General features: G+C 40.0%; 1 protein-coding gene across 5 annotated transcripts; it reads left to right on the top strand.

The window, feature by feature from the left end:
- The first annotated feature begins 12,111 nt into the window (after nucleotides 1–12,111).
- On the top strand, nucleotides 12,112–92,722 carry LOC124142001 (prostaglandin E2 receptor EP3 subtype-like). Of its 5 annotated transcripts, none has more exons than XM_046510239.2 (3): nucleotides 12,112–12,239; nucleotides 89,513–90,416; nucleotides 91,363–92,722. In XM_046510239.2, the coding sequence occupies exons 2-3, from the start codon at nucleotides 89,559–89,561 to the stop codon at nucleotides 91,954–91,956; spliced, it is 1,452 nt and encodes a 483-aa protein (XP_046366195.2). In that variant the 5' UTR covers nucleotides 12,112–12,239; nucleotides 89,513–89,558; the 3' UTR covers nucleotides 91,957–92,722. The 5 variants fall into 5 exon arrangements, with proteins under 5 accessions (XP_046366195.2, XP_046366204.2, XP_046366188.2 ...); XM_046510248.2 differs by lacking the exon at nucleotides 12,112–12,239 and adding an exon at nucleotides 31,244–31,492; XM_046510232.2 differs by lacking the exon at nucleotides 12,112–12,239 and adding an exon at nucleotides 47,879–48,150.
- The last annotated feature ends 51,457 nt before the right edge of the window (nucleotides 92,723–144,179 follow it).

The raw sequence follows: 144,179 nt of genomic DNA on the forward strand, positions 1-144,179 counted from the left end.
AAGTTATAAAGGATTCATATCGGATTAAACGTCAAACTTGTTTGCCTTAAACATTTTGACAAGAAAAGTGCTTGTGATAACAATCTCGCCCATGGATGGCCAACGCATTGATGAATTAACTGTTATTTGGCTTAATAATTAATATATAAAAGTATATTACTATATAAACAGGCGTTTTGCTGTCGATTTAAATTGTTCAATGAAGCTAAGGGAAATTATTCTTCTATGTTCTATTAAGGACACTTAGTTTCTTCTCCTAAGGTGCAAATATATCCCTTCAGTTTTTGATGTTTTATTCGATTTTCTTTTTTGGCGCACTCAGCAATATTCCAGCTAGATGACGGCATATATCCATGTAAATACGGGGTAGATGGAGTACCCTTGGGGTTAGAGCGCTCTCCCTTCACTCTGAAGACCGGGGATCGATTCCCTACATGTACAATGTGTGAATCCCATTTCTGCTGCCACCCGCCTTGATATTGCTGGAATATGGCTTAAATCAGGGTAAATCCATACTCCGTCACGCACTGTAAATAATCCAGCCTGGCCCCGACAATCAAGTGATTGACATCATTAGCATCGATCTGAGCAAATGGGATACGATGACATGCATCAGCCAAGTCAACGAGACTCAATTCTAACCTCGATCTTCACGGGAGTGGTGGTGGTGGAGAAAGGGGGATTTGATTTGAATATAGTTCTTACAAAACACAGCTCCGGGCACACATGAGTCATTTCCACGACTAAACGAACGTCAAATGTAATGTCTCTGATCCAGCTCATGTCTCGACAACAGAGTTGTCTTGCAGTTTCATACCCGTGAGCACTAAAAACGCAAAATTTGATATCAAGTAGGAACATGAACTCAATGGTCTTTGACATGTGTATGCAATCAACATCGCTTCACTATTTTTCTCCATTACTCGTTCAGTTTTGTGTGATTTAAATTCGCCAGGACTTCCAGCATGAAATTTACCAGAGCCAAGGCGGCGCCTTAAATGACGTAAAGTGTTTAGAGGTAAACCATTTGTGTCCGGTAACGAGTGCAAAGTAAACTTGCGAGGAACACAATAATGGTGTGATCACATTTCAAATTGCATGCTTGTCCGATTTGGCCCTTTCAATCCCAAATGATTACGTATATATTCTTTTCGTTCTGCTAAAAACTGCTTTTTAAATAGTGTATTTATTGGGTTCTCAATCACATGATTAACTACTACATAATTAACTTTATGAGGGGCGTCCGAAGACCCGGGTTTGATTCCCGACATGGGTACAATGTGTGAAGCCCATTCCTGTCCCCCGCCGTGATATTGCCGGAATATTGCTAAACGTAGCGTAAAACGATACTCACTCACTCACTATTAACTTTATGTAATTAAAAAAACACAACTAACTGCACTGGTGCAACCACCTGTATGTCAAAGGAACAATATCATTTCGTATTGTCGGGGAATAGGGTGGCCCAGTCGTCTGAGGCGCTGTTATTCGTGTCCCTTATTAAGAAGCATCCGTTTGATTTCTATGGGGGTTGGGTGGGAAGATTTTTTAAAATGAAGAGTTTGTTCAGAAATATGTCCAAAATGAACTGTTACAGTTTTTTGGCAGTAGTGAAAAATCAATAGATCGGTTTGATAGTGAAAAATGAATTAATCGTTTGATGGTGAGCAGTAAATTTATAGTTTGTTGCATATAGGTGGGGAGATACATATTTAAAAAAAAAAAAAAAGCACGATCGATTGTTTGATTCCGACTATATTACGAGCATGTGTTAATGAATAAATTTCAAACACTGATGATACCAGGTGATCGCGAAAAGGTGAGCGTGTCCTGCCCCACCGGTAGCACACGTCACAAACACATGCATCGTCAAGTCAATTGTTAACCTGATAAAATTAGGTACATATGGTACAAGTCAAAATAGGGCTTTGCATCGGATATCATTTTGGTAAAAAATGCGTCAAGTTTGGAAATGTCCTCCTCAAGCTTTAGTGAGGACTTGAATGCTGTAATGCTGGGAAGGTCGGCTATAGGAAAGTTGAGATTATGCCTCTTGTCATACAGTCTTGTTGAGAAGTTTTGGTCACTCTGAATCGTTTTGAATGTATCTAAATATGAAACACCTAAGCCTGTTTTACAGGTTTTTATTCCTAGATTATGTGCGTAAATCAGAGGAAGGAAACTGGCTATTAGACCATTCTTGAACGATATCAGATCATCGTTTTACCTCGAACATAATTTCTTGGTCAAATTTCCTTGTTTTCATTTTGCCAATGCTTGCAGAAATTCCGAAACTTATGCATAAAAAACACATCAGCAGGGAGGGAGTAACATAGGGATGCCTAAATGTCCTATCCCCATGTTGTTATACACGTCCATAAGTCCATATATGTTATCTAATAGGAAGTTCAATAGTACACACGTTGTTTTCTCAGTTAACTTCAGATAGCATTTGCTTTTACTTTTGGGACAAATTGTCCTGAAACTACATAAATATATCTATGTTTACCACATTAAGTGACAAATGTCCCATGGATCTTTAAGATTGTCGTGTAGGATAGTAGAGTACATTTTTGAGACTATAAAAGGCAAATGAATCCATTCAGTCTTAGAGAATCGACGTGGTTTTACTTCAACAGAAACGTGGTTTAATGTAAATGCTCTGAAATGTTTTAAAGTAATAAAAGCCGTTGAACACACAACTAGATATTGGTCAGACATTAATACAAAGAAGACAATGGTTCAAATATACAATATGTTTACAGTAATGTGTTAACGCATACCCATCCATCGTCATCCCATACCAACCACCCCACGCCATCCAATACCGACACCTATATCCCGGAACAGCCTGCGCCCTCAACCAATCCCTAGTTATTATTGTTTTATTTTATTGTTTTTCCCTTTCGACCAGCCGTTACTGTAATGCTATAGCCCTAAGTAAAGCTAGTCTGGATGTTTCACTGGTTCTGAATTTATCATGTCGGTGGGGGCATTTTCAATTTATATGTAGTTGCTTGTTTCTGTCAAAATTGTATATATTCAGAGACTTCGTGTTGGACTACCCACGGTCCTACATCGGCCGCCAACGCTCCCTTTAACACCCTCCACCCCTAACCCCCGCATAAACGCCACCACCCACGCTTACGCCTTCATTCTTACACCAAAACCACAAAAGCCCTCATCAGCAAATCATCACGTCCCAAACGTAATCCTTGGGCGTAGGAGCAGGTTTAACAACTGCCTGAACCTTTACGATAACGAACTGTTATTTCATAGTCTATGATAATCATATAACTTCTTTGACTTGCTTGATAACGGTGTTAAAACCTTCACCGAAACGTCGCTCCTAATTGTAATAAAGAAGTTGTTCATCCATATACCTTATTCTTACTTATGATATCCGAAGATAACCTTACTGTTAATAATTCGAACAATTAGCACTTATGCATGACACCAGCGGGACAGATGCTACTTTCATTGTTGACATCCAAGTTCCATTAGGAAGCTGAAGGGCAAGTGAGGACAGGCATTAAATTGCCCGTGTGTCCAGAGTGTTTTCATGCCCGAATGATATACGAGTTTGCGGTAAATGGTCCACTTATTAAGTTGTCCAGAAAGTCACGCATGCGTTCAATCAATAACCATTCACTGGCACTGTTACACTGCTATGTTGTATCCCTGTCGAAAACAAACCTGGTCTCCTTTCATATTAGGGAGTGTCAATTGCACTGAAAACACTTCAATCTGTATCCCCTGCCCATGAAATTGAACTTTGCAACTATCTAATCAATTTCGAACAAAATGAACGGCTTTACAACGTTCAGAACATCGATAGATCGTGTTGATTACAACAGCAACATGTCAGCTGCATTCACTCAGTGAGATTTGTCGGTACCACGTCGTCGTGGTAAGAACGTGACAGGTTATCTAAACTTATCCAAGACTATTGAAAACATCATATTGTACATCAAACTTATATAATAATAAATTGCCAGGCAAAAGAAAGTAAAACTTGACAATTATATTTGACCAAAGCATTACAAAGGTTATCAAAACGTTACTAGGCTGAAAACAGTTACCGAAATTGTAAACTTGAGGTCCAAAATAGAAAAATATCGGTATTAATTGCACCACCATCCAATAACCATTTCTTGTTTGTTGAATTTTTAGCCATCATCAAACATGGGTAGATACTTTCCTTTGTCAGACAGTTCTTAAGTCATAAGAAGTGACATACACGTATCGCCTGAACAATAGTTTAGAAAACGAATTATTCCAGGAGTTATAAAAAAATCCCTATAGCTTGACAATGGCCATGATACACCCCTATTTGGACCTATAAAATATCTGCATTATAGTAGAAATGCGACATGCGACATACTTTACTATAAACTTATCTACTGCTTTGGTTTATAAGGTATACTTGATATTCCATGTTTCAGCTCACTCGACTGTCTTATATAAGAAATTCGCTGTGCATTAAAGTAAAACATTGATAATTGTTTTTGATATTAATTTATAATATTGTTATCTCAAAATATAATTATCGTTTCTCAACATCGTTGATTGACCACAATCTGCTTCCACAGTGGCATATGGATATATCAACACTTCCAGGTCGATTAATATATTTTCTAATCTGCGCGGTGAATCAAGCCCTCAAACAATCCAGTGTGGCATTATCAGTATTAACATCCGACGTTTTATATTTATATACCACTGACTACCGCAAACATGCATGACAAGTTCTCGATACTAGCCTATTCTACCATACTTTCCCTACATGAGCAATGATTTATTGACGTCGTTATCACAATAGGTAACAGCCAGTGTCCATTGTGCACATGCACATTAACACCCTGTTAACTGATACATTATATATATCACGACAACGTCAACACAGATGGAAGTGCTGGACATTTGTGGGTTTTTAAATGTAACAGTAAACACAGGCGAAGCATGCTTGGTAATGCCATATGACCATATTATTACAATGTGGTAGGAGTGTATCAGGAGAATTCAAACAAGCCATTACAATGTTATTCCACGACTAGTAGTTGTTTCGCGTTTTGTACATTATTTTATGTGAACATGTTTTATAAACGAATGCCCAGGTTTAATATGCATGGTTTAATAACAGTGTTGCTTTAGGGGCGTATTTGATGGTAGTTTATACTGGATTATTTCTATTAAGCATTTGATCTGATTCATCTCTGATTTTCAGTGATCCATTTATACAAATGTCACAACTAGTTTGCTTTTACCTTCCAGTGTTTCGGAAGATAATCGAGACTAATGATTCGTTGGCGTTGACGTTTTATATTTCCCATTCTAAGAACTGATAAATTCAGTTCATGATTTACGGTACTTTAGTTAATTGAATACTTGAAATGAAATAATAATATAATCTATGACACATATATGACTGACAGATCTGGCAGCTCAAAACTAGTTCTGGTCCATTGATGCGTCATGTCCGAGGCATCTAAGTAATCAGTACTGTCTCTGCTGATTTTGCAGATATTACTGGATAAAAACGATAGATAATTTAAAGAACACGATACTCAAAATGCACATAGTAGTCGATTGGATGAGGATGTGTTTGTCATATAGATCACGTAGACGTTTAATGTATTTCCCACCTACACAGAACACGTCTCGGACGTGTGTGGATCATTTCAAATCTTAGTGTCTTGCCCTTCTCTAGTTTCATCCTATGATAAAGTGACGTTGTTTGGAGCGTCACATAGGCAGGCGCAGAGCACGAAGAGGAATGATTAGAGAGATATGCAAATACACTCACGTGTTGCCTCGCGGTCTATAGGTGATGGAATATGGACCTAGACTGGGATATTTAACCAATTATTCGCCATTATCAGAGTGTGGATCATATGAATGTTTAACGAGACAGGAGTAGGGAGAGAGAGCAAATAGCAATCCGATGAAGATTTCTGTCAGGAAATTGATAGTTTGGCATTCGATCTCAATCGTACTTTTACTTGAATATGTCTTTTTATACAGGGTCGAACCTAGACTGTTGTTTCCTGGCGTAACAATATTTAAAGCACATGCTTGATGTGTGGAGCTTCAATTCGATATGGTTATTTTACAGAGATATTTTATCTAGAGCTTGTGTGCAGAACAGTCTGGCACCATCGCAGAATGGCTATCCTCTGCAGTACGATGCTGTTGCATTTGACAATGGTGAGTTCGTTTAAATCTACTGTCATATATTTCTGTACTTCATATTATTTAACGTTGACTTTTTAATTAATTATTGTAGTTTCATAAATTAAAGCATTGACTTTATGTTTGAATTCAACTGTAGCAATATTAACATGTGATATGAACATTTCAACATTACAGAGTTGTATTTGTAGTTCCATGCATGTATCCTATATGGTGCATAAAGCACTTGTAGTTCCATGCATGTATCCTATCCTATATGGTACATAACGCACTTGTAGTTCCATGCATGTATCCTATCCTATATGGTGCATAAAGCACTTGTAGTTCCATGCATGTATCCTATATGGCGCATAAAGCACATGTAGTTCCATGCATGTATCCTATTTGGTACATAACGCACTTGTGGTTCCATGCATGTATCCTATCCTGTATGGTACATAACGCACTTGTGGTTCCATGCATGTATCCTATCCTATATGGTACATAACGCACTTGTAGTTCCATCATGTATCCTATCCTATATGGTACATAACGCACTTGTAGTTCCATGCATGTATCCTATCCTATATGGTACATAACGCACTTGTGGTTCCATGCATGTATCCTATCCTATATGGTTTATAACGCACTTGTGGTTCCATGCATGTATCCTATCCTATATGGTACATAACGCACTTGTAGTTCCATGCATGTATCCTATCCTATTTGGTACATAACGCACTTGTTGTTCCATGCATGTATCCTATCCTATATGGTACAAAACGCACTTGTAGTTCCATGCATGTATCCTATATGGTACATTACGCACTTGTAGTTCCATGCATGTATCCTATATGGTACATAACGCACTTGTTGTTCCATGCATGTATCCTATATGGTACATAACGCACTTGTAGTTCCATGCATGTATCCTATATGGTACATAACGCACTTGTAGTTCCATGTATGTATCCTATCCTATATGGTACATAACGCACTTGTGGTTCCATGCATGTATCCTATCCTATATGGTTTATAACGCACTTGTGGTTCCATGCATGTATCCTATCCTATATGGTACATAACGCACTTGTAGTTCCATGCATGTATCCTATCCTATTTGGTACATAACGCACTTGTTGTTCCATGCATGTATCCTATCCTATATGGTACAAAACGCACTTGTAGTTCCATGCATGTATCCTATATGGTACATTACGCACTTGTAGTTCCATGCATGTATCCTATATGGTACATAACGCACTTGTTGTTCCATGCATGTATCCTATATGGTACATAACGCACTTGTAGTTCCATGCATGTATCCTATATGGTACATAACGCACTTGTAGTTCCATGTATGTATCCTATCCTATATGGTACATAACGCACTTGTGGTTCCATGCATGTATCCTATCCTATATGGTACATAACGCACTTGTAGTTCCATGCATGTATCCTATCCTATATGGTACATAACGCACTTGTAGTTCCATGCATGTATCCTATCCTATTTGGTACATAACGCACTTGTAGTTCCATGCATGTATCCTATATGGTACATAACGCACTTGTAGTTCCATGCATGTATCCTATATGGTACATAACGCACTTGTAGTTCCATGCATGTATCCTATATGGTACATAACGCACTTGTGGTTCCATACATGTATCCTATCCTATATGGTACATAACGCACTTGTAGTTCCATGCATGTATCCTATCCTATATGGTACATAACGCACTTGATCGAACGGGATGCTGGATACTGTACTTGTTTTATCTGTTTTTGGCAGAGTTTTCTTATGAATATGGAAAGGGTTTTGTGGCTTTCATTGTAGAATAGTTCATAGGGCAGTAGGTATGAATAAACTATTTCTACATATATGGACGATCGATAGCTGAACATCATAACTGAAATGGTTCTGGTTTTAAATTATAATAACAATGGTCCTTACCATCTATTTTGTGTGTTGTGTGCAAGGATCTAAAAGCATTTTGTTCGTCTTTCGTTTCCATTGTTCTTTAAACTTAGGCGGAATAGGCTTTTGTGAAACATTTTCTTTGTAAGTAATTGCTAGACGTTCTAATATTACTCCTTTAACACCATTGAAATGCGCGTTCATTGAGTTAATGTTTTATATTCCGGGGTCGAATCCAATATGTCGAGACAATACCTTTCACATGACTTCTTTGAACTCTCTCATTCACAATGAATTAAAATAGAATAAGAATTGGCCAAACATGTCAATGTACATGCAAGAGGGGACACAGTCGTCCAAGACGCCGCAATTAGCTGTGCAGAGTTGCGTCCCTTGGGTACGCCAGTATGATTGTTTGTTCGAATCCCGGTTCGCCGCGAATTTGTTTCTAGGTTTGTTAGCATCATACCCGTGCTCGTGGGTTTCACCGAAGTGGTAAACGTCTAAGACCAGCAATATTCCATCAATATCAGGACAGGGGACATCAGCAATGGGGATAGACCACACGGTGGACCTAATTAAACAAAATATGATATAGAGGCAATGCATATATCTCTGAAATTACCATGTTATTTACCGTTATACAATATTGAATATTGATTAAAAGTGAACGTGCAATTAATATTGTTGTTGCCATAACACTGAGTTGAATCTGGCTCATTTCAACGTACCGGGAATAATGTATATATACACATGCACAAAAGTTAAGCGCCACCCACCCTATTTGTGAGCTGTTACTTTTGGCACTTAATGATGACTATTATAACAAGATGTACGATTGTTATAAGCCGTATATGTAAACCTCATGTGATGGAAAAGTTGTCTCAACGCAAGTTTATCTTGTGTTCCAAAGAATATGAGCAGAAAGGAATTTTACCGAAGACCAGAAATTGAAGGATTAGAAAACATTGAAAAACTTTTTTTTGTCATGTAACTGTAATGATATCAGCAGACCATATCAGGTGTCACATAGACACCCTAGGGAGTGCAGAATCTATTGCAAGACAGAAACGTCAGTAACGTGTGTATGATCCACGGACATTGACCACAGCTTCAACCCTACGCCTCATACTCATTACAAGTCGTTGAATGCTTCTCTGAGGCAAACGGATCCATTCTCCATGAAGTGCGGCTTCAAGTCCAGCGAGATTTTGAACTGGGGGATCACGATGTCTGATTTTCCGGCCAAGAATGGCCCAGAGATGCTCAATCGGATTAAGATCCTGACTACAGGCCGGCCAAGGAAGAGTGGCAATAGCTTCTTGACGCAAATAAGCCAAAACTGCAAGAGATCTGTGTGGTTTAGCATTGTCGTCCATGTAAACAGGTCTTGTCTGAAGAGGATGGTTGTCAAAATGAGGGACTACCACTGGACGAAGAACGGCATCTTGGTATTGTTGGCCATTCAGGTTTCCACGAATTGTCACCAGCGGAAGTTTGCAGCCGAGGGAAACACAACCCCATATCATGACAGACTCCCCGCCACACGTTAAGGTCCTCTGGATGTTCCTTGGTGCAAAACGAGTGTTACGTTGCCTGCAAACACGTATTCGACCATCAACAGTTCGTAGCAGCATTCGACACTCGTCAGACCAATGGATCCTTCTCCGGTTGGCCAAGCTCCATCGACTACGGACACGACACCATATCAGACGATTCCGCATGTGCCTCTCAGTCAATTGAGGACGTTTTACTGGTCATCTTGCGTTATAACCAGCCGCTCTGAGGCGACGCCTTACGGTCATCGTCGAGAGTCTCTGATGGGTAATCCACTGCAGTCTTAAATCTGTTGAAGTCGCAAATGGATTTCTTCTGACTATCCTGAAAAGACGTCTATCCTCTCTGTTAGAGGTCTTTCTCGGCCTACCAGACCTATGCCTATCATTGACATCATTGGTTTGACCATGTTTGACAATCAAACGAGTGATAACACTGTGATGACGACCCATTTGTCTTGCAATGGCCTGCATGACATGCCAGCATTTTTCATGCCTATCACTTGCCATCTTTCAGCATTCGTTAACTTTCTCCTCACCATGGCTGATTTTCAACCTCTATTGGAAGGGGAATCTCACACAGGAGCAAAATGCAACCACGTGTCTGAAACTTAAATTTCACTATTAATAGGGTAGGGGAACTGCAGCAACACGTAAAGCACGCTTTCCTTGTGGTATCTGGACAAATTTGGGTTCGTGAACTATGGAAGCCTAATTCAGTCATACATCATCATATTTCGTATTTCTGATTCCCGCACGTGAAATCAAGAGACTATGAATATGGTGGCGCTTAACTTTTGTGCATGTGTATATTATATAGGAATGTGTAAATATATTGCAATAAATGTCACCACATCTCAGTGTTTCAACAGCTCCTATGTCCTAATACAGTAAACTACGGTTATAACGAACACGCTTATAACGAACTGACGGATATAACGAACTTACTTTTTGGTCCCGACTACTTGCTGTAATCATGCTGTATATATGCTTATAACGAACTACGGTTATAACGAACTAAAATTAGCAGTCCCTTTGAGTTCGTTATAACCGTAGTTTACTGTACTTATACACTAAATGCCTGATCTATACTAGTACTCAAAAGGAGTTACCCCGATTTCTTCACCTGACTATAGTTAATCTGTCATAGCGGGTGGGTATTGCAACACAAAGCAACGTGTATTCGTAGCTATTCAATTGTGGGTGTTCTTTAACTTGTTTTGTGTAATATATATTGGAGTATCTCGTCCCGATTGTGTGTCTATTTAACATCATTACTGTTACTATGGACAGAGCTCAAAGCAAACAACTCTACAGTTGAGTGCTAATATAATCCAATGCTATTACATTCGGATCATTGTCCCACAGGGGGACAGAAACAAAGCATGTAATCACGCAGCTCGTTGTCACGTGACAGGATGGTCCCAACAAGGTCATTTTGGGATCATCGGTCAATATACTTTGTGATATTTGAGACAGGTTTGCTCATTCATGCTTAGAGCTAGATGCATCAGAACAAGGACAGTGGTTATTAGATGGTCACGTATATTCTAAACTCGGATGTTATTGGACAAAAGTATCTTTTTTGGTGAGCAATAATTGGATGTAATGCTCTCTTCGTGATTATATTATTATAGGAAGTCATCGACATGGTGTTTGCACCGAAATAATGGGATGTATTTCTCGAAAAAACATGACACGGCGCTCTATATTTTGATATGATTCATTTGGTCATTACGTGTACTTTATAAACTATGATGTGAACAAATAATGTGCGATCGTGTGTAAATTAAAGAGCGTTTTATCTCGAAGTAGATAATTAACGTTTTTTCATAAACATTCATGTAAAGGAATACACACGTAGTTCTGAATATACACAGATGTCAAATGCGAACATAATTGCACGACATAGATGTGTAAAATATGAACATTCAACGTATATATTAATTTTATCACATGCCATTTCAACATGCAATATTGACAGTTCATCAGCCCCAAGGTGACACAGGTTGCCCCGTCGTCTACGGCGCCGAGATTTGTTGTGCAGACTTGCGTCCCTTGGGCGTGCCGGGATACTATGCTTGCGGGTTTAACTCATCATGTTTCAAGGGTTGTCAGCACCATACCATCTGTGCTAATTGTCTGAGGCCTGCCTCACTTCGGACTTCGTATCCTCAAGGTGATACCAGCACGCGGTTATATGAAAACTGAACTTATATATAAACTGAAACACTCCTCAAAGTGGCGTTAAACCCAAATCACTCACTCACCCCAGTCACATTATCCAGTCCAGTCATGACGCACTCATTCTGTAGATAAGGTGGCTTTAAAGACCGTATCTTTAACATATGTATAGGGTCACCTTACCCCCACTGCACATAACGGCAACACAATATGAACGGGATAACTTCTAGCTTGAGTGCAGACCTAATTACATCTATGACCTATATGCAGAAGAAAACATTATAGAACACATTCTTGACAAGGAGACGTTACCAACTGCACCTTGAGATAACCATACTGATATCTGATGAAGAAGGAACGCACCTTACCACTAACTGATGTCTAACTGATATAGCACTAACTTAAGGTAAGATCAACTAAAATGAAGCATGTATTTTGAGATATTGTGGTGAGGACGAAGTCAATTTGGTGAAGTAAAAATGTTTCGTGAATGAGTCAGTTCCTCCCATGATTGGACCTTTCTTAAAGAAAGTGAAATGACGTAATGCGTGCATACATGGGGAATTTCTGAGAAACAAGCCAACTGGTAGGTAAAATGCTAGGGCCATTTCAGAATAATATGTTCAGTGAGTTAGTGAAGGTTAATGTACATTCTAGCTAACATTACATCATTTATCATATAATCGAGTCTGGGTTCCATAGTACGAGAAATCACTGTTCCTTGTTGCATATAGGAGAACAATACCCCTATCACATGAAAACATGTCGGACTTAATGTATAATACTAGTACAGGTAATTGATACCGAAGTCAGCCATTAGCCTTCACAGACGGATTTGATTATCCAAGAGGGATCTGTATTGTCTTACATTTATTCGTAGGTAGGATTGATTTATGAGGAAGTGGATTAGATCCAGCCTAGGTACACATAGTGATATCAATGAAAGCCATCACACTATACATGTATGAAAGTTATAACATAGATGAAATGTATGAACAAATCAAATAAGCAAGATGTATGAGGCCCATCAGATAGATGCTAATTAATAAATAGGCACAAGCCAGAAGACCTGCTTATAGGTACAATATATTATATATATATATAGTGAATATATAGATATAGATATATAGTGAAAAATAAATACATATATATATATATATAGAGAGAGAGAGAGAGGCAGAGATAGAGAGAGTGTATGTATGTATGTATGTATGTATGTATGTATGTATGTATGTATGTATGTATGTATGTATGTATGTATGTATGTATGCATGCATGTATGTATATAAATTACTGTTAAGTGTATTTGTTTGCACTCCATTCTATTACGGTACAGAGGCAATGCTGTAGACATGCATACAATCAGTAAACACAAACATACATATGACACTTAGAGCATATATATAGAAGAAAACCCACTACATGAATGCAATGAAACCCGTAGGAAAAGAAAAACATGAAATAATCCATTAATGTTGCCAACTACCATGATATGGTTGCCTCTATCAGTTTCGTGAAAGAATGTCCATTCATGTAGGCTCACAGATGCTCGTACTTAACGTGTTGTCGGCAGAACAGTAAATCCTACACATCAAACAACATGTCACTACTCCCAAGCTAATTAGCACAACTGTCTACCACAGGAACATACTGGTAGAGATAAGCCTTTGAGCTTGATAAACCAGACCTTTGTAGGTCCCTCTGGTAGGGTTGATTGTTCACATGGGCCTGTTTATTTGCAACACACGAGCTTGTTAGCCCATAAAGTTAGATATTGTGTTAGGCATTGACGTAGGTTGTTGACGAATGTTGAGGGAAAACAGTCAAGTACTTTCAGAAAATGCTGGTTGCGTAAAAAACAACAACAAACAAACGTAGCTACATACCTATCTTGGAAGTTGTAATGAGATTTTTTTTAGTTTTTTGTCATAATTAAGTTGTGTTCCCGTTGGTTGTGTTCACAGTATGAGAAAGTTCATTACTACATGTGGTAGTTTATCTTTGATCTCGATGACGCGAAACGTGACAAGGGTAACTTTATTCCTAGTGCTTTTGAGTTAAGGGCATTCTTGTTTGTTTGTGAATATGAACAAGTTTAGTTTATATATAAATCCGACAATAACAATTTCAATATGCATAAAAATCGCCATTGAACGATTCCGACTATTTCTTAAGCACTGCCCCCCACTGTGAATATATTTCATCAACGTTTTTATTTACTTATAAGCAGCACAATCTCTGCACTTGTACCATTCAAAATTAACGTATCGTTTTTATTAGTTTCAACAATATCAGTAAATGCAGTATCGAGTCACTGAATTTTCGGGTTCATCGATCGCTTGATTGTCTGTTTTGTTGGTGTCATTAATATTTGAGGTGAAATTGGGTTTAACGTCGCGTCCAAGATTATTGCATTTATATAACGACGTGCATGCACGTGTGTGTGTGTGTGTGTGTGTGTGTGTGTGTGTGTGTGTGTGTGTGTGTGTGTGTGTGTGTGTGTGTGTGTGTGTGTGGCTGCTTGTACTAGTCCGGACTGATGCCGATTTATAGTGCTAGCACACTGAGATACCATACCGCAGTTTAACATGGATACCCCACTCAAACACAGTATACTGACTCCGAGCCGACCAGTCCTTGTTTTAGCCCCTTAATGCCGAGCGCTAGACAAGGTAACAACAAGTACCATGTTTTAACGTCTTTTGGGATCGAAACCCGGACCTTCCGCTCTACTACTAGACTACGGAGGCGGTCTCAATATCATTTGATAGTGATTCAAATAACACATGCTCATGACAAAGTCGGAATCGTACAATCGACTCTAATTTCGGCAGACATTTCTTATGAATTTGGAAAAGAGGTTTGTCGCTTTTATTTACAGGCCGCTGTCTCTTGGCGAGAGTATTGCAGTACGACGTCAGGCAATAAATACTCACATTATTAGTCAAATTGTGTGAATGGCGGGCTCTTCCTGTAGAGCAGGTCATGCTTACCCTTTTCGCGAACACCTGTTGTCATCACTGATTTGCAGTGGTCCATTCTTATATTTTTCACAGCTATTTTGCCTTCGCGCCAAATGGAATCTGTTTCGGCGGATAATATAGATTGGTAATTCTCTTGCATTGACAATATATATTTATGTTCGCGAAAAGGTATTCTGCCCCAACTGTGGCACCCGTCACAAGCACACGCAAAGGCGAGTCAAGCGTTCCCTTGAAACAAAACCCATATGGTACAAGTCAAAATAAGAATTTGCATCGGACGCTCCCATGTATTTTTCAATTCTCTTTGGACAATGATATTCTCCTGTTATCTGTATCTTATAACATGCATTTTACCGGAATAGTGTTATAGTGGTGCATGTGCTGATGCCCTTTGGCAGCAAGTTCTCCCCATCGATGCATTCCCCTGTGTAATAGTGGTGCATGTTGTGTTTCCACCTTTCAGCAAGTTCTCGCCATGGATGCATACCCCCTTTTTAATAGGAGTGCATATGGTGTTGCCACCTTTCAGCAAGCTCTCGCCATTGATGCATTCCCCCGTGTAATAATGGTGCATGTTGTGTTTCCACCTTTCAGTAAGTTCTCGCCATGGATGCATTCCCCCATGTAATAGTGGTTCATGTAGTGATTCCATCTTTCAACAAGTTCTCGCCATGGATGCATTCCCCAATGTAATAGTGGTGCATGAGATGTTGCCACCTTTCGGCAAGCTCTCGCCACTGATGCATTCCCCCGTGTGATGGTGGTGCATGTAGTGATTCTACCTTTCATCAGGTTCTCGCCATGGATGCATTCCCCCGTGTAATAGTGGTGCATATGGCGTTGCCACCTTCCAGCAAGTTCTCACCATGGATGCATTCCCCCGTGTAATAGTGGTGCATCCGGGGTTGCCGTCTTCCAGCATGCTCTCGCCATGGATGCATTCCCCTGTGTAAAAGTTGAAATAGTTTGCTGTTGAATGGACATGTCAAGGTTGATTCAGTGGTTAGATATATTTCTCAAAACATGTTTACATGTCCTGACGCCGGAGCAATTTGCTAAAATACAAGCAGTAAAACATATCGTTATCTGTTAATATGTCGTAAAGAGAGATTTACGTTTTCCGTTTGACTGATGGTGTGACAGGTGTTCTTTGAACATGCATGTAAGCATCAGTACACATGTCGCGTGGTAAATAAACGCCGCAGTGTTTTACTGGGTATACTGCATGCGAGTGTACAGAAGTGTGCCAACATTTGTGTGTGGCGTATTTAACAAACAGTCGTTAAACCTGAAAGGGGAAGTGTAAACAGCACACAGAGTGGTCATATAAAACAAGGCAATACATATAATGCTGAGTTGTGTGGTCAGTGACGAGATTAGACAGCATTTTGAATGATGGGTGTCAGCTCAATGTTGGATAAACGCCGAACGGGAAGATGGTTGTTGACATTAATATTTGATATGGTGCTGACATACCCCTGATCGTGGTTAATCGGGGATCCTGGCAGTTACGGGACACTTCTCTGCTCATTCTACTTGACCGCCGATCTTTATGCTTGTACGAATGGTACATCATATTCGTGACAGTACAAATTTTGTAGTTTATAACGAGTGAGTGAGTGAGTTGGGTTTAACGCCGCTTTTAACAGTATTCCAGTTATATCACGGCGTGTCAGCTTAATGTTGGAGGAAAGCCCGAAGTGATGCAGGTCTCAGACGTTTACAACTTCGGTGAAACCCGCGAGCACGGGTATGGTGCTGACAAACCTAGAAACATAATCGGGGCGAACCGGGATTCGAACCCACAATCATAGGTTTCTGGCGTGCCCAAGGGACGCAACTCTGCACAGCGAATCGCGGCGCCTTAGACGACTGGGCCACCCGTGCCCCCAGTTTATAACGATTGTGCAGACATTTGCTTATTGATTCATACAACATGTTAACTTCTCTGAAGATCTACAAAGATCACAATTAACATGTCAAACATTGAGGGTTTCAATATGATAATCCCCAAATCGCTTTAAGTCTAATGATGACACGTTCATAGAATATTGGTGTCAATTTTAGGAGGCATCTGATCTGAAGCTACGATATTGGGTATCCGATAATGACATTATTGGTTCATACATGTTCAAGAAGGATTGGAAAACTGTTCAAATTTCATATAATTTCATGGATATTTAAGCTTAGAATTGCAATCATACTATCAAGTATGAAGAATCCAATAACAATGTCACTTAATTGAGAATTCAGTTCATTATGAAACGAACGTCGTTCAAAATGGATTGTCCCATGCAGTTACGACTCCATCTTTTCAACCGTAGACTACTGGCAATGTATCTTCTCTAACGATGTCGTTTCTATTATAACGTCTTATCGGCAACAAGAATTTCCAGAAGGTATATTAAGCTTTATAACATCCAGATTGTCACAGAATGTGGTTGCCCGACTAATGAGTCAATCTTTGAAGATGCGTTTTCCCGTATAGAATATTAAATATGTCATAGGTCATGTTTTCTTCATTTATGCGTAGTAAACTTGAATTAATTTTAGTAACAATATCTTATCATTGTGTTAGGGCAATACATGGTAATATATGCTTCATTGTGTCACTAAACGTTGATTCGTGTATTTACATAATCAGACCAGACAAATCAATGATTAACATCATTAGTATCGATCTATGCCATGAAGATACGATGTGATTCATATGTGTAATGTTGATAAGGGGCGGTTGAGTTGCCTCGTGGTTATGACTTTGACACGTTACGACGAAGACCCGGATCGATCCCCCACTTTGGTTCATTACGTAAATCCCTTTTATTCTACCCCTATGCCGTGATATGATTGGAATATTGCAAATGGAAGAAATGGTGGTGGGTCGGGGTGGGGGGCATCCTGTATTGTTGATCATGTAACGAGAACATACATTCTGAGTCTAGTAATACTAACAATAACATATTAGTCTTTTCGAAGACTTGGTTCGATTCTCCATATGTGTAATATGTTTGAAGTCGATTTCATTCTTGGGGTCACTGTTGTGGCATTGCTAGAGCATTCCTAAATTCAGCGTGACTCCTTACGAATCAGTACAGGTAGAAGAAAACACCAAGCTTGTAGCCTTTATATCTTCCCTAAATCCGCACAAATCGCGGAAAATAACCTTTGGTGTATATTATGCTGTTTCTTCACCTTTGTGTAACATAGCAGAATACCACGTGTGTAACTCGTAGCAACGATTCAAGTAGTTCTTGTAGGGGGAATTTCCGGGAAAACTGCGAAACACTTAAACCATATGTTTAAATAGCTTTACTACCAACACAACATACTTCAGTCCAATGTGACAAGGAGTGAACACATCAGCTGTTTTCTTTTCCAAAATGTAACTGTAAAGAGAAACAAACTGCAAGAACGCACAGACACATCTTCCCTCGTCTTCCAGTTTCATAACACTGCTTTTACGAGAAACACCATCTTGTAAGTAAATGAAATATCTTTGAACCTATTTCGAGAGCACACTCCATTTGTGTTAACGCCAGTGTTGGTTCTAAGGCAAGCCCAAGACAATTGTACCAAGCCCCTTACCCATGATGTCACGTTGTGTGAGTGTCTGCACGTTAGTCCCAGACGTCTCTCGTCAGTCAACAGACTCACGTTGGTTTGTGTTGGTCAAATAACCGATATTATAGAAACGTTGTGTGACATCTCATCGTATAAAGATGCTAGAAGACCAATCGGATTATAAGACAAGGGAAGGAGTCCATATTCTGTGACATTGACATATACGTATTATGATGCTGCACATAGAAGTCTACTAAGGACATGGAAGAAGCAATTGTCAAGCGGCCCTATTAAGCCAGTGTGTTGCACTACAACAATATGTGGACTATTCATACTGGGAAAAACCTTTATACGTTTGGTGCAGAGTAAGTACTGTAAACATTATGTAATTATTAACATTCCAACGCTGTGCCACTCTCTAGAAAACGCTTAATGGAGCATGCATGTATTGAGCAATGCACGAATATCTTTTCAATGCACTTGGTGTATTGGTGTATGGATGTATCTACATGTGTACTTGGTACACTTCCTAGCTGGAAATAGATTGATGTAAGGCATACCCACATTCTCGTGTTGCGTTGCAATCTGCATGGAGCATGTCAACATGTGTACGTTTACACATAACTGAGGCAGTGATATATATGGGTCTTACTTTTTATATGGGTAATATTTTTTTTCATGCCCTTTAAGGAATGTATATACTAAATATAAAACGTCAACGCCAGAGAATACCCAGTCTCGATTATCCCTCGAAACAAGATTCCACTGGGCGTAAAAGGTAAACTAGTGGTGAAAAGTGTATCAATTGATCTCTGACAATCAGTGATGACACCAGGTGTAGCACACGCCATTCACACAGCTTGCATAAAAAGGTAAGTATTTGTTGCCTGACAGCGCTTAGCAGTATTCCTGTCGGGTGAGAATATTAACATCCTGTGGTGATTCCGGGTGAGAATAGAATAGAAATGTAAATATGATGATCGAATTAATGGGATCGTTGGACATACTCGGCGACTTGGATAATTGCTTGTCATCGTACACCGACGCCGTGGAAAATTTCCTGGTAATTTCAGTCATTGATTACTAGTATTTGCAGGTAGACGTCCGCCACGAACGTGGAAGCTCCGGGGTTCGATCCTCGGCCGCGTCATACCAAAAGACGTTAAAACATGATACTTATTACCCTGTCTGGCGCTCGACATTGAGGGGCTAAAACAAGGACTGGTCGGCTCGGAGTCAGTATACTGCGTCTGAGTGGGGTATTCATGTTATCTCAACCCACACACGCTAAATGAGTGCAATAATCTTGGCCGTGACGTTAAACCCCATTTCGCCTTACAGGGAGACGTGATATAGATCGAATATTGCTGACTACGTCGTCAAACAAACAAACATTAGAGTACATTTGAACGTACAAGATCGTGCTATGAGTGAATGAATCCACTTTGTTCTATACACTAATTATATTTCCCCTTACCTTGGTAGGTTACACTCGTCTCAGGTTCGAGTCCTCGAGTGGGTTTCACTTAAAGAGTAATCATTGATCGTCAAAGACCGGCTTCACATTGGCTGTCCTCCCACATGAAGTTGATATACTGTGATATAAGCGGATCCATTGTCCGGGAAAGTAATGTAGTGCTTTGAGGTGAGGTGAGGTGAGGTGAGGTGAAATTTGGTGTAACGTCGCGTTCAAGATTAGTGCATCCTTGTTTAAACCCCTGAATGCCGAGCGTCAGGCAGGGTAACAACAAATACCATCTTTTAACGTCTTTTGGCATGACGTGGCCGGGGCTCGAACCCACGACCTTCCGCTCTCCGAGCAGACGCTTTATCCACTAGACAACGGAGACGGTCTTAGCTTTAGGGTGTGCATGTGGCGCACTATATATGCACATTATTTTATTACTATTATTAGTCACTATGTAAAAATAATGCCTTATTTTCCACACTAAGGCTGATAAACATATTCCACTGTTGTGCCACTATTTAGTTTCGTACAGGCGTATTTCCACGTTCATGTACATACCGATGTGGTCAACAAGCAGGACCACATGATGGAAATAAATCCAGTATGAGTTCCAACCACGGCTGGAACCAATCCCGAAGTCGACATTTACTAAGACAAACAACGCTGACTTTGTAAATAGGGTTCAACAAATATGAGGAGAATTACTTCATTACTAAGTCAGAAACGATACGTATTGTTTCAACAAAGTCTGACAAACATTGACGCAAACTGTGATCCTGGACATTTTACGACATCCATATGGATCACTTTCCAGCATTATTACCAAAGGCTGCATAACGACAATGTAGGAAACGTGGCGGCTCTGTCGGAAACCGTTCTGTGATCTGGGGGTCAGAAGAGAGAAGCAACGGTTCCTGTATTCCGAAAATCACAATTCGAATTTATGCACTTGATACATGTGACAAATAGCAATGGCCTGAATACAACGTTGTTCTGTGGATGTTTGATTATTTCAATCGTTGGACATTTTGTACACACATATGCTGGTAATCTATGACCAAGGGGTGATGCATATCTTTGTGAAACATGTTCAACATCCTATTATGGAAAGTAATGGCTAGCCAGAGAAGCACCAATCAGCCATACTCCTGTTTATATTACCCTTAAGTCTCTGTATCTTTGGCACCAGTAATCCTCCTTGTGTCTCTGTCACGAATGATAACAGACCTGAATTATTTTATACCGCTGCGCAACAATGTGGAGGAAAAATGACCAACTTAACGTAACGTCACATGCAAGCATAACGTCCGACTACGCCAGGATCGCAGATTTTACTACCCTCAAGAACGTAAGCATTTATGGGACCACGGCCTGTTATTGTGAAGCCATATGTTTCTTGAGTAGATGGTTTTACCACCCCCTTGATGGACTCTGGATTTGATAAGTAATCTTAGGAGAGCCATGTTCATACATAAGGAACGGTGCTCCAGGGTTCAGACTACGTTTTGTGTGAACCGTTTGAGGTTATAGTTGTGCCCAGGAGGTCGTTGTATGTTCTGGATGTAAGAAACAACATTCTTCAAAGCCGAGATGTGATATTGGTGGTTACAGGAATGTTAAATACGTCAGGTAGGTCGTTGAAACGTTTTTTTTGTATATATTTCTGGTTGATTTGGTATGTTTTATTTGAATACAACATAAATATATCTTGCGTGGAATGTAACAGGGAAAATATGTTTTGAACACTCGCGTTATAGATAACACACCTCGAAACAAATCTACATTTAAGTATGGTTGTATAGCTCAGATTTAGCCCACAATCCCTCTTCCCTTTGTCGATCACTAAGTAACTTGAGTAACGTTGTTTCGTGTTTTGAGCACAAGGAATTGGCCAAATCACAATCAATTAACCAATGCACGTTTGAAAAAGAATGAAAATAAAATACACATTCCTGTGACCGTAATTATCTCATGTGTCAAATCCTTTGTCCATGTGTAGTTGGCGAAGAAATATATATCATTGGATGAATTTCCTTAAGTTGAGACGAGGTGCCACAAGTTACAACATGTAATTCTCCATTGAACTCGCGTCATCGATTGATGATTACACGTTTCAAATACCTACTCACACAAACACGTTAGTTAATTACAGGATTATACTTCAACACCCCTTTGAAGATTTTAAGAAGTACGAGGAGTAAAAGTCAATATAAAAGTGTCTTGAATTACAAAACAAAGAAGACTCAATTGAGCGGATGCAGGTTTTGCGTATAAATCGAGAAGCATGCGCAGTTACAGCACTCGTTTAAAGTTCCGTCTGGTTAGTTCGTTCAGTGTTACGTTTCACCTTGGTAGGAGGAACTGCATTGAGTCCTGCTGAACAGCAATGGTGTAGTCTTCCTGTGCCAGGTAAGAAATGAATGATAACGTTATTTTTGAATGACAGAGTCTTGGGATAAAATTTCAGTCCATGTGAAATGGTCCATCGTGTGCTCACTACGAACACCTGGTGTCAAGGACACGCACTGACTATGACGCAGGGTGTTCTTAGTGGGTAGTTATGTTTGAGCAACATCCGAAGATGAAGATGTGTCATCGCTTCAATATTCTGGGATATGTCAGAAACACGCTCACTTATCCACTGTTGAAATGTAATTTGTCTACAAGATGAATGTGTGTTATCCTTCTCTCTGTATTGTAGCTATGGCAGTTTGGGGTACTGTAGCATAGGTTCGCACCTGATGGCCCTGGTTAGGATCCTGGGTTTGTCAGCACCATGTGTGTCCGACGTGCTGGTATAGATCCTTATTCCGTTGTCTCTACTTTGTCACCCGTCAACTTGTAAGTAATGCCTATCAAACAATACAGGGTTAAATCACTTACTAACTCCAATACCTGTGCAGTACATAAGATAAGATTGGGACTTCCAGCAAAATTCTCTTAATGTTGATCCACAAAACGATGCCTTCGTACACTTGATACCTGGAAGTGATTGAAGGCTATATGCTGAACTAGTATACATGCACATACTATTTACATTGGCGTCTCAGAAAAGATTATGATGCTCCTGAGCGAATGCCCCGACTGAAACAACACTTACATTACTGTATGGGCAATACTTTAGAGTATAAGAAATAGCATAGAAAATGAATATGCTTACATTTCCCTTTCCCTCGGATAAACAAATACATGACAGTCTACATTGTATTTACACATGATAGCCTTGTATTTCACTCAATAGTCTTCTGTTGGTAACCTGGTAAAGGTTAGGCAATAAATGATGCCTTCTCCCCATTTGTGACACCCCCGTTTTAAGACGGTTAAGTATCATATACGTCATGGTTGAATTGGTAACTAATCCACTGTCAGGTACCCGTTGACTGGCACAAACTGGGAAGACTACTGTCTTCATCTTCTAAAAACCATCATCATCAAAGCAGTAAAACTTAATTGCTTCCTAATTGTATTTGATGCCCCGGCGAATGACTTATAAAATTTAAAACGTCAACTCTAGATAATAAATCAGTCTGGATTATTTTCAGAAAAGTATATCAACTAAACGTTAAAGGTAAACTAGAAAATGATATGAAGGACCCCAGGTGTTCGCGAAGAGGTTACGTTTGTCCTATACCGGTAACACCCGCCACACAATTTTCATATAGATGTAAGCGTTTGTTGTCTAGTGCCGCACCCACCAATACTCCTGCCATACGACGAAGGCATACGTGCAATCGAGTCTGGACCAGACAATTCAGTGATTAGCATCATGAACACTAATCCACGTCGTTTACCCACTTATACTAGAAATAAAAGGGAACAAGTAAACCACCCCATCTGTTTCATTTTTAGTTCAAAGCATAAAGATTCTATAAACCCTCTTCGTCATTCTATTTTCAATACTGTATGACAAGATTGATAATTTCAAATTCCCAGTGGTCAATTTCCCCATTATGACGATGAATATTCAAGCAGCTCCAGCCTTTGGTATCTAAATTTCACAAGGGGCGGTCCGGTAGCCTAGTGGTTAAAGCGTTCGCTCGTCACGCCGAAGACCCGGGTTCGATTCCCGACATGGGTACAATGTGTGAAGCCCATTTCTGGTGTCCCCCGCCGTGGTATTGCTGGAATATTGATAAAAGCGGCGTAAAACCATACTCACTCACTCACTAAATTTCACAACTTTAGAAGTACAATTGAGCATGCTCTTTCTACGAAGATTTCAAAGACTCTTGCTCAAAGGTTGTTTGATCAGGCTTACGACATTCTAGGCATCAGTAAAGCTTTGAAAATGTTTTATGATAGACATGTGGAGAACATTAAAAAATAATGTCCTATGAAATTCCATATTATTGACTTGTATGATATGTTCCCGAACTTTTCAAGGTGAACAATTGACTTGCCATTGCATGTGTTTGTGACGGTAGCCACTGGTGGGCAGGATACAACAACCTGGTATCATCACTATATGATAGTGATTTCTGAACACATGCTTATGATATAGTCGGAATCGTACAAAGGACTCTGCTTTCAGTAGATATTTCTTATGATTATGGAAATTGTATGTGTCGCTAATATTTATTGTGATACAAGGCCAAGCAGTCAACCAATTCATTGAAATAAATATTTGTGTGTAAGAATGTATGAAAGGTCATGGTATGGGATAACAGTGCGCATCATAAATCAATAACCGTGATCATTAATGAACCTTCTTCTCCATTACGCGGTAACTCAAATCGCATTGGGCTGTTCCAACTGTCGGTAAACCGAGCATGCAATCAAGCCCTACCTAGTCATTCGTGACCAACTCGTTTTATTCCGGGACATGCCGAATAGCGACTCGTGACCCTCTCGTGGCCATTTTTGCGACTGGGTTTCCGTCTTAGCGCAGACGTGCATGTTAAAAGAACTGTCAACTCGTTGCTTAATGATTCACGTATATTTCCCCACATATCGTATATAATTCAGATACTATTTAACGCATCGGAACTGACAGTATTATACAGTATGATTGAACACATATAACGGTATCTTGGGTATATTTTTAAAAGCAAGACATATGTAAAATCAAACACTATTCCATTCCACTGGGATTCTGTGACCGAAGTACTTGAAGTCATTCGCGCATTCTGATTGGTTTGTCGTATTTTTGCACATAACATTCATCGATAGGGGGACTTCATGCAGGTTACGGAAAGGGGCGAGTGGTGACGAATGCTACCCAGTGTATCCGTCTCACACACGGGTGTAAGACACATGTCGGGTATGTCTGATTGGGAAGAACGGAAGGAATGGCTACACGCATTCTCCGTATATGGATGTCACAGGTTTCTGATATTGTCAGCCATTGTTCTCGTTTGAGATTATTGTCAAAACAACACTTGTTTTGATTGGCTGTCTTTTAACAGTTTTTAATGTCGTTATTTTACTGCTATTGCTTAATACTTTCCTGGAAATGCCTAATGCGTTTTTATGATCCAATTGGAATAAGTATTCTCAGAACCGCGCGGCCCTACCTATTTCAGGAGGGGCTATGTATAACATGTGTTCAACTGCATCAGAATCACCAAACAGATGTATGTAAACAGTTCTTGCACCTCATCTATTATATTCGACTCGCAAAGTGTATTTTATGCTGACATAACGCCATCGCAGAAATTCGGTCTATTTACACTTCTATAAACCATCTTCGTCATGCTTGAGTAATGTGCTTGAAGATAGACCTGCCCGTAATAACAATTTACATCAACCAATGTTTTGGGGCCATGAACTTATTACACCAAAAACCTGTGATACGTGGATTAAGTTGCTAATTATACGTAATCCAAGTGTTATTTAGAGTTAATAAGTCATGATTAAATTACATAAAACGGATCAAACTGATTGAATAATGCGCACATGGTGTTTTTAATAACAACATAAAATTGAAACCATATTTACGGTGTTTGGTAGTATGGTGTTTCGCCACTCACTGGAACATTAACTGACGTCCCCAAAAAACTCTACCAACTGAAAATATATATTTCAGACAAAGTATAATTTTTTTTTCGATGAAGTCTATCTAAAACACATAACCTAAATACAACAATAGTGTAGGCAGAAAATGTTTATCGTCTGTTACATGTTTGCGAGATAACACGCGAAAAAATGAAAAACACGTGCACCACGGACAACTGCAAATACACGTGCGGGTAAGGGTATAAAACGATTGCGACGGCAAGTCAGACATCCACAGTGATAAAAAAACACAAAAGAAATGCCACGACTCACAGTCGAACAACGTGAACGAGCCTTGGGTATGGTACAGATGGGGGCCACCCACACCCATATTGCACGAACCTTCGGCTGCTCCCGTGTTGCCGTTACCAACTTGATGCAACGTTACAGACCGACAGGGCGGACCGCTCACAGGCCAAGAACAGGCAGACCCAGGGTGACCACGCCCCATGATGACCGGTACTTGCGTACCTTGCACCTCCGAAATCGTTTCCTGACAGTGACGTCATCGGCGACAAATGCCTTAGGTCAAAGGGTTAGTCGACAGACAGTGGCCAGGAGACTCAGGGCTCATGGAATCAGGGCTTTTAGACCAAACAGAGGACAGCTTTTGTCAGCGCAACATCGTCGTCTGCGATTGAGATGGGCCCGGACTGTACGACGTTGGCAACGACGTGACTTGCAGAGGGTTGTCTTCACTGACGATTCTGTCGATTCTGTATGTTTAGGGCTGATGGAAGACAACGTGTTTACCGCCGAAGGGGTGAACGAACGGCGGCGTGTTGCGTGCAGAAGGTCGTACCATATGGTGGAGGGAGTGTCATGGTGTGGGGAGGGATCTGTGGGCAGGAGAGGACACCGCTGGTCATCGTTGACGGAAAGTTGACAGCTCGGGTTACATCGATAACATTCTTCGTCCAGTTGTCCTACCATTTCTCCAACAGCAGCCACGTGGTGACATTTATCAGCATGACCATGCTAGAGCCAATACAGCCAGAATTGTTACTAACTTCCTCGCAGCCAACAACGTCAACGTCCTCCCGTGGCCTGCACGCTCACCCGACATGTCCCCAATAGAACACCTCTGGGACTTGATGGATCGTCGTGTTCGACAACGACCACACTCTCCAGCCAACCGGCAAGAACTGATCTTGGCCCTCCAAGAAGAATGGCGTCAAATCCCACGTGACCTCATCAGACGACTGACTTTTTCTGTGCGTCGAAGAGTTTTTGCGTGTAATGAGGCATTTGGTGGTCACACACGCTACCAATGACTTGTTATTGAACGTGAGCGATTGTTTATGTACTCTGCCTATTGTCCATGATTCTGAAAGCTCGAGTTTTGTACCACACCCAACTTTGGGGGGCTCTGGCGTCATTCTCGGTCGCGGTATGATTGTCATTTTCAGTGTTGATTATGTTGATATATTGATCTTCTCAATACACTTTACTTCATGCATGTATGTTTTGTTGTTTTTGAGCAAGAGTGAGTTCAAACTCTGGCAAAGTTTCTTTTGGACGTCAGTTTATATGCCTTTGTATACAAAACGTTAGGAGTCATGTACACTAGCATCATGAAGTCAAGAAATATTTAGATTGTAAAACTGTGACATTATATCAAATCTATCATGGTAGTAAATCGAACAAGTGCAATGAAATGTTCACTGAATGGCTGTATGGTGTGTGTCTTTAGACTGAACTGACTGGAGTATCGGGGGAGGGGGGGGGGGGGGGGGGGGGTCCTACATGTTTATATAATGATTCTGTTTGTGCTCTGTATTTTACCTCGCAAAGAATGTAAGACCTCCTTCCCCCCTCTCTCTCTCTCTCTCTCCGTCTCTCTCTGATCACCATTAATAATAATATATGTGGTATAACGTGATAATATCGGCATTTGACAATATTGCTTTAATCTACACTTTGAACATGTATAGAAACACTCTACCCTGTCAACACTTGATGCTGCTCAAAATAAATTTTGAGAAAAAACGCCAACATTCCACGTGTTGGAGGCAAACAAGTTTTGAAGTAGAAGTTTTGGTACAGTTGGACCTTCGCAGATCGGCTTATTATTGTATAGACCGGTGAGATGTTCCAGAAACAGTTCAACCGCTGTATGGCCCCGCTGTCTGGAAGTGTCTTTTACTCTCAGTGAAGGAATACGTTTCAAACGAACTCTAACTATTTTTTGTATTTTATGACTGCATGTCAGGAAGTACCGAATGGAAAGTATCTGTATACGCCAAAGTGGATCATCATTTTGAATGTATTTACCAGATGGGGCGTTCTGCCCCCATGGATAGAATTTGTAATCTATTAAAGAAAGTATTACCAAGCATGTAAACTTAATCGAATGCAGCAGCCAAAATAGCAAAGACGTATTCTCACATCAGGTCCATGACATCAATTCAGTATCAGTTTATTTTGTGTTTGTATATACTCCCTGGTGTAGTTTCTTAAGAGAGGATACATTCGATACTCAGTCGCAGAATCCGCTGGCAGTAGGGTCGAACGCAAGAATTTCAGCCTTTATTACCTTGGTTTGTCAGCACCATAATGTTTTCATGGGCTTCGCTAAACTGGCAAGCATATACAACATCTCCTACAGTAAGGTAACACGCCGGGATATAACATAAATACTGTTGAAATCGGTGTTAAATAGCTTAGCAGACATTGGCATCATATATTTATAACTTCCTACTAGGTGTAAAATGTGAATGAATGTGCAAAAACTTACACTGTTTGATTGACATTCGAGAAGTTGGTTGGCATTTAAGAAAACATACAACTTTATGGAAACAACTTCTGGTTTGTTGCAAACAGCAACTTTCCATGTACATTCTTACACCGCAGCTTTCAGAACTGCCGCTGCGTGGGGCTTTTTAGCCTGACTAAGAATTCAGATCCCAGCCACCCTTCCGTCTGCCGATTGTTTTCCACACTTTAAGACAAACACGGAAGTAAGCGATACATTTATCATTGTACGCCATAACATCCACCATACCATTGTCCCTGCCATACGTGATAACAAATACGTAGATTAAACAAATAAAACCCAGCAAAGAAAGAAGTGACAGGAAGACAGGAATAAAAAAGTCCATTGTCATACTGCGACGCGGGATAGCAATCGACAATTCCTCTCAAAACGCTCCTGTTTCCAAGAATCGAAACATTTAACAACATTGAGGTGTCGGGTTTCACCTAGCCAGTAAGTCTCCGTACACACACATTGTGTGATCAGGAAATACAGCCGTGATACTACATGTCGCTTTAACACGAACACTTCAGGCCATCGCCATAGCCATCAAACCGTACATTTTACAGACAAATCCCTTGGTTCAGGCTGTTTTTTAATAATGAATTTTGTTGGTATCAGATATCTGTTTGGATGACTTGCTGTTTGAAACCTTTTATTTGGAATCCCAAAAGGGATAGGTTGTCCCCCACCCAAGGAGAAATTTAATTATTGAGTACATATCGATCACGTATGACTTAATGCTTGTAGTCCACACGTCCTGTATCATATCTATCCGGGCCATTGTTAACCTGACCTATACTTTGACAATCCCCTTTGCACGTTACGAAATCACAATGAAATTGCATTTAAAATATTCGTTAGAAATCTGAAGTAGATACAGAAATTATATATATATTTTTAATTATATACAGGGATTATATAATGGTAGATAAAATAACTGTTAGCCCACTCAGACACAGTATACAGTCGACAAGTCTTTATTTCATCCCCTTAATGCCGAGCCAGGCAGGGTAACAACAAGTATAATATTTTAACGTCTTTTGGTATGACGCGTCGATTGAACCACCGACCTCCCGCTCTCTACGGAGGCGGTCTAGGGACACCAGGTGTTGGTTTACACATTGGACTTGTGAGGAGTCGACCACGGTGAACATGGAGACTCAACGCTTTATCCACAAGGCTTCCCAACTGCACCGACTTAAGTAAGGCGCATATTAAGGCTCCTATTTGGATGGAGTTTGTGAAGTGGAACTGCGCAGTGCACACTGACAATGGACAAAGAATACAATGTAGGTATCACACTGTTTATATGTATTGTGTTCTCAACCTACCGACACACTATTATCTGTGTCAGGGTATCCGAAAACCCCTCCTTAAAATACAGCTAACGTGTTACCTTATTATCTTATACACACAGCAGCGATTGGTACCCGGCAGGATGAGATGGTAGTAGGAACAGTCATCCTACTAGGGGTAATAAGGGTAGTATTCTCCCCAGGGAGCTCAGAATGCAGTTTGAATGCACACATATCCGTTGATTGGAGAACTAATGGCATGCATATGTCAATTTGTGGCATGGTGTCTTAATAAGGCGACTATGCTTGTCGTAAGAGGCGACTAACGGGATCGGGTAGTCAGGCTCGCTGACTTGGTTGATGCGTGTCATCGTATCCCATTTGAGTGGATCGATGCCCATGACGTCAATCATTGGATTGTCTGGTCCAGACTCGATTATTTACAGACCGCCGTCATATAGCTTGAACATTGCTGAGTGCGGCATTAAACAACAAACAAACAAACAAACAAACAAAGATAATGAGTTGAATCTTAATTCTGAAGGTTTTAGTAATATGGTTTGAAATGTCTTAAACAATGCATGGACTAATTAGTTATTCACAGGCAACATTAGCAAACGAATTAAACTTTTAAAATAGAAATCAAAATTTTATATTTTGTGTGACTTCGACCAGCTGTTGGTAACGAAGAACATGGGGGTTAGGAACTGACTGCTGTCATCTACCGACATCACTTTGCCAAACCGATAACGCATACATATCTCATGTCAATCACGGTCACCCAATATCAAAAATCAATTCCATGATCCGAAACATGATTTCATGTAAGCCTTCAATTAATATCAATACACCCGTGAAGATGCGGGTTAGAATTGATCTTCAGCAACATGTTGGTCGTGAGAGCTAGACAACACAATGGATCGGGTTGTCAGGCTCCATGACTTGGTTGATGCATGTCAATTGCGTAGATCGATGCTCATAATGTCAATCACTGGACAACCTTTGATTATCTTATGACCCCCGTCATAAAGCCGAGTGCGGCGTTAAACAACAAACTAACATTAATATCAATCACTATATAAGTTTGGCAAACATTTATTCCGTCTATCCTGCACGGTGAATTAGTAATGCCCGTATTAACGCTATGTTGCAGACAGAAATCTGACTTCTGTCTCTGACCGGGGTTCCTAAAGGTCACTGGGTCATGTTCTGAACACGCCTCTGTCGCTGAACGTTATCATCGCCTATTTGATACCAGTCTCGTGGCTATTAGAACAATTACACAACTATTGGAGAGAATAATCTTATAATAATTCACCACCGTTGAGTCAATATTTGACGTTTTCCGGCATCGAGGTGTATGGGCCGGAGTAATCACGGGGAACTCTCTTGGCTATTCTTTGACATGTCACGTGGTTGCTGGGTAATTCAATTTGCGGAATTGTCAGGAATGATATCATTATCGGTAAACGCAGAAGTTATAAGAGTGTGGTTTGGTGGGTGGTCAGTTTCATTCTTGACACCTTTGTGATATGAAGCACGACTGAGTCCCCGATCAACAGATGTGTCATTGCTGACAGAAGTCCTTATTGCACACAGGTATGTCTTTAATTCTATGTAAAGTGCCGACCATTTGTGTGTGTGTGTGTGTGTGTGTGTGTGTGTGTGTGTGTGCGTGCGTGCGTGTGTGTGCGTGCGTGTGCGTGTGTGTGGGATTTTGTATCGAGGATGTTGTTTTTGCAACACCTGCAGAACGAGATAAATGTTTTCAAGCATTATCTGGGACAATTTATTTTCTTCATAGAGCTAACCACCCCCAAGAATATCAAATGGTCGGTGTCTAACAACACGTTTCTCCTTTAACCGTTCCAGTATCATGTGTAGAACATATACATATCGAGTTTGGCGGGTGAGTTCTGACTGATACCAACATCCGCCATGACGGGTTAGTCTAGCGGACAAAGTGTTCGCTCGTCATACAGACGGTATGGGTTCGATTCCCCATATGGGTACTCATTCTGAAGTCCATTCTCTGTGTTCCCCGCTGCGTTTTGCTGAAATGTTGCTGAAAAGGACGTATCAAAGACAATAATCGTTTACCATTCAACAGCATTCAACATTATTAGCATCTGGAAAGTTTTCCCCTTGAAAGTTGAAAGTTATGTCTGAATTAAAGAGATTCAATAAACGGAATAAAGCAGATTTCTACGTACTATTAACGAATCTATTTGTTGTTTAAAAGCAACATAACGTCCGCTTTGGTAATTATATCTGTGTTCAATAGTGATTCAATAGGCGACGGTATAAAGCAGATTTCTATGTATTATATATAAACCAATGTATTTGTTGTTTACAAGCCACATTACCAAAGCGGATGTAATGTGGCATGTAAACAACAAATACATTCGCTTTGGTAATTACATCTGTACAACTACAAATGATTATTGCTAATCTGTTCCCATGAGACAGAGCTCCCCACTCTGACCTTACTCGCTATATCGCAAATGGCATAAAAACAGCGCTGTAGGCTATTATCTAAACGCTGACAGTGATATTTGAGTTTACACATATCCGCCAGTATAATGGATACATCACTATTAACTAGGTGGTAATAGAAATATATATAGGGTATTAGCTGCTAATGTCAATGGGGAGTTAATATCGAAACACAATACTCTTATTTTTTGGTAAACATGTTATGATCAGCCTAACGTACAAATGTAAGATGATACAAGTCAGTATGATACATTTACGATATGAGATATCTTTCAATACATCCTATATATCCGGGCCCTATTTCAGTAAATCCAATTGGATATGCTGCATAAAGTAAACGGAAGTTTTGAGTGGCATAATACAATATTTCAAAATACTTGCACATTGATATTGTGAGATGAAGAACAACTGAGTCCCTGATCAACAGATGTGTCATTGCTGACAGAAGTCCCGATAACACACATGTCTGTCGATTACCCTCTATGCATATACTTCTTTATTCAGTAGACAAGACAAGAAGATTATTGTATGAAAGGCCTCCGGCCTATATACAAATACACACAATGTACACATACTTTCAACATATATGTGCGTTCTAGGAGACATTTGTATTTACAAGTTCTTGCCGAATATTGAGTGCTTGATGGAGAAATTGAGCTAAACTGTAGATTACATCAGAAGATTGATTAGACATACGTGATATAAGGGATGTGGTACATTGCTGTTTAAGGTATTTAGCGGGTACAAAACGTTTTCGGATATCTTGGTAAAACTCACAGATAAAAAGTACATGAAATTCGTCCTCAACACCCATCACATAATGGACACAAACGCATAGATTTTAACGTATTTTGTCTTCTTCCGGTATTTACTCTAATATCACAGTATGTGTGTAGGTCTTCCGCCCATGGTACAATGGAAGGTCGACAGAAATCAGTATGGCAAAAGGGCGATTCATTGGTGATGTCCAAACATGGCTGTATATCCAGTTAACGATTTGTCTCGGTTTGACATTAGAATATTAAACTTAGATAATGTAGGATGGAAATGAAACTTGTCTCGAATACACTGCTGACGAGGGTTACCATTAGCGTTACAAATTAACAAGAAATGATGTTGGTCCTCCACATAGTCCATGCTACTTATCTTACACAATCATTGGTCTCTCGAAGAATTATTGTGTCTGCCAGTTTCCACATGTAAATAATATGAGTTACAGCAGAATCGAGCCATTGCCCATCTTAGGTTACAACTGATAATTAATATTCTACAGTGAAGGTTGATTTAAAAAGTGGATAAGGGTGCATCTGTGAGATCTTAACACTTGATGAATGCCAGTACTGTTCAAAAGCCGAGTTCAACCGTGTTACAAATTCAGAAATAAAAGGTTTAGGTAAATCAGTACCCTGAATTTCCCTAATCCAACTTATACCAAAGCAACTTTATTTTAGACGCCCCATTAGGTTTACCATTGGCAGCTTCAAGATACGGCATATAACTCTTTTTAGCCAAGGGTAACGAGATTCAGACATATTTACAATTGTGCACCGATATGAAATACATCGCTTATATACTGAGATATACAATGGATATCTTGCACATTCATCCCTGATACAGAGGTTTGATGTGGAAGAGTGAGTGAGTGAGTGTGGTTTTACGCCGCTTTTAGCAATATTCCAGCAATATCACGGCGGGGGACACCAGAAATGGGCTTCACACATTGTACCCATGTCGGGACTCGAACCCGGGTCTTCGGCGTGACGAGCGAACGCTTTAACCACTAGGCTACCCGACCGCCCCTTGATGTGGAAGACTTTACCCCAAATAACTCAATCTCTTTGTAAGGGAGCGACCGTTTGATTTTCGTGGTTAGCATTTTGCAATAATCTAATTTTTTTTGTGGTAGTCAATTTCTTGTTAAACCACCAGCCAGAAGCACCCCCACACCAACCCCCACCAAGAATATGATACACATCTAGTTTGACGGGTAAGCTCTGAATGACACCAACATCCACCATGACGTCGGGGTAGTCAAGTGGTTAAAGTGTTGGCTCATCACACAGATGGTTAGGGTTCCATTTCCCATATGGGTACAGATTCTGAGGCCCATTCTTCGTGTTCCCGCTGAGATATAAAGGCGAGTAATGCTACTCGCTCGTATCAAAGACAATTACCATTCGACAGCACGAAAGTTTATAAATTAGTTGAATCTGAAATGTTTTCCTCCTTAAAAGTTGAAAATAATGTTGTCTGAATGGAAGTGATTCAATAGGTGACGGTATAAAACAGATGTCTATGTAGTATATATAAACCAATGTATTTATTGTTTACAAGCAACATTACATCCGCTTAGGTAATTATATCTGTGTTAACTACAAATGATTATTGCTAATCTGTTCCCATGAGACAGAGCATCTCACTATGACCTTATCATGCTTCCTATTTTATTTGATCCACAAATGTCATAAAAACATCACCTTCCTCTATCATCGAAATGCTAAACCGTGATATTTGAGTTTGCACATATCCGCCTGTATGGTGGATACATAACCTATTAACTCGGTGGTAATAGAGATAAACATAGTGTATTTGATAATAATGGAGCGTTAGTATCGAAACACAATACTGTCATTTTTGTTGACCTCATATTTTCGTTATTTGATATCTTTCGAAACGGGCTTTTGATCTCTGAGCTATTACAGTGACTGCCGTTTGATATTCTGCATACAGTAATCGAAGTATCGAGTGGCACACTGTTTCATTTCACGTACTCAACGACTCACCAGCTCAACTCTAATCAAGTACTTAATAATATGTTAATGAAACCGCCGCAACATTCGGAAATCTTTAAGAGCAATCTTTTGAAATTGTTCCAAGATTTTGGGTTCAGTAGCATCATGTTGATTTCACTGATATTCTAACATTCTAGTTTGGACTTAACTTTCAAAGAGAAATTTAATATCATTGTCATTTCTATGTAGATATTGAAAGAATCAATGACGTAACACAATGATGACCCGCAATCAACCAAGGTACCGAACTTGACCATCCAATCTATTTGGCTGCCTCTTCTTTTAGCTCGGAATAACCACTGCAGGATAGGACGCACTTTTAAAGTTATTTTTTCCACCACATAGGATTATGATATCATACAAACCCATAATGCAAAACCATGCTCTCTTTTATTTATTAAACAGTTTGAAAGAAAGATACCCTATTATTTAGCTCAATGAAGGTATCAGATGTGTGATTTTGAGGATTAAGGCTATGAAAGCAAATAAGAAAACGTACAACTTGTGGTAAGAACGTCTGGTTTATCGCAGATAGCGACGTCCCGATTTAGTTTCTTACACCGTTATCAAGCCACGTGTAAGAATCTTCACCGAAACGTTGCTATATGCAAAAACCCAGAAGTTGTCATCCATAAAGTTGTACGATTTCTCACCAATTTATTTACTCACCAATTTATAGAATGCCACTCAGTTATTTAAGAAAAGGCTATGGAGTTATTTGTGCAACGTCCCAACGGTCTTAGGTCTCAACGTCCCAACGTCCCAACGTCCCAACGTCACCAAGGTCCCAACGTCCCAACGTCACCAAGGTCCCAACGTCCCAACGTCAACAAGGTCCCAACGTCCCAACGTCAACAAGGTCCCAACGTCCCAACGTCACCAAGGTCCCAACGTCCCAACGTCCCAACGTCACCAAGGTCCCAACGTCTCAACGTCACCAAGGTCCCAACGTCCCAACGTCACCAAGGTCCCAAAGTCCCAACGTCCCAACGTCACCAAGGTCCCAACGTCTCAACGTCCCAACGTCACCAAGGTCCCAACGTCAACAAGGTCCCAACGTCCTAACGTCACCAAGGTCCCAACGTTTCAACGTCCCAACGTCACCAAGGTCCCAACGTCTCAACAAGGTCCCAACGTCACCAAGGTCCCAACGTCCCAACGTCACCAAGGTCCCAACGTCTCAACGTCCCAACGTCACCAAGGTCCCAACGTCAACAAGGTCCCAACGTCCCAACGTCACCAAGGTCCCAACGTCTCAACGTCCCAACGTCACCAAGGTCACAACGTCTCAACGTCCCAACGTCAACAAGGTCCCTACGTCCCAAATGCAATCAACTAAGTTACCGACCCTGACCACCCAATCTGTTCAGTCGTCTATTTAGCACGTGTCACTGGTGACCCGTTCTACCTCCTTGCAATGTGTAATAATCACTTGCGTTTGTAACACATGCTGCAAATATGTACACACAGGTATTTTAAAACTCCACCGCCACCTTTTCTGAATCTGTAGCTCTCAGCATGTGTCCATATCACAGCACGCCACGCTTATCAGCGCAGTTTTCTGAAATAAACAACTCTTGTAATGTAACTTAATGAAATCCGTTGTCAAAGTCGTAACTAATCTTGTCAATTACATGTTGGTTACGTTAGGCTGTTTCCCAAAGGTAATAAAAAGTGATTTACTGTTAATGGCAATTGCAGATATTGCAACGCAATAGTGATATCACCGTCCAGGGTTTGGAGAATCAAGACCAACTCATACTGAGTAGATGCATAAAAACAAATTTATTAAAGGATATATTTTGTCACGTTTAACGACAATATGACTGAAAACCATGAAACCGCATGGTATTAATTTACAGAGCTACGAATGAAAGCTTTAAATTGGTTTTCCTCTTTATGGACCGCCTACGTTGTCTAGTGAGTAGATGTGAACGTTACCGTTCTTTGTGGTCGGCATTAAAGGCATACAACACGAACTGGTCGGCTCGGAGTGAGTATCGGTGTGGGACATCCATGCTAAACTGCGGCATGGTATCTCAGTGGGCTAGCACTACTAAACGTACAAACGTCCCCAGGGCGCTATGTTTGACTGAAATAGGGACAGATGGTCACATTATGTCACCGACTAACTGTTTGTCTTTGTTCCCCATCGACCCCGGTCGTTGCACATGCTATCAACCACTCGCTGTTCTGGTCGGGATACGATTATTGTGATTTAGATGGGATATTGCTGACTGTGGCGTCATCAGTCACTCAGTCATGTGAATCCAGTTCTCAAACATGCGATTCGGGTTATGGCGTCAGCCTACATTAGCCTCGAAAAGTCAACCTTAACACGTAGCAGTAGTGTACACTGTTTATGTGATCTATAGGTAACTCGCGGGCACGGGTGCCCTGTCTTCTAAGACGCCACAGTTCGCTGTTCAGAGTTAAGCTCCCAAGGCGTGCCAGAAACATATGGTGGAGGATTCGAATCCCAGTTCGCTCTGACTATATCTGTGGGGTCGTTAACACGATACTTGAGGGATTCACCATAGTGGTAAATGTCTCCGGCCTGCATCACATCGGGCATTCGTTCCGCGTCTTGTCTGAGATATTGTTCGAAGCGGCGTTAACCCCAACTCCCTCTCTCACTCACTCACTCACTCACTCATTCACTCTCTCATTCTTTCACTCACTCACTCTTTCACTCACTCACTTACTGTAAGTGACTGTGAATAGCTAATAATGAAAGGTCCTCAATTATCGTATTTAATATTACATTCAAATGTTAATATTACTACTGGCATCATGTACAAGCCAATTTCCTATGTTGGTTTGTGGGACAATTTTTGTTCTTGCTTGTTGCTTGAAAGGCCGTGCATACCATTATCACAACCCGTCTACCATCATTATCGCTCATGTCAAACAAAGTAGCACTATCGCTACCACAGCTATATGGGTTTTCAACTACGAGCTGTGAACTGCTGCAACACAGACATTGTTCCGTCCCTTCCTATATAATGCATGATCATAGAATCGCGTTTTACAACCTCATCGCGTTGATGAGTCGAAGGCCACATCATTCGGCGCCGGGGATTAATATTACATCACCTGTTGTACAAAGTCTACTGCAGCCCGATGTACATTTAGTCGTCGGTTACTCTCAGTTGGTAGAATGAGCGAAATATGGCTGCTGACTCCATTTGACGTGAGTATATATATGAATAGTGCCAACTAATTGGTTCAAACACGCGGCTGTATGAGTTTGAGACTGTTATCATTATTCGAAAGGATCTTTCTCATTTTAGATATGTGATTTTTGTTATGTTATGCAATGTCATACATAGTCATACAACGTGAAATGTCAATAGTCATACAGTGTCAAACACTGTGACCTTATGTCATACATTGACAAATACTGTCATAGAACGTCATACACCATCACCAGTGATACAACGCATAACCTCTATTTAGCATAAGAAACATCGTGTTGAATACTTATATACACCCACTGAACCACTCACATCGCCATACACCGTCATGAACTGTAGACCAGGTATACAATTCATAAACAGATGTTTTGATCGCTACTCCTTCCGCACTTGCTTATCGAACTAAATATAATGACAATTGACAAAAAATGTAAATATGAAGTATTGCTTGGAATATCGACCCTTACAGTTAATGAATTAAACAACTAAGTTTATCGATTTTGTTCGTTAATGATAATAACGACATGTTTTGTGTAGTCTTGTCGAGACCAGTGTGTTTTGTTTTGAAAACAAAATGTTTCGTGATTATTCGTACTTTGGGACCTGCTTTCGAGTGATTCCTATTAGAACAACGTCAAATTGAAATTGTTTCAAGCGGGGATTGGGGGTAACCAAAATAATAGTATATGTATCATACATGCAGTTTTTTAATATGAACGAATTGAAAACCACATCTACCTGGCGAGATTTATTTGGACACAAATCGATTTGAAAATGGTAATATCAAAATATATACAGAATATGCAATATACATATTCTAAGATCTTAAAGTTCGCCAACTTACCATGAAAGGGCTAAATTAAACCAGACAAGCCTCAAAACTACAGAATGCAGAATCAACCTTTATAAACGAATAATATTAAAGAGAACCCTGTCATTTCAGCTATAAGAATGAAATGACCATTTGTGTTGCTCCAGGCATTGTTATTGAACGCGGATAGCAAAGTCGCTCACACTTTGCACACTGAACATGTTTAGCATGCCGTCCACGATGACCTGTCCTGGACATGTGTCCTTTAACGTCACAACGTCATATGGTTCATTTCCACAAACAAGGAGAATGTCTCCAAAAGTGTACATGTCAGAAAATGAAAAATTGCGCACAATAGGCATGATCGAAGCTGGCTAATCACAGAATGCAGTTGCCAGACACTTTGGTAAATCTAAAAGAGTGATACCCCGACTGATGAGCGATATCGGCAAACGGGTGGGGTTAAGGTGAGGGTGGGTAGAAGAAGGCCTAGAAAGACGACTACTCCCAGGCAGGGTCATATGCACGCACCATTGCGCTGAAGAACAGATCCATTTCTGCACCAGAGCTGAGGGACAACTTCGATGTGAAGGATACGAAACAGGTTGAAAACTGCAGGTTTAAAGTCAAGCCGTCCTTCAAGAAGAATGCGTCTGACTATGGCACACATGCATCTCAGGCAACACTCGGAACAGCAGATTGGAGGTCGTCAACAGAGGCATTGGAGATACACCATGTTTTCTGATGAATCGAGGTTCTGTTTACGCTTTACAGACGGTACACAACGTGATTGGAGACGGCCTGGAGAGATGAACTATCAGGCAGCCATCCAAGGGCGCGATGGGTACGATGCTGACTTCATCATGGTCTCAGCTGGCATCACATCCGACAACATGGAAGATCTGATGATCGTGCAAGGGAACATGACCGGTCAACGATGTGTGGACCAAATATTACGTCAAGTGGTCATCCCATTTCGCCAGTGCCTAAGTCAGAACGTTTACTTCCAGGATGACAACGCACGTCATCATAGAGCTCGTGGTGCAGTCACAACAAGGTCATGCCCAGCCAAATCTCCAGACATGTCACCGATTGAACACCTTTGGGATGTTCTAAGTCGAAGCGTTCGCAACCTACCTCAGCGTCCCCAGCATTTGCAGCAGCTTGGGCAGACCGTACAAGAAGAATGGCGAAGGCTATCACGAGAGACATTCCGGCATTGCATATCAAATATGCCTGCATCGATGTCGAGCCTGATTCGATGTCGTGACTGATTCGATGTCGTGCCTGCATCGATGGTCACGGGGGATGGTCCAGAGTTTGACTTTACTGTGAAGAATGAATTCCACAACATCATTTCTTTACACATCATTTATGAATAAATTTGGGTGTTCCCTTAAATATTATTCCTAGTATGCATTGATATAAAAATAACGATATCACACCTGCAAGTGTCGTTTTGCATTTATCACATGTCTCTCCAACATATCACTTATGAAGTAATTATTTGAACAACCTACAACAAAAACCGTCTCCTGTTCAATATATAACAGCCAATGACCCATTCCACTACATGACATGTGTTCTACGAATGCTGCAAAATCGTTTGAAGCGTTGTGTGAATAATGACAGTTGACGACTGAGATTGTTTTGAGATCCAAACAAAGGGATCCGTCCCACAAAACGGTGCTAGATCTACAACTATAAAAATATATATGAAAGCATAGATAGTAGTCTACGATTATTGTTAATTATGAATCAAAACTCAGAACACTGTCCCGCAAAGCGATGTTAACGCTACGACTACCCTAAAGCATACAAAGAACAAAGGGATTGGTTCTCAGTTCTACTCTCGTACGATAACATTAACGTAAAAACATAAACACAACCTTAACAATAATAATAGTTGTGGAACGGCGCTAAAAGACCAGGGCCCACTTGCACAAAACGATCTTAGCGCTAAGACTATTGTAAGCCTATGTTAAAGTATGGGAGTTAAGATCATCTTAACGCTAAGATCGCTTTGTGCAAGTGGGCCCTGGAAGGAATACTTTTCAACTAAACTATCCAGAAAAGCGAATTCATTCAATTTATGTATATACAATATAATCAAAATATCCACTGTTGTGGATACTCTCTGTTCATACAGTTCTCCTCACATGCCCTGTGGTTACATACCCTACTGTTTATGGGAAAATAGAAATTACACGCTCCAGTAACCGAACATCTACACGCTCCAGTAACCGAACATCGTTATTGATTGACCCTGGTTATTCATTGGGTGCTACACGAATATAACATTAATAAAAGTGCTTCGCGTTAGTTATTGACAGTGTTGACATGGTAGCACGCTGTTGTGGCTTGAGCTTGTTATGGAACTATCAGCTTTGCTGAAGACGGTAAGTTAAAACTAGAAGTAGTAATCATGAATACTTTATCATAACCATGTACTTTTACTATCGGTGATGAGGAAGAGAATAGAGTTGAATATGTTTAATGTAATAAGATCAAGTGATCATAATAAAAAAGGATTCTGCAGACAGAAAAAGATGTATTTATAGTGTGTAGGTTCTCATGTTACACAATTGTCTATAGTCAGTTATACATCGTATGATTCCACCTGGTGGCGATTCCCAGAGTACAGTTGGTTCCATGTATCTTGTCGAAAGAGGTTACACTTGATCCGGTTGTAAGGCTCCGAGACATGATTAATGCGTGCAAATCATGTAAATTAGTTCATATCAAGCTGATAGTGACTTGAACCATATCATAACCAGTTTATGTTTTTGCGTGTGACAACGTGTCGGACGGACCAACCCCGGCGTTTCCTGATATTTTTAGGCAACTGTCCCCCAAATTCAGTACATATCATTCTCGGCTTCGACATATAAATAATAATAATAATAATGATAATAACAACAACAACAACAACAACAATAATAATAATAATAATAATAACGAGAGTGAAAAAGACATTTCACAAAAAAACGTGTAATTTAATTTCAAATTCACGATAACAATTCTGTTGAGAAATAACGTTTCACAGCTCATTCGTAACGTAAAACATCGACTCACGGCAGATTAGGAGAGCCAATAAACGTCGGTATTCCTACCCGCGATGACCCTTGTTCATGCTTTCAGTCACTAACGTATGAAAGCCAGGGCGCCGTGATATAGCTGATTGGCCTACCGGTAGCACCCGCGACACAAATCAACACGACAACATTTCTCAAACAGAATTATTTTTGCATTACCTTCGATTTCTCCTATGATGTTGTGATGCATATTTGCTGTGAGTACAATTGATTTAATAAATATTCATTATTCCGTTGCTGCACTAAAGAAACACTTTATATATTTGTATTTTGTCTCTCAAAGCCTGACTTCTATAAACATCTGCGTCCTATTCGAATCATCTGCCGCTATTGTTCATGGTGTTATATTTAATAAAATGTAATCCATCGCAACAGACGTAATTCTCTGTCATGCGTAAAAGTAGTATTTCAGGGCATTGAAAAGTATGTAAGCGTGATCCAACACTCTTTGCTAAACTGACAACGATGTTTCAAGCTCTTCGCAGGTAAGTACAACTCAATTATCAGAACCTGTTTCACACGACTGCCACAATCAGAACTGATCCCCTGCACTGCAAAGCATTTATTCTATCAATATACTTCTGTAGTGGAGCACCAGAACTTGGAATGCTAAGCTTCAAACCTCTTGATTGCCTTTACAGAAATAACTCGTTTCATGTAACAAGGGATTTATAGTCGCGGCCTCAGTACGTTTAATACGCTCTGGCACGCCGTGGTTTGAGTTCAAATCCACTTTTAATTACATACAACGTTCGGCTGGTAAAGAATGGAATATGTTCTACTTAGATAGTTCCCTACACGTTTGAGTTCAAGGTTTCATTTCATGTATGATTTGATGGCAATATTTTTATTCGACTTCAATAATCTGTGTTACTCATAAAACACCCTGGTGCGTCTTAATAATATCATTGTTTGTCCTTTTGTGGGGGTGCCGGGGCTCAGTGGCGATCTCCCGTTCGTCAAACAGGCAGTTGTCACCCAGCCAGTTGTTAGACAGTGGAGTAGAAAGTAATTAAGACAATACAATAGCTAGAATAGGAAAGATCTAATTAGCGGGCGCTACTCAGGAAGGAATACCTTGATTACATAGATAGATAGATTCTCCTTTTCCCTCCAATGTTGGAGATACTAATGTGATCTGTCAATCATCAATAATGCAAATCGTTATTTAAGTACACGTTCAACGTTGTTTTCGCTAAGCATGTAAATAACCTTATTAATGACTTAGTTAGTGGATGTACACACTGCACCTTAGTTTTACAGTCTTCCTATCTGACCAGAGAGTCTGGAATATCTTCAAAGGATAAGGCATATAAGTAGGATTTCCATAATAATATCGTCGTGAGTCCATGGTTAAAACCATTCACATCAAGTGTGTCACAGGTGGATTCAAACATGATTATATTTCTTACGTGAAGATTAGGTGAGGTGAGGTGAAATGGGGTTTAACGTCGCGTCCAAGATTATTGCACTTATATAGCGACGTGCATGCACGTGTGTGTGTGTGTGTGCGTGTGGCTGCTTGTACTAGTCCGGACTGATGCCGATTTATAGTGCTAGCACACTGAGATACCATGCCGCAGTTTAACATGAATACCCCACTCAGACACAGTATACTGACTCCGAGCCGACCAGTCCTTGTTTTAGCCCCTTATGCCGAGGCGTCAGGCAGGGTAACAACAAGTACCATCTGTTACCGTCTTTTGGTATGACGCGGCCGGGGATCGAGCTCCGGATCTTCCGCTCTCCGGGCGGACGCTCTACCATTAGACCACGGAGGGTGAGGGTATAAGGCAGGGGTTTTGCTGTGCACTTCACCAGATATGTTGCTGTTATAAGCTTTCTGACGTTTGGGAAGTTACCGGCCCAGTGGTCTAAGGGGCCGCAACTCGCTGTTCAGAGTTGCAAAGCATCTATGATCGTGATCGTGTGTTCGAATCCCGGTTCGCCGTGACGTGGTAGACGGCTGAGACCTACATCATTTCGGGCTTTAAGCTTACACTAAGCTGTCACGCCATGATCTATCTGAAAAACGACGTTGAACCCACCCCTCTTTTATTGTGGTGCCTTCTATAGGGTTTGGCTCGCAGTCAGTGTCTCTGTGCACCGGTTCAGTTTAACGCAATTGATGTTTCTGTTTGCGAAAACACCGATACTTCGATATCTCTTCCCAAAATAACACCATATGATCCCAACAGGATGTTCACCGGCACTAGAGTCTGATACTGGCACGTTAATTTGTTTGTCGCAAACTACTGGAAACTCGATACCTATAATTTTACTATCGATATCCCTGTACTTAAAGGCAATGGCGTTTTACTGCACTGTAAAAAACTATTAAGTTGGAAATCAATATTTTTGTAATTGAATTATCTAGGAACAAGTGGCAAGAATGCATTTTACCGAACGTTGAGATGCAAAATAACAAGGGGCTGTGGGTACGTGCCCGCCTCAAAACGGATCGGATTACATGTTTTCGTAAGTAAATGTCATTTTGAGTTTCCAAGTTAATAGAAAATACTACATGCTTGTTGTTATGTGGTCCCGATTCACTGATGAGTGAGTGAGTTCAAATTTAACGTCGTATCGGCAGTTTTTCAGCCATACAGCGACGAGGATTCACTGATGAAGTTGTCGCACGCCGTTATGAAACTTCTATTGTCGAGTACTTTTTAGATGTTGATGTCAGATTGGGTTCGATGTTGATGTCAGATTTTGATGTTTATCAATAGATTTGATATTAAATTTCGAGTCTTAGTCGCATTAAAACATACACTTGCAAGCATAGTCATTTTTGCTGCTTATTTGGAGCATTATCGCCCTATTTTAAATAGTAAGTCTCCGGCTTTGTAACGTGCAATCAAAAAGGGGAGGTGCGATGAGGTAAAATGGGGTTTAAGGACACGTTCAATCTTCTTACACTTCTATAGCGACGTGTACGCACGTGTGTTTGTGGCTTCTTATACCAGTCCGAACCAATATTATAATGCTAGCTAGCTCACTGAGATAGCATGCTACAGTCTAACACGAATAGCCCACTCAGTCACAGCATACTAACTCCGAGTCGACAAGATCTTGTTTTATTTCCTTCCTGCCGAGCGCCAGGCAGGATAACAAGTACTATATTTACCGTCTTTTGGTATGACGCGGCGGGGATCAAACCACAGACTTACCTTCCGCTCTTCGGGCAGATGTTCTATATGCACTAGACCGCGGAGGCGGTCATGTTGGGGTTGTAATGGGACATGTGTATTACGCTCAAGACTTTTGGCCTACAACGATAACATAATCTAATATTTTGAAGTGATATGATAAATAATGGACGAATAGCCACGAGTTCTGTTTGCATTGTCAGCTAATGTATGGACCCCCTTGGCATTGTCAACAAGGGTCAGGGGTAGAATAGGTCTTCAGCAACCCATGCTTGCCTTAAAAGACGACTATGCTTGTCGTAAGAGGCGACTAACGGGATCGGGTGGTCAGGCTCGCTGACTTGGTTGATGTCATCGATCCCAATTGAGTGGATCGATGCTCATGATATCAATCACTGGATTTACAGACCGCCGTCATATAGCTGGAATATTGCTGAATGCGGCGTAAAACAACCAACCAACCAACCAATATCAACAAGACAAGGCTACGTTTGATACCCAGTAACCTAATTCCGGCAGAGTTGTGTCCCATAGCATCAAACAAACTTTGTTTGTTCAAGTCCCAATTCACCCAGATTATAATCTCAAGTTTGTTAGCATTACACCCGCGCACATTGGCCTCACGATAACTGTGGCTCCTTCAGATGTTGGATATATCAAAACTTAAATCCTGACCTGTCATTCTGTCGTATTATGGGACCAATGTGTTCAAAGCTTTCACGTGAACATTTGATAAAGGATCCGTTTCACTCCGACATGTGCACGTATAGATTTGATAGAGTCTTTTTAGGATCATACCGTTTAGGCCCTCAAGACCTAGGACTGGATACAAAAACAACAATATTGGATTTACCGTAAAACCAGACAGAGGGTCAGTTAGGTAAAAGATATGCGGGTCAACACTGCCTTTTCTCTGGCATATCGGGTACTTTGTCTCATTTTACTCCCCCACAGTGTGTGCTACTTATGTTCCGAAGAAAATGGTAATGAGGCGACAACGACGTGCACGCCGAATATATATACGTTAAATAACGTGATATAAATAAAAAATATATTTGTTTCATCTGTTTAAATGGACGCTACACAATCAGTGACACATTGTGGCCATCCGTTAAACATTATACTCGATGGTTCCGAATATATAAAACGCCTGAGACTGGTCAGTATCGATTATCCGCCGAAACGGTGATTGAGTGAGTGGAGTGGGTTTTTAACGTCGCTTTGAACATTATTCCAGTTATATCATGGCGTGTCAGCTGGATGTGGGAGGAAAGCCCGAAGTGATGCAGGTCTAAGACGTTTACCACTTCGGTGAAACCCACGAGCACGGGTATGGTGCTGACAAAACTAGAAACATAATCGGGGCGAAACGGGATTCGAACCCACAATCATATGTTTCTGACGTGCCCAAGGGACGCAACTTTGCACAGCGAATCGCGGCGCCTTAGACGACTGGGCCACCCGAGCCCCCTCACACATATAGGGATCAGTGTTCACAACCGCACGGTAGTGTATGACAGCTAACCTTCAGAAAGGTTACCGCACAGCAATGAAACACCTGCCACAAATGACGTCAACAAAGAAAGACGGATTTTGGTACTGATTTCTCTACCCGGATCGCAAATACGAAAATAATGCCATCTAAATTAAACATTGCCCACACACAATTCAACACACGCAGTCTTACTACAAACTCCGCTATTGACAAGCACAGCTCGTTAAACGGGAATAAATCTTCATTATCTTAAGCACGGCGGTTCAACATCAATCTGCCGAGTGGTGAAATACACATCACATTTCGACCTGCCCTTTCCAATCCGATTGCAAGACCACCAGCCACAAACACTTCAATCTTTCATCCCAGCATTACCTTCCTTCCCGATAGAACCCACGCCTGTAATGCAGAAGAATGGTGATATGGTACAATTAGGTTTTCTGTCTATCCCCAAAGGTGAGTGTCAGTCTATATATCCTTGCCAGAGAAATGTTGCCTCGCACGATATATGATATCACCAGATGGTCTGTGTACCGCAATCTGTTCTGATCGAAAGCAGTACAAGCGGTAGCTTGTAGTCTTGAAACCTTGCATCGAACGTAGCGTACACAACGATACCAGGAGCACTATTCAAACAAACTTTCCCTGTCCGCCTGCTGTATGCTTCTGAATCAGTTACATGTAGGTAGCACAACCGTTGTTAATGTCTTGATTCACCTGCCATCACGTGACGTCAAAACCCAACAATAATAATCTTCTCTTGGAGTTACGTCAAACAGTTGATGTTGTTATCAAATCATTTCACTACACCTTAAAGTCATTTTCTGTGATCCTAGCACAAGAAATAGCTGTGTCGATTAACGTTCCCGAAACACGTTAACTGCCAGACGTAACGTTATACATGTTAAACTTGCAACGTGACTTGTGTCAGCGGCCTCAGTGATCAGGTAATACGTCATACCACTAGCATACCAATCTCCAGTGCTATGTACACGGCACATAGGACCCACGATATGATATACGGATTAGAGAGCACACTTCAAGGCTCCTTGGGACTCTAAATCATCGATTACCGGTTGGGGAGTGCAGTCTTTGTGCGATCGGCGTTGATCTGGGTGGACGCTTGCCGTTTTACGCTGTTCAAGGTCAACGTGTAAAGAAACTTTTCAATACGATTTATATCGGAATTTTCAATATGGGGATATTTCCGGATTTCTCGGTAAGTTTGTTCTTTAGTTCAAGTTTTGCCTTATTTGTAACAGTATAACCACTCACAATTATCGAATCTACACATTCAGATTGTCACTCACAGTAGGCCTTCGTGTTTCGTGTATTGTATCGTAACAATAACTGAATAATGCAATTAACTTATAATAGTGTACAATTCGGACAGTTATGTTCGGATCAGGGTTATAAAAGCACATATATTTACTTGAAGTGAGATGGGAAGCATACGGAATAGCAACGTAAGGAGGATATAATTTACCTGGATTTCTAGACCGGTAATCAATTTACATAATGTACCATTTTGATTACTTCCTTATACCTTCAGCATATCTTTAATTAAACAGGACACGGGATTCAGCCGCAACCGTCTATTTAATCTAGTATTGATTCGATTGCCGCTTTGGAAACTCCGCACAGTCAGGTCTTCCGATGGAAACGTGGACATCAATATTAAGTGGTTTTTTTAGTGTTCAGTTACATTGTCTGGTGAAAGTAGATGTCCACAAAGACGTTGTTTGTATCGAAGCGGTCGCAAACGGAACGGCATATTGTCAATGAGCTAACTAAACAGTTACAGCTATCAAACAATGAAAGCCAACCAGACAATTCAAAGAAAATATGCACCGACTGATATGCTACGTTCCACATTGTATGTGCAAATACGTCCTCAGTTGCTTCCACTATAATTGATTGACTTTGAGGCAATTATGTTTCTGTCACAATGACTGTTTGTAGCTAAGAGACAGATTCGATTTTCAGGGGACCGGTGGCTTGGATTAAAAAGATATTTTTAAATTTCCAGATAATATGTCCCCAGGTTTAAGGAAATATATATTAGTTGGGTATCATTGATGTCCTACATAAATGAAATGTTACGGCCTATCCTCTCACAAATATGTTTTTGTGTGTTTTGAAGCATCGACCAAACATGCTCTTTGGGATATCATGTAAGGGGTTCTTGAATTGGAATTGCAGATATTTTGGGCTAAGCCTCCAGTTCCTGGTTACGATGGGTTGTATATCTTATGGTCTCATCATTCCTCTGGAATGTCTAACAATTGCGATTTGACAGGCATTTTTCTTCCAAATATAATGTTAAGAGCTAATGGTGTTGAATAACGGGGCGTTGTTTACAACAAGCGTCAAGGCGGAAGTATCTGCACCTAATTATATCTGTATACATAGCAAGTAGAGGAGTGTACCTTCACTTAGGACGGTGTTTAGAGTCCGACTTAGAAAAACATACTGATAACATACTGCCGATCATCACTTGTTGGTTTTGTCTATAATGGAATTTCAATGTAATCAAACAAATATTTATAATGTGATAAATTTCTGAATACATATAAAACTAGGGCTTTTCAATGATTATCATGGTAATAAATTTCAGAATAAAGTTTAAATTGAGAATTTGAAATGATTTTCATCACTGTTGAAGCTTCGAGTTCACAAGTTGTAAATTAAGAAAATTATGACAATAACAGGTTCTTACAATCGTTCGACGGGACGGAAATGGGCCGGCGGTCAAAGACGCCAAGATCCGTAATGCACAGTTCCATATCGTGCCAGGTTCCGTGGACTGTGTGTTCGAATCCCAGAATCTCCCCAACTGTGATCATATATGAACATCATACCCGTGCTCGCGGAATTGATGCAAGTGATACCCGTCCTGGACCAGCATCACTTCGGGCCTTCCTCCCACGTTCAAACAGTGTTTTTCACTCAATCGATAGCTTTATGCGTTCGACCCCGCGAAGATCCGGGGTAGAATAGGTCTTCAGCAAACCATGCTTGCCGTAAAAGGCGACTATGCTTGTCGTAAAAGGCGACTAACGGGATCGGGTGGTCAGGCTCGCTGACTTGGTTGATGCACGGTCATCGATCCCAATTGCGTGGATCGATGCTCATGATATCAATCACTGGATTGTCTGGTCCAGACTCGATTATTTACAGACCGCCGTCATATAGCTGGAATATTGCTGAGTGCGGCGTTAAACAACGAACCAACCAACCAACTTTATGCGTTCGACATAAGTTATATAACCAGCTTTTCTATATCATGAAAGCGTATGTGTTATCTTGATACAACGACTATAGTATCAATCTTCCGTCTCCGTGTGTCGGAATACAAGCAACGGTTGCATGACCTATGAACGTTATGAGTAAGAAATACAATTTGACCTGAACTGGGATCGGTGAACATATGTTGTGGTCTTGATAGACGGGCGACACTGGCATGTTAGCGGGGGTAGTGTCATGATCACAAGTTTGTTTGATGCTAGCTTCTGCAGTGTAATTTACTGCCATGTTCATGTGGAGTCAATATTTGGTTTATTGCGTGTGGCTGAGAGAGAAGCTTGTTTATATCACACTAGGACCATGTGGTTGTAGTTTGTGATATTGGCACACGCGTTTTACAGATTATTATTGTAACCCAGATTATAACCCAGACTGTAATTAAATGGACGCGTGGTGACATTGTGTTATGAAAGCGAAATTTTATGAATAAATCACGATAAAGTGGTAAGACCTACTTCAGCGTTGTAAATACATTTTATAGAAATAACTATCACACTGACGAAAGACGGTGTGCTTCAAAGAGATTTAAAGATCGCTAGTATGTTTTGCACTTAAGGATGCTAATCTAATTAAGTGTGTATTATAATTATATGTTAAAGTACTCATTCATATTACCTAAATTTGTACACAAAGTTTATATAAACTTGTGCAAATAAAAGCGACAAGTCCGTTGCATTATTACGGCTGTATCATAAGCATGTTTTTAAGAATTACTATTAAACAGTGATGAGACAGTGTCATTCAAAACTTGAATAGGTATGTACATTTATTTACCTAAGTGAGTGAGTGAGTATGGTTTTAGCTTTTAGCAATATTCCAGCAATATCACGGCGGGGGACACCAGAAATGGGCTTCACACATTGTACCCATGTCGGGAATCGAACCCAGGTTTTCGGCGTGGCGAGCGAACGCTTTAACCACTAGGCTACCCGACCGCCCCCATTTACCTAAGACGCAGTGAGGGAGATAAGTATAGATAACAGATTACCAGGTAGTCTGATTACTGTAGTTAGAAAGCCATGTAGCAATATAACAAATAACAAGATAACATATCTTGATAATCAGGTTGTTTAATTACTGTAGTCAGAAAGCCATGTATCAATATAACAAATAACAATATAACAGATAACCAGGTAGTCTGATTACTGTAGTCAGAAATATAGAATACTAAACGAGCTTCCGTCTAATACCAATTTTATGAAACGTGAATAGTTGTGGTATCCGACGAGCGAAAGCGAGTCAGATACCACAACTATTCACGAGTTTCATAACATTGGTTTTACACGGGAGCGAGTTTAGTATTTTATTTATTACTTGCCATTTATAACGTTTTTAGAATTATCCTCTCGAGTGTGAATAGGCTGACACCTACACGATCCACGGCATAATCCAATTGAGTTGGATTGAGTTGAGTAATACTTCAAACACGTCAATAGTTGAAACGTATGAATTTAATACCATACAACGGTCCACCTTTAGAATTCAGGCGTCCGTTCCACAAAATTATCGTAGCGTTAAGGTTATCGCAACTGACATACTTTAACTTAGACCAACGACTGTCGTTGCGCTACAGTAGGATCGCCTTGTGGAACGGGCCCTTGCACCTCAAAGTTTACAATCACGTCACAATACCCGATGACGTAATTTGTGGAATTTTGTTGCAAGATCCTTCGGCGAAACAATGCCATGTGACGTCAGCCTAGCAACAAGGTTGCTGGGGTCATCGAGTGTGCATAAGCTCCTCTCAGTGATCTATTATCTCCACACACAATGTCGTTGAATAAGCCAAGGTATGTTGAGAGCTTTCAATATTTGTTCGTGAAACGTGTTCCGAGAGTACATAAGCACGCGTTTTGGTATTACACAATGTGTAATACAGCTGTATATATATTAAACGGGTGATCTCTTCACGGGCAAGTAATAAAGCCATGTAGCAATATAACAAATAACAATATAACAGATAATCAGGTAGTTTAATTACTGTAGTCAGAAAGCCATGTAGCAATATAACAAGATAACAGATTACCAGATAGAACATTACTGTAGTCAGAAAGCCATGTATCAATATAACAAATAACAAGATAACATATCTGGATAATCAGGTTGTGTAATTACTGTAGTCAGAAAGCCATGTATCAATATAACAAATAACAAGATAACATATCTAGATAATCAGGTTGTTTAATTACTGTAGTCAGAAAGCCATGTATCAATATAACAAATAACAAGATAACATATCTAGATAATCAGGTTGTTTAATTACCGTAGTCAGAAAGCCATGTAGCAATATAACAAATAACAAGATAACATATCTAGATAATCAGGTTCTTTAATTACTGTAGTCAGAAAGCCATGTAGCAACATAACAAGATAACAGATTAGCAGATAGCACATTACTGTAGTCAGAAAGACATGTAGGAATATAACAAGATAACAGATTACCAGGTAGCACATTACTGTAGTCAGAAAGCCATGTAGCATATAACAAGATAACAGATTACCAGATAGCACATTACTGTAGTCAGAAAGCCATGTAGCAACATAACAACATAACAGATTAGCAGAGAGCACATTACTGTAGTCTGAAAGACATGTAGCAATATAACAAGATAACTGATTACCAGATAGCACATTACTGTAGTCAGAAAGCCATGTAGCAATATAACAAGATAACAGATTAGCAGATAGCACATTACTGAAGTCAGGAGTCCATGTAGCAATTTAACAAGATAACAGATTACCAGATAGCACATTACTGTAGTCAGAAAGCCATGTAGCAATATAACAAGATAACAGATTACTAGATAGCACATTACTGTAGTCAGAAAGCCATGTAGCAATATAACAAGATAACATATTACCAGATAGCACATTACTGTAGTCAGAAAGCCATATAGCAATATTACAAGATAACAGATTACCAGATAGCACATTACTGTAGTCAGAAAGCCATCTAGCAATATAACAAGATAACAGATTACCAGGTAGTCTGATTACTGTAGTCAGAAAGCCATGTAGCAATATAACCAGATAACAGATTACCAGATAGCACATTACTGTAGTCAGAAAGCCATGTAGCAATATAACAAGATAACAGATTACCAGATAGCACATTACTGTAGTCAGAAAGCCATGTAGCAATATAACAAGATAACAGATTACCAGATAGCACATTACTGTTGTCAGAAGTCCATGTAGCAATATAACAAGATAACAGATTACCAGATAGCACATTACTGTAGTCAAAAAGCCATGTAGCAATATAACAAGATAACAGATTACCAGATAGCACATTACTGTAGTCAGAAAGCCATGTAGCAATATAACAAGATAACATATTACCAGATAGCACATTACTGTAGTCAGAAAGCCATGTAGCAATTATCAAGATAACATATTACCAGATAGCACATTACTGTAGTCAAAAAGCCATGTAGCAATATAACAAGATAACAGATTACCAGATAGCACATTACTGTTGTCAGAAGTCCATGTAGCAATATAACAAGATAACAGATTACCAGATAGCACATTACTGTAGTCAAAAAGCCATGTAGCAATATAACAAGATAACAGATTACCAGATAGCACATTACTGTAGTCAGAAAGCCATGTAGCAATATAACAAGATAACATATTACCAGATAGCACATTACTGTAGTCAGAAAGCCATGTAGCAATTATCAAGATAACAGATTACCAGATAGCACATTACTGTAGTCAAAAAGCCATGTAGCAATATAACAAATGACAAGATAACAGATTACCAGGTAGTCTGATTACTGTAGTCAGAAGGCTATGTAGCAATATAACATAAGATAATAGATAACAGGTAGTTGGATTACTGTCGTCAGAAAGCCATGTAGCAATATAACAAATAACACGATAATTGATAACCAGGAAGTCATGTTCCTGTAGTCAGAAAGAAATGTGGCAGTACAACTGTATCTTGATAATAGATAACAGGTAGTTGGATTACTGTCGTCAGAAAGCCATGTAGCAATATAACAAATAACACGATAATTGATAACCAGGTAGTCATGTTGCTGTAGTCAGAAAGAAATGTGGCAATACAACAGAAACGTGATAATAGATAACAGGCAGTTATATTGTTGCAGTCAGAAAGCCACATAACAAAATAACAGGTAACAATATACCATATAACAATATAGCAGATAACAGGTAGGCAGATAACCGGGGTCAAATAACAAGAGAAAAGATAACCAGAGTCCGCCACATAACAGATACGGAGGTCGTCAGATAGCCATGCACATGACAACAGATAAGCAAGTAGTCAGCCATAGGGCCAAAAATTCCGATAACTATATAACCATATAACCAGACTTCCAGATACCCACATAACGTTTCAACATGATCGTGCGATACCCAGATAACCTTAATACAGGATAACACAAACACTTGTAACCAGTTACCATCACCATGTAACAAGATAACCCGATAACCATGTAACCCTTGTCCATATAGCCATAGAGCCAGATAGACGAACAACAGAATAGATATGGTACATATAGCCACAGAGCCAGATAGACGAACAACAGAATAGATATAGTCCATATAGCCATAGAGCCAGATAGACGAACAACAGAATAGATATGGTACATATAGCCATAGAGCCAGATAGACGAACAGCAGAATAGATATAGTCCATATAGCCATAGAGCCAGATAAACGAAAAACAGAATAGATATAGTCCATAGAGCCATAGAGCCAGATAGACGAACAACAGAATAGATATGGTACATAAAGCCATAGAGCCAGATAGACGAACAGCAGAATAGATATAGTCCGTATAGCCATAGAGCCAGATAGACGAAAAACAGAATAGATACAGACCATATAGCCATAGAGCCAGATATACGAACAACAGAATAGATATAGTCCATATAGCCATAGAGCCAGATAGACGAACAACAGAATAGACACAGACCATGTAGCCATAGAGCCAGATAGACGAAAAACAGAATAGATACAGACCATGTAGCCATAGAGCCAGATAGACGAACAACAGAATAGATATAGTCCATATAGCCATAGAGCCAGATAGACGAACAACAGAATAGATATGGTACATATAGCCATAGAGCCAGATAGACGAACAGCAGAATAGATAGAAGTCAATATAGCCATAGAGCCAGATAGACGAAAAACAGAATAGATACAGACCACGTAGCCATAGAGCCAGATATACGAACAACAGAATAGATATAGTCCATATAGCCAAAGAGCCAGATATACGAACAACAGAATAGATACAGTCCATATAGCCATAGAGCCAGATAGACGAACAACAGAATAGATACAGTCCATATAGCCATAGAGCCAGATAGACGAACAACAGAATAGATACAGTCCATATAGCCATAGAGCCAGCTAGACGAAGAACAGAATGTCCAGACTACCATTAAACTAGATAACCAGATGGAACCATACCCAGCCTGGCTACCCTACATACTGATAATCCGATAAGCGGAAACTACATTACATTAACCGGATATCCAGATAACCCGAAACCCAGATCTACGGAGAAGCAGAGAGTCAGATAACCCGATGACCACAGGTCCAGATACTATGATGACCAGATACAAAAATATCCATAAAAGCTGATAAAAAACAGATGACCATATAACCAGATAGACAGCAAGGTAATCAGAGACACATAGCCAGATTCATATAACGAGCAAACCGGATAAATGGAACGTTCGATCTAAAAAACGAATTTACGTGATTCACTTTTCATAAATAAACACCAACGCGTTATACATTATGACAAGCAATATGCGTGCACAAATACGTGACATAAACCATGTAGACAGCTTCATCGCCCCATGGTACGCCAACTGATGGATCTGTGCTGATACAACTTACACTCCTCGTTATGCCCTTGTTGCTTATCTTGTAACACTTCATCTTCTCCTTCCTTCTAGAAGTAAACAACTCTTTTATAACATAAAATATAATAAACGCGACGAGTGAGATGCGATGATAGATTGCTTATCCTTATCTATATAAAATCAGAGTCATACGTACTCAGTTGTTTCGCCAATAAGAAGGAAGGATATAAGAAGGAAGCTAGAAAGTATCGGAACGTGGATAATCGCTTCAACCAAAAGGTCTGTCTTAACGTGTGTTACATATCATGGTTCTTTCTGCAGCATGTAGATAGATTTGCTTTTCATACTATTATTTAACCTTGATCTCACATGCTACATTCTAATTGCTTTTGGCGGTTTGGTTAATGAGATATTTTATGTGAAGTTACTCAATATAAAAAGGGGACTATGGCGCCGAATTTTTTAATCAGCAGATTTGTGTTCCGTGGAATCCTTTTATTGTTGTTGTGAAAACTAGATTCTTCCACGTTTGTTTGGTTTTTCAGCATCATAACCAGGTCATGGGTTTCTCTAAAGTGATAATCATAAACGACCTGCCTCACTTTGGCTTTCTGCCCACAGCATACTGTCAAACTCACTCACTGTATACCAATCCAACCGCTGTAAGACAAGGACAACATGTAACACCTATAATTCTAAGCATGTTGGTAGGCACATGCGTAAGTACAACTATCCTGTGGTTTTAGGGAGATGTTTTATGATGCTTAAGTCCAAGAGTATTAGTAGACATACTTATGCTACATTATCCGTTGCATATGTTTCTGGCCAAGACCACAAATGCTTTATCATACGAACAGTAGAAACAAGGTTCATCTGAACCACAGGAGCAATGATCTGCTACCTTCTGGTTCAACATTATGTACGTATAGAGCATTGACTTCATCCCCGTGTCCGGACAACATCAGCATCCTTCCACATTACAGACATGCTACATCGTGTACCTCTATCAAAAGTATCTAGATCCGGGATGCATAGCTCAATAAATAAAAGTGATAAAAACCTTTCCATAATCCTAAAATATTTAACGTCAATGCCATAGAATAATCACTCTTGATTATCTGCACATTCCATTTGGTGTAAAAGGCAAAATCGTGGTGGAAATAATGTACAAAAATCAATTTGGCACCATGTGCTCGTGAAAACTGCAATGAACTATGTCATAGGACCGAGACTACAAGCAGCCACACACACACACACACACACACACACACACACATACACACACACACACACACACACACACACACACACACACACACACACACACGAACACACACACGAACACACACACATGGACACACACACACACACACGAACACATACACACACACACACACACACACACACACACACACACACACACACACACACACACAATTTCCGCGTTACCTCAATTTCCTAGGTTAACAGGAATCGATACATCGTAAGACTCTGCAAGCCACTGCACCTATTATTCTGGGTCATCTGGTTGAGTAAACTCAATACGAAACTCTTCAGGCTAAGCCTGAGATGTTAACAGGTGGTTTATGTGTTCATTACGGCAATCCAGTACAGGAGTGACAGACGTTAGAGCGTTTATTGGAATACCTCCGGGTACCGGCCGATATTTTCTGCTACAGGTGCCAGACAGACATCAACGGACGCTTACTGAAGCTGTGAAAAACTACATGTTTCATCTCCTGAGAATGTACGTCCCTACATTGGCGTCATTTCAGGACTAGATCTTTGTATTTTTTTGACGAGTGAACGTTAGTAGCTGTGTGGATGAAAGTGGTTCTGAAGTATCCAATAATTAAGTTAAGGGGTTGATGTATGGTCTAGTGATAAGGTTATCACGTAAGTCTGTATGTTTATTCGTCACGTTTAGTTTTGTCGGATTCACAGTTGGGTAATTTAAAGGGGTCCCAGCTGGTCGAGAGCGAATACCTCAAACGCTCAACTTCCCACACTGTGAGGGAAAAGGGTCGGCGTGTATTTAATGTATGTTGCTGACAGATGTTATTATAAAGAGTAAGCGAGTGAGTTTGTGAATGTTGTGAACAGTTAGCAATGTTCCAGGAGATGAATGAATAGGCGAGAAGGCAGTGAATGGCAAAATGGAATTCGAACTTGTCCCATTCCACGACGAGCAAACACACTGACAGCTTGCCTACCCAACATCTCTTGAATAGTAAGACAAAATAGTGATGTTACATAAAAGGAACAACCTTGAGTCTTGTTTACGCATGAGGAAGTATATGATGAAGGAATTATTTAGAGAACTAACTTAACAGCTATAATATATAGGGATGTCTATAAAATGCAGTCAAAATAATTTGTTTTAAAGCAAGTACACGTCAGTAAGTATTCGAGAATTTTCTTATTTTAAGTACATTTGAAATTTAATTTTGTAGTATAAATGTATATAAAATGTACACGTAAAACAACAAAATTCCTCGAATACTTACCAACGTGAATTTGCTCAAAAACAAATTATTTTGATTTCACTATATTGACATTTCTGTCCCCGTACAAAACAAGATACATTTTATAATCCTTTAAAGGACGCTTGTGTTTGTTAAACACTTTTAGCTATTTGCACTGAGCCACACCTGCACCTGAGTTACCCCTGAACAGTTGGCATACACCCTTATCATCTGTGCATACACCGGTAAACGGGGGTCTTGATCTCAGCCTAGTTTTACTGCTGACTTCGGGTCAGTGTCAACATATCCGTACGTCAATGCAATGTGACTTTAAATTAAACACATTGTGTTGTTGAAGTACCACAGGTATGTTGATGTATCAGGTGATTTATGTCAAGCGTTACGTACAGCATGAACCATCTCCAGTAAGACACACATTACATCTTCCTGTTGTAAGTGTTGCCTCAGCTTTTGATACCGTCCCATCCCATCACACGGATGGTGATAGAGTAAGACAATTTGCATTGTGTCTGGGTCCTGAATCATTTTATTCGACCAGCACCATGTCGAGAATACGGTTTGCGATACAGATTGTAAGTGGTTCGTGCACGTTTGCACAGTTATAGTGCAATGTGATGGCTTGCATGTGTTGGGATATCCGCACGAATGCCTTTTTGCTGTTCCCAAGTAGGTCGGAGTTACCCACGTCGCGTTTCAGTGGCTGGTGGTGATTATGATCTTTAACCGGACAGAAAATCTTCGTTTTTGTTACATTTATATTCATACGGATAACATATCCCCGTCACAACAACAACAACTTATAATAATAATAACAAATAACAATAGTAACAACAACAACAATAATACTACTAACACTAGTAATCATGTCAGAAATAGATTCCACCACCCTGGCTCTTCCGTCAATCGCTTATTAATATATTTACCAATTATAATGGGAGGGTGGGTTTGATTAACGTAGAGGCTCTTCATGATACAATTGTTTTGTGCACTTTTGCCCACATTTATTTGTCCGATGATCCTCCTGTGAAGCATGTCAATGCTCAAGAAAGCAAGGCATTCCACAGTGTCCCTATACGAAGCAAGGATGTGGGACATAATCTCAATGTCAATGTTCATTTTGTTGATGGTTCTGTACTGATGGACAGTACAGGAATGAGTGCCAACCAAGCGAAGTACCTTATCAAATCGGTCCGATAGCCTTTCAAGGAGGGGCTGTCTGAACGACCACTGCATCGCGGTTATGTGCAGTGTATTGTGAAGAAAACCAACCCTGCAGAGTCATTCGCTTGGATGAAGTCGGCTGGCCTGAAAAGTGAAAAAGAAGGCTTTCTGTTTGCTGCACAGGCCCAGCCACTTCCCACTTGAAACCGTCAATGTGTGAATTTGCATCAAAATGTAAATATGAAATGTAGATTATGCAATGAATTTAATGAGGCTGTTCAACACATTGCCAGTGAATGCCCAGCTTTGGCACAAACGCAGTATCTTAAGCGACATGATGGAGTGGCTCGATCCTTTTATTACCGTCTTCGCCATGATTGTGGTCTTGACACAGAGGTCCATCCATGGTATGACCCAGAATATGTAGAGGGCGTCATGGGAAATGATAAATACAAAATTCTTTGGAATAGGCCCCTCTGGAGAGGTCTGAGGCCTGATCTTGTCCTTTTTGATAAAACCAATGAAATCATTTGGTACCTTCCAATCTTTTGTCTGACATTGGGAGAGTACCCGGGTTTTCTACCAGGGATACAGCCCTCTCTGACACTCTGGGTAAAGCAGAAGGCTGCAGTTTTGGGGAGTCATCATTTTTTCCGAAATGTTCTGGGTGGGTTCGACTAGGCAGCGCTTCCTGGGAGAAGTCCCATTCGCTGTCTGGGCTGCGTTTAGAATGGACAAGAGCCCTTATTTGTTTGTTTGTTTGTTGTTTAACGCCGCACTCAGCAATATTACAGCTATATGGCGGCTGTCTGTAAATAATCGAGTCTGGACCAGACAATCCAGTGATTGACGTCATGAGCATCGATCCATGCAATTGGGTTACGATGACATGCGTCAATCAAGTCAGCGAGCCTGACCACCCGATCCCGTTAGTCGCCTCTTACGACAAGCATAGTCGCCTTTTACGGCAAGCATGGGTTGCTGAAGACCAATTCTACCCCGGTTCTTTACGGGTGAGCTGATGATGAGCCTAATCATTCTGACTGTGCCAAGATCACCAAAACCCTTTTAGCTGCATTTTGTCTTTTATCTGTACTTAATAATAATGCACCTTTCACCATAAGGCCTATGTTGGTTAAGATGACAACAACAGCAACAACAACACATAAATAAAACTCGCGAAGATGATGATGTATTTTTTTCCTGTTATGCAAATCTATTGCAGTCAGCAAATGTGTGTCATCTGGTAATCAATACTTCACGACAAACAATTATTGATGCTATGAAATAAACCCCGACATTCGTCATGTACTGTATTGTCATGGGATGGAAGGATGTCAGTATCAGTGACTGATTCTATTTCTTGGTCTTTGCGTTACGTCCCGCGGGCCTGTAACATGATGACAGTCGTCATCAACTGCTGTCAATAGCCAATCACAGCTTGTCCATTTTCCTCTCTGATATATATTGACCAATCTGTTACTGTAGCCGGTAACCTTCTCGTCACGTTGTAGCTGTTTCCAATTTCTCGGAGTTCAAAGAGCAAGTGAAACAGCTGCTGATATCGATAGGATAATAGTTGTCAATAACGGCGTGTGTTCATATTACTCTAACTAGTTATCTCAAATATGATAACCTTTGCCACTGGCAGCCAGATTTCATGTGTTTGTTTGGAAACTGCGTGTTTATTTTGTAAATATGGGATGAATAATCGATTTTATTACATGAAGGAATATATTTAAGTTTAGACATGAAGAAAAGCAGTTTTGCAACCGACAGATTTGGATGCATGACTATCTACAGGTAATACGTTTTATGTGTCACTTCAACCTATATTCAATTATCGTAAAACAAACATATCGTTTAACCAACACAAGCTGTCACATATCGCCCAATTATAAGAAATGACAAAGTGCATCCAATTTGATATCATATTTATTTTACTCACATATATTATTTGGCACATGAGAGAAATATGTGTAGAGGCTTTAATTGTTGTTGTTGTTGTTTTGAATATTAAACAGCAACTTGTACAATGTATTACTTTGCATCCCCTCTCATGTGCACACTAAATAATGTGATTGATATATATGTGATATCAAATTAGTTGCAATTTGGCATTCCTCATGGGGAGATCTGTGACAGTTTGTGGCCGCTTGTATTGGTAAATAATATGACTAGCGCTATGATAGTATATGATGTTATACCTTCATACTCACACCCTGCACATTTTCAACATTTCAAACACGAAGTGTTGCCATGGATGTTGTCTGCATACAAACACAATTACACAATTACAAGTCCTCAGTTAACAGTGTTCTGGACGTCTTCACAGAATGATAACACAATCTTTAAGATATCACAGTTATCAACATCGTTGACTTTGAAACAGAATGACGTCGATGCACGCCATCACCTCTCTAACCATAACATCCCACACCTATCTCTGAAGTATTGTAAAACAAATGATTATTTATCGTCAGTTATCAGACACAAAAATACTATTATCATTCCGCAGGGTCTGATTGACACAACACGTGCACAGATATAAAAAAATGTTACTTTCATTTGCTTCGTGAAGCCGGGTGAGGAGAGATGCACGGTGATTCACATGGGGCGTACTTCGAGATGCATTATTCCAGTGCATCTATACAATATTAATCAATTGCTTCGTAGAGCTATAAAAAAAATGTCGCATCTTGTAATCCTAACACGGGAGATCATCTTCGATAATCTAATCCACCTGTGCCAGCCATACGTATCAAGCGTTCCCTGGCGGTAGTAATAAATATATTCATCATATGATGGGTAGGTTTCTCGGCGGGATAAGGCCAACGGATAAAAACAATATCCGTTTGGATCATATGCGGATAGAGATGCAAATTTCAAAGGTCAAGTAAGGACTACTTTCACTGTTTATAAACAAACATGGCGTCGCCTTTGTCATTCGACCATCGAGTCAGAATTAACCATCGGGAATCTGGAGAAACTTCTGGGATAATTGCTATCATTATTAAAAGAATAATCTAAAAAAGTGAAATCTGAGTCTAACTGTGACGTAGCTAAGGTATTTTAAAGGTTTTGGCAACTCTGGAGATTTTAATAGCGAAACAATTTTGCGAGGGCACCAGCCAAGCGGGATCAGTTGCTATGTCTGTGCTTGTAGACCTTTGCGCCTTGGAACCTTTTCCACAAATTAAAACAGTTGGATTTGGCCGAAATATGTCCGAATTGTATCTTTGTGTCGTTTTGTCGCTGTGTGTACATCCGCCTGCACTTCGTAACGTTATGACAGGACAGACGGACGGTCAACAACGTCTGACTGTGGCTGTGACGTCGTAAAGATGAGGGTTAGAGCAGCTTCCCTTTGATAAATTACAGTTACTCCAGCGGACAGAGCGATGGATTGCCGCGAAAGGCAATTGCATTTTTGCATATATATAGTTACGCCACTGTATAATACACAGGTTTCAACTGGAACTATATTGGCTACTATCACTGTCCGACTGAAACATCACTTACGTTCTGACGTAATGTATATTAATGCGCACATTCCAGAAAAACTGTTTTGGTAATGTTTGTGAGAGATGGAAAGAGATTTTCGAGCACAGAATTGAAGAAGGACATTATACGAAAAGAGGTTATCAAGCTTGTGTGTTATGGGTTGGTAAATATACTGTATTAGGAATAAATACTATAATAGATTCCTAATACAGGATATTTACCATCCCCAAACACACTCGCGAGATAACCTCTACCTCTTTCTTTGTGCCTCTGTCTGTCTGTCTGTCTCTATGTCTCTGTCTGTCTCTCTGTGTGTCTCTGTGTCTGTCTGTGTGTCTCTCTGTCTGTCTGTCTCTCTCTCTCTCTCTCTAGATATATATAATGATAGGGGCACGGGTGGCCCAGTCGTTTGAGGCGCCACAGTCTGCCGTGCGAAGTTCTTTCCCTTGGACACGCCAGAAATCTATGATCGTGGGTTCAAATCCAGGTTCGCCCCCATTATGTTTCGATATTGATCAGCACAAAACCCGTGCTCGTGGGTTTCACCGACATAACCTCGGGCTTTCCTCCCACCGTGATATAACTGGAATACTGTTAAAATCAGCGTTAAACCCAACTCACCCACTAACACTTTTGTTATGTAGGTTGCTAGCGCGGACATTTGTCAAAGAAGATATGAAGATATAAGTGGTCAATATGTAGATGTGATGAGAAATATTGTACTTTAGGTATGTCCTGCACATCACTGTTACATGTATATACTTGCTGTTCAAGGGTTCAGAACTTTTGTTGTAACCATGTTAAATATTTGAAACAACAAACAACGACGGAAGTAATATAGCACCTTGGATGTCAAGTTAGTGCTCGATGAGCTTCTTTTTCTGCACTAACGATGAGCAGATAATTTGCAGTCTTCAAAAGCTGGGATATTTTGGAAGCTCTATAATTTATACATTACGTAATGTTTACGAGTATGTGACTGATATCTACACCCGCCTTTCGTAATTGAAAACTGCTTAGAAAATGATACCACCCACACGCTTATACTGGCGCATATCTTACCTGGACTGGAACAGAGATAGTAATAAGTCAGCGCGTCTATCTCCTTGTGCTTTCTAATGGCGTAGAAATATTCAAAGGTTTATGATCACCGCAACCTTTTGAACAGTTAACAGACTCGATAGATAAGAAACGGAATCTATTATTCTGTGGCAGGCCTGATAATGATTATAGGTGCAGTCGGGCATCTTTTGAAATATATCTTCGATTGATGACGCCATTATGGCACACGGCTAGACGTTAAAAAGGGGTAGGAAATAAACCTGTGTCTACACAATGGAAAGATTATGAGAAGGTTTCGATTAAAAAAAGAGGGCATTGTAGATGTCAGAGTAGATGTCCATACCCATGTTTCAATGATAACATTATTCAAGCATGATCTTTGTGTACAATATGTCCAAATGCAGTATAGATAACTAATCGAACATTTGACATGCATCCCAAGTCTCCCTATATTCTTCCCATGCAACCACCAGGTTGTTCTATATATTTCGGATATGATGAAATCAATAACAGTAAAAAATCAGGACATTACTGTTATTTGGTTGTTTGGTCTAACATATGCAGCGGACAACGCATAAAGTGAGGGCGTGAGTGGGTGAGTTTAACGCCGCTTTGAACAGTAATCAAGTTATATCACGGCGTGTCAGCTTGTTGTTGGAGAAAAGCAAGTGATGCAGGTCTCAGTTGTTACTCTGAACGGCGTCTTCGGCGCCTTTGCCCCCCATTTCCCGAAGTTGGATATGGCGAACAGTCGGGTTTATATATATATATATATATATATATATATATATATATATATATATATATATATATATATATATATATTGTTGTTATCTACTTAATCTGTTCAATCTTCACAACAAATCACTTTGACTGCAAGCGGGAAAACAAGATTTGAAGCCGTGTGTGAGAAATTATATTTACTGCTAGCCCAACGCACAGTAGGAGCCACTTAGGTCGGTACTTCAATCGTCCTGCTTGCGTCATTGAGCAGGTGTTTCTAAATTGCCTCTAGATCACTTCTATACTGCAGTAAGGCACTTCATGAAAGACGATTGTGAAGGGCTAATGTGGTCTGTATATCAACGCTAATTAGTATTTACTGTACAAAATCTTGATATATGCTCTTGTGACTTCACAGATTAAACAGGTGTCTGCCACGAAAAACTAGACTAACACGTACGTAGAAAAAGAAATGAATAAAGTACAATGTTGTTTTATTGTGGCGACAAAGCATTTAAAGCACATCGTTTACAGATTCCAGTTTTTCCTGATATTTGGTTTCTACTATTATTTACAAAATGCTTTGTAAACTGCGAGTACTCAAAGTGTAATGGTCCATGTAATTGCACCTGATTCATTGACCTGACTTTGTAACATGACGACACATTCTGACCACGACAATGCATGCGTCAGATGTAAGAGGTGTGAGGGGCCTCAACAATCAGTTCGTCATGTCCTTAGTTTGTTATGTCCATAGACTGTTTCTCGCCACTTTATTTTGAAGTCCGTTTCTCGCCACTTTATTTTGAAGTCCGTTTCTCGCCACTTTATTTTGAAGTCCGTTTCTCGCCACTTTATTTTGAAGTCCGTTTCTCGCCACTTTATTTGAAGTCAAATAGAAAACGAAGTTTCATGTTATGTCTGTCTGTCTGTCTGTCTCATGAAGTGTATAAAACCGATATCACAATGTCATGCCCATCGTATTTGATAATGGCACGATAAGGTCAATGAACTAATTTATATGTACACATAACAACTTTTTTTCTGTGACGGGAATAAAATAAAAAAACAGCAGATATTGTTGGGTACAGGGTACTCTTTGTCCTGTATTGACATTTAATAGACTTCCCTATTTTGAGTTATTGTGCAGTTCATTTTTCTCATTTGGAGCCAAACGGACTACAGGTAGAGTGCGCGAGGAAGTCCTACGGATATGCAGTTGGTAGATACTAGTAGGTTCTTGAAACGGCGGGTACGGTGCTGACACATCTAAGAGCATACTCGGGGCGAATGTGGCATCCGAGCCCGTACTCAGCGGATCCTGGCCAATACACTAAGGGGAACAACTCTACTCTGAGATGTGGTGCCTCAGATCACTGTGTTGTTCGGACATCGACTTGATCATTATGTTATTACTTACCGTTTAAGACAGAATCGATAAACCAATTATTGATAAGCCTGAAGCGTAATCCTCGAACGCGTTAGTACGTTATCTGATAGTCTAAATAAATACACTAACACCGCTGTTTGAATGAATACAGTAAATACTTAACCGAATGAGAACATCCTCGCCTCACGGGGGGCACGGGTGGCCCAGTCGTCTAAGGCGCCGCGATTCGCTGTGCAGAGTCGCGTCCCTTGGGCACGCCAGAAACCTATGATCGTGGGTTCGAATCCCGGTTCGCCCCGATTATGTTTCTAGGTTTGTCAGCACCATACCCGTGCTCGTGGGTTTCACCGAAGTGGTAAACGTCTGAGACCTGCATCACTTCGGGCTTTCCTCCCACATTAAGCTGACACGCCGTGATATAACTGGACTACTGTTAAAAGCGGCGTTAAACCCAACTCACTCACTCACTCACTCCTCGCTTCACGCAATATATTCACAAACTGCTTGTTATAAACGCTTTGAATAAATCATTACAGTAAAACGCTCATCAAAGTCTATACAGCAGGTAGGACTCACTGCTCACAAACAAATCCTTATCCCCCGCGAACTGTTCCAGGTCTAATTATGCTACTTTGGCTTGTAATTATAAGGTGCTGTACGGTTACCTGAATAGACCACGGTCATGTACGCACAGCTGGGACAAATCATGTGTTTATAAGCTATTAACATCCGACGGGCAAGGTGCGATCAGTCTTCATGATTGACAGCAAAGGGTTCCTGTGAACAGGCATTGCGAAGCTGTCAGTGACGAGTACGAAGGGACAACCTCACACATGGCTCTCGTGTGTTTCCGTGGCGAGCGAACAGGAACGTGGCAGAAAGGCCATTGAGGCAAGTTGTGCAGTTTGTTTTAACACGCTGGGGATAAAAACGTGCTTATTTACACTGGCCTGCTGCAGATTTACCTGCAAGTGTTACATCGTGCAGTAAGTGTTTAAAGCGATGTTATGTGAAAAAATGGGTATTTCATGTTGTTTAAACGCAATTTGTTTTGAAGGTTTGACATTTACAGTAAAACCGCGATAACCCGGCGTCATCGGGGCCAACCGCCACAGATCAATTTATCCGTATTTCGAAACAAGAAGTGTAGCATACAACATCGTAAATCATGTACAAGTGTCGAATCTAACGGCGCGGTGAAGTTATATCGTCTTATAAAGTTAGTGAGGGGCTGTGGGGTTGCCTAGTGGTTAAAGCGTTGGTTCGTCACGCGTAAGACCCTTGTTCGATTCCCCACATGGGTACAATTGTGTGAAGCCCATTTTCCGGTCTCCCACGCCGTGATATTGCTGGAATATTGCAAAAAGCGACGTAAAAAGATACTCACTTGCTCACTAGCGAGATAATGAATTTTCAGTAGAGTATATTTCACTGTATAACAAAAATAAATATGCCGTTTTCAGAAAATCAAAATAACCTATGTTAATTCTTTTGAGTAATGTATACTACTCAAAAGAAGTTAAGGATCACCCGATTCTTTCATATTGGTAATGTTAATCTGTCATGACATGAGAGATTAACTATTGTAATATGAAAGAATCAGGTGATCCTTAACTTCTTTTGAGTAGTATATCATACAGGCAAAACTCGGCTTGGGGTAGGTCTTTACAAAAGTGAAATATTATCAACGTGTGTGCAGAAGATTTGTTTTCGATTAAAAGAGACTCACTTGATTCAGGATAACATCAGTTATTAAACGAGACACATTTCGTTGAAATTCGTGTTTGTGTCGTGTCATCACCTGGATAAACCTGTATAACGCGTACCGGCCGTGATGACTGGGAACAGTACAGATTGTGTTATGTACGCTCATTGCAAACATGCTCCATTCATGTGGGAGACTCATTTATTTGTCTATCTATTCATTTAACTACAGACGTTCTGAGAGAATGAGTTCCTTTACGTATTATTCACACTTTCAATGGATCAGACACGCAAAGATCCGGGTAGAGAATAGGTCTTCAGCAACCCGTGCTTACCCGTAAGAGGCGACTATGCTTGTAAGGCGATTAACGGGATCGAGTGGTCAGGCTCGCTGACTTGCTTGATGCATGTCATCGTGACCCAATTTCGTAGAATGATGCTCATGATGTCAATCATTGGATTGTCTAGTCCAGACTCCATTACTTACATATAGCTGGAATATTGCTGAGTGTGGTTAAACAACAAACAAACAAACAAACAAATCAGTTGTTCAGGTTAGTATTCAATTTCTGCTAAATTCATTCATTCATTCAATGATTCATTCACACATTTCCTCCCTCATTGACTAGTTTTCTTTCATGCTTTGTTTTCCTTACCATTGACCTTGTTGAGTCAATTTGTGTTCGAGTCATACATTAACTGACTCACTGAATCAACCTGGCAACTGTCCACCCACTGCCTGATACCGACGACTTAAGGATTGACTCACTGATTAAGTCGTTGGCAATTTACCGAATTCCTAACCAGCAAACTAACTCGTTTTAGCTTTCTACTTCTTCGTTCAATCGTTCACTGAATTACATATTGGCTTGGAAAGGACCATGTCCGCGTTGGGATTCCGGGTTAGAATTGGTCCCGAGCAACCTATTTTGTTCGTAAGATGCGGCCAAAGGGATCGGGTGGTCAGGCTCGGTGACTTGTTTGATTGTGGGTCATCGTAACCCGACCGTATGGTTCGTTGCTCACAATATTGATCACTGGATTGTCTGATCCAGACTCGATTATTTTATAATTATTTTTTTTCTTTTAGTGATGAGTGCGGCGTTAAACAACAAATTAACAAATCATTCATTTTTTCCTCGCACAGTGGACCGACAGTTTGCTTCGCTGATTTTTATTGTTATTATGTTTATTAGACCAATGGATGTCAGTACGTCCTAACAGTACACATAACTAGTGACTCTATGCGCGTGACACTGATCATGATTACGACTAAAGATTTGTTTGATAGACATTTCTTAGAAGCTAAGGATGATAAAGTAGACACAATTTATTGATATAAACTCCTTTTTTCTGTTATGGCGACGTTCCGGTATATATCCCTATACCGCTGTCAAGCATCGTCAAGTCTACTTTGAATACGACTCGCCTAAGATCAAGTCTCTCTTCAAGAACACAACACTTCCCAAGTGTGCAGCGTCCACCATCGTATTCTCTACACACCAAATGTATTGTAATGACCACGAACTGTTACCCCAAACACTCAAGCGATATAGTGGCTCATATCACATTTACATATGTAATCCAGACAGTCTGTCATGTTTCCTTACCTAAGTGGTTGGCATGACCAGTCAAAGACACGCGTACGTTGCAAGCTGTCAATAAGATAAAGTACAGTAATAAACTTCAAGCTTAAAGGATCACCACTAGGTCAATGAAAGCAAGAAGATCACGGATGTACACAGACACATAGACATAGGCCTTCCCTGATATCGGCAGTCCATGTACATTAACTGCAGGGTCTTTTCTGATCGGTTTAACCAGCAATTTTAGTAATGGGTCAGTTTGCTCAGCTCGAGTGTGGTTTCAAGTAGGTGGGATATTGTGTGTCAATTGGGACTGGAAGTGTTTCCTGTTCATGACTAGACATGGCGTTTTACGTTATTTTTGTATTAAGGTCATACGAAATTATTACTTGGTTCGAGGAACAAGTGATCCATCTTTTGTAGCTTGTGTCAACGGATTGGCTAGCTTATTGCTCATCTGCCAGATGTTTTGAAAGACAATATAAAGACAATAGTACAATATAAGATATATGATTGAATTGATTGAGCGAGATAATTCTAGTTTAATAGGTACACATTTCACTGTCAGTTAAATAATTGTTAAAATTAATGAAGCATTAGTGACGTAAGGAGAGTCATTGAACGTTGAACAAATGCGACAAAACCATTTCCGTAGTTAACAGACATATCTGTTAAAAGCTAAAAACTAAACGGATTTGTTTAACAAAATTGTAACCTTGCGCAGTTAGCATTTCAATACTGTATTATTAATTTCCTAGTGTTTGTTTGGATAATCATGTAATATACCTCTTTACTCGAACTCAGTTTATCATAGTGATCTAATTTCCGTCTTCTGCGTATCAGGAACTCGATATACTCGGTATATATATACCGTGTTTTCTTTTCGGTTTAACGAGGGTTCCCTGTATTTTGATGGAGAGATATGGATGGAGTTCTCGTAGAAAGCTCCTTTTTAGTTGAGTCTACATTTTGTCCAATCAATACAATAGCCACTTTATGAGTATCAGCTTTTGCAAGAAATAAATTGAATGCGCCTTAAAATCTATCTATAATAAAAGCCACAAACCCCTGTCCATAGCCACAACAAATTGTACGATTTCGAGTGGATCACAAGCACGAGTTCATGAATCACTATCAAATAGTGATGATAAAAGGTGTTTGTGACGAGGTGTGCCCTATCAGTGGCACCCATCACAACACAGTATTTAAAGTCTATCAGTGAGTATGGTTATGCCATAGTTTTAAGACTGACATTCATATCTCTGAAGATACAGCTCTTCAGCTAATTACGGTGTAGCGAATGCTCCTAAATAAACCGTTAAACGTGTTCGTAAATTGTTCATGCATTGCTGTGAAATGGTTGTTCTTTAATATTCATACACGACCTCGAAAGAGAAGGCAGTGACGAAGTAACGTTATATACTTTAGAGATTACTGATTAACCGTTAAAACGTGGAGGCATGTAATTGGAATAATAAATTCATCGATTGTTTTTATACCTCCAGATACTTAAAAGGCGGTGGAGTAGCCTAGTGGTTAAAGCGTTAACTCGTCACGACGAAGACCCGGGTTCGATTCCCACATGGGTTCAAATTCAAGCCCATTGTCTCCGTGTATATACTAGTATTGATGGCATGTTGATAAAAGCGGCGTAAAACCAGACTCACCCAAACACTCACTATGATACTGAGACAACCCCGATTATGACTCCGGCGTTAGATATCTTATCATGCGTAAATACCGTCTCTGGCAGTGACAGATGTTGACTGATGACTAACAGTGACATAGACTATTGTGCATTTCCGATATACATGTGTATACATGACCAACTATATATATATAGTTATAGAGTATATATAGCACCACTGACAATTAAAGACAAAAGGAAGTGTGGTGCATCGAGATAGCTAGAACGGGAACTAAACTCTGTTGAGACAGTACAGTGGTGATTTGTCCAACGGAATCTCGCTTTGTGGACAGTATTTTATAGGACAATGGATCGTAACTTAAGGCACATACCACCAGCATTGTTGTTGAGAAAGTGTATCGCTCAGGGCAACCGTTCAGTGGAAAGATTTAGCATTTATCACTGAGCCGGTTGAAAGTGTTTTACAAACAATCAGTGAGTACATTTACTCGTGAAATATGTTATCTCCAGTGTTTTGATAAAACTGCCTTTTCACTGGAGGATACCAAAGGGAGGTAACCGGTATGGGGTTATATCCAATGGAGGCTCGCTTTGTTATCAACGGTTTATATTCAGGAGTGCTTTGGAGCAAGTCGTGGATTCACAGCCTCGCGTGAGAGAGGATGACTTGTGGAATTACTTTTGCAGTTTTCGAAATAATGCGAGAGGTAAAGTGATACATTTCTGGCATACTTTACGTGACATTGTGATAATCGTAGCCCCTCCCGCCTATGTGACGCTTGTGTCTGTCCTATTTCTCCCTCCCGTCTTAACGGGTAACGTAGCAATGTAAACCACATTTTCAACTTGTGAACTTGAAAGAAACTCACACATATTTGCCGGGCAAGAGCAAACCATTGAGCTTGCAGTGTTCGCGGAAACTGTTCAGTTTTCTCAGCTGCTGATCAGAGATAGACAAACCATTGTTACTAGATTTCACGGACACATTATGCCCACTTGACGTAAACCGTAGGTCGGGCTTTTTCACTTATAACCATCACGCGTGGATAATGTATGGAAATATGGAAATATTTCCCCGTTTTATGTGAAACCTGTCTGAGTCAGTTTATACTGTGGGGGCACAAACCAAGTCAGGGTGAGTGTTGATTTGGGTCATTCTTAAATAATATTGCTTTTACCACAGTGTTTTTACCCGAGTATAAACATGACTCTACATTAATTGTGAACGGTCAATAATGTTTTATAATATCATGGAAACCGTCATAATACAACGATTCGTACATATTTCGGCCCATACTTATTATGCATGAAGTATGTTCCCGGAAGGAAATGCGTGTGAACTACATGTCACTTAAACCTTGGATGTCACACTGCGACAACGCTATAAGTAATGTTTAAAAAATGTGTTTGCGTTTACACTTTTCTGCATGTCAGCTATACGGCGTTACAGTGCATATCCGGGTAATCTAACACGATGGGGCAATGTCGCGTCCGTCGTATATCACACACACACACACACATAAGGCAATCGAATGATTAATGTTTGTATAATGCTTAAAGGGGAAATCCATTTGATTTCTAGGGGTGGGGGTATTTTTAAGTTAATAGTTTGTTCAGAAATTTTTAAATGTATATTTTTTTTTACAGTGGTTACGATTTAATGAATGAAAGATGTAAAGTGAATTTATACCAACTAAATCAATTTGTCTGGTCATGTAAGTGTGTATAACTTGTTAGTTTATTTATAAATATATCATGTAATTGATGACCAGCCACAGACGAAGATGATACCATGCTAGAGAAGATAGTGTTTCCAGAGAAGATAGTGTTACTTTAAAAGATAGTGTTACTAGAGAAGATAGTATTACTAGAACACATAGTGTTACTAGAGAAGATTGTGTTACTATAGAAGATAGCGTTACTACGAAAGATAGTGACAAAACTTATGCCCGATGCAATTCCCTATTTTGATTGTGACTCAGGTAAACGATTTGCGTGCCTCTGCATGTGTTTGTGACGAGTGTCGCCGGAGCAGAATATGCTCACCTTATCGAGAACACCTGGTATCATCACTATTTTTGCAAGTGATTCATAAACACATGCTTATGTCATAGAAGGAATCGCATCACGGCCTTGCGTGTTTACGTGTCGACGGCTTTGTGTACGTGCGGGACAGTAGGGCATCGTGGGTAAAGCGTTGGCTCGTACCACGAATTCAGGGGGTTCGATTCATGACTGGGATACGATGTTTGAAGCATTGAAGCACATTTCTGGTGTCTCCCGCCGACGGTTGGCGTTGCCAGGGATGCATGTGCATGGGCAGATAACATTAACATAACCACTCCACCTGTCTTGACATTTCCTGTATCATGTCACGCGTGACAGTGTTCCTTGATGGTACGCCCGAGCAGGGAGTTTCCGTGTTGCATTTGTGTCTGTGCATTCAAAGCGTTCAACCGACATTCGCCACGACTGAGAGGGAGTAGACTGAACGTTTACTTGTACTAATTCTTAGTCTGTCGACGTCTTTTATTCAGAGTGACATAAAAACGAAATGAAAAAGTGTAGCTAAAGTTTTGAAATGGAGTAAACCCTCAGATCCGAGGGCTTAACGTTAGCGTGTCAGATGCGAGTCAAGGATAAATTAAAATGGCAACAGGATTGATGTCCGTGTCACACCACTGCCTTAAGACATGTACGTTTTACAAATTGTGATATATTACACTTTGCATTGAATGTACAATTCTCTAACGAGAACACTGTCCCTGATACCACAAATGTCAGGTCTCATTGAAAATATAGAGTGAAATATTCAAATCCATTGAAGCTGAATCGAACATTCAAATACATATACATGTACATGTGGTATAGCTTAGATATAAGAGTGAGTGAGTTGGGTTTAACGCCGCTTTTAACAGTATTCCAGTCATATCACAACATGTCAGCCTAATGTTGGAGGAAAGCCCGAAGTGATGCAACTCAGACGTTTACCACTTTGGTGAAACCCATGAGTATGGGTATGGTGCTGACAAACCTATAAACATAATCGGGGCGAACCGGGATTCGAACCCACTCTGCACAGCGAGTCGCGGCGCCCTAGACGACTGCACCACCCGTGCCCCTTAGATCTATGGAAGTCAATCATTGTTCTTTTCTCTGAGGTCAATCTATTAAGGGTATGTTCAACACGTCAAGCGTAGACATCGTGTCACCTAATATAACTACATCATGTGTTTCTTAAAAGGAAAAGGCACTTATAACTGTGCGATCATGAAAGGCATTGTCAAGTACAACTGACAATGTAAAGAGTCATTAACACACTACATCCATTATAATGCAGTCCCGAGGCCTGTTATTAAGCGAAAGGTTGAATCACGGCTCCGTGAAACACATATGTGTCTTTGACCTCTCTATTTTGGTGTAACGAAGCACATAATTTTGACATTTTTTAACATATATTCAGCAGTTGATGGCACAGACATTAGTTGTGCATTTGCGTACTGAATATATGATTTTAATGTTCGTACGAGTTCACATATTACATTGGAATAGATTTGAATATTCCTTTATGTTCGTGCAGCGACCTCTCAAGGGTGGTCCTGTCGTCTGAGGCACCACAACTCGCTTTGCAGAATTGCGTCCCTTGGGCGTGTCAGAAACCTATGATCGTGGGTTCCAAATCCGTTTCGCCCTGATTGTGTTTCTAAGTCAGCATCATGTTGCTGCTCGTTGGGTTTAAGTCTAAGGTCTGCATCCCTTCCAGTTGACTTCCACGAGTCTCTAAGGCAATAATTATTAGTTTATATCATGATTTTTAGATTATATACATAATGAGAACAAGTTGTCCCTATAAAAGACTGGTGTACTGTCCGATTATCTAGACTTGTCCATTATAAGGATAGAATTACTCTACGCCCATGGACTTGTCATTCAGTGCAACCTTTGAGCAAGGCTACACTTCGGGCTTTCCTCTCACATCAAGCATATACGACGTGCTGCAACTAAACCTATGTACAAAACTGTGTTAACACTCACTCACTCACTCACTCACTCACTCACTCACTCACTCACTCACTCACTCACTCACACACTCACTCACTCACTGCCCACTCACTCACTCACTCACTCACTCACTCACTCACTCACTCACTCACTCACTGTATTTAATTCAACAAAACATAACAAGTGCAATCATACCCGAATGAAAAATAAACCAAAAACCAAATGCTTCCTACATGAACACACGCCCTAGATTTATTTAGACAAGATTGTATCCCTCCAACCCCATTCAAGATGGTGATGACATATTGAAGATATCTGACGCTGATGAAAGAATGTTCAGGTCTCCACAATCTTCTCTAGTTCAAGTTTCCCGTTCCCATTCACATGTTTTCCTACAGTAAAGCTCATTAGAGAACTGCAGACAGTGCTGTATTTGTCTAACGCAAACCCAGCAGTGATGCTGTTGACCGTGTCATAGGCTCGTGGAATTCATCTACATGGAGATTTTGCCATTAGGGGTCTTTTGGGGGTGATGTAACTTAACCTGCCGTATCTGAACGAATTGCGTGTTACTATCAGAAAACAAACGTATTCTGTTTGCCTTTGCTGCAAAGCATGCGCGTTTCTACTCATCAGCCATGTAACGGTTCTCTGGATTTGCACGGGAAAATCAACTCGTATCAAGGCACGGGAACATCAACATAATTACAGCCATGTAGTAAATGTTCTAGAAACATTGCCATTGCAATCACGATCGACGGTTTGGTTGGGAACAAGGGATAATGTAACGACCATACACAAATCGATTTATTCATTTTTGTCTCCCCATTCCAATTCAGATACCCCAATTTGTTACAAATACAGAGGGGGCACGGGTGGCCCAGTCGTCTAAGGCGCCGCGATTCGCTGTGCAGAGTTGCGTCATTTGGACACGCCAGAAACCTATGATTGTGGGTTCGAATCCCGGTTCGTCCCGATTATGTTTCTAGGTTTGTCAGCACCATACCCGTGCTCGTGGGTTTCACCGAAGTGGTAAACGTCTATGACCTGCATCACTTCGGGCTTTCCTCCCACATTAAGCTGACACGCTGTGATATAACTAGAATACTGTTTAAAGCGGCGCTAAACCCAACTCACTCACTCACATATACGGCGGGCACGTGAAGGTTCACAAAGGACTCGATATATATTCAAGAAACTATGATATTCATATTGTAAAAGAAAACCATTTTCAGATATTCTGTTCACTTATTTGCCTGTGGTTTTGTTGGGACTTTCATTTCCCTTTTGCTGAAACCTTATCATCCATTTCTGACAAAAACCATATAAAAACATGAGAAGGTTATTTATCTTTTCCGTGATTCAATGCATTACACAAAATGTGGGCTGTGTCCTTCCAATACTGATAAGGGTATAGACGTCAGCAGGCATTCGTTAAAGCGGGCTATGTATATTCCAGGACAAGTATTATAACACTGGAAGTACCGGTTAGGAAATGATAGCCAGAATATCGACTACTTTGTACATTAATTTGTCACGGGCTGTTGGACTCGTATTGGAGAGTTTCGTAAGTTAGCTAGAAGTGCTCGTAGTTTAATGATCGAGATCTTACCTGCACCAATGCGTGTGACTCAACTAGCATCGACTGTTTTCTTTTAGGTTAATCGTGATTGGTTACTTAAGGTCAAACCTTTTAGCTTTTTTGCTAACTCACTGTGTTCATGAAGTCCGTTGACATCGTAATGCATTGTCAACTTCAGCTGATGATTATTCTTTAAACATCGTGTATACCCGTGTCCCACTGAAAAAACTCGCGTTGGATGAGGTGAGGTGAAATGGGGTTTAACGTCGCGTTCAAGATTATTACATGTCGAGTTTATAGGGCTAGCTCACTGAGATGCCATGCCGCAGTTTAACATAAATACCCCACTCAGACACAGTGTACTAACTCAGAGCCGACCAGTCCTTGTTTTCTTTTAGTCATTTAATGCCGAGCGCCAGGCAGGGTGAAAACAAGTGCCATCTTTTTAATGTCTTTAAGTATGACACGGTCGGGGATCGAACCTACGACCTCGCACTCTCCGAGGAAACGCTCTTATCCACAAAATTACGGTGGCAGTCTCAGAGCTTTGGACACTTGCGTCGTAAATATAGCACTATGATAATACTAATAAATAACAGCGACAAAACCATTTCCATATTCGTAACAAATCTCTGCCCAAAACAGAGTCGATTGTACGATCCCGATTATAACATGGACATGTGTTTATGATTTATGATCAAATGGTGTTGATACCAGGTGTTCGCGAAAAGGTGAGCGTATCCTGCCGCAACGGTGGCTCCCGTCACAAACACATGCAAAGGCAAGTAAATTACTCACCCTAAAAAACGCGGGAACATATGGTACAAGTCAGAATAGGGAATTGCATCTGACATCATTTTTGTCACCGATGCGCCAATTTTGGAACACTGTTCCAACCGATATGTGTTGTGTGTATTATTATGATTATGACTATGGTTATGATTATGATTATTAATGCAATCAAGTTTGGCCATGGGCCTATATGTATAACGCCGTTTTATAAAATACAAATAACTTATGTATGGTTTATGCAAAATATAAAATCTCGGTATCAAAAAATATTCAGACAGTTATGCTTTATTCAAAATGAAAGTTCTCCTGCCATGATTGTCTGATAGCTCCCGAGCAGATGGTCTGTAGAAAGATTGCCCATTGATTACACGATCCTATCTGTGATTTATGAATGTAGCCATTCATTGTTTCTGAAACTTTGTATGTTGCGTTTTTGTATTTATCATTCCTAGTGCACACTGTAAACAGAACAAGAAGCATATTTTCTCAATCTTCTTTCAATGCATGTCTGATGTAAAGACTCTCGTTTTGAATTATGCAGTTTGAAAAAATCCCTGATATTAATGCCGTCTTTATATATTGCTTCAATTTGTGGTACACATTTTGATATGTTCAACTCCCAACCTACCAATCCATTTCTCACTTATACCAAATATCAGAAAAAGTGAACAACATGATGTAAATCAATATTTTTTTATTGTTTTTTTATTGCTCAGTTTAACAGGAACCTATTTTTTTTTCACCAGGAGTCTCATTTAAAGACGGATCTCTTATAACTTACGTGATATCTATTTTTTATATTTTTTTATCTTTATTTTTTATCTTTCCCGAAAAACAACATTATTAGTAATAAGTAATACAAGTCACAAAATGAAATGTAACACCTATTGAAATACGTTATGTTTGTTTTTGCACGAATGACACAGGCTACAATATACCAGACTATGATATATTGAAAACTATAAAGCCCCAGTTGGATCTATATAGCCGGGTATATTCATATGACAGGTCGTTCAATTTGATATTAACTACATAAGTGACAATATACAACGAGACACATCGCATTGATTATGTTTCATGCCTAATGACTCGACCATATGTTGCACATTTACGAGGAGAGAAGGTCATTGGTTGCTATCCAATAGTGCCTACGGGGGAAATTGATGACCATTTCAGTTGTCGATAACACCTGTCAATATGTTCATTTCTTTCGCCAGGGGCGAGGTCAGATTTAGTCATCATGTTTTGTTGTATATGTTTACATTGTAAGTGACAGTTATGCAATGTTTACAGTGATTAACCTGCGTGTGATGTGCTACAATATAACGTAATGTTTGGCAAGCATCCATATACCAATCAATCGTTAAGGCAGAGATTAACATTTTTTAGAGAAAGTAAAGATCAAGTTACCTCATCCGTGACGTTAAAGGCATTCAGGCGGTTGGACAACCTGCTGGGTCTTAGTATTAGTATTATGATTGGAGATCAGCTGGATGATCCACGCTTGGTTTGACCTGCCCGATACAGTGTGTATCGTACTTCGACAGCGTAGATCAATGCTTACGTTATCGATCACTAGTGTACTTGTTCTTCATAACACATTGCAGGTTAACGTGATGGAAAATTCATGGTTGATTATTGAAATTTCGATTTCAAATATTAAAATGTCCCCATGTCAGTCAAAATATGTATGCATGCGGAATTAAGTCGATGCGTTTTATATACGTATCTGCTCGCATGTGCCACATTGAACAAGTTATTTTAAGTAAAATCGACGTCCACTGCAGCAGATACTTCACAATGCTTTCCATCAAACCATCAATACAAATGGTTTTATAAATGCATTTAGGTGTTTATTCACCGTGCGTGCGATCACGATTACCCCGCGTTCATGCAACTATATATCACATCACAGTGATGTCTTTTATTAGCGGGCGGTCGGGTAGCCTAGTGGTTAAAGCGTTCGCTCGTCACGCCGAAGACCCGGGTTCGATTCCCGACATGGGTACAATGTGTGAAGCCCATTTCTGGTGTCCCCCGCCGTGATATTGCTGGAATATTGCTAAAAGCGGCGTAAAACTCACTCACTTTCATAAGCATCAACACTTTTTTTCGGCAAAATGTCATGGTGACATAACTTGTACATTCGTGATCATGCTAACATCTCGTTCTTCACACATGATTACAGTAAATCGCATCAACACTTTAAGCCTCAACACTTTCCTTCTTTAAAATTACGTTACAAGGACATCTACGGGTATGGTCATATCAACATGTGTCCATGGTTATTGATGTAATGCAGCTGCATTGTGCATCACCACATGCCTTCTGCAATATGATAGTAAAATTATTATGTCGTTTTGATGGATGGCTAGAGTGCTTTGCTTCAGAAACATGATGTTACAGAAATCATACATGATATGAGGTTTCGTCGGAAATATTTTTTGTTTATTTCATTTTTATTTTTTTTGAAACTGAAACCAAGTTGTTTGTGCGACGAGTGCGTCTGATTCATATGATATCTTCATCGTGAATCACGCGTCAGGTTACTACAGTCAGTGTATATAGAAGCAGGGGCGGTCGGGTAGCCTCGTGGTTAAAGCGTTCGCTCGTCACGCCGAAGACCCGGGTTCGAATCCCGACATGGGTACAATGTGTGAAGCCCATTTCTGGTGTCCCCCGCCGTGATATTGCTGGAATATTGCTAAAAGCGGCGTAAAACCAAACTCACTCACTCACTCACTCGCTTTATAGAAACATGATCATGCTGCAACAACCTTGTGCTACAGTCATATTTCAGCAGTTGCCACGGACCAGGAAGTATTGAGCATGACATTCTCATTTCATTGACACACATTTCAATACTTTTTTAATACTTCCTTCAGCAGCTGTGGCGAAAAACGTTCCCTAATTTGACCTTGATCGCTTGTCAGAAGGCATAATCTCTTAGATATAATGCTTCATAACTGTTAATGTCATCTGAATTACCTGCAGCAAATAGAATCCGTCATAATCATGTCAAAGAAAAGGCTTGACTATTTAGGGCTTAGCTTTTATGATCAATGTGTGTCAACACTGCCAGCGATGCAAATATGATATATGACCATAAGAACAACTGAAACGAATTAAATATATATGGATCAGAATTATTCACAGTTTTGCATTTTCACATTAATCAAAGTAGTATGGATGATATTTTATTGTGATCGGAGACTTTGACAGCACAGTTACACGGGCGCCTCTCCATGCATGGCCAACAGACCATGAAGGGAATTATCACAGTAAGTGGGTATAGAGATGAGTCTCGATGTCTCCAATGTGACATGGACGTCATAAGAACCTACTTATTTCTTCATTCAGCTTATCAGATGTCAAAGCAAAGCATTGACGTGAGGAATTGGATGTATTGATCCGCATCATGCAATGTTTGATTTGATTTTAGGACAGGTTCTTGTATAGTTTGTTTGTCCACGGGAGGGTCTTATTTCTCATTTTATCAGCATCGGGTAAAACTGTTGTGGCAAAATTTTAATATTCATAATTTATTCATCCTTTGCTTATACAGTAAACTACAGTTAAAACGAGCTAAAAGGGAACACTGATTTTAGTTCGTTATAACCGTAGTTCGTTATAAGAATATATGGAGCATATATACTGCAAATGGCCGGTACCAAAAAGCAGTTCGTTGTATCCGTCAGTTCGTTATATTCTGTGATATTCAGTTATATTCTGTGATATTCAGTTATATTCTGTGATATTCAGTAATTCAGTTATATTGTGTAATAATCAGTTATATTCCAGACTGGTCAGCTATGTTGTGTGATATTCAGTTATATTCTGTGATATTCAGTTATGGTGTGTGATAATCAGTTATATTATGTGATATTCAGTTACATTCAGTGAAGTTCAGTTATATTCTGTGATATTCAGCAATTGATATTCCTTCAATTATGTTGTGTGATATTCGGTTATATTCTGTGATATTCAGTTATGGTGTGTGATAATCAGTTATATTATGTGATATTCAGTTACATTCAGTGAAGTTCAGTTATATTCTGTGATATTCAGCAATTGATATTCCTTCAATTGTGTTGTGTGATATTCGGTTATATTCTGTGATATTCAGCAATTGATATTCCTTCAATTATGTTTGTGTGATATTCGTTTATATTGTGTGGTGTTCAGTTATCTTCTGTGATATTCGTTTGTATTCTGTCATATTCAGATCTATTTTATTATATTCTGTGATATTCAGGTTTATTCAGCTATACTCTGTCATAAGCTATGACATACAGCACTTGGTCAACTCGGTAGAAAATCAGCATGAAATCTTTTGAGCCTCCGGCAGCACTGAGATAAAGCGCACCTGTTACCGAGCTTGGCTGGCCCATGCATGGAACATACACCGACGTTGTATTTATGCTCAGATTCAAAACAGGGCTCAAAGACACATGTTTCAGATGTCATTCGCTGAATGTGTGTTAACCAAACACATCACGCAAGTCCTTTACCTTGGTGTGTGGCAAATACATCAGTTCTCTTGCGGGTGTATACATGTAAATGATACCGTAAAAGTACCCGTTTGACTATTGCAAGCATATTTGGTTCAGTACTATGTGTAGCATACCCCTATTAACGCTATTACATTACATATTATATTCTGTTCAAAACGCGAGACTAATAAAAAGGACGAATCGATTTAGCTTTTAAATGTATTCGATATGTATCAATGTTCATTGGTGTGATTGATATTATGTGAGGGCGGTGGGGTAATCTTGTGGTTAAAACGTAAAGTCTCCACGCCGAGGACCGGGGGTCGATTCCCCTCATGGGTACATTGTGTGGATTTCATTTCCTGAATCGACGCTCCTCGTTAGAATAGATCTTCAGCCGTAAAAAAACGACTATGCTTGTCGTAAGAGGCGATTAACGGGATCTGGTAGTCAGGCTCGCTGATTTGGTTGAAACATGTCATTGCGTGGATCGATGCTCATGATATCAATCACCGGATTGTCTGGTCCAGATTCGATTATTTACAGACCGCCGTCGTATAGCTGGAACATTGCTGAGTGCGGCGTTAAACAACAAACAAACAAACATTTCCGGAGTCCACTGTCGTGATAGTGCTAGAACATTGCTAACAGCGGCGTAAAACCATACTCACTCACGTATCCAGTTAATCTGGACACTCTACTTTTCGGGTGATCACTGTTCAACGCCTATAGTATATAGACATTACTATGTAACTAGAAATCGTATCAGTAAATGTGTTAATCAGGGCGGCTTCACCTAAAAGGGTACTGGCGGAGTAGGGAGCCTCCCTGTAAGGCACGAAGTTGGTATACCAACTGGTTAACCTTCTTCAGAGCACCTACATGAGCAAAGCCTCAGGTCGCACAGTACAAAGTCGCACGTTCGTTTGTCAATATGACCTCTGATGCGCATTGATCTTAACTTCCGGTTTATGTTGGAGATTCACACACGCGTACCCATGCGACTGACGCCAACGAGTTGGTAAATATTGCTTTTAGTCGAATCAGCAATGTTCTGTCGTTAAGAACAAGCGTCGGGTTTGTCACATCGCCCACGTACACACACGTGTGCCTGGTTTCAGGGTTACTGGTCGACATAATTATATACTCTCAGCGAATGTGACGCGTGGTTTGAGATGGTTAACATTTGCTAATGTACAAAATCGCAATTTAAGCCAGCTCGATATCTGTCCGGGACCATCTTCACACAAGAGTTATATCTTAGGGTGTTAGATAATGGAGTATTTGATATTATTACGCATTTATAAGTGACATAGAAATGATGAAGGCCATGTCGAACCTATGGAATACTAGAAGGGACATTGTCACGTTGTCGCATTGTCGAATTGTCGCCCTTTCAAAAACAAGCATAAAGTGTCAAAATTAACCAAAGCGCGACAATGCGACAACGCGACATATTTAGACTTTGAATTGTCGCATTGTTGCGCTTTGGTAAAATAAAAAGGTTAATTCAAAGCGCGAAAATGGGACAAATGGCAAAAATGTCGCGTTGTCACATTATCACGCTTTGGTTAATTTTGACGATGTCCCTTCTAGTATTCCATACGCACCGCTTTTGTTTAGGAACGTCCACTATACGTATGTACACGGTATCTACGTACCGCATATCATGGCCAGGTTGCCTTGACATTATTCTTCCCTTTGTAATTAGTTTGTCGGTGTGAATCCACATCCACAGATGTCTTCTATATCCACTCAGTGTAGTTCTAATAACATTATCGCTAAATAATTGCATCACGGGTCTTACGTTATAAGTGACCACGATCAATAACCCACGCATTAAAATATAATGACTGGCTTTAGTCTCGTCAACAAAGTGACGGATGTTGATGATGTTAATGAAGATTTGGTTCTAAAAGCATCGACGTAAAGACTTCCAGTGTCCCAACATACGCTAAACATTATTTCGGGTTTAACTTTGTTTGTCAAAGTAATAAAAGCGATAAAACCATTTCCATAATGTTACGAATCAATATCACGATTCTGACTTTATCATAAGCATTTGTTAATGGGTCATTATCAGTGAATGAATGAGTGAGTATGGTTTTACGCCGCTGTCAGCAATATTCGACGGCGGGGGACACCAGAAATGGGCTTCACACATTGTACCCATGTCGGGAATCAAACTCGGGTCTTCGGCGTGACGAGCGAACACTTTAACCACTAGGCTACCCAACCGCCCCGGATCACTATCAGATACAGATAATACCAGGTGTTCGCGAAAAGGTGGCACCTGTCACAAACACATGCAAAGGCAAGTCAAATGTACACATAAGTGAAAAAGCAGTAAAAATAGGGAACTGCATTACGCATGATTTTTTGGTTTCTCTCTATCTCCTATTTGAAATATGCTGTGAGGACTCCATGAGGTTGCAGTACTTGAGGCATGCTTATCAAAAATACATATCCACGTTTAAACAAACAGCCTCGTTCGTAAAGAGGTCAGGACTTTGTGAAACTCTATACGATTTATAGGGTCCATTCTGGCTTGAAGTGTTTATCAACATCCACGGAGATCACCATCTGGCATCCAGTATACTCTGCACAAAATGTAGTTTGATTATTTCCCAAGGCCCTCTCTAAGATGTAAACGAAAATGTATTAAAACTGCTTTGATAACACCTCATGCAGGTGGTGATGTAAAAGTTCTCTTTGATGTTGCTGTTGACGTATCGCCGTGGAAATTACATTTTGTATGAACCCTCTTAATAAATCGTGATTTTGATAGATGACTTTAATTCAAAAGATGCTTTTTGCACATGATTTTTACACATAGAGCAATATTGTCGAACACATGTTTGAAACACACTCAACACACATGTTGGGACACAGATGGCTAAGACCTACAAGGTGCCACAATTCGCTGTGCAGAGTTACGTCCCTTGGGCGTATCAGAATCCTGTGATCGTCGGTTCGTATCCCAGATTCTTCTTGATAATGATTCTCTTGGGTTTCCGAAGTGGAAGCTGCCTAAGACCTGTATCACACTGTAGTTTCGTTCTCATTAAGCGGATACTTCGTGTAACATGAGTATAACTGTTCAAATCTGTTAAACAAACTCACCACTGGATAATGCTTGGCTCGTCACGCCGAACACATGCTCACATGGGTTGGATTACCTCTTGGGTAAATCTGCGGAGTCCATTGTTGGTGTCCCCTGGACTGGCGTCGCTGGATAACTGATACATGCGGATAACGTATCCCCCACTCATGTCTCAGAGGAACGAATTCCAATATATTGAGTGGGTATTGTTTTCCGCCATGTTCAACACAATTCCAGCAATATCAAGGCGGGGACACCAGAAATGGGCTTCACACACTGTTCCCATATGGGGAATCGAACCCGGGTCTTCGGCGTGACGAACGAACACTTTAACCACTTGGCTACCCCACCGCCCACATTTTGATAAGCGTGATGGTTAAAAAAACATGTGTATTAAAGAGAGCTACCATGAATCAAACAGAAACGTGCTTAAGACGTAAAATATGTCAATAATATTAATATATTAACCGTACAGATAACAAACACAAACCTACTATTAAATGATAAAAAGAGTTAGTTTACCAACATGTGTCAGATGAACACCTATTTACCACCCATGTATTAACTACACAAGTTACTGTGAGTGCTCCAGCCCAGAATGTACCAAGAGGGGTACATTTCGCCATATAAACATGTTTTCAAAATTTACCCCTGGAGGTCAAATACCCCAGCTCCAGAAGTGGATCAAATTTCTTACCCTCATGGGGTCATCTCCTCGTATTTCATTAATGAGACAATCACATGTAGATGTCTGGCTAGAGCATGGATTTGGCGGACTCATATTTTATAAGCATATGAGCGAAGTGTTTTACAGTGAAACGTTTGCTCAGTTAGACACTGGTTGTAACTTATAACACAAATTCAGGATTACTACAAAGTGTTCATAGTTAATATGTTACCGGTGGGGGTGAGCACCCTTTGCTTATATTTATTTCAACGATTACGGTAATATGTATGGTTGTTGTTATTGTCATATACTGTATGTCTTTAGGATTCCGGGGGCGGTCGGGTAGCCTAGTGGTTAAAGCGTTAGCTCGTCACGGGTTCGATTCCCGAAATGGGTACAATGTATGAAGCCCATTTCTGGTGTCCCCCGCCGTGATATTGCTGAAATATTGCTAAAAGCGGCGTAAAACCATACTCACTCACTCACTTTAGGATTATAATGTTTGTAATCATGTGAACTACATTCTTCATGAATATTAAACTTGGTTTAAGATACTTGAAAGCAATCTCCGCCTCGTCCTTTCATTTGCAAATGTGCAAATTACCCACACTTGGCCACAGATGTCAGTGTTGACAAAGTTAGTATGTGTTCATTGCATGAACTCTATTAGTAATGACACGTGCATGTTAATGTGCATGTAAATTGATTGCAGACTATTTGCCGAAAATGCGTTGTAAATAAACATGTGTTAGCATTGCCCGTAGGGAGATGAAGGGACGAGGTTAAAAACATCCATTGGAGACACTCGTCATAAACTACCGCCCCTTAAGTGCAGATTGGGAAATATTCCCAGGCGTGTCGCATTGTGGAGGAATGTCGACTGTTTGTCTGGGTGAACTCATACGTGTAACTTAACCTCTGTCTCCTGCTATGCTAGCTACGTTTGCATCCCGGGGATGAGCAGGTCTCTTGTGCTGGCGGGGGCACGGGTGGTCCAGTCGTCTAAGGCGCCGCGATTCGCTGTGCAGATTTGTGTCCCTTGGGCACGCCAGAAACCTATGATTGTAGGTTCGAATCCCGGTTCGCCACGATTATGTTTCTAGGTTTGTCAGCACCATACCTCTGCTCGTGGATTTCACCGAAGTGCATCACTTCGGGCTTTCCTCCCACATTAAGCTGACACGCCGTGATATAACTGGAATACTGTTAAAAGCGGCGTTAAACCCAACTCACTCACTCACTCTTGTGTTGACTCTAGAGACAACAAATGGGGATCAGGTGGCCTGGTTCTGTAACTTGGTTGATTGGGTGTCATCATACCCAGATGGTGTGTGCTCAAGCTGTCAGTCACTGGTTTGATTCCACCGAGTCCATTATTTACATTGCAGCCTGCGGTGTGAAACATGCATGTAACTTATACTTGCTTTTATGATTTAAGATGAATGCATTGTATTGTGAGCTGATGTGAAATAGAGTTTAACGTCGCGTTCAAGATTATAAGCGACGCGTGTGTGTGTGTGTGTGTGTGTGTGTGTGTGTGTGTGTGTGTGTGTGTGTGTGTTTGTGCTTGTACTCCCCCAAACTAGTGTCCGTTTTGTAGTGCTAGTCCACGAGACACCATGCCGCAGGGAAACATGGATACTCACCCGGGATTCGAACCTACACCCCTATAGTGAGGCACCTAATCACAAGCATACATAGTCAGCGATCTAACCCACTCAGCTACGAGGCTTCCTCAAACTTGATGTCCGATAACTGGTAGTCTAGATCACGTATTTCTCTGACAAAAGTAAACAGGCAGGGCTTCCATGGCCTACAGCTATGAATACACAAAGCCTCTTCGAAAGTGGTCGAATGTCACAAATGTTATATTTGGGATAACACTTTCTTCGTAAAGTACAAATTCTCGTACGTTTTGGGTTTGAGTCCCATCCGGGATTCGAACCTACACTCTCTGTGGCTGAGCGGGGTAGATTGCTGACTTTGTGTGCTGGCGATTTGGTGCTTCACTCTAAGAGAGTGGATTCAAACCCTATTAATTGGATTGTCTGATCCAAACTCGATTATTTACATACAGCCTTCATTAAGCTGTAATATTGCTGGATGCGGCGTTAAACAACAGACAGTCAAACAAACTAGTGATGTCTACAGCAAATGCAGTTTTTGCAGGAATGTTGATCAGAGCATGTGTAAGGGCATATGTATTTATGTCGCTTCCTAATCAAAGTAATCAGCCACTGTCACATCGGTATACATTAAGGGGCATTATAAAATGATTGATCTGTTGCATGGTTTATTCACTGAGGCAGGGCAAGTCTTTCTGGTGGAGACGAATCCGCCCTTAATGACCATCAGCGCACAGATTTAACTATTCTCTCACGGATGTGTAGTGGGGGTTGTTTGTCACTCTTGCAGATGTTCAGTTTTAAGCAAAAAAGACCTTTGAAGCGTGAATTTACACAGTTGCCATGGCAATAATGAAATTTGATTTCTTTTGGCTGTTGTTGGTTGTAGCACACCCATCAAATGTTTTAGTTGACGCCAAATGCGTTATTATATCCAGACCTTCCTTTAATTGAGTTGGCACAGTTATATAATTCCCTGAAAGGGCAAGCTGCTCAACTTCAAGGCACACAACACTGGCATGTAAACAGGGGTGTTAAGGACTGTGATTGAAGTCTAGTTTGTAATGAATATATAACGCAATACTGAGTCATGCGGCGTGTTACAAGCATAAATGAAACAACACAAATGACATTTAGACTTGAAAGTACTGTGCCAACTTTGATAATTCCTTCATGTTTCAGATTGTAAGTTTTATTAGATGGCCTTATTGTGTCTCACATTTTTGAAAGGGGGAGGATAAACTCTATGTGCAGGATCCGCTGATCTTGGGGTCGAATCCCCGATTGTTCTGTCAGCTCAGTTCCCTCGTTCATGGGCCTCTCCAAAGAGGTACACGCCGGCGACCTATATTTCTTCCCACATTGAGCTGCATGGATGCCGTGATATAACTGTGCCTTGATTTAGCTTTGCATGTGTTTGTGACCGGTGCAGTCATTGGTGCTGGAAACGCTCATCTCTTCGCGAACACCAGGTATCATCAATATTTGGTAGTGACTCATAAGCATACGCGTATGATATTGCAGGAATTGCACAACAGATTCTGCTTTTATGTTTTTTGTGACTGAGTATGGTTTTACGCCGCTTTTAGCAATATTGCAGCAATATCACGGCGGGGGACCCCAGAAATGGGCTTCACACATTGTACCCATGTCGGGAATCGAACCCGGGTCTTCGGCGTGACGAGCGAACGCTTGAACCACTAGGCTACCCGACCGCCTTTTATGATTATGGAAAGGGTTTTTCGCTTTGTCTCTACGAGCATCACTTTGGTACTGATCTGAAACATCGTTAAGCAACGCTAAACCCAACATTATCTCTCATCCTGGTTTTGTTAAAAGGGAAAACACATCAACCATACAAATAACTAAAGTATATCTTTAATTTGTTCTTCCAGATTCACATAAGACTTCAAACCGGGCCGGCGTTATCTGACTACCACGATGGAGTTTGTCAATATGTCGCATGTTAACGACACAATGAGGGATGTGGATGCTTTGTGCAAAGACCCAGCCGGTGGAAACACAACATGCAACAAACAGTCTCTGGGCATCAATTTGTCAACACCCATTCTCATGCTGTCAACGGGCGTCCTTGGAAACGTCCTTGCCCTTGTTGTTTTGTACACGTCCAAAAAGGAGGTCAGAAAGACGGTGTTCTTCACGATGCTGGCTGGGTTGGCGTGGACTGACGTCATTGGCCAGATGTGTGCAGGACCAATCGCAATTATCACATACGCTAACAATCTCCAATGGCAAGGTGGAGACCCCGTGTGCAAATACCATGGTTTCACGATGGTGTGTTTTGGAATTCTTACCCCACTGTTGGTTTTGATAATGTCCATGGAACGTGTTCTAGCTTTGAGGTTCTCCTACTTCTACGCACGAGTCGTAACAGTCAGAAAAGCCAAGTTTATGATCGTCGGCTGCTGGATATTTACCCTGTCCTTCTGTACTCTTCCTTTCATGGGTCTGGGGACATATGCACTCCAGTTTCCCAAGTCATGGTGCTTCTTGAATTTTCACCGACAGAGCAACACTGACGCGGCGTTTGCCTATTTATTCTCCATCATGAACATCCTTGTCATCTCCCTCATCTTTGTGGCCAACTGTATCGTTGTCGTGACGTTGCTGCAGATGCGGCGGACACGGAGGATCAACAATTCCCCATCCATTGACCGGAGGTTGCGCGTTAGCGGACATCGTCACAGGAACATACTCGAGATGGAAATGGAAACACAGATGGTGTGGTTTCTTGGCGCAATCACCATTGTTTTCTGTACCTGCTATGTGCCCCTCAACGTGAGTATTCGTCAACACAACATCCGAATGCACATTATTTTATCACTATTACCCAGCCTGTTAAAGTTTCTGAGGTTAAAAGTTAAAATGTCTTCAACACTAGATCCAGTATTATCACGCACAACATACACAATTCAAACGTCCACTGAAGAATAGTTGTACAGCTTGTATAAACACAATAAAAGATCGAAAACATATGAAACAAATATCCAATTCATTGCATCTTTGTCTATTTATATGAGCATCTGTAATTTATAACCAGTGATTTGTTCAAATAATGTATTCAAATAAGCTAGATAATGGTTGTAACATTAATCAATAGGATCATCCACACAGCCACGACAAAATGCAAATTTACGGACGTCTGAGGCTTTGTAATTCTATACTTGCACTTGCGTCATGTTTCTGAGGCTTAATTTCCGTTTACTGCATAAGTTTGTGAAAGTGTGCAAAATTGCATTACAAAAAAAATTCAACGAGGGTAATTTCTTTCAAGATATTTCCTGGTGTGGTTAGAACTTTTTAATGGGACGATTCTTGTCATGAGATTGATTGTGAATAACGAAGCCATCTTATAAATCAGGAGGAATCATGAACAGTTGAACATATCTATAACAGTAGCGACCGCTTACTTACGACAATCCTTGATGTGCAATGTAAGGGTACCCAGCATCTCTAAATTACTCATCCATTGTATCAAGATAGATAGGGCAGTGAAACCTCCCATCTTGATGTGCAGAACACCGTCGAAAATAATCCAATTTTCCGTAGCTCGAGAAAAGCAGTCGTTTGATATGAGGCAATATTGTTTTGAGGCGGATTTTACAGGGATCATCATTGTTCTACAATATATCCAATTAACCTGTCAACATTAACATTAAATTTTGTTATCTCATTTCAGTGGTTGTTTGTGTGTGTGTTAATATTCAATTTTATATAATTTCAGGTTCATATCCTTACAAATCAGATCACTGGACAAATAGATGTCAAAAAGGACTTGATAAGTATTCGTCTGGCAAGTATCAACCAAATTCTCGATCCGTGGCTTTACATTCTGTTGAGAAAAGCAATGTTTTTCAAATTCCTCAAAAGGGTCAAGCAATTTGTGGCACAACGGAAACGACCAAGTTCATCACGAAGGCATTTTGCAGCACACATTGAAGGATCTCAGAACGGTTCATTTGCTGCTTACCAGCTACATTCTGTGTCGGGAGGGCATCATAACAGTCATCATTCTCTGAACGAGTGTGTTATTCCCGAAAAAATAAACACCGGAAGTGCTATAGAGGCCACAACGAGGCCGGAGTTAAGGGACACAACTCTTAACGGAAGTAGTGACAGTGAATCGGATGTGTTTGTTGAGCCTCAAAAAAGGACTAAGGCGAGTTTTATCAGTATTGACGAGTATATTGCGGTACACAAGTTGAAGAGGAGGGAATCCACTGGTGGTGGGGACATTAATGGGAACAAAAAGTTAAAGAGATTATACAGCTTACCCGTATATCTGAAAGGAACTGAAAACGATTGTATTGACACATAGCTGTCATGAATAACATTCATCATGTAACATTGATATGTCCATCCAAAGAAGACGACCCATGGTCAGATATTCAAGATTCTATAAGTATAAAGCGTCAACTTCAGACAATGACCAGTCTCGATTATCCGACGAAAGATATTCCATTGGGCGTATAAGGCAACATTGCCGTGACAATTATATGAATGGATCACTGAAAATCAGTGATGACACAAGGTGTTCGACGAAAGGGTAAGCATGTCATGCCCTATCCGTAGCAGCCGCCACTCTCAAAATGTGCATAAAAATATGTTTGTTGCCTGACTGCACAGCAGCTTTCCTGCCATGCGACGGCGACGGCATGAAAAACAGACCAGACAATCAAGTGATGGACCAGCAATCAAGTCACGCGACAGCAAGCATATCTACATACCAATTGATATGAAGATCGGTTAGATTCCACATGGTGGTGAAGACCGTTTCTGATGTCCCTTACCGTGATGTTGCTGGAATATTGCTAAACACGGCGTCAACCCTAACCCACAAACGCAGGATCCTTCATTATAAACTGTCGGGCAAAAGAAAGCACCAAACCATTTTTTATTGTGGCTAAAACAAACATGAAATGGTAATTCGATAGTTATGCACTTGGTACGGATATGATACTTGATTTTTGGTCCATAAGTGTTCCGTGTTTCAAGTACTAATTACAGGGGGCACGGGTGGCCCAGTCGTCTAAGGCGCCGCGATTCGCTGTGCAGAGTTGCGTCCCTTGGGCACGCCTGAAACCTATGATTGTGGGTTCGAATCCCGGTTGGCCCCAAATATTTTTCTAGGTTTGTCAGCACCATACCCGTGCTCGTGGGTTTCACCGAAGTGGTAAACGTCTGAGACCTGCATCACTTCGGGCTTTCCTCCCACATTAAGCTGACACGCCGTGATATAACTGGAATACTGTTAAAAGCGGCGTTAAACCCAACTCACTCACTCACTACTAATTTCAGCCTGGTAACGTTTTGAGAACGTTTCTAATGGTTGGTCAAATCCAATTGTCTTAGCGTACACTTTCTTTTGCCAGGCATTTTAATATATATCAAAATGACTTTTTGCACGCCTACATCGTTTTCCTCACATCCCACGCCCTCATTCAAAAATAATCTCTGGCATTATGTTGAAAAAGGATATGTTAATCAGAGTAGATCGTCATATGTGTTTTGTTTTCATTTTCTAACATTCATATGTCGTCTACTATTTTGACACAAGATGTCGAAGAAAATACTCCGATACTGTGTATATCTGTTCCGTGTGTTCTCGTAGTTATGTAAATATTACAAAATGTATGTAAATATTGTTTATTCAAAGATCAATTATATCTCCACTAGCGTTGTTATCAGCGCGTTTGAAATTCAAAATGGCCTCCCCTGATACATAAATGGCATAAAGTGGAGTTAACAAAAATGTCGTGCTGACAATCAACGGGTTGTTTTAATTATTTACAACTGTTCAACACCGTATCAGTACTTCAAAAAACATATTCACAAAGCAGTAAGCACTTAAACGGAAATCTAGCTGTAGGTATCCACAGAATGCCGTATTTTTATGTACATATATCGTGTTTGTGTGTATAAGTATTTGTACATATGAATTGCAGAGGACAACATATTATTTTCTGAACGAAAAATAATATAACATCGGATAATCATTTTTCACACAGGATCACGTGTTTCATGTTCAGCCTAAATGAAAATGATCACAAAAGACTTTGTGATGGGACATTTGAATTTATTCACGTTTAGTCCAGTAATATATGACTGTTATATATGACATGGTACAAATAAATACAGTATTGTAAAATGCGTGGTACAACTGCAGTATTAATGAAGACACAGTTGATGTGCACATTACCATTTGGAAGAAGAAAAGAAACTGAAGTTTCTATTTGAATTCTTAAATAATCTTCACATTTCACTACATTAAAAGATATCTTGAGTATGAACACTTACTAAGACATATGTTGTGATCATGTTTCTATATTCCCAACAGAAGAAACATCGTGAAACGTAATTGCAGTATTTTTTGTTGCGGATTGGAAAACCAGAGCGAAAGATGCTATGATTAGTCCCTTGCAATGGATTGGGCGACTACCATGGCAACATGTATGCCTTTTATGTTGCAATCTTAATGCTGGAATGTACTTTTCGTGCAAGCACAGATTTCTGTGGCTTGTATTATTGGACGTACATGAACTGACATTCCAAACACTAAATAACCATGACCCAAACCGGTGATAATGTTTCAAATTATATGTCTTTTGTATTGTTATTATAGAAACATGTTGCCTTTTCCTGGACTATGCCTTATTACAATTCATGGGTTTGCAGTTCATAGCTGTATATCATCAGCTGAACATCTGTGTGATCATAAGCTCACAAATATACACGAAAACAAACCTCAACGGAATAATGAACGTCTGACAGAATTCTGTTTATATACTGACACATGAAAACGTTTGGGAAACATCGTGCAATTCGTTATTCACGTAAATCAAGTGTTTAACAAACTTACACTGATTTTTGGCGAATTTCGTTCTTTTTAACATTACCCGGCCGTATTCTGAGACATCCGTCTCCGTCATATCCGGAGTTGAATGTATTTGTTCTGTTTAATACCATATACACAGTAAAGTCTTAGAGCAGAGAACAACTGTATACTTGACACGCCTATTAAGTAGTCACACCTTAAGACAATTGATACTGCAACAATGTCTCTTGAGGCCGTGTGAATTGCTCCCCATGTTGTGCTGCATGTCCCACGCGGGGCATTCTGAAACTCCTTCTTCGTCATCCATCTTGTAAAAAAAGGATACCTTATCTTTCACGAATGTTAAAGGGCTTGGGATAACAGACAGACAGGCGGTTGGTAAATTTAAATAAGTAAATACAGAAATAGACATGATAACTGTTTCACTTGTGTATGTAAAAGATTGTACCAGTCCTAAATTCAAGAATTATGTTTTTCATGTTGAAACTGATATTTCGTTCAAAATCCCTAGATATCGTTTAAGTGGCACAACTGCAATAAAAAACACGTGTTATAGATGGCTTGGAGGGGTGTTGTGTGTCTCGCTGTCACCTTGTTCCAAACAAATCTCCGCGAAGCTCATTTTCAAATAGCTGTTCTGATATGAAACGCATAAGATGTTTATTTTTGTTATAGATGACTTGGAGGCGTGTTGAGTGTCTCGCTGTCATATTGTTCCAACCAAATCTCCGCGAAGCTCATTTTCAAATAGCTATTCTGAAATGAAACGCATGAGATGTTTATTTTTGTTTTAGATGACTTGGAGGCCTGTTGAGTGTCTCACTGTCATCTTATTTCAACAAATCTCCGGGGGGCTCATTTTCAAATAACTATTCTGAAATGAAAAAAACATTATTTATTTACTTAAGAGTTTGCCATACAAACTATATGATATACGCGTTGTTGAGATTTGTTTCTTTTAAAACTTGTGATGTCAGAAGTTCGATTTTATATCGTAAATAATGCCTGTAATGTACAGCCAAAATTCATAATTACCAAAGACGTAAAATATGATCACATATTCTGTCTATGTCGTTACTATGGCAAGTTAGAAATGGTATCTTAATTCGGTGTTTTCAATGAATCTAATTACACGTTCTTTGGTAAATGATGATTGACATATTTTGCTATGTACATATAGTGCACATTTCGTCCTTCGCCTGACGTGTAAAGCCATGTGACATGTTGGTCTCTGCAATGTACAACTGTTTTGTGATATGTACATAGTGTATACAGTAGGTATTGTCAGTAGCATAATTGTGAACAACTGTCATCTCTTATGTGAACTACGCCTGTGATACGTCTCAATAAACATTTAATACATTTATGTTTTTTTTCTCTTGATTTTGTTTCATATGTGGACAGAATGGGCGTGTTTTATTCAAACATGTTTTTTATAAATTCATTTTCAAGAGGTATAATCAGCCTCCGGTAACCTATACTGGCAGAGAAGGGCGACAACATGGATCGGGTGGTCAGGTTAGATAACAGGGTTGATGATTGCGTGTCATCGTCCCCCGAGATCTTGGGGCGTTACTCATAATATCAGTCGACCTGTGAAGATCCGGGGTAGAATAGGTCTTCAGCAACCCATGCTTGCCGTAAAAGGTGACTATGCTTGTTGTAAGAGGCGACTAACGGGATCGGGTGGTCAGGCTCGCTGACTTGGTTGATGCATGTCATCGATCCCAATTGCCTGGATCGAAGGTCATGATGTCACTCACTGGATTGTCTGGTCCAGACTCGATTATTTACAGACCGCCGTCATGTAGCTGGATAATCGATGAGAGCGGCGTTAAACAACAAACAAACAAACATAATATCAGTCACAAGTTTGTGTGGTCCAGGCGTCTATTTACAGACACTCGTGATATAGCTGGGATATTGCTGACAGTTGCGTAAAACAAATAATAGAAACAAACAAAAACATTCAAGCGGGTGTTAGAAACATTCCGGATTACATACTGTAAATGCACGGCACTTCTTGATATAAATTATCTTTGAAGTGAATGTATTACGAAGCGAGTGGCTTTAAGTGTCCGCTTGTCGTGGCATGGGCGACCGTGTTCAAACCCAAACGGAAACACAAGTCCACCGCTCTCCTGCCCAAAGCGCTAGCATCGGCATTAGTACAAGCAGCCACACACATAGACTAACATCTAGTCTCTGAAATGAACATATCGTACAGAAAAAACAGTTGTTCAGTTATCTTAATAAAAATATAATAAAAGGGAGCCCAGGGACCCTCTTCATTTTCATACTGCAGTAATCTAGACTTGCCAAACATTATAGACTTGCATGGGCTGTATTTGATATATATTTGTATCAGGGTCTGTAAGACAGACTACCACACATACTGACACAAGCGCACACATATTTAACGAACATTCGACGGGTGAAAGTGAACGGAAGATGCATTCAATCTAGGCGTTTCAGCTTCATATTGAAGCAGTCGTAAAATGTTATTCCTACAATACCAATCAACGATAACACTGGGGGCCATTTTACAAACAGTAGGCTCCGGAGAGACGGCATGTGTATTGATAAGGGAGGCGGGTGGCCAGCACACTCGTCAAAGTCGCCTCCATTCGCTGGAGTTGCGTCCCTTATGTGTTCCTGAAACCCATTAGCGTGGGTTCGAATCCCAGGTGCCCCCTGATTATGTTTCCAGGTTTGTCAGCACCACACCCCATCTTCCCAAGGTAAGCGTGTCCACTAGCCTATATCAAAGTCTTGTTTCTGCCCTTGCCACATGAAAGCCACTATTCTCGGCTCGACCCTGGCGCCACCTCGTGCAGATCACGAGTTGTGCCCCTTATAAGGAAAACGTGACATCCAATCAGATGGCTGTTCTTATCTCGTATAGCTTCACGACTAAGATGGCGACTACCATACGCGACGACCTAGTCGATTAGAAAACGAAAAACCATTCGCGATTACATCCCTGACACAAATATCATAAGCAATCTTTTCTGGGGGGGGGGGGGGGGGGGGGGGATGATAAAAATGGCATATTCGTGTCAACAAAGCGGTAAATCACTTTCATACGAAGGTGTACCAGCGGTCGTTGGTGTTGATTTTGTGAAACGTTTTACTTAACTCTTACACGAGTAAGACCAGAATCAGTTCGGGCTCTATTCCAACAAGGAGGCAAGGGTGGTCCAGTCGTGTAAGGCGCCGCGAATCGCTGAACAGAGTTGCGTCCCTTGGGCACGCCAGACACCTACGATTGTGGTTTCGAATCCCGTTTCGCCCCGATTATGCTTCTAGGTTTGTCAGCACCATCCCCGTGCTCGTGGTTTACACCGAAGTGGTTAACGTCTGAGACCTGCATCACTTTGGGCTTTCCTCCCCCATTAAGCTAGCACGCCGTGATATAACTGGAATAATGTTAAAAAGCGATGTTAAACCAAATGCACTCACTCACTGACTCGCATAATGATGGCAGTGCAACATTCAAAGTCTTACGTAACTACCATGTATGCCACCTATAACGTTTCAGGGAATGACGTCGAAAGGTGGGGCCACGGATGGACCATGTTGTTACCCTCTTTATGAAGAGTGGCGTCCCTTTGATGCAAGGATCCGGTGGTTAGGGGCTCAAATCCGAGATTCATTCCGATTATGACCCTTGGTCAGGCCACAATAAACACGTGCTCGTGGTTATGGAAATGTACACATCGACGAAACCGGATTGACTAACTAACACCTTGAAACCTGTATGACTTAGTTACGACCCCCCTGTTCCGACAAGTACATCCAATGTATGATTTTGTTTTCGGCATTGCGTTTGATCAAGCAAACTCACTCACTCACTCACTCACTCACTCACTCACTCACTCACTCACTCACTCTGTGTCTGTCTGTCTCTGTGTCTGTCTGTCTCTGTGTCTGCCGACCAAAGAAACATAATTGCCATGATCATAGGATTCTGACACACCTGAGGGACACAACTCTCTCTCTCTTTCTCTCTCTCCCTCACTCTGTGTGTGTGTGTGTGTGCTCAGTGGTGCTGCCTATCCAAGATACATTAATATTCATGATTGTAGGATTCTGACATACCTGAGGGACACAACTCTCTCTCTCTCTCTCTCTCTCTCTCTCTCTCTCTCTCTCTCTCTCTCTCTCTCTCTCTCTCTCTCTCTCTCTGTGTGCTCAATGGTGCTGCCTATCCAAGAAACATTAATATTCATGATTATAGGATTCTGACACACCTGAGGGACACAACTCTCTCTCTCTCCCTCTCTCTCTCTCTCTCTCTCTCTCTCTCCCTCACTCTCTCTCTCTCTCTCTCTGTGCTCAGTGGTGCTGCCTATCCAAGATACATTAATATTCATGATTAAAGGATTCTGACACACCTGAGGGACACAACTCTCTCTCTCTCTCTCTCTCTCTCTCTCTCTCTCTCTCTCTCTCTCTCTCTCTCTCTCTCTCTCTCTCTCTCTGTGCTCTGTGTGCCATAATTATGTTTAGTGGTTTGTCAGCACGTTGGTTTCACCAAAGCAATAGACCCTAAATAGTCGTTCCTTTTCAATGAATAAATTTATTTGTTTGTCTTAATTGCTGTTGAATTTCAGTAAAATGCGTAAACTAGGTACACATATCACTTTAAACTATTTTCACATCGATCTGAATTTTCAGGCGGTCGACAGAAAGTGGTGGTGCTGTCAGTTTAAGGGAGATAACTCGGTAAGTCTTGTCGATAAAAGCGTCCGGTGATGTGCATAAGTAACACAATATGTGATATTGTTTGTTTGTTTGTTGTTTAACGCTGCACTCAGCAATATTCCAGCTATATCCAGTGATTGATAACATGATCATCAATCCACGCAGTTGGGATACGATGACATGCATCAACTAAGTCAGCGAGCCTGACCAACCGATCCCGTTAGTCGCCTCTTACGACAAGCATAGTCGCCATTAACGGCAGGCATGGGTTTTTGAAGACCTATTCTACCCCGGTTCTTCACGGGTCTAATAGTTAGATGAGGTGAAAAGAGGGGAAACGCGCTCAATCTGTTTGCACTTATACAGCATGCGTGATTCATCATGCTAAACTAATGATGGGCTGGTGGCTTGTTTCTAAATAATTTTTTTTTTTGTGTGTGTGAGTTAGTGTGAGTGTGTGAGTTAGTGTGAGTGTGTGTGTGTGTGAGAGAGAGAGAGAGAGTGTGTGTGTGTGAGTGTGTGTGAGTGTGTGTGAGAGAGAGAGAGTGTGTGTGTGTGTGAGTTAGTGTGAGTGTGTGTATGTGTGTGTGTGTGTGAGAGAGAGAGAGAGAGAGAGAGAGAGAGTGTGTGTGTGTGTTGTGTGTGTGTATGGCGTCCGGACTGATGCCGATTTATGAGACAGGATAATCAGTATCGATTATCTGCCGAACAAAATTCCATTGGGCGTGAAAGGCAGAAGGGGAGTGAAAATTATAGGTGAGGTGATGCATATGTCAATGATTATTGCACTTATATAGTGACGTGCATGCACATTTGCGTAAGTGTGGCTGCTTGTACTAGTCCGGACTGATGCCTATTTACAGAGCTTGCCAAATGACACACCATGCTGCAGTTTAACATGAATACCTCACACAGACACAGTATACTGACTCCGAGCCGACAAGTCCTTGTCGTAGCCACTTAATGCCGAGCGCCAGACAGGAGAAACAACAAGTACCATCTTTTAACGTCTTTTGGTATGACGCGGCCGGGAATCGAACCTACGGAGATATCACATGACGTTAAAGGGGAATATATCAGAAGGTACCATAAGACGTTATATGGAGATTACATGAAGTCAAATGGAATCGTTTTGATTACTCGTACTAAATATAACACAGACATCCACATGGAAATATCACGAAAAGCAATGCAGGCGAATGTTATTTTTTTTCAGTGTCTTAATGGTGGATCAGAACGACCTTAAGTGTGCTTGAAACAAGCGATCAATGCGTGAATGATGTATTAGAACGACCTTAAGTGTGCTTGAAACAAGTGATCAATGCGTGAATGATTGATAAGAACGACCTTAAGTGTGCTTGAAACAAATGATCAATGCGTGAATGATGTATAAGAACGACCTTAAGTGTGCTTGAAACAAGTGATCAATGCGTGGATGATTGATAAGAACGACCTTTAGTGTGCTTGAAACAAGTGATCAATGCGTGAATGATGTATAAGAACGACCTTTAGTGTGCGCTTGAAACAAGCGATCAATGCGTGGATGATTTATAAGAACGACCTTAAGTGTGCTTGAAACAAGTGATCAATGCGTGAATGATTTATAAGAACGACCTTAAGTGTGCTTGAAACAAGTGATCAGTGCGTGAATGATGTATAAGAACGACCTAACGCGTGCTTGAAACAAGTGATCAATGCGTGAATGATGTATAAGAACGACCTTAAGTGTGCTTGAAACAAGTGATCAATGCGTGAATGATGTATAAGAACGACCTTTAGTGTGCTTGAAACAAGTGATCAATGCGTGAATGATGTATAAGAACGACCTTAAGTGTGCTTGAAACAAGTGATCAATGCGTGAATGATGTATAAGAACGACCTTAAGTGTGCTTGAAACAAGTGATCAATGCGTGAATGATGTATAAGAACGACCTTTAGTGTGCTTGAAACAAGTGATCAATGCGTGAATGATGTATAAGAACGACCTTAAGTGTGCTTGAAACAAGTGATCAATGCGTGAATGATGTATATATAAGAACGACCTAACGTGTGCTTGAAACATGTGATCAATGCGTGAATGATGTATAAGAACGACTTTAAGTGTGCTTGAAACAAGTGATCAATGCGTGAATGATGTATAAGAACGACCTTAAGTTTGCTTGTAACAAGTGATCAATGCGTGAATGATTTATAAGAACGACCTTAAGTGTGCTTGAAACAAGTGATCAATGCGTGAATGATTTATAAGAACGACCTTAAGTGTGCTTGAAACAAGTGATCAGTGCGTGAATGATGTATAAGAACGACCTAACGCGTGCTTGAAACAAGTGATCAATGCGTGAATGATGTATAAGAACGACCTTAAGTGTGCTTGAAACAAGTGATCAATGCGTGAATGATGTATAAGAACGACCTTAAGTGTGCTTGAAACAAGTGATCAATGCGTGAATGATGTATATATAAGAACGACCTTTAGTGTGCTTGAAACATGTGATCAATGCGTGAATGATGTATAAGAACGACTTTAAGTGTGCTTGAAACAAGTGATCAATGCGTGAATGATGTATAAGAACGACCTTAAGTTTGCTTGTAACAAGTGATCAATGCGTGAATGATTTATAAGAACGACCTTAAGTGTGCTTGAAACAAGTGATCAATGCGTGAATGATTTATAAGAACGACCTTAAGTGTGCTTGAAACAAATGATCAGTGCGTGAATGATGTATAAGAACGACCTAACGCGTGCTTGAAACAAGTGATCAATGCGTGAATGATGTATAAGAACGACCTTAAGTGTGCTTGAAACAAGTGATCAATGCGTGAATGATGTATAAGAACGACCTTTAGTGTGCTTGAAACAAGTGATCAATGCGTGAATGATGTATAAGAACGACCTTAAGTGTGCTTGAAACAAGTGATCAATGCGTGAATGATGTATAAGAACGACCTTTAGTGTGCTTGAAACAAGTGATCAATGCGTGAATGATGTATAAGAACGACCTTAAGTGTGCTTGAAACAAGTGATCAATGCGTGAATGATGTATATATAAGAACGACCTAACGTGTGCTTGAAACATGTGATCAATGCGTGAATGATGTATAAGAACGACTTTAAGTGTGCTTGAAACAAGTGATCAATGCGTGAATGATGTATAAGAACGACCTTAAGTTTGCTTGTAACAAGTGATCAATGCGTGAATGATGTATAAGAACGACCTTAAGTGTGCTTGAAACAAGTGATCGATGCGTGAATGATGTATAAGAACGACCTAACGTGTGCTTGAAACAATTGATTAATGCGTGAATGATGTATAAGAACGACCTTAAGTGTGCTTGTAACAAGTGATCAATGCGTGAATGATGTATAAGAACGACCTAACGTGTGCTTGAAACAAGTGATCAATGCGTGAATGATGTATAAGAACGACCTAACGTGTGCTTGAAACAATTGATTAATGCGTGAATGATGTATAAGAACGACCTTAAGTGTGCTTGTAACGAGTGATCGATGCGTGAATGATTTATTAGAGCGCCCAATCGTAAACGGACAGTGACCAGTGCATATGTGACAGAGTGTAACAGAATAACTAGACCATAAGGTGGTGCTCAGTGTGTGCGGTGTGATGTAGGATGTATCAAAGAGACCGAGAGGATCCGTGGTGTTGATCCATGTGTATGCCGTATTGTGTATGGCGTGTACGAATTACTTTGAGTATCCGTGCAGTGATCCATTTGTAGATAGCGTGTAATACGGTTTGTCAGAATGACTAGAGTATCCGTGCAGTGATCCATTTGTATGTAGTGTGTAATACGGTGTGTCAGGATGACTAGAGTATCCGTGAATGATCCATTTGTATGTAGCGTGGTATACGGTGTGTCAGAATGATTAGAGTATCCGTGCAGTGATCCATTTGTATGTAGCGTGGTATACGGTGTGTCAGAATGACTAGGGTATCCGTGCAGTGATCCATTTGTATGTAGCGTTGTATGCGGTCTGTCAGAATGATCTGTATAATTCAGAAGTATGCAAGGCGTGTGACATCAAGGATGTATGGTACAAAGGTGCAAATATCAATAAACACTTAATTATTGATATTTGATTCTGTTATGTGTCTTCATTTGTTAGGATGTAGCACTATTTCGTCACGACATGGAAATAGCTTGTGGATAATTACACCGACGACGAGCTAACTACAGCAAACACTGCACATATCACAACTAGGAGTGTTAATGTGTTAATGTTTAATGACATACAAGCGTGTTGTGGACAGATACACGGAATAAAGGTTTTCCTAACACGCACAAAAGGCATATTGATTGACACAGAACAGGAATTGTAACGCCACGATCTGATTTACTTTCTATAAAGGTATATTTTACGTCAGCAAGGCCCACTCTATCCAACACGAAACAGTGATATACAGCACCAACGACCTATAAACCATTAAATGTAAATTGCGGAGGTAACATCCTGTGTTTGGGATATAAAGGCAACAGTCTATGGAATACTACAAGGGACATTGTCGCAATGTCGCGCTTTGGCTCATTTTGACACTATTTTTCCGGTTTTTGCAAGGTCGACAATGCGACACCGCGACAATGTCCCTTGTTGTATTCCATAAGAGACAGATAAAAGACCAAACCATACTAGTTTTAGCAAAATAATTTGCGTTTATTGTTGGTGAGGAACTTGTTATGTGTGTAACTGATTCCCCAAAAGAGCTATATAATTGATAACTACACCAGCAACATAAATATGTAGCGTAAACCTTTATTTTAGCAGTGAGATATCACATTTATTTGCATCCTTATACGCAAACACTGTCTGTTGGGGGCGGTGCTTTACAGATAAAACGTAAAATATGCGTTTTTGAAAAAGTCTGGGAATCCAGTGGAATGGAAGTAAATTTAATAAAAGAAAAGTTATTGTGTTTCGAGGAGGCGGAATATTGAAAAGCTACACGAATGGTAGTTTAAAGGCCATGGAATTGAATATTATATAAATATTCAGGAACAGTTTTCACCCAAATTGTCGTGGATCCAAACATTCATAGTCTTACACCTCAAGCAAAACATGTATCAACTACTATTAAAATAACGGATACCTATCATTACAAGAAATAGTAAATTAAATATTTTACAGTGTTGTCGTTCCAGTCTCGGGGGACATAGTACAACATTTTAATTGAAAATGTCCAAATATCCTTCTGTAAACGGTATCGGCGTCTCTTTAAGAATGGTATAATGGTATTTGGAGAGTGTGACACCCCCTTTACAGAGTGTCAGTATGACAGGAACAGTGAAATATTGCTGCAGACCTGTTCACCTTGACTCTCACAGAGTACCTCGTCAAGTCTTGGTAATGTTCAAACCTCTGGAACCTATGGGCTGAGTGACATGCGGTCCATCACTTTAAAACATTCTGTTCCGTATAGGTTTTAGTCTGGTCTGGTCTGGATAAATAGAGAATCTCACCTGAGTGTCTTTTCACGTCAAAAACCGATTTCTTATTTTATACTCCAAAACTGGCTGCCACAGGAGACATCGCTTGGAATCAACATTAAAGATATAGATATTTGATATCAAAAGAAATTGGTGAGATTAATTTAATTATCATCCAAAATCATTCTTCCAACTTTTTCAGTTTGTAGACAGTAATGAGCAGTGTCTTAATTGTAAAAAGTGCTGTTAACAGCTTCAGTAGCAGAGCCATTAGTGATGTGATTTGATTGTCACATTGTAACAAATGACGCCACAATGGCCTGCAAAGCATTGTGAAGCGATTTCCTTGCAGCGATATCTACAATGTACACAGGAAGTTATTTAACAAATATCCTCCCACATTACATTAAGATATATACCTCAAAGTTTAGATGTTATAATGTCAGTTTAAATATGAAGCCCGGAAGATAGTCATATCCCTTAAAATGAGTGAGTATGGTTTTTTCGCCGTTTTTAGCAATATTCCAGCAATATCACGGCGGGGGACACCAGGAATGGGCTTCACACATTGTACCCATGTCCGGAATCGAACCCGGATCTCCTGCGTGACGTGCGAACGCTTTAACCACTAGGCTACACGACCGCCCTCCTTATAATGAACGATACAACGAATTCTATATTAAGGTGAATAGCATATTATGTTCATATGTGAACGATATGCCACTATAAGAACGTATCTCTCGCCATATAAAACTGAATATCCATCTGTTATGTAATTCACAAGCTAATGCAAACAGGTGATAATTTAGTCCTCCATAATATGATTATGCTTAGTTGTTAGCAAATGTCGTAACATTAAGTAACACCTAGTACCTTTTTTCCCCATAAATGAAGTAACTGTTGTTATTTACTTCACTCCAGCATGCGTGATTCATCATGCTAAACTAATGATGGGCCGGTGGCTTGTTTCTAAACAAATTGTCTATGTGTGTTTCTGTCTGACTATCTTTCGTCTGTCTGTCTGCCTCTGTCTGTCTGTCTATTTGTAAACCTTTGACTTGGCAGGTTTGATTGATCATACAATTGCATCAAAGCATGCGAGGCACTATCCGATGTCGTGCCACGCTAACATTTGCAATGTAAGCACGTTGTATCAATGCCATTCAAGCAGCGCTTCCTTCAGTGTTATGACCCAGATCAATGTATAAATAATTACCCTTATTGCATACTTCAGGAACAATGTCCACTTGTCACAAGAGAAATAGTTACAACGTCTAGACCAATAGTGAAATTAGGTACTTGACCACAGTCGTCCCTCCCTCGCTCAATGCGTTTTACTCCTGACAACGAACTCCAACCCATCTTAATACTTCGTTAAATCCGAAATCTGTTGTTAACATGAAATCATAATGCGTGTTACCACCATGTATAGTTTCATGTTGTTTCCGTTATTACCATGTTTTGCTATAACACGTTACAGCCGGAGACTACAAACTATTAAATATTGTGAGATGGGTACATAAAAGGGTCAAACGAAGCAGGGGACGTACTGATCCAGACGTGATACACACACATATTTATTAATTGTATTGAAACATAGAACACTGAAATAAGTTACGCTTGTATTATGTCGAATAAAATAATCTTCTTCAAACGTTTAGTCATATTTAAGAATTTTGACTGGTTCCTGAAACGATGCAATACCATAATTAATGAACGACATGTATGTACATTCGTGGAATACTCTCGTTTGTTTAAATATTCTTAAGATTCATTGTATCGTAATGCCATTTAAATAACATAGGTTTATAAGAAAGCGCGTGTTATCATCTATTCGAGCATGCCATCTTGACGTACCTTGTCGTGGAATTAGTGGGATGGATTATCTGGAAGCGCTCATTAAATTCCCGTCTCTCTGTGTCTGCTAGAACATATCAGAAAAACTGGGATAAATTTCAGGTTTTTGCCATTCACTTTTCAACATATTTTATACTATCAACAAAGATACCAGTCAAACTTGTACAGGAATATGATGTTGACTGTTGCGTAGAATCAGTGGAACTCACTAACTCAATTACTCGCAGAACATACAGCGTTGCCATTGGTTCTATTGTTTATCTACATGCCGATAGTTTCCTGTGATGTTAACTCAATGAAGGACACCAGGTGTTTGGGGTCTGGACACATGCATGGGATCTCACACACCGACAGCATGGTAGATTCAGACAACAAGTCCATATGTGCATGGAGTTTAAGCAACATAAACCTTAAATTCTGTCATTCAAATAATTCTTAATCAAACAGGAGTAGTTGTCTGTGTCTCATTTTGATAACCTCAAAACCGTAGTTAGATTGTTTGTGGGCTAACCTCAACCATTGAATCATATTCTTTATCCAATACTTTTTATTATTATATAAAACCGCAAACTTCTTTTAGAGACTCACACACCGGATAACACCCGCAATGCCGACAAACATACTCACATACTCACATTAAGATTGTAAAAAGGCGTATCTCTTCGAGTTGAGCTGCTATCAGACTAAGTACAGATAACTCATCCTGTTTGAATATTTATTCACACGTTATTTTGGTGACAATCTTTAAAGGCTTGACCATACTTCCATGCCACATATGTACGTCAAGAAAATACAATACATAAATCAATTGTATACTAGTAGACGCTGACGTATATAAACTGACAAAGAACATCAATTATTTATTATGTTTATTTGAATATTGATTCACACGTTAGTTTGGTGACAATCTTACAAGACCTAAACAAATGTTCATGCCACATACGAACGTCACGAAAATACAATACATGAACAAATAGTACAGATGTTGACGTATATAAACTGACAAAGAACATCAATTATTTATTCGTATCTTTCAAATAATGAACTGCAACCTAGGAAATATATTTCAAATGGATGTGTCTACGTAAGTACTTAGTCAACACAAACACATATTTCTCGGTCACATTTGCTCTAACTTGAGGAGGGAGGGAGGAATAATGTTTTTCTATTGTTATTGGAAACAAACGGGACGTGGGATGAAAGATTTATATTATATTCCCAATTGCAACAACTTACAGGCAAACACAAATAGACACATCCTAGTCTGCATCCTATGGCGCGGGGTATTTGGAAATTATTTTTTAGTGGCAATAAAAAATGAATGACGAGCAGGATTTAAAGTGACTCGACGAAGCCGTTGGTAACACGTGCATATATGGATTGAGTATAAAAAGTGGTTGCGGATTTTTTATTCGTTTTTTTTAATCTAAATGTCCAACGCGTCACACGTGGTTGTGAATGAGGGTGTCCTTCTGCCTTTCTATGCTGGTTGTGAGCACAAATTTCAGATTCACCGTTGGTAGCACGGAATTAAAGTGGCAAACGCTACAACCTGGGTGCTCTAGGTTTTCAGCAAATTCCAACCATATCACGGTAGCCTGTAAAACTATGGTCTGTACCCGACAAACCAGTGACTGGTGACACGCAATGACGACTCCGAGCCTGACCACCCGATTTACTTTAGTCGTGTTTTACGAAGGGAATGGGATACTGACGACCTTTACTTCTGGAAACGCATGCGGGGATAGTACTTTTGAAATTCTTAAGCAACCTCGTGTGCACAATTCTATATTTACATCAAACATTTAGCAAATGTTCCAATTTACAAATACCAAAGTCTACCAAATAATTCACTACATTCACTAATCCAAACCTTACCAACTGATCTTGTAATAGAAAAACATTGGCGAATGAGAGGAAACAATTCCCACAGACACGAATGTGCCGACTTTCCAGTTGCCAGACGCAAGCAATATTGACTACAATCTGCAGTGCAATTCATATGCAACGTCATTTCTGCGAATGAAATATTAAATCCGAATGATAGGAGTCGAGTGATATTCGTATACTTTACAACGATATCAAGTTTCTGTTATATATTAATAATAATCAATACACTGATCAGTCGTCGCCTTGTCGGAAGTATTCAATGACATCGCTTATGATCATCATTAAACATGCATAATTCTTAATTAAATTAAATTAAATTAAAAAATTGTACAGCGTACATGATCCTGTTTTCAGAATAATAGTTAGTGTGAAACAGAAGTAAGGTAAATATACCTTACAGCTTAAGCAAATGTCAACGTTTCTTTGTTCAGAATTCACAAGTCCAACAATTATGGAAACGAGAAAAATCGAACACAATGACACACAAATCTAAGCACATTGATACTGGTATTGATTAATGATGCAGAACATGGCACAGTACACCTGAACACACTCCACTCTGCACACCTTTATCTGTGAACGTGATAATGCAATATATGTCTGTGTACCGTACAACAAGGCGTGCCTCAGGAATTGGAGCACACATGTACGTTATTTGTATTTCTTCACATCTACATCGATGTGAAGATGTTCTTCCTGATGATTAAGAACGACAGTTAATGAGACAATGGCCATTAGATACACGTGGAAGTGAAATGTTTTTTAGTCAGTTTTATTGTTCAACATTTCAGAAATTTATTACATCAGGATTAAGGGTATTTGTTGTTATGTGGCAGTGTATTTTATTGTTTAACAATGATTGTAACTTGTTACATTGTTTCTGTTGAGATTCGATAGACGCTCGTTGCATTGTGTATATACTGTGATCTGTTGTCAGGAAGTTACTATATTTAGATGCCACTGTGGTGTGTAAAGTTGCGGTTCTTATACCGCGGACGGTGGTAGTATGTTATGGAAATGTCTTTGATGTTCTAGTACCGAACTTTCCAGTGCGTGGGTAGGTTGTATAAAAGTGGGACATCTATCACACATTTCGTCTCTCACGCATTTTCATCGATTCCGAACCAGTTTTCATGTGAGGATCGCTCACCATCCCTGATTCCCCGCCCAGCCCATCTCGGAAGTCTGACCACTGTTGGTGCTGGGTGAATATATATTATTATCACTGACTTCTGCTATCACCACTGTATTTTTGTATTTGATACTGACCACTGCCATTATATTATGTATTGTCATTGAATATTGTACTACCACTCTATTGTGTACTGACATCGTAATTGCTGTGCAGTAATGTGTATTGATTTGTAAACTTAGCGAAATGTGTAACACATTTGTTGATTGTATTCTGCGTGTTAGTTGTTTGTTAGGTTCTTTCACGTTCAGGTTTCTGGGTTATCATATTGTTTCAATTTGGGAATCGACACGTAACATTGTATATAATCCAGACCGAGCCAAACAAACATTAGTTGATACCATGAGCAAAGATAGGCTAGGATGATACACAATCAACTGGAGTTTAGCCGCTCGATTACCGTCTAAAGATGGGGATGAAGTATTGATACCTACTTTGCCTGGAATCCCCACAGGCTATAATCTATGCTGACATATAATCAAGACTTCATATTTTTTCCTGATGTTAAAACGTTAGGGCGTTAACGGTCATGTCTAATTCAATAATAAATGTTGTTTTGCTTGAAGAGTTTCTGACTTTATTTGAAGGAGAATCGTATAAGGTCAACAATTGCTTATTTAAACCCATGTAGCTGCTTCGTTTCATTTAGACTTACGTATTTACTGTGACAAGTGTATTACATCTCATATCGATTGCGTAGCACTGGTGCTTTTGATATTCATTAATAATAAAAAGAAATTTAAATATAAGCGACAAAAACCGTTCCATAATCAATCGAAATTCAAAGTACGGTTCCGACTACTTCATAAGTATATGGTTATGAATCAATATCAAAAGGTGATAACAGCCATTCGCGAAAAGGTGAGCGCATCCTGACCCAGCGGTGGCACCCGTGACAAACACATCCACAGACAAATCAGGTGTCACTTGAACAAAAACGGAGGATTTGGTACAATTCAAAACAGGGATTGCATTGGACATTATTTTTGTCACTGATGCGTACAATTTGAAAATGTCCTCCACATATGTACAATATAACTTTGTGAAAGCTTTACTAAGGTCTTGAATGCTGTAATGCTGGTAAAGTTGACTATTGGAAAGTTGAAGTTAAACCTTTTGTCATACAGTCTTGTTGAGAATTTGTTTGAATCTTTATGCATTTATATATGTCCTCGATATTTCTACCAGAATACTTCTGAGCGCTTTACGGAAGCCTTGAATACCGGAACCCTGATCAAACAACGTTTGAGCAAGAGTCGCATGAGACTCTTTTGTAATCTTCAAAGAAATAGCAAGCTCACATGTACCTCCAAAATGTAGACACCATGGGCAAGAGCTTCAGGAATATTGCTCTACACTAAGAGAAAATAGGCTATATAAAGGAAAGTAATCCCTCTTGTCATACAGTCTTGTGGAGAATCTTTACGCATAGATCTAAATATGAAACAAATGAGGCAGTTACATTTATCCATTCCATTATGTTAACAATTGTATTCCGATCAAATGAAAAAAACCCAATGAAGTAGATTGGTTTAAGCCTGCCATTCAACAGTTATTATTAAATATTTAGATATAATTTATAAGCTTACGATTTGCACACATATGAAAAGAAACTACCTCAAATGACCCAAGACACATCCAAATTACCACAACAGAAAATTAGTAAAAAAGATGAATATCCATGAAGTTTAAATATTTTATTTTATATAAATGTATAACAGAATATATGCCAAACAGACCATTCAATTTGTATTTCCGACTTGTAATTCCCTTAAATAAAACAATCATCTTTACCGGATGATCTCAGCAGCGGGCCAAATACGTTCCCGAAGGATGCCTTACGAGCTCTCCTGGCCCATACTCATATTACATCCTTCACCAGTTGATGTTTGCTTGAAGAAGATCAACCCTAACAGATCACTTATAGAATCTGTGCGACCTGCTGATGAAAGTCTCTTTGAACTGATCCCTGGCTTTGAAAATACGAAACCTCCCCTTCATCTCCTACATCTCCAAGCTGACCCGCCTCCATGGGGAAAATCAGGATCGATGGAACTTTAGAATTTCAAAGGTTTCTGGGGAAGTTAAGAAATTAACTGAGTGTTTGTCTACAGTGGGATACACCTTCAAAGTGCGTTAACGTGTTCTTGTCGGCATTTTCAGGATTTCTCTGAGATTATCCTGAATATCTCCTTGTAACAGAATCTCTTTTCGAAATCGAATCCGTGACAACAATAGATATATAGTGTAGATAACGATGGAAACACAACGGAATCTTGTTCACCCGTAATACTTATCTTGATTTATCGTTTAAGACGAGAGATGTAATATTTGGTTTCTCGATCAGCACCTGTGATTATGGTAAGGGTTTCTGGTTATTTCCACTTATTTTTTTATGCAAATTATGTGAGTATCGGTGTTATCGGTACTGATTTTCAGCGATCCATTCATACAATTTTCACCACCCTTTTGCCTTTTACGCCCAATGGAATCTGTTTCGGCAGATAATCGATACTGATGATTATTCTGTTTATATTTTCTCTTTCGTCACCAGTTCTGTTAACAATAATGTAAAATATTACTCACAAGAATTTTAACTCGAATTAACAGATATGTCGGAATACCCAGCTTAATAACCTGTCTTCAGTAACATGATATTCTCATATCTTACTGTCATCAATCATTAACGCCATTTCCCCGGATCACAATGTACAGGAAAGAAGTCGGCCCTTGAAACAATGAACAACCCTACTTCAGAAGCGTTAGAAATGGTGACTTAGTGTATACAGTTTCTAGTTTTCAACGTTTAAGTACTTTTAAGTATAATTATACAAACTGCCTCAAATTAGTCAAAAGAAAAAAACGAGATGAAAACATATTTTGTGGCTTCGCGAGTACAAGATATATACACCTGGAAATTAATCAAGCACCACCAAAATCAAAATGACAGAGAATAATGAGTTTTGAAATTGAGTAAGTTGTTTCCATGTATGGCCCCTTTCTCACACCATGCCATTGCCAATACCACTGTCAACAACCCTGGTGCTGCACATACGGCACGTGTAACACAATACCCATAAAATGTCTTAAAACACATATTGGTCGTGAAGATTGCAGATACACATTTCTCAACACAGGCTGCATGCTTATTACAAAGCATTATCATGGAACGTTGTAGATTGTCTGAAGCGTTAAGATCGCAGATTATTGGAATGAAAAACGCAGGAATGTCTTTTAGGGCAATTGGACGTCAACTTGGACGTCATCATACTGTAATTTCATGATGAGTGCAGAAATACCGGCCAAGCAATGAAGTTGGCCACGCCAAGGACAGCCTGGCAAGACATCAAGGAGAGAAGATGCAGCATTATTAAGGCTCGTTAGACGACGTCCACTTGACAGCAGTACAGTTTTAGAGACACAGTGGCTACAAGGCAGAGCGATTTCAACCAGCACCATCAGAAATCGTCTAAAAACAGCTGGAAACAGAGCCAGAGGACCAATCAAACTCAGTCCCATAAAGCTGCTTGTTTGCTGTGGCCTAATCAACGTCTAAACTGGAATACTGCAACATGGCGAAGAGTCCATATGCATTTTTCCGATAAAGGTCGGTTTCTGTTACACATTGTATACGGCCATACACGTGTCTGGAGGCAGGCAAATACAGACATGGCTGTACACAACATTCTATAGACCAATCCATTTGGTGGGTGATAGGTAGCATAGTGATTACAACAAGTATTGACGATAACTGTGAGTGTTTCTTACGTCTACTGACATTGGTTTGGGATTCCGTTGATACAGGCAGGTTTGAAGCAGATCAGTATTTATTGTGCGACAACAGTAATTTCCACTTTGTTTTTGGTGGGTATAACGTCGTTTTGCATGCCAATGCCAACAATTCAGAGTACTTGTAATTCAAATTCAAACCATTCTTTTCTTACCGTGAAGTGCCTCACAAAATGATACGAAATATGACGTAATCGTTGATTACAATTTGTTTGTTTGTTGTTTAACGCCGCACTCAGCAATATTCTATATGGCGGCGGTCTGTAAATAGTCGAGTCTGGACCTGACAATCCAGTGATTGATATCATACGCATCAATCCACGCAATTAGGATACGATGACATGCATCAACCAAGTCAGCGAGCCCGACCACCCGATCCCGTTAGTCGCCTCTTGCGACAAGCATAGTCGCCTTTTACGGCAAGCATGGTTTGCGGAAGACCTATTTTACTCCGGGTCTTCACGGGTCGAATCGTTGATAATGAATTTGTTTATGGTTTAGCATAATTTGACACAAGACAATACTTTTATATTCACAGAAAAACACTCAGTTGTTCCTTGATTATCTCACGCAATTGTCAATGAAGATTAGCATTATATTGGTCAATGATAGGCTGGAGTTTCGAGAGGTAGTACAGCAGTCGGAAAGGAAGCCTAGAATACCGAAGCTATCACCTTGCCAGCTGCCTGAACAGATTGTACCTTCTGCGGAGGAGGAGACGTTAGATGATTCCGCTGCTGTTGTTTAGTTTCTGGCTGATAGTGGAAAAACCGAGACTCATACGTGGTTACAAATCGCTCAACAAAATCAGCTGGGCCTGCTTCAAAACGACGTACATTCTCACGAGAGATGATGAAGATGAGCGTTTCTGATCAGGACCTTGGAGACCCGCGTCCTGAAACCTTTGTCATGCCCAGTTGATTCCTCAGAATGTTTTCAATTCTCTCACGGCAGTCGTCGATCATCCATAATCATTAAACATTTTCTAAGTGGTTTAAGTTGAAGGTCTTGTATCATCTTCGACTCATTCCGCCCTTGAACTCCACTGCCCACATCTTAACAGTGGCAAAGGAAGGGGTCAAATTCTTTAAAGTTGATACATGTCCGCATGGATGGCTGTTGAAGTTGAACTTTTAGTCGATTTTATACTTGATGATAATTGGTAGCCAATTTTGTCCATATTTATCAACAGAGAATACCCAGTTACTTTGATGTCTGCAAATATATTCTGCTTTGTTGTGTATTTGGTTCAAATGCAGCCTGTAAGCATGGAACGCATTGTACTTAATACCTGCAAACTGGCTTTTCGGGTACCCGTCGTATATTCCGAAACATTAAAGTTGGTCGGAAATCATTAATGCAAACACATACCAACCACCATTTGATGAGTATATTTTACGAAAACCAAAGAATACTGAACGCAAACTGTCAAATTGAAAACATTACCCCATTTTCCAGCACGTGAATGGACTTCACACATTGTACGTCTGTGAGGAACCGGACATCCTCATCGGTGTGACAAGCGAACGCTATAACCACAAGCTTTTTAAGGCTACTCGACTACCCAACACGTGATGGAAATGCACATGTATCTGATAAAGGTGAGAATATCACAGGTCTCCTCCTATGTCTAGACAGGCCCCAGACTGTTCAATAAGTGCCTATCTGTGAATCTTGGAAGGTGTCGCCTATTACATGGCCAGCTATAGTCAATGCAATTTACGGATATAATGATGGATGGTTTACCGATCTCAAACCAATCCGATAATCCTAGCTCCAAGCCGCTTGCCAAACCCCAATAGGCCACATATCCTACGTGGATCACACATTTAAAATTAAATATACTATGCATTTCATAATTCACAATTAATATTTTCCTTTTATTTTGAAATATAGGCATATAGAATTAACACACTGTACATACTGCTAACCTGCGATACCAGATGTGTGACAAGATGTCTAATGACGTCATTTGTATTTGGTAATGTTGTATAGTCTCCAATTACCATAAATACTCCTCTATTGGGAAGCATGACGTTCGCCAACGCTCCCAATTAGGTATCTGACAATATAAGATTTATGTTATATAGATTATATAAATCATAGATTTATATTATCAACATTATTACTTTTTTGTTATGTTTGAGCTCAGTTGAATAATGTTCCAAATGAATATAACACTTTGACAAAGCAAGTGTCACTTAAAAATGAGATTGTTTAGGACCGAGGGACTTGCAAGTTGAAAATAAGCTGGATATATCAGATACACCACGGCGTTTCACCTTTATACGGGATACACCCACAGGGACGTTGTAGAAGTTTATATATGTATTTATCATCTTTCATAAGGAAGAGAATTTATGGATGTCAACTTATTTATTAAGACTTATCTTCTGGCGACAATCCCTGCACATCTGAGGCAACGACGAACGGTTTGTCAAGATATTCGTCGAAGGCCAGGGATGCTTCTTGCAGTCACTGTTTCTGGCTGGAATCGATTTCGTAGGTGTGTTGTTCGAATCCATTTGTCTTGTCGATTATTGGTTACGCATGGCCTGCCACTCCGAGGATGGTCACTGACTGCATTCGTCTGTTGCCAACGTTGACTCGATCCTGCTTCAGCATACCAATGGCTCGCAGACGCTCGTTTTCGGACAGGCGTGGCATTTCGTAATGTTGAATAATTGCGTAATTTTGTTGTTTTTCTGAGTGGTTGTTGTCAGCACGATGCTAAACAATGCATATGGAATCACGTTAACGCACATGTTTTTATACCCATTCTTGGGTAGTGAAATGCATGGGGCTTGCATAAAAGTCAACTTTTGCATGAAATACATGCTGTAGCAGTTGCGTTTTTGTGACTTGATTCCATACATGTACTACAATATTGAAAACCAAACTTTAGTTGTTTGAAAAATACACTAAGATATTGGTGTCACAGGAACTTTTGTTGTTGAGTATATAATGTACCTGTAAGAACAATTAAAGTAACATAACAGGGGAAGCCTACAGGTAATTGGCGCTGAAGGTGATTAGCGATGGACCAGAGGAAGCCAACCGTTAACAGTTAATTAGCGCTGACAATAAACACTGGCGAATTGAAATAAAGGTGGATAGTGTTGGAAGTCAGGCAGAAAGTGTATGTTGACAGGTTGACAATTTATATTTTACACATAAAAAAGGCTGACAATGTTGAACGATTATGCGTACTAAGGTTTTAAAGGTTGTAAAAAAATGAACTTTGATCACACAGTTAATCAGTGCAGTATTAACCACGATTTCATGTACTGAGGCCTTGTTAGTAACGATTTAGTGTGATGATGACTGCTCTGTGTAAAGTACTGTGACCATGTCGATGTCAAAGTGGACGGACCACGTGCCTGCATCTTTTACCACTGATAGCTCAGTGAGTTTGAGGGATATCTGCAAAATATTATTATTGACATTTGGATACCTTTGTACCTTTGCGTTATATATGTGTTACAGTATTTTTGTGTTGGAGGACCTGCATTTCAAAGCATTGTCACCTTTGCGAGACCTTTGCATTTTATACTATTGATGTTGCTGTTTTTGAGGGAACTTTACATTTTATATCATTGACATGTTGGCACCTGTGAGGGATCTTTGCGTTTCATATCATTGCCATGTTGGCACCTGTGAGGGATCTTTGCGTTTCATATCATTGCCATGTTGGAACCTGTGAGGGATCTTTGCGTTTTATATTATTGACATGTTGCCATCTTTGAGGGATCTTTCCATTTTATATCATTGACATGTTTGAACCTGTGAGGGATCTTTGCGTTTTTATTATTGACATGTTGGCAGCTGTGAGAGATCTTTACCCTTTTATATTATTGACAAGTTGGCACCTGTGAGGGATCTTTCCATTTCATATCATTGACATGTTGCCACCACTGAGGGATCTTTCCCTTTTATATCATTGACATGTTGCTACCCTTGGGGGATCTTTCCACTTTACTCGTCACGATATGGCTGAAATATTGCCGATCGGACGTTAATTTTAACTCACTCATTCACTCACTTTCCATTTTATGTCATTGACACGTTATTTTGTCTTTAGGTCATTATCTCGAGAGTCTTTACATGTGTTAATGTTGAAGTGATAACTCTTCATTTTATACCATTTGCATATGGACACATCTCTGTACTAAAGTAACCAGTGCATTCCGTTCTACCGCCCCGTGGACACTGTACTAACCACTTACAATCGTGCCCTCTCTATTTATTACTTTGGCCACAAAGATATATAACTGCCTCAAGTAATTAGGTCGTGGAAGAGAATACATCAGTGAATGTGGGTCCTACTTAGACTAACTAGATCTAATGGTGTCTGAATTAATTATTTGTGCCATAAGACAATCGCTAACTTGATTATTTAATCTTTATGACAGAAATAATAAGTTTGGCCAGGGTGATTATATTAACTATGTCCCTGACGAACGCGGCAATTAATCACTTTGACCATATGATTACACAATTATATTATTCATTCCGTGGATAATGGTGACATCTGCTGAACCATAAATAATAATCTTAACTTAAGGACTAGGTTTTATAGTTAAGTAATTGCATTGACCCTAATCATGACTGTTCATGTTCATGTTGAGTCAGTAAGCTTTGGTTTAGCACAACTTTAAACATCATTTCGGTTATTTCACTTGTTGTATAGGGAAAGCCCAAGTGATGCAGATTTGAGACGTTTTCCACTCAGGTCAAACCAACGAGTACAGATATGTTGCCGACAACCTAAAACATATACCAAACGAACCAGGATATGAACCCAAAATGACCGAATTCTTACACGCCAAGGAGACGTAACCCTGCATAGTAAATTGCGTCACCTCAGAGTTGGTTGGTTGGTTGGTTTGTTGTTTAACGCTGCACTCAGCAATATTCCAGCTATATGACGGCGGTCTGTAAATAATCGAGTCTGGACCAGACAATCCGGTGATTAATATCATGAGCATCGATCCACGCAATTGGGATCGATGACATGCATCAACCAAGTCAGCGAGCTTGACCACCCGATCCCGTTAGTCGCCTTTTACGACAAGCATTGTCACCTTCTACGGCAAGCATTGGTTGCTGAAGACCTATTCTATCCAGGAATCTTCACGGGTCCGTCACCTCAGACGCCTCGTGGCCCCAATTACCTAGGATTTACCCTTTATGGATATGACACACATGAGAGGGCCTGGATCGTGTGTAACTAATGTTTGCCAATTTTCTATCTTGCTTGTTATGGATGGTCACATAGCCCAAGCTGCGTCACTAATAAACGACAATGACATTTATACCAAATCTACTGTTTCTCCCATTGTGATAATGAAAATCGACTAAGAGGCGTCTGGGCGTGATGTTAGGCGTGGGTCGCCAAGAAGGGGAACATCGGCGTGACTGAACAGAAATTAGGACAAAATCAGAAGTAGGATATTTTCACCTGATATGATAACTCGAAGACAACCTTTTTTGTCAATTTCTCTTCTTGTCGTTCCTCTTCGTGATATGTCCATGTACATGAACGTGTACATGTTCACTTCCTGCAGTGCATTTCATCGCAGAAGAATCATTGCATACGTTGTTTTTTGTGCATATACATTATGGCATTGTCAATGACACAAAATCAATTTGATCCCAAACTGCTGGATGCCGATACGTCGGTTTTGACATGTAAAATATGCCGGCGCGTCCATTACATATCTCAAAATAAAGACTGTTCCACGTAAACGGTTGAAACCATGCAATTATACTTAACGGACGTTCATTACACCCATGGGTGGTAACCGAACATGCGATACATATCAGAGCGGTGGGGTAGCCTAGTGGTTAATGCTCTCGTCACGCCGAAGACCCGGGTTCCAATACCAACATTGGTAATTGTGTGAAGCCCATTTCTGGTGTCCCACGCCGGGATATTAATATTGCTAAAAAGCTTCCCGAAACAATACTCACACGATACATATTCTTCCACCAACAACATTTCCAACTGATTGGTAACGGCTACATGCAGTATTGGACGACCTTATTCATAAGACGTGTGGCATCAGTATGGGAAGACATGCTGGTTCATTTCCTTCAGCGCCGTCATTGAATTTGATTAAACGATTTTCTTTGCTTTAACATTATTCATGCATCATGAATAATGTAATTATCTTAAAGGTCGTTATATTAGCACTGCTGTCTTACACTGACAAGTTTAAGGGCCTACATTCATTGGTCATTGTAAATTGACAGAGATGACCACAGGTGTTCACGAAAAGTTACAGTGAAAGACATACAGAAGCTTAAGACTTTTTTACGAATATTAATCTCAAAACTCGTTTCTTTCGGATATGATTGGATCTTTCCACAGTGCACCTCTTCCTTCCAGCATAACCATTTTGATTGTTTTGTCGGATCGGATAGTATTCAGGGAGTCATTATTATTTATATACGGATAAATCCTTTTGATGTTGATATTGATGATTTTTATTAAGGCCGCACTCAGCAATATTCTAGCTGTATGACGGCGGTCTGTAAATAATCGAGTCTGGACCATACAATCCAGTGATTGACATCATCGGTCCACGCAATTGGGATACGATGACATGCATCAATCAAGATCCCTTTAGTCGCCTCTTACGACAAGCATCGTCGCCTTTTACAGCAAGCATGGGTTGCTGAAGCCCTATTCTACGCCAGATCTTCACGGGTCTAATCATTATGACCACCGAATATGACACCATGTACAATATTTCCTTTGTGCACTTTGGTTTCCGACTCCGCGTTCAGATATATGAGGTCGGTATATATGGATCGAGTAAATTGATACGATTAATACGAACCAATTGTTGATATTATGGGCAACGATCCACTTTGTTCGATGACACACAATCAACCAACTCACCGAGCCTGACCATCCGATTCATGTTGTCGCCTCTTTCCACAAGCATGCCGGACTCCTGGGGATCTATTGCAAACCAGAATTCCCATTGTCTGTAAATCACATGACAAATATCATTGCAATCGTGTCACTTCATTGCTTGAAACCTCCATAGGTCTAAAGGCATGTCTACCATTTTCAGTGACACAGAAATGAGACAAATCAAATATATGTATTTATGCCAATTGAGGTATAATATTTTGTGTGTTTGTCTGTTGTTTACGCCGCATTCAGCAATATTCTAGCTATATGACGGCGGTCTAAATAATCTGTACCAGACAATCCAGTGATTGACGTGATGAGCATCGATCCACCCAGCTGGGATACGAAGACATGCATCAACCAAGTCAGCGAGCCTGACCACCCGATCCCGTTAGTCGCCTCTTACGACAAGCATTGGTTGCTCAAGACCATTTACACCCCGGATCTTCACGGGACTATTTTTAGTGAGTGAGTTCGGTCAAGCACAACATTCGAACTGTATGCTGAGTCAATGAGTGAGTATAATCTTTCAGCAATATTCCATCAATATCACGGCGGGAGACACCGGAAATGGGCTTCACACATTGTCCCAAATTAGAATTCGAACTCGGGCCTTCGGCGTGACGAGCGAACGCTTTAACCACTAGGCTACCCCACCGCCCCACCACCATTCTTAAACTAAAGAACACATTATAATAAGGGGATTCTGGGATCCCCACCCACGATGATCGGATCCAGGAACATTAGTCCACTTGGCACCCCTATTCTGAGCAGTTCTACTGAGATGGAATTACTGTATTGAGTCCCGGGCATTTAACGAGACAAAAAGAAACCCACCTAGAACTATGTTTCAGTACAGGAGTTGTCACATCTAGTGCTCCACAAACCAAGGGCATCATTACTTGCAGTCCACCACCAGTACACACTCACCACCGCCTGTAAAACCAACATAGCAGTGATAAACGTATGAACAGTTATGTTATTCTGCAAATGTACAATGTGCTTCTTGTATGCTTGTAATTTCTCCCCGTTCTTGGGGGCACGGGTGGCCCAGTCGTCTAAGGCGCCGCGATTCGCTGTGCAGAGTTGCGTCCCTTGGCACGCCAGAAACCTATGATTGTGGGTTCGAATCCCGGTTCGCCCCGATTATGTTTCTAGGTTTGTCAGCACCATACCCGTGCTCGTGGGTTTCACCGAAGTGGTAAACGTCTGAGACCTGCATCACTTCGGGCTTTCCTCCAACATTAAGCTGACACGCCGCGATATGACTGGAATACTGTTAAAAGCGGCGTTAAACACAACTCACTCACTCCCCGTTCTTACTTGAGGGAATTATAAAATTATTTATGTTATCCATGTATTGATTTTTCCTTTCAGCGTTAACTAGTTCGTGTAAGTTGTCTCTGATCCAATATGCCTACCCATTTTTATATGCCCTTGAAGAAACGTACATTGTTGATTGAATTTGAACATTTTTTATTCAAAGAATAGGATAAGGTGAAGTCATATTGACCTCATCACTGCTCCTGTTTGATAGACATCCGTTATCTTTGCATAGTGTCAATGTACATGTGTATGTAGGTGAGGCGCTTTCATAAATGACACAACAGTGCAAACTATAACAAGTGGGGGGTATTGCGGCCTCGTTTGTAATACATTTAGGAAATAAACGAGGAGGTTAAGTTGTTTATCGTATAACAAAACGCTGCAGGGAGACTACTCACTAACGGCGCAGGTTAATTTTCCCTGCAGTGTTATATTCACAATAAACAACGATCACTTGTCGTTTATTTGTTATATGAGACATGAACGCTATTTACAGCCTTTTTAAAAAGGTTAATTAAAGTTACAAGCTCAAGCATAGGTCTTCGTCAACCCCTGCTTGCCGTAAAAGGTGACTTTGCTTGTCGTAAGAGGCGACTAACGGGATCGGGTGGTCAGGCTCGCTTACTTAGTAAATGCATGTCATTGTATCCCAATTGCGTGGATTGATGCTCATGATGTCAATCACTGGATTGTCTGGTCTTGACTCGATTATTTACAGACCGCCTTCATATAGCTGGAATATTGGTGAATGCAACATCAACATCAACATCTTACCCGTATTTAAATAATAATGACTCCCCTCCCTGAATACTATCCGATCTCGGCAATGTCGGACAAGTCCATTGTATGAATAACGGTTAAGGTTTGGTATTTCTTTGGGACAGCAGGTGTCATCACTGATTGTCAGTAGTCAATTCATGTAAGTGTCACAGTTTGTTTTGCCCTTTACGCCAAATGGAATCCGTTTCGGCAGATAATCTAGACTGGTTACTCTCTGGGTAGAATGTTTCTGCTGGTGGACTGAAGTTCCCGAGTTTCATCCTGAACTCAGTATCATATCTATGTCAAGTCAACTACAAACGACATTTTTAGGCCGAGACTTTAAAACTGCGTGTGTTTGAATCTACAAAAATGATGTTGTGATAGAACAATGCTTTATCGTGAAATAAACCACGCCTCGTTCTTCTTTATGCTTTGTGATTTATGGCACAGCTATCATATTTTGAAATATAAATATACAACCGCATTCAAAGGCATACCCAATATAATTTCATAACCCCATGTCACAGCCTTTTGCCTGTAAGGGACCAAACCCTTTCCATATTCAAAAGCAATCTCTGATGAAAGCAAAGTCCACAGAAAGTTTCCCACTAAATCATGAGAATAGTGTTTATGAATCAGAACAATATACAGCGATGTAATCAGGTTTTCGCGAAAAGGCAAGCATATCCAACCCTACCGGTAGCATTCACTACAAACACATGTAAGGGCAAGTCAAATGTGTACCTCAAAAACACTGGAACATAATTATGGTAACAGTCAAAAAGGGAACTGCAGAAATTGGTCCCTGATTCATCAAAATATGAACATGTCTTCCTTATCTAAGACAAAATTGGAACACCGAAACGTCGCCCAATTGTAATAAAGAAGTTGCTCATCCATAACAATTTTGTCTTAGTTACCATTCCAACTTCTAAATGCCACTCAAAGAAGTTATATGTCTTCCTTATGTCTACCAAAAAGCTTCTGAAAGCTTCTCTGAATCACTAACCCTGATATCGATCAAGCAGGTTTTGAGCAAGGGTGGTATGAAGCTCTGTGAAGTTTTGGTAGAAACAGCTTACTCCATGGTACCTGAAAAATTGCGAATTGTGGACATCAAAGGCTCGAGCTCCTGGAACATTTTTGTCATAAAGAAACCTTGAAAGTGGAAGTTGTTGAGTTTTTGTTTTCCCCCTTGGATTCTTTGAGTATATAACAAAAGAGGAAAGGTGACGAGGCGGTGTTTTCGTTCAAAAACATTTTGACGATAGTTTTGTTGTATTTGAACTTATAAAAATAAAAATGCGCATATGCTTTTGAAATATGATTGGCTCATGATGTCCAATTGTTGCAACACTAGTTATTTCAAAAACAATGTTTGGTGTTTATTGGAAAACCTGAAATAATTTTTGATTATTGCTTCTAAATGCTTTTAACTTTACGGTTTATCTTTTCCTGTTCCAATATTTGTTTTGAATTGCAAAACCAGCAACAGACATCCTTGGTTCCATGCAATATATGTATGCTAAATTATCGATTTAGAACGAAGTCACTTTGACTCGGCAAAATCTGACATTATTGACTCGACATATTACCAACGACATCATATTTTGGAACAGTGTGAATTCTATTGACTGAAATATACACAGAAGAAATGCACACTGGATCAACATGTCCGCAGCTCATCAATGTAAGACGAACATGACCACAATGAGGTGAGGTGAAATTGGGTTTAACGTCGCGTCCAAGATTATTGCACTTATATAGCGACGTGCATGCATGTGTGCGTGTGTGTGGCTGCTTGTCCTAGGCCGGATTGATGCCGATTTAAAGTGCTAGCCCACTGAGATACAATCCCGCAGTTTAGCATGAATACCCCACTCAGACACAGTATACTGACTCCGAGCCGACCAGTCCTTGTTTTAGCCCCTTAATGCCGAGCGCCAGACAGGGTAACAACAAGTACCATCTTTTAACGTCTTTTGGTATGACGCGGCCGGGGATCGAACCCCGGACCTTCCGCTCTCCGGGCGGACGCTCTATCACTAGACCACGGAAGCGGTTGACCACAATGACGCTGTACAAAGACATTCATAAATATACTTATTGCATGATGAAAAGAGGCCTGACAAGAAATCATAATTACTGAATCTGGTGACGCAGTGTTTTAGACACTGTCTTAAACTCTGTCTAAAGACACCGTCATTCACTTTCCCTCTGTGCACACAAATCGCGATGGAAACAAACACGATTCAAATCGTTTGAACGTCCGCGGAGTACAATGATTGTCTCAGTGAACGTCAGCAAATCCTATATGCAAATATTTCGCATGCAGTCTGTCGCCTCGATTCGTGGTCAGGTTTACTAATGTCTATGTAATATCGTCCCTGGCAAGATCGGAAATGCCTGGAGGCCGTGTACTGTATGTCGTTAACTCGGGATTATAGGTATTGATTAAATATGAAAAAAGCACAATCATGCTTTAGTTTCATTATCTAAACTAGGATTAAGTTTAGGAAGTAGCTTAACTCAGTGTGTTGAAATTGTCTAACTTTTATCATTATTGATTGGGAGTTTGAGTTGGTTCTGTGCTTAGGTCATCATTGATTCGTTAGAATCCCGGAAGCAAGAAATCGGGGGCACAACCATACCTATGACTGTCCTTCACCTTGTCGGCTCCTTTCAGATTCTTAAGTATTAGGGGCGGTCGGGTAGCCTAGTGGTTAAAGCGTTCGCTCGTCACGCCGAAGACCCGGGTTCGATTCCCGACATGGGTACAATGTGTGAAGCCCATTTATGGTGTCCCCCGCCGTGATAGTGCTGTATATTGCTAAAAGCGGCGTTAAACCATACACACCCACTCTTAAGTATTAACGTACTGGACACGTCACGAATCACCGCGTATGAATAGACATGGTCTCAGTGACCGCAGAGTTGCGCCTCTTACATACCCATGGGTATCATGTTACATACCCATGCTCATTGGTGGCACCGACGTTGTAAACGCCCCCGCTCTGCAGCAAATTGGAATTTCTTCTCAAACATGTTCCAAACTATGTCAAAGCCAAGCAAAGCCAAGCCAAATTAATCACCGAAGCTAAGAGTTTTCTTTACATTTGTTATGATTTCGTATTCATCACTAAATCAGCTATTCAATTCCGCTTTCAGTTGAACATTCAGTGTGTCCCTTTATGATCACTGTTTCCTTATTCAATCTCATTTGGACAAATGTAAAGTTGTAACTTTAATGACGGTTTATAATCGAACAAACTCCAAATATACTACTGATCAAAGAACCAAATTACTGAGACTTTATAATTAGTGGTGACAGTCCTGATAAAACATCGTTGCCTTGACAATAAGAAAACGTCCGTTGGAGATCGATCACAAAGATTTCACCTCTTACCACGACTCAGCCCTGAACTTGTGATCAATCACGTAAGACATCCTTATCCTGTTGTCTGTTGTTAGCCGCTGTCTCGTCAGTGCATCTTTTTGTACAGAACTTCCCAGTCATCTTCTGTAGTGTTCACTGTACTTTCAGTTAAAGAAGGGATACCGTGCTTTTAGTGTAGCCCCAGCGTTATAGTTGTCAAAAAGCGTTGATTGGTATCTTCTCATTAACAACGTTCTAGTCCCCTACTGTAATACTTACTGTACTCAGTTGGGGGCACTGGTGGCTCAGTCGTCTAAGGCGCGATTCGCTGTGCAGATTTGCGTCCCTTGGGCACGCCAGAAACCTATGATTGTGGGTTCGAATCCCGGTTAGCCCCGATTATGTTTCTAGGTTTGTCAGCACCATACCCATGCTCGTGGGTTCCACCGAAGTGGTAAACATCTGAGACCTGCATCACTTCGGGCTTTCCTCCAACATTAAGCTGACACGCCGCGATATGACTGGAATACTGTTAAAAGCGGCGTTAAACCCAACTGACTCATTCCCCGTTCTTACTTGAGGGAATTATAAAATTAAAATGTTATCCATGTATTGATTTTTCCTTTCAGCGTTAACTAGTTCGTGTAAGTTGTCTCTGATCCAATATGTCTACCCATTTTTATATGCCCTTGAAAAAACGTACATTGTTGATTGAAATTGAACATTTTTTATTCAAAGAATAGGATAAGGGGAAGTCATATTGACCTCATCACTGCTCCTGTTTGATAGACATCTGTTATCTTTGAATAGTGTCAATGTACATGTGTATGTAGGTGAGGCGCTTTGATAAATGACACAACAGTGCAAACTATGATTGTGGGTTCGAATCCCGGTTCGCCCCGATTATGTTTCTAGGTTTGTCAGCACCATACCCGTGCTCGTGGGTTCCACCGAAGTGGTAAACGTCTGAGACCTGCATCACTTCGGGCTTTCCTCCCACATTAAGCTGACACGCCGCGATATAACTTGAATACTGTTAAAAGCGGCGTTAAACCCAACTCACTCACTTACTCACTACTGTACTCAGTTAAAGAGAGGATACCATATGTGTTTGTTACAACTGTCACCGGGCCTTTAGGACCTGGTAAATACAACTAAAAACTTCGTAATCCAGATATAGGCGGCCTGTAAATAATCCAGTCTGGACCAGACAAGTCAGTAATTGAATCATAAGCAAGGGTCAACGATGGCATACAATCAACCAAGTCACCGAGCCAGACAACGTGTTCGATGTTGTCACCTCCTTCAACACGCCTGAGTTACTTAAGAGATCACACGCAACTTCAGCTTGTGATTATTGTATTCTGATCGATCAAGATAGACTGATACATGAAGGGATAGAATAGAAAATAACAGTGTCATCTATATAATACACTTGTGCAGCGTATAGCATTTTTGTTTGAACCGTATTTGCCTACCTGAAAAAAATTATTGAAATGGAAATATAAAATAACTCAATCAGATACTACTACTTCTACTACTGATAATAATAAAAGGTGAAGCCTATACGTACTTGAGAATGCAGGTTAGGGACAAACTCCAGAATGCCCATATCAAGGAAAAACTTTGGTACAGAGTACAAAGTAAACTTAAGAAAATCTGGTGCTCAGAGCTGGTCAAGGTCAAAGCCACAAATACATATGCTGTACCCATCCTTTCGTATGCTGTCAGTGTTGTTGATTGGACGAAACAAGAAATTCAGAGTATTGACACCCTCACAAGAAGAATCATGTCAGACAATAGATCCCACCACCCACGTTCTTCCCTAAATCGCTTATATTGACCACTTATACTGGGAGGGCGGGGTTTGATTAACGTGGAGGCTCTTAATGATAGAATTATATTGTGTACTTTTGCACACATGTATTTGTCTTACGATCCTCTTGATGAAAACAAGGCATTTCAGTTTTCTTATACGGAAAGAAGGATGTTGGACAAAAGCATCTGAGGGGAAAATCTGGAATTTTCCTGACATAATTGAAATAGGCAGATGTTCTAATATGTATTGCATGTGACAATAAAATGTTCAGTATGTTGGAAAAGTGAGTGAGTGTGGTTTTACGCCGCTTTTAGCAATATCCCAGTAATATCACGACGGGGAACACCAGAAATTGGCTTCACACGTCATACCCATGCTTTCATGCTTTAACCTTTAGGGTGGCGGGTAGAGTATATTTTGGAGATTCTCCTTGTTGTTTTGCTCGGGTCTCCGGAAATTATATGTAAATTTGTCAAAAGTTGTAATGAGTTTGGATTTGTGAGCTTCCAACACATTTGTGAAAAATGGTTTTCCTCCGATAGCCTGTATATAATGTTTTAATTGATGTTTTGGGAATATTTGGATCTAGGCCGAGTTTTCATTTCTCTGAAGGGCTGTCAAGTGAGTTTCTGCTTCGATTACTTTGTAATCGTATGAGGGTTCTTCTGTCGTGCGATCGTAGGTATATGGGACCTTATCGATCATAAGTTATCTTGTACCAAGAAAGCCACCTTTCCTTCTTCACTTTCCGACACCATGAGTGAGTGAGTGAGTATGATTTTACGCCCTTAGCAATATTACAGCCATATCACGGCGGGGGACACCAGAAATGGGCTTCACACATTGTACCCATGTCGGGAATCGAACCCGGGTCTTCGGCGTGACGAGCGAACGCTTTAACCACTAGGCTACCCGACCGCCCCTCCGACACCATGAAAGGAGTTATCTTCCTTCGGAGCTCCCTTGCATTAAATGTAAAGTCCTCTGACACCCTTACCTCCTTCGTGTCTTGGAGTAAAGTCTGTGCTGTACGTAGCACAATGTTCCTGTCATATATATATAGTTTGTTTACAAACGCACATTGCCTTATTTGTATCACGGGCGTGAAACTCGGGGTGCACGTGCCCCACATGTGTTTACTAGCTTAGTTTGAAAGTCCTCGGTATTAGAAGGATATAGTTTTCCACAATTGTTCGTAGCACTCACCACAAGAGCGTATATTGCCATACAAGCCGACATCGCTGGCTGTGATGAAGCTGGTCAGAAACGAAACTATGAACATCCGATAGGCGAAGGCCATTCTGGGTGTCCTTGATGTCTCCCTCAATTTGTCTGTGTCCAATGGGCTTTCGGAAAAGTCTAATACGCATTCGCCATGTTACAGAACCAGTTCCAATGTTGCTGAACATTCATAGATATATATAGTTTGTGAAACCATTAAGTTTGTCAATTGAAGTCACACTCACTTTGCGAGCTCCGAAAACCCGTTCCATCGCACCTCATTCATCTGAATGTTATTTCCGAACTTGATTAAATATCAAGCCTTCGTGATTTTAATGCCCCCAGTCTCAACGTAACATTTAAATCTTTTCGTTTTTTAAGTCATTATTATATACTTAGTCTACTATTGTGATTAAGTTAGTGGGTTTCGCGAACTCTAATCTCCATTGTTTAGGAGCCTTCTAATTCAACCCACTCAGGATACTCAGTGCAGCATAAAAACGAATGCAGGCAGTAGATATCAACAAGGTACTTACAATAATGCCAGTAAGACCACTATTGTTAAAAGCATTCAGTATCGGAGAGTGCAGAAACACTGCAATGGTCTGCGTTGGTTATAAGATTATTATGTCAGCAACAGAATTGGCTTGCCCTAAATATTGATATTAAAAGAGTTTAAATATTGATGTTCCTTTGTCTTGTACGCCAATAACAGATTAGAGAGCACACAATTCTTTTCACAATACATATGGTGAATTAGGTTGTTAACTACCGAAAGAGTACCGAAATATATGAATCTTTTCACAGTCGCAGTAGCAGTATCATCATTATAATAACTGTAAAATGCAATGCATGACATACCATCATGAAATTTTCACTGGAAGAATATTGATTTTTACCCCGATGTTTGATATTCATTTTCTTGATCATACACTCATCTAACTGATAATGCATTATTTGTCGTTATACCAAGTTGTTATGTGGTATCGTGTGTGTGTGGTAACTTGGAGTGGACACTAGTGATACGCAACTTTGAGCATAAAATAGGCTTGGTAATAAACTCGACTGTATCGTTTACTTAAAGGTATGATGCCAAGAGGCTAACCGAACCGTGCACAGGCCTTTCAAGATGGCAAAGTGTTTCCACTACATGAACCATAGGCAACAGACAAACGACAATGGCTCACGTAACATATTTCCTGAAAGGTGAACAGGTTAGTAAGGTAAGCTGTGCTAATGATCCAGCATATGAGTCAGTCAGACTTTCAGCTTTATTGCTACATAGACGGCAGAAATAATGTTATCGCGAACAAAAGGAGAGCAATATCAGATGTGTAACATAAATCGTTGCAATCACAATTCATCAATCACATGTTCCAATGCATGAAAGCTTTTACAGGAGCAATGTATAGTGACAATACACATCTAATAGTTACCATGGTAAGTAGTGCCGGGTGCTTCGGTTCAGAAATCTGCTAATACTTACATCTAATAAATAATATTGTCATGCGATAACATAGGTTGTTAGAGTGTATGGCTGTTGATAATGCTAAAGTTACATTGGGATGAGACAATCCACAACCAACAATGGTATTTAACCAGGGGCGGTGACTAGGAATAGGGCTAGGAATTGCACAACTTAAGGGCTCTTGTTTTACTGTCTTGAACTTGGCCTTCACAGTCACTCAAGGGTGCCGTGAGGTGAAATGGGGTATAACGTTATGTTCAAGACTGTTGCACTTATGGGTTTTAAAGAATCCACATGGTTTGTTATTTCCTTTGTCTTAAACTATATTTTGGGAATATAAAGACAGTCCTTCCTAGATTTACTTTTTATTTAGGATTATGATTACCCTTTGATACAGGGATTTGGTGGTACATATGCGAAGATCTCTCGCTTTGTGCGGAGTTTTGTGGACATTTGGTATCCAGTACATAGGAAGAATACACATGTCTTCAGGACAAGAGATGATAGGGCTGATGCAAGTTTCAAATAATTTCTTCCTCATTTGACACACTGATCTTAGATGTGGCATTATTTGATATGTCACTTTAAGTTCCTTGATCAAACACTTGCTATGCTGATGGTTACATAACAGTTACGTTATTTTGAGTTCTTATGTGAGGGATGTTACTGTCACAGCGAAATGAATATGTGGAAAGACCGGGATGTTATATGCAACCTTTATGTATTCATCTACGTCGCTCTTAACAATACTCCAGCGGGGGACACCAGAAATGGGCTTCACACATTGTACCCATGTCGGGAATCGAACGCTTTAACCAGTAGGCTACCCGACCGCCCCTCATCTATGTATTAATCCTCATGAAAGATGTATGGACCCAATGTACTGTTTCCTGTTGAAAACCTTTGAATTACGAGGGGTGTTCAATAAGTTTTGCAACTTGGGCATTTGTGTTTACACAAACAATGTCAACTTGTAGCAGGTGTGACACGTGTCATAACATCAGGTTGACACGTGTCATATCAAGTTCCAGACACAACAATAAGTTAGACGTGATGGCTTCATTCACCTGAGGGTGGTCACAATCTTGGATTCTTTCAAACATGAACAACGCGCTGTAATAAAGTTCCCTGCCAAGGAGAGATGCAAAGCAAAAGAAATCCATATGTGAATTATGTGAATGTGGATTCGAACAGTTAAATCACCCACCCATCAGCCCAGACTTAGACCCCAGTGACTATTTCCTGTCCCGGCAAATGAAATCTGCCCTACGTGTAAGACTGCGTCTTATATTGAAGTTGCAAAACTTATTGAACGCCCTTCGTATCACTCTCTGATACATCTAACTCACCGACATTTAACTCCCTCCACATTGACGCTGGTAGAAGTTACAGATTCTGATTTAAGAATAACAACGCGGAACAATGGATATTATAAAACGTGTATGTTTAAGGGAACGCCTATTTCGAACATCCGTTTAAGGCATGCACACAGTGCTAACAGATAACAAGACGTTAGGATGTATTGTGATCTGAACGACACATGACAAATGTATTTCCTGCTTTGAATACCAGCATGAATATGGTGCCAAAAGCCCAACGAGCAAGGAAGTAGGATATTAATTATGGCCTTTATGAGATCCTAACTATGTGACGTGAGGAATTTCAATGCATTTAATTCTCCAAAAAGAACTGTTGACAAATGACGAACGAACATCTCTTTGTGCTTTTGGGACTCCAACCTTGCGACATTAACCAGTATGTATCAAATGAGATCATTTTATATCAGATCATATTTACCTATAAACGTAAATGCTTACTACAAATGACTACATTGTGTTAACATGTAAATTTGCATATGATTACTTTATAAGCGATAAGGAACGGTGGTGTCGACTACTGGGTTAAGCTTTCCCCCGTTATCCCTCATATGGGAACAATAGCTTGTGATATTGCTGGAGTTCTGCTAAAAGCGGTGTGAAAAGATACTCCCTCACTATAAAAATAGATAATACTCATACCAAATGAATCCACAAGTGTCTCAGTTATAAAATGGGCATGGTATTCAACACATTTTATGAACGAACTGAATTATGACTGTAATGTACTCGCCATACACTCTTATCATCTTGCTGACTGCCTAACACATTCCTACCCCTTACACTACTTATATAAAAACAGTTTATGGTGTTTAATTTCAAAATATTCTCTATTGAAATGCAAAACCGGCGACATGCAATATAAATGTATGCTAAATTATCGATTTAAAATGAAGTTACTTTGACTCGACAAAATTGTATCAGATCTACATATTACCAACGATAGCATATTATGGAACAGTGTGAATGCTATTTATTAACATATACACATCAAGGTAAGACCCACACACCACAATGACGCTGTAAATTCGCAAGTATACTAATTGCAGGATAAAAAGATGCCTGACATGAAATCATAATTACTTAATCTGGTGACGCAGTGTTTTGAACATAATGTCTGAAAGTTATCTAAAGACAAAGAACGTCATTCATTTTCCCTCTTTGCATACAGATCGCCATGGAAACAAACACGATTCAAGTCGTTTTTAACTCTGCGCACTGATGTGATTGTGTGAGCTAACGTCAGCAAATCCCTAATGCAAAAATTTCACAAACATTTCACAGACTGTCACCTAGATTCGATCCCTAGTTTGCTAATGTGTATGTGATATCGTCCCTGGCAAGATCGTGAATGCCCGGAGGCTGTATTGTGTATGTCGTTAACTCGGTATTATAGGTTTTGATCAAATATGAAAAAAAGAAAGCCCAATCATCATTTGGTCAATTCATTATCTTAAATATGATTGAGTTAAGGAAGTAGATTAACTCTCTGTGTGGAAATTGTCAATTTGTTATCATTATTGATTGGGAGTTTGTGGAGGCATAAAACATTAATTTTTGATAAATATCCGACAGAAAATTTCTGTGCTCAGGTAATCTCAGAAGCATGTTATCGGGGGCACTGCTATAATTATGACTGTCCTTCACCTTGTCGGCGCCTTTCAGGTTCTTAAGAATTAACGTAATACACATGTTACGAATCACCATGTATAACATGGAAACAGTCGGTCTTGGTGGCTGCAGAGTTGCACCCCTCATCTTTTCAAGGATCCAGACATGATCCTTGATCTGTCTAAATTAACATGCGACAGACATTTCTGTGTTTAATGTCATCATTGATCCTTTAGAATTCGAGCAGAAAGAAATTGGGGGCACAGCAATAATTATGACTCTGTCGGCTCCTCAGGTTCTTGAAACATAATTTAATACACATGTTATGAGTCACCGTCTATAACTGGGAACAGATAGTCAGGAACCGTTCTGGATCCTTGATCTATCATTATATGTACCCATGCTCATTGGTGACACCGACGTGGTAACGCCCCTGCCTTGCAGCCAATTGGAATTTCTTCCCAAATGTGTTCCAAACTGCGTCAAAGCCAAAATAATCACCGAAGCTGACAGTATCCTTTGGAATTGTTTTTGATTTTGTATTCTTCACTAAATCAGCCACTCAATTCAGCTTTGAATTAAAATTCATTGTATTGATGTTGTCCCTTTATGATCACTGTTTCCTTGTTCAATCTCATTTCGACAAATGTAATGTTGTAATTTTAATGAGGGTTCAAAATCGCACAAACTCTAAGATATTCGGCTAACCAAAGAACCTAATTACTGAGACTTTAGTGGTGACACTCCTGATGAAACATCGTTGTCTTGACAATAAGAAAAGGTCCGTTGGCGATCGATAACATGGATTTCACATCTTACCATGACTCAGCCCTGAACTAGTGATCAATCACTTGAGAAGTCCTTTTACTTTTGTCTGTTGTTTGCTTGTATCTCGTCAGTGCATCTTCTCGTATAGAGCTTCCCAGTCACCTTCTGTAGTGTTCACTGTACTCAGTTAAAGGGGCTATATGACGGCGGTCTGTAAATAATCGAATATGGACCAGTGATTGACATCATGAGCATCGATCCACGCAATTGGGATCAATGATATGCATCAGCCAAGTCAGCGAGTCTGACCACCCGACCCCGGTTCGCCTCTTACGACAAGCATTGTCGCCTTTTACGGCAAGCATGGATTGCTGAAGACCAATTCTACCCCGGATCTTCACGGGCCCTCAGTTAAGAGGGGATACCATATATCTGTATGACCCTCGAGTTATAGCTGTCAAATAGCCTTTAGGACCAGACAAAATCAAGTAAAGCCTTATTATATCGTGTTTTTTTTGTTTAACGATGCACTCAGCAGTATGCCAGATATAGGGGGCCTGCAAATAATACAGTCTGGACCAGACAGTTCAGTCTATCCACGATGGTATGCAATCAACCAAGTCACCGAGCCAGACGATCCAATCCATTTTGTCACCTCCTTCGACACGCATGGGTTACTTAATAAGAGATCACATGCAACTTCAAATTGTGATTATCGTATTCTGATGAATCATGAACTGATAGAATTGAAAAGACCAATGTCATCTTAAGCAAACATCTGTGTTGTATATGGCGTATGTGTTAGAACTGTATGTGCCTGTCTGAGAGACTTATTGAAATGGAAACTTGTAAGTGAAATTAAATCTTATGAAAACTAATAATGACAATTCAACCAATGTCATATCACATGTGTGCGCCAGACACAATGCTGAATCAGTGTGCTGAGATAAACAATAGAATGCATACTCCTTATGGCACATAAATGTTTTATTCGAATTCGAATAAGGGTGAGGCTTTCATGATTTTAATGCCCCCGGCTTAACGAAACGATTAAATCCTTTTTTTTCAATTCATGTTTTTATTTATTCCAACTGTGGTTAAGTAAGTGGGTTTCGCGAACTCTAATCTCCATTGTTTAAGAGCTTTCTGATTCAACCTATTCAGGATACTCAGTGTAGCATAAACACGAATGCAGGGAGTAGATATCAACAAGGTTCTTTCAACAGTGCCATTAAGACCGCTATTGTTAAATGTATTCAGTATCGGGGAGTGCAGAAACACATGGTCTGCGTTGGTAATGTCATTATGATATCAGCAACAGTATTGGCTTGCCCTACAAACACGATAATCCACTTACTCGTTATCCGCCTGCCTATTCATTGAGTTTGAAAATTGATGTTCCTTTGTCTTGTACGTCAATAACAGATTAGAGAGCACCACTTGTCTTTCACAATTTATACAGTTCAAGTAGGTTGTTAACTGTCGAAGAGTTCAATATTTAATGAATCATTTCACACTCGCAGTATAATTATCATTATCATAACTATAAAATGTTGTACATGACATAACATCATGGAATTTTCACTGGAAGGATATTGATTTTTACCCCGTGTTTGATATGAATGTTCATGATCATACACCTGAAAATCAGAACATCTAACTGATAATGCATTATTTGTCGTTATATCCAATTGTTATGTGGTATTGTGTGTACAAAATGCAGCTGCAAAGTGGACACTAGTTATACGCAACGTTGAGCATAAAGTAGGCTTGGTAATAAAATCGACTGTATTGTGTGAATATAGGCACGTTGCCAAGAAGCTAAGCGAACCGTATAGAGGTCTTTCAAAATGGCGCTACGTTTCCACTAGATGCACACAATGCATCAGACAAACAGCAATGGCTCATGCGACATATTTCTTGAAAGGTGAACATGCCAGTTAAATGTTGTGCTGTGCTAATGGTCGGGCACATGAGTCATCATTGTTACATAGACGACAGAAGCAATGCAATCTCCAACAACGTGAGAGCAATATCAGAAAGACCACACATGGAATATAATTCGTTGCTTTCAAAGGTCGTCATCCTCAATACATTGATAGCTTTACAGGAGCATTGTATAGTGCAATGTACACCTAATTGTGACCATGGTTAGAACTGCCGGGTTCAGAAATCTGATAATTACATCTAATAAATAATGTTGTCATGCGATAACATAGGTTGTAAGAGTGAATGGCTGTTGATAATGCGAAAGTTACATTGGTATGAAACAATCCACAAAAAACAATATTATACTATTTTAACCAGGCACTAGGGCTGGTTTTAGGAATTGCACCAACGAAGAGCCCTTGTTATTTACTACATTGAACTTTGCCTTCGCGTTCAAGATTAATGCACTTACATCTGAGAATGACTGTCGCATGACGTTTATGAAATCTTTGTTTTACTTCAAAAGTTATGAAATGTAGACCTCAAAGTCATCCCTCTTCTCATCTTTCTGCATAGATCCTAATTTAAATCAGACGATGCAGTTTCAGTGCTCTCTTTTATTTCTAGTTCCGGTGAGTAAATCGTTGGAGGAGAATTGGCTATGTGACCATCACTGAACGATGTCAGATACCTCAAGCTTAAAACACCGATTGATATGCACATTTTACGTATTTTTTCCCCAGAAAACTTCAGATGGCATTTGCTTTCAGTTTAGGAAATATATTTTGGGTCCACATGGTATTGATTCCTTTTGCCTTCTGTGAATATAAACAAAGTCCTTCCTTGATTGCATTTAGGATAATGTTTAATCATCGGAACAGGTATATTTGCTTACAATCTCTCTCTTTGTGCAGATTTGTATGGAACTTTAGAATCCAGTGCAAAGAAGTTTGCACATGTCTTCAGGATTTAGAGTCAAGCCAAAAGTTGATTGTATTGATGCGGATTTGGACCGACTTCTTCCTCTGTGAACATACTGATCTTATATGTAGGATTATTTGATGGGTCACTTTTAGTTCCTGCCTTAACACTTACTGTAGTGATGGTTACAAATGGTGTCACACCATACTGAAAATGTGGAAAGACCGGGATGTAATATGTCAACTTCTATTGATTTATCTATGTTTGTTTCCTCATTCAAGATGTATAGACCCACTGTGTTGTTTCCTGTTGAAAACCTTTGAATTTTCACTGATACATCTAAAGCATCGACGTGTATCTCCCTACACGTTGTTGATGCTTGTAGAGATTACTGCCTGCGATTTAAAAATAACAACGCGGCGGCACGATGGACATTATACACTTAGAGCCTTTCGGGGGATCATACGTTCCATGTTTTGCAACTTTGGCATTTGTGTTTACACAAACAATGTCAACTTGTGGCAGGTGTGACACTAGTCATAACATCAGGCTGACACGTATCATAACAAGTTCCAGACACAACAATAAGTTAGATGTGATGACTTCATTCACCTAAGGGTGGTCACAATCATTGATTCTCTTAAACATGAACAACTCGCTGTAATAAAGTTCCTTACAAAGGAGGGATGCAAAGCAAAAGAAATCCATGATAGCATGTGTTAAGTGATGGGTAAGGATGCTCCTGACTATTCCATAGTTTGCCGTTGGTCTCTACAGTTTAAAAGAAATTGAAAGAGGAATTTTGTCTGACCGACGAGTGAAAGTATCTGAACTTTCTAGGGAATTCCAAATATCAGTTGGAACTGTTGTAACCATTAACCATGAGCATCTTGGTATGTCCAAGGTATCTGCAAGATGGGTACCTAGAAACCTCAGAGCTCAAGATCGCCATCAGAGAACTGAAATTTGTCGAGACCTCCTGGATCTCTATACTGGTGATGAGGCCGGATTTCTTTCTCGTCTAGTGACAGGTGATGAAACATGGATCCACCACAGGGACCCAGAATCTAAATAGGAATCCATGCAATGGAAGCACCCAATTCTCCGCCTCCGGGGAAGTTTCGGGATGTTAACACATACATGTCTTCAGGATTTAGAGTCAAGCCAAAAGTTGATTGTATTGATGCGGATTTGGACCGACTTCTTCCTCTGTGAACATACTGATCTTATATGTAGGATTATTTGATGGGTCACTTTTAGTTCCTGCCTTAACACTTACTGTAGTGATGGTTACAAATGGTGTCACACCATACTGAAAATGTGGAAAGACCGGGATGTAATATGTCAACTTCTATTGATTTATCTATGTTTGTTTCCTCATTCAAGATGTATAGACCCACTGTGTTGTTTCCTGTTGAAAACCTTTGAATTTTCACTGATACATCTAAAGCATCGACGTGTATCTCCCTACACGTTGTTGATGCTTGTAGAGATTACTGCCTGCGATTTAAAAATAACAACGCGGCGGCACGATGGACATTATACACTTAGAGCCTTTCGGGGGATCATACGTTCCATGTTTTGCAACTTTGGCATTTGTGTTTACACAAACAATGTCAACTTGTGGCAGGTGTGACACTAGTCATAACATCAGGCTGACACGTATCATAACAAGTTCCAGACACAACAATAAGTTAGGTGTGATGACTTCATTCACCTAAGGGTGGTCACAATCATTGATTCTCTTAAACATGAACAACTCGCTGTAATAAAGTTCCTTACAAAGGAGGGATGCAAAGCAAAAGAAATCCATGATAGCATGTGTTAAGTGATGGGTAAGGATGCTCCTGACTATTCCATAGTTTGCCGTTGGTCTCTACAGTTTAAAAGAAATTGAAAGAGGAATTTTGTCTGACCGACGAGTGAAAGTATCTGAACTTTCTAGGGAATTCCAAATATCAGTTGGAACTGTTGTAACCATTAACCATGAGCATCTTGGTATGTCCAAGGTATCTGCAAGATGGGTACCTAGAAACCTCAGAGCTCAAGATCGCCATCAGAGAACTGAAATTTGTCGAGACCTCCTGGATCTCTATACTGGTGATGAGGCCGGATTTCTTTCTCGTCTAGTGACAGGTGATGAAACATGGATCCACCACAGGGACCCAGAATCTAAATAGGAATCCATGCAATGGAAGCACCCAATTCTCCGCCTCCGGGGAAGTTTCGGGATGTTAACACGTGGTGTTCTACTTTTGCATGACAACGCTCCGGTTCACAAGTCGAGAATTGCACAGGCTGCCATATGTGAATGTGGATACGAACAGTTAAATCACCCACCCTACAGCCCATACTTATCCCCCAGTGACTATTTCTTCTTCCGGCAAATGAAATCTTCCCTACGTGGAAGACGCTTCCAGGATGACTAGGACATAGAGGCTGCCACAGAGGCGTCGTTAGAGGGTCAATCTGCGGATTTCTATAAAAGTGGTATTAAAAGGTTGAAGGACAAATGGAATAAGTGTATTGAGGTGAATGGAGATTATGTTGAAAACTAAAAGTGCAAAAGATATTCTGCGACTTGGTCTTATATTGAAGTTGCAAAATTTATTGAACGCCCCTCATAGTTCAAGGGAATGCTGATATTGAACATTCGTTTGAGGCCATGCATACAAATAACAAGACGTTAGGTTGTCTTGCGATCATAACGACACCGAACAAATATTAACACATCCTGGTTTGAATACAAATATGGTGTCATAATCTAAAAATGCATGGAACTGTTATGTATAATATGGCTTCATGATCTTAAAGATGTGACCTGAGGAGTTTTAATGCAGTTAGTTCCCAATAAACTACTGTTTACACATTTACGAATGAACATCTCTCCGTGCTTTTCGAACTCCAACATTACGACATTAACCACAACATATGAACTGAGAGTGCCCTAGATATCAGATTACACATAATCATGAACGTCAGTGCATTCTGGAAATGATGTTTTTGTATTAAAATGTAACTTTGTTCGTGATCATTTTATAAGAAATAAGGAACGGTGGTGTACACTGCTGGGTTAAGCTTTCCCACGTCATGCCGAGGGTTCGATTCTTCATATGGGTATAATATATTAATTTCCCATGAAGCTTGTGATATTGCCGGAGTTCTGCTAAAAGCGATGTGAAAAGATACTCAATTACTGTAATGGATAATAATATACTTCACAATATGCGAATCGACAAATGTTATAAACGGATTAAATGGTGATTAATCTACTCGCCTTTTGTGTTATTCCGTTCTTGAATGTTCTTACAGATCATCTGATTTAATCAGAGGAGGCTGCATGGTAACTATATGAGATGAAAATCAACGACTTTGAAATACCTGTTATCTGTAAACGTGCCAAATATAATGATGTTTATAATGATGTTTCGGTTATTTTCAAATTTCAGCGTATTAAAAATTGCAATTATCGATTTTGTTTTAATATTAGATACATTAAGCTCAAATTAATTAAGCCAAATTAGTTTCGTCAGTATCGGGGCTAGTATGAAATTGATTATTGAATGCTTTCTTTTCACATTATATGAAGACATGTTTTGGGATCTAATAGACTGACAATCTGACATATACGTGGTAAACTCTTAAGACCCGTATCCTCTAAGTGTTGTACACTTGCATTAACTTGAAATGCCGTGATATAACTGAAATACTGTCAATCGCGATGTTAAAGCCTAACTCACTTACTCGTTCCGCCATTCACTCTTTTTGTGACATCTGTGATGTTGATAGACAAACCAATCATAAGACATAATATATCTCGCTTTAATAGTTTCTATATTATTGTGGAAACAGATATTGCTTTCGGTGTAGATAAGGTATGTGTTTCATTTAGTTGCTCCAATGCTCACCTAATCTAGAAAGCCTTGTGGTCCAGACTCGACATAACTAGAATATTGCTGAGTGCAGCGTAACAATATTCAACAATAAATTGCGGTCTGTGTTCGGTACAGCAATGAAAGTCATAACATATGGACGGTACTTCCACACTGTACAATGAGACAACAATCAAACAAAGCCATTCAGAGTACAATAGCCATGCGTTACCAAGGCCCTTTTCCCCCCATTTTTCTTATGCTCAATTATATACTTGAAATACGTCTGAAAGGGTATTAAACCTAACTGCCTCACTAACTCTGTGCAAGGTCCTCCTCAAAGGTTCCTCATTTTCGATTATTGAAATCAGAACAGAGTGCAGCCATCATCAATAACACAGCGAATATCAATTAGTATTCCAAAGGTCAGACAGTTTATGATAACATCGATAATACGTCCTCGTCTATCGTTAAGAGCTATTAGATAAATCACTTTAAACTTGTTGTTAGTGCATAACCGTATACAAAGACTACTCTTTGTTTAATAATCATATTTTAATTGACCAATAGACTATTCTCCTCCATTGATTAACAACCTGATATATGCATAAAGATTAAGAGTGACAGAAATATCCACAAGATTCAACTTTCCCACATTCAAATTTTCTTTATGTCTAGAATTATTCAAGCTGGTCCAGCTTTTGGTGTCTACCTTTCACAACTTTGGAGGTTCTTCCGAGCATGCTCTTTCTATTACGATTTCAAAGAGCGTGTATGCGTGCAAAAGCGGTTTGATCAGGATTGCTACATCCAATGCTTTCCAAAAGGTTTACGGTAGACATGTGGACAACATTTCCGAATTTGACGCATCAGTGACAAAAGTGATGTCCTATGCAATTCTCTATTTGGACGTGTATCATATGTTCCCGTTTTGTTTCAGGTGAACACTTGCCCGTGCATGTGTTTATATTTGTGGGGCATGATACGCTCACATTTTCGCCTGGTATTATCACTATTTGTTAGTGATTCATAAACACATGCTTATGATATACTCGGTATCGTACAATGTTATTTTTGTAGGTAGCAACCATGTAATATGCACATGCTATGAGCCATTTTGCATATGCAAGTATTAAAAGATTTTCAACTTTTCATCGTTTACGAAATCCATCTTTCATCTGATAAAGAAGTAAAATATATAGTCATTTTCAGCTCGGTCAGCTACAGAACTCTTTGCCCTGATTGTTTTGCGAGTGCGTGAATAATACTTTATCTGCAAATTAATTATTATCTGGACAGACTAATTAAATCCTACTATTTTGATAACAAGCCATTGTGTTTCGGGATATTACATCTGTAAAATATCAAAGTTGCAAGTAAATGTCATCGCTGATTGGCGGAAACATTGTTTTCCAAAAGTGAAATATTATTGGATTTGATAACAATCCTATACGAGATTTTTACCCAGATGTTCAAAAATAACAACAGAGTAACTGCACCAATGTTCAATGCGAATTTGTCAAAGTAGACATGATTTTTTAATGCAGCATTTGTTTAACTGCATTTAACAACAGAGACAACCTCTCACTGATCAAGGTCTTTGAAAGATCCAAAGTTGACGAAGTTTCAATAACAATCAAAATTCTCATGATACAGTATGGCTCGGAGTTGGTTATTAACACTGACTATACACATGAGATGTACACGGGTACACAATACATTTACAGGTACATGAAGTGATACCAACACGTATAAAACATCAGTGCCTGTAAATATAAATATCAATGCCAGAGAATAACCAGTAACGATTATCCACTGAAAACGTTTTCATTGGGCGTAAAAGGCAAACTAGCGGTTGACATTATATGAATGGATCACTCAAAAATCAATGATGACACCAAGTATCCATGTCAGAAATATAATATTACTTTAAACAATATATGTTTTGTTTCCGCCTTTAACTTTGCAACCGCAAATCGTCTACATGAGCATGCAATGAAAAAGTCTTCTTGAGACAAATGAAAATTAACGTCATTCACGACAGCCTGTGCAGATGAGTGGCTTGATCAATAACTCTGCACCTGCCCTCTGTCATTAGTGGGAAGACATCATACATATTGTTGGCATGAAGACCAATCCTGTAGACTGTATATTGTCTTTGGTGTCATTGCCACTTTTCCTGGTATACGTCCAACAACAAAGAAGCATAGAACATATCTAAATAATGTTTGCTATGAAATTTGAATTCAGATTATGAATAATGAAGATAGTGAATCAGTGAAAGTTAAGGCCTCACTCGTCTGGTATTCAGAACGTGATGAACTATGTTACCAATTTAGCAGACATGGGGCAAAACTAACAAGAGCCGCCTAACATTGTGGTACAGTTGGGGTGTATTTATAATGAGATGCACATGGGGCATTAAGGTTCTGTGTGTTAATGGCATTCATACACTGCTGGGCAAAAGAAAGTATACACCCATATGTGAAAATGAAACAAGCAAGAAATGGTTGTATTATTCGATGGTTATGTATTTGATGCAGGTATCACAGGCGATTTTGGACCTTACGTTTGCAGTGTTTGGGCGAATGTTTACATCCTTGCACCGTTTTGATAACGTTTGTAACTGTATGGTCAAATCCGATTTTCAAATGTATACTTTCTTCTGCCCAGCAGTTTATTTCAGTACAGGGCAAATGGTATATGATCATAAAAGAGCTATAAGCTGAGAAATGTCTTTCTTTATCTTTGTTTGTAATAGTTCATTGTGTTGTGACATATGTCATTGTTGTCAATCATGACAAGTTCTGTTGTCAACATATATATAAACGTCTTTGCCAAGAACCCACTAGGATATGTAGTTTGTATAAAATTGCTTTTATCCTGCCATGACTCAATGTTTGGATCTTGTTTAGGGTTTGGTGTACGATGACCTGGATCCGTGGACATGAAGTTGCCACCGTCCATTGTTTTATGCTTCGGAATCATTATCAGCGGTTACATTGTATGGTATGGGTTAACGATCAATTCACTAATCAATGAAATTAATGCCACCGCTCTGCAGTTATGTTTAACGTTCTTTCGCACATTCCTCGAATGTCGTTCAGTATTTCCCGCAAGCACGCGTGTAACTAATGGGTGGTTCCCGTTGAATACCTCAGGCTATCTCAGCTGTAATGTACTTAACGGTCCTACTTTCACCTCGGCACATTTAGGGCTTTTAGCACTGACCACTTCTGGTTTTAAGAATACTAATAAAATATGTTGATCGTTCATCAACATCCTTTCCCTGTTTCCAGAGTTTCTGAATAGGCTGATATATTCTCACATTCGCCTGAGGACATTTACCAAATGCATGCATATAACAGGTTGTGCAGAATGTTTAGCACTGGAAAACGTACTTAATTAACAAATGTTCTTCCTGAACTGAATACAATGTTTCGGTGGAGGCGCTG

The sequence above is a fragment of the Haliotis rufescens genome, unplaced genomic scaffold (assembly GCF_023055435.1).
Source record: "Haliotis rufescens isolate VD_foot unplaced genomic scaffold, xgHalRufe1.0.p SCAF_2, whole genome shotgun sequence".
Lineage (NCBI taxonomy): Eukaryota > Metazoa > Mollusca > Gastropoda > Lepetellida > Haliotidae > Haliotis > Haliotis rufescens.

Excerpts from the sequence above, each read along its gene's own strand:
- LOC124142001 (XM_046510239.2), top strand. The coding sequence starts at position 89,559 with ATGGAGTTTGTCAATATGTCGCATGTTAACGACACAATGAGGGATGTG. Across the intron at positions 90,417-91,362 it reads CCTGCTATGTGCCCCTCAAC|GTTCATATCCTTACAAATCA; the intron begins GTGAGTATTCGT and ends ATATAATTTCAG.